We start from the raw sequence: 144,179 nt of genomic DNA on the forward strand, positions 1-144,179 counted from the left end.
TTTTTTGTGAATTGCTGAAGAACTACTGCTTTCTGACATTTCTGCATTATCAATATGTGGAATTTATTAATTTTAAATATTCTATACTCGAAATAATATAAACTTTCACCCTTCGTTACCTTACTTTGAAAAGGTTCTAATTGCACTTGACCATGTTTTGAGCTATGAGCGTTTGAAATTTGGAATGATCATATTTTTAATATAAAAGACATGTATATAGAACTCCGGCATACTGCTAACTCCCATATTTGACAATAGATGACTCTGAAATGAACGTATATGATAGAATATGGCTAATGGAACCTTTTCACATCAAAAAGTCATTTTAGGCCAAAATGTCAGTTAGAACCTTTTCAAAGTAAGGTAGCGCCTTGTGACTGTCTATTTGAGAAAACAAAAAGCTGTTTTTCTCCTTTTCATCAATTATGGACTTGGCTGAGTTTGAAATCTAGCGACACATATATACTTATTAAAGTCAAAATGGGTAAATTTTAATATAGACAAAAATATTCACGTCCAAAAACATGTATCTGTGTTATCCATGAAACTACTCTTGTAAAAAAGTGATATTATTCAGACTCTTTCTCTCCCCCTCCTTTGAATGTATTGTCCCTAAACAACGCACGTCCCGCCTACCGACATGGAACGACACTGTCAGTAGGGTTAGTAAATAATAATCAACGACATCCTAATTTCAATGCAGTATTTTTATTGCCAACACTTCAAATACACGAGTTGTCTTAACATATTAATTGCAATTGTCCAAAACTTTTGGGTTGGCCAATAAAACACATCTAACAATAAACACCGAATACAGCAATAAATCAATGTGCTGTAATTCTAACATTAGCATACAAATTTTAAACGCTTTGACAGATAAAAAATGACAGTGTGTAATAAATAGCCAGCGACATCCATTACTGATAACTGAATTCCGTAATTTTTAATAAACTATTATTTACTACTATACACCCACGATGGCTGCGCGGTTTAAGAGGGAGAGGCATGCCAGCAGAGAACCTAGCGGAAAAATACGAAGCCTGCAATTTGAAATTTTTTTTTGATAATTTACAATTTCAACTGTATTGATTTTTATAAAAATATAAATGTGTATAACTTGAAATCCTTTTTATTTATATCAAATTGAGCTTCAATATTGGGACCATACCTAAAATAAAATTTGATATAAATAAAAAGGATTTCAAGTTAATACACATTTATATTTTTATAAAAATCGATGTTTTTTAAAATAAATATCAAAAATATTAAAACGATGAATTAGTCAAAAATCTAAACGACGAAAAACTGAAAACTTAATAAACTAAATTTTAATAATAAATATGACCATTAAAATATAATGTAATAATAAGATGTGACCCTGCAACGATTAATGTTTTCAAATACATATTTATTAATTAATACAGTTGAAATTGTAAATTATCAAAAAAAAATCTCAAATTGCAAGCTTCGTATTTTTTCGCTAGGTACTCTGCTGGCATGCCTCTCCCCCTTAAGCGTCGGCCTATATCGTCGTGGGTCCCAGGTTCGAATCCTGGGCCTGGCAAGTACACATGTTTTTCAATTTGTGTATGAGTGTATATAGTGTATATGTGTAATATGTGTAATATGTGTGAGAGTATGGACCTAATAGGTTGAACAAGTGGCTAACATCCATTTCTCTTAAAAACAAAATCCGTTAATACAAACCTCCACTCTGTGGATGCCCATATGATCCTATTAGGATTGGACATGGTCGAAATTATTTTTATTCAATCTTGCTGGACATTGTATTTTTTTCAAAAAAGATTTTCTCATGTTGGTCATATATTATGTGTTTTCAAATGTGTGTTCTATAATTTTTATTTTTTGCTGATCCAAAAATTCTCCTCCCAACTAAAACCCCTGCCAATTCTCAACCATGTTTCAACCAGTTTTTTGGGTATAGATCTCATAGATTTTATTTTGCGAATTATTGTGGAAACTCTGACGTTGCTCCCTGGTTGGGAATCACGTTTCTAATAATATGTTGTCATTGTTTTTAAAGGTAATTTTTGAATAGGTATCGAAACGTGAATATTCTCAAGCTGATATATTTTTATTTTTATTGGATTTAACTTATTTGTTGTAACTTAAATATATTATTTTCGAGGGTTTCAGCCAATGCCGACTAATATTCAGGCCTTCGCACTGAATTATAAGTTACTATGGTAATGCTAGTTTTATCGAGGTCTTTTTTATTTATATTTGTGAAAATAATGACGGTTGATCATACAAATACATTTCATTTAGGCATGTAATGCTAATTAATGTGAGTCTTGCTGTTTTTAGAAAATAAATTTATTTTTTGTTAAATTGACTTGGGAATATTACGTCAGCGTGTTTCTTCAATGTGAGACATTATTTGATTGGGCATAGACAAAAAACGACAAACTTAAACTATCGCATTGAGTGTGTATCCTTCGTATTAGGCACTGAAGTCATGACGTCTATAAATAGAATGCTCACATGCGTCTGGAATTCATTTCAATGACGTTATCGTTGAATTGAATGTGTTGAAGTAAATTGAATTTTTAAATTAAATTTAAATTGTGGAGAAATAAAAACGTAAAACACAGAATTACAGTCAAACTCGGTTATTACGATCACCGAAATAGCGAGATCTCAGATGTAATGAGGAAACAATCGTTGACATTTTAGTTTATGATTTTCTCCATACATGTCTTCACTTTTATAACGAGATACTTATCGGGTATACCAAGCAAAAATATCGTCAAAAATTTTCTTAAAACTGTTAATGTGTCGATTGTTTAAAAAATTTTTGACCCTAAGCAATAAAATCCGACCGGGCAGGATGCCGCCAAGATCGGATTACGTTTATGACACTAGTTAAGTGTCTAAGTACCTAATTGGTGTATTCGCCGACAACATTGAAAAAGTATCCACGCATATGGTTGAAATTGCATGTAAAAAATCCATGCTTTGTGAAGTCAGTAGGTACCTACCAGCACCGGCGGCTCATACAATAAACAAACTTCTTTTGTAGTTTATGAATGCTATGCTTGTTTCTGCTATTTTTACAATGGTTTTCAGATTTTTTATGTTCTATGCTTAAATAAAACGTGGGGCGAAAAATGTTATATAACGAGTAATGTTTATAACGACCAAATTCAGTCAGTCCCATCTTCCTTGTAATAATCAAGTTCGACTGTATATTAAAATGTACTGAAATGAATGGGGATTGCAGAAACTACACATAAATAGCAGGGAAAATCTGAATTCTGTGCTCATGAGACCGGGATTCCGCTGTATATAATGCTTATGTAAAGATAATTTCGATGTATACATTATTGCAGATTACCTGACAAGCCTTTGGATGAGGAATTGGATATGTTAGATTTAGCTCACGGCTTGTGCGACACTTCCCGCCTCGGCTGTCAAATCAATCTCACCGAAGAACTTGACGGACTCGAAGTGACTTTACCTGCCTCCATCAACGATGCCAGAAAGTGACACCGACAATACATTTCATCTAGCTTTATACGAATTAATTTTAATGTTCTGCAGATATGAAATTCTATTTAAATTTTATACGGTATGATTGTTGTATCTCTCTCGGTGTTTTGGCAATATCACGTTCAATGTTAGATGATAATAATAATGTGACTTTTATATTCTGGCCAATACATCATCACGGCTATTTTGGAAACTAAAAATCCCACTGGCTCTTTTACAGTTAATCTCTTCTACATTTCACGTATGTAATATTATGTAAGTCACCTCATTCTGTTTTATCATTTCACTTTACGTACACATGACTTTCATAAATAAATATTTACGCATACGCAAAAAAAAATCATCCAATATCAGAAAAACCTACAAATTTTGATTTAAAATATTCATAGACAAAACCAATAATAGTTGCAAGAATCGCAAATCCAGAGGGTGTATGTTAGGAGGAAATCGTAGGTGTGTGGTAAGGCCGATTATATTCAGGCTGGGGCATGAAGCTGCTAATTTCAATTGTAGTGCTAGTTATTACTTATTTTTTGAATGTAATATGGTAAACTGTTTGTAGTAAATGTTGATTGTTGTAAAATGGTAATACGTCATTAACTAATCGAAAATCTTCATTTACTGTGAACAGGCTATGTACCACATTGCATTCGATTATAATCAATAACTAGCAGTACCATTGTAACTCGATATTCAGTGTCCCGACCTGACTATAGTCGGCCTTTGGTGTTCACGGTACATTAAAATTTCTGATTGCTTTAAAGATTAATAAAAAGAATTGTAATATGTACATGCAAACATTAAAAACTGCATAAAAATGTTACGGTTATAAAATGCTCGATATAAAAATGCGTACATCTTAAAACTGTTCTGTACATCAGTACAGCGCTTTTATGTGTCTGCTAGAATGTAGAAGTCATTATGATTTAGATTAAAATTCGACAAAGCCTGCGTGCTAAATAAAAAGTCTTCCGTATTTTTTCCAGTTCAGTCTTACAGTAAAACCTCGATTATTCCAACAAATTGAAGATGAAGGTCACCTGGATAATAATAAAAATCTCACGAATAAACACTTTTTTAAAGCATTCTTTAACATTAATATTATTTATACCTATCACTGATGTTTATAATGAAATCAGGATAATTGAGGCTTTACGAGAGATCCAAAAAATTCTATCACAAAGTATAATGGTTTAAATTACAGTTTTTAAAAAACTATGTGAATTTCCAACCTATTAAATTGTTGAAAGGTTGTTATTTATTCATTGTTATGGAGTTATTTTATACCATGAAAATGCCAGTTCAATTGATCAAATCAAATGGTAATTTTAAAAATGAATATTCTAAATTATGAATTCTAGTAATTTTAGGAAATAAAATATACCTGCATTATGTTATGATCAATAGAAGTAATCGCTGGAATTTCAAAAAAATCTTAATGCAATGTAGGTTTATATCTTATTAAAAGTTCTCTTTGGGAGTATTTTGTGAGATATATTTTTTTAGATATTTTTAAACAAGGTGTGAATTTGTCATAATTATGAATGTATGACATATTACAGGACGTGTCGACATATCTGCTCTGGCACCGTAAAGAAGCAAAACCTACTTCTTGACAATTACATAAACAGAACATTTTTATTGAACCATAGACAATGTGCAAAAGTATTATATTCAGAATTAAATTTGACTTTCTATCTAAAAATGATCAAACTAATTATCAAAGTACACATGGTGTTTTATTGTTATTTATTTTGAATAGTTAAAATATATGAAATAATTAAACATTTCTTGAATTTAATTTATTCAAATGTTTGACTTGCGCATTTTCTATTCGGTTGTCTATGCTCTTATCAAATAGTAGAGGTTGCTTCTTATGATACTGGACCAGCAGGGCTATTCTAACATATCTTATAACTCCAAAATCAATAAAAAAAAAAGTGATAACTATCATACATATTATGTATATTCAGGTAGTTAATTGTTCCGGGAAGTTAACCGTTAGGCGTGATATTTTTTAACACAGCTGCCCAGACTGCCTTGTTTATTGAATTGCTCCGAGTGATATCTGTGTTAATTTTGAGCAATAAAAATAACAGAAACGTGTTACCGTTTTAACTACTCAGAATAGCCCTGCAGGAATGCTGCTACAGCTGTCATAATAAGGTATCTATGATCAAAGAGTTATTAGCGTAAGATATTTATGTTTAAAATATTTTTTTTAATTATGATTATAAGCTATATAACATGGGTGGTAATGGAAAATTAAATGGATAATAACATTCAGTCAGTAATGTAACTGTATTTCTGGGTCGATCTATATAGATACCCACACATTAATTAGATACATATTTATGTACTGTGCACAAATAAATTTTCAAACATCTTATGTTATACATTAAAATATTTTTAAAACATCTTATGGTATTCTATTGTAAACACCAATAGAATAACAATGCATACCAGGACTTATGTGTCCTATGCATAATCATACATAATATGTATGTAAGTAGCCGATTTTTGGACAAAATGGAAGTTTGTTTACTTGTTTCTGACTATGAAAAATTGTATTGAGTTTTGATTATCAACGCAAACACAAAAGACTAGCGATTTAAAAAATGTTTCATTATATTATTCAAACATCGAAACCATATTTGACATTTATTTTGTACTCACGTCAGTTGATTTGTAGTGTACTTACATGTAATTCAAGTAATATTTTCCAAATGCTAGGGACACAATGTCTGCGCTGCGTGCTTTTATTTAAATAAAATAGCTATCATTAAATTATGCGAAGTTTATATTATCTTAAAGGTTCACAGAAAATCTGATTATTAAAAATGGCAACTATTTCGATCACCAAAAAACAATGTTGCCAGGCTATTTATTGTTTTATTAAACTCTCACATGCATAGGGTTTGTAATTAAGTAAATTTTACAACAATGCCCTTAGGTTGTTGTTTTTAACTGTTCAATTTAATAAAAATATTAATAGCAATTCAACGGTAAACAAAATACATTATGAAAGATGCTTTTGGATAATTTTTATTTGATATTATTTATCGTTAACTTATTGTGCAATAAAGTGATTAATTATTAAATTATATAAACTGATGATCTTATGAAAATTAGTTTATCTTCTGTTATTTATTATCTTATTTATATTTAGTTAAATATATACCCGTTTAATATCTATCTGCTTGATATGTATGCCGGTACTGTAGCAGTATTCTGGTATACAATTAATTAAGGTGCTACGGGTTAAAAGAGTACATAAGGAGGGGTTTTCAGATCTGGACCCCCTTCCCCAGGAACAAAAAATATACAAATTATTTAGGTGAATGGAATATTGCTTCTTCTTCTTCGTCAGGACCTCATGACTGAGGATTGTGACCCGGATGATTTGGCTGTCGAATAGCCTTCTCAACAGGATTACCTCTCTTTTGGCATTCTATGACATGCAAGGGCTGTCAGTGGAACTCATGAAAATTGCAACTATCTGAGACATCTTTGTTTGCTTTAATATTCTGATATGACATGTCTAAAAGATAAGACAGCGCAGATGAAACAAACAGACACTAATGATTCTAATAACCACTTGTAGATGCGATAGGTCGTATTAACTCATAGGTGAGAACTGAGTGTTCATTGCTAGATACAAAAAATGGACTGTTTGGGTATAGGAAATGTACCCGGCAACATGCTCTGGGGAGGGTCCATGGTTGAAATGACGAGAAACTATAAGTAGTAGATGGGGAAATGTGGAATTATGATGGGATTTGTCCAGTGGTTATCCACTCGTTGATTGACATGTCCAACCCATTGCCTTTTCATCTGCTTAGCGACCGCTATCACATCGCGTACTTGTCTGTTTCTTTTGTGATCTTTCTGCGTTATGCCCAACGTGCACCTTTCCATGCCGTGTTGCGCTACTCGTAATTTATGGATTTCTCTTACATTAAGAGTCTATGTTACACACTATACGCTTAAGACACAATGGAAGATCACTTTTGAAGATACTATTCAGGCGCCTAAAAGCATGTAATGGTCTATAATTTTTAAAATGCCCTAAAATCACACGAAAAAAATATTTAGAAACCTACAGAAACTGATTATTTAAAGTGATGTGAATAAATGTTGACGCGTTCAATTACATTTTAAATAGAAATATGCACATTGCTCTAGTTTGAAACTAGAATACTATAGAAGAAAAAAAACAAACCCTGAAACCATCCAATTACGCTTTACGCACAAAAATGTAATTTCCCACTAGGATCCTACTTTCCCACTTAATGTTGAATTGTGAGACATCTCATTTGTTCAATCGTTATGTATAATGTACACACATTTATTCTTTTCCGGACAGGTGAAAAAAATGACCCATAAACCATAATTGAAAATGGCCTTTATAGTGAAAAATCTTTATGCTTCAAATACATTATGATGCATGGTAACAAATTTACCATGCATAATTTAGTCTATGGTTTTGTTATTCCGCAAAATATTTTGAACGATCACCATCTCTATAAATTCAATAATGGAGAGTGCCACCTCTAATGTATTGGTATTTTGAATTATTATTCATGCTAATTTCAATTGATTTTAACAGTTTCTACGTGTGCGTACGTTAAAATTACTTGCGATACTGCATCCATAGATAATATTTTGAACAGAACCCAACCTGCAGACCATAGATAATAGACAACATTCTTATAGAAAATACATAGTGCCAACCGCTAAAAACAAAAAAACACGCAATTTTGACATAAGTCAAAAATGTGTAGGCATGTAGAAAATGATAAAAAATGTTCATTGAGTCATGCGGGTGTCGATGCAGTGCGGTACACGTGAGGACGTGCGGACCTCATTTTTGTTTTGGCGATTTCGGCAGATTTTGCCAAGTGACAATGTTCATCGAAATGTGCTACGGGATGGAAGCGTCAGTCTGATAACATTTTAAACACTAAGAAAAATGACATGACACACTTTTTTCCCGTAGCGGCAGCTTACTGTGACATCACGTGACAGTACGCGACGTGCATCATAATATATTTATCACTCTATAGGTACAAATATTATATATTATTTGGTTTCATAATATATTCTAAATTGGAATTTAAAAAATAATATTAAAAATTATTATCAAATACAATTTTTATTGTTATTAAAAATGTGAATAAATACAATAAATTAAAGATAATGGATTTTTGTAGTTTAATATTGTTGAAATACTAGGAAACAAATTTGATTATGCATTACGAAGTTATTAAAAAAATAATTGCTGTACTGTTCTAAATTTTACTGAATTAAAAAAAAAATATATTTTTATTGTCAATGGTTATTGCATCCAGCAAAATTGAATTTTAAAATTTTTGCCATAAAACAATCATTTTAGTATTTTATGTCACTTTTTTGTTATGTATTGTTTTTTATATTGTTGTTTTAGCATAATTAATTATTTGAGATGCATTGTGATTGGTTTACTGTACTTTACCTAGACTGAGAAACATCACACACCTTTTTCTTCCAAATGTTTATAAAGAAATTATTATGAAATAAAGAAAAATAGTTTATTTTTAATATTTATTTATTTAATTCATATTCCATGTTGTAATTAATGTAAAATAATATTAAATTTAGTATTGTCTTCCTACAGGCCTATTCTAACATTAACATCGAAAAAGAGCTAATTGTGATAAATATATAACATTTATCACTTTACCATATTCAGGCGGTTAATTATGTAAATAAGTTAACCGTCTGAACTATCAAAAAGTGCTATCTTTTAACACCCCTTCGCTTGACTATGTTAACTTGTTGAGCGAGACAGTACGTCAATTTTATATATTAAGATACAAGATCTGACTGTTTTGAAATATGATTACGTCACAGCCGCTTTAATTTTGATTTACTGCAATCACATTTTGTCCTGCAATCGCAATGGCATAACTAATAAAATTGTAGGTTATGTGGATATGTCCTGACGTGTCAATACAAAATTCTTTGGGTTCAGATGTATCCGCTTGGGTGCTGCCGTATCCACCAGCACGAACATACCCGAATTTGACCGACTCGTCTACCAACCTAAATTTTAACCATATTACGAATTGGAGATAGCCACCGATAACTGCTTTTTGTATGGAATCCCTTCCGTGTTAATTTTGACTAATGAAAATAATGGAAACGTGATAATTGTTAAGAATAGACCCGCTGGTCATTATTCCTCTCCTAGTTGGATATTGGATATCACTATATTCCCTTTATCTAAGTATGAAATCAAGGGGTATCGCTAGTTTATAATAAAATAAATAAGTAAAACATCAATTTACGAAGACTTTATTTATTAACGCATAATTTTTGTAAGATTTTTCGATGTTTATAATTTATTTGAATTGGCCGACTGAATGACTCTTAGGCCCGGATGCATAGACGTCAACTAAAGTTGAGATGCTAAACCATCTATCTGGTCAGAGGTGTGTTGGGAGGACCAGGATGCGATGGTTGGATGATGTAAACCAGGATACGTAAGCATTTGGCATTTCGGATTCGCGGAGGATAACGAAGGTTACGGATGGAGACGACAACTACAAAAGGCCACTACCCACCCTGGGCTGTTGTGCCACAATAATAATAATTATTATATACACCAGAAACTGAATAATATCAGAAATAAAATATTTGGTAATATTGTGAAATAACATTTATTTCAAAAATGCTCTCATGGGCAAATTCATAATATTGCACCGTGAGTGTAAAACCAAGGAAGGCATCTTCAAATTTTTCAATTTCGAGATTAAAACTGCAAAAGTCGTGAACTTGATAATGTAAAAGCGAAGTAACTAAAAGAACATGCAATATAATGTAGATAAAGAACCAAATATTATGGTTTTTTTTTTAGAAACTCTATTTCTCCTAACAAAACGAAGACTTCAAACCCTAATATATCCAAAATATGTCTTTTGCAGATGCCTTGGTTTTACACTCACAGTGCGATATGTAATTTTTGATTAATATATTATTCTTTAATACTCTTTTGCATAAACTTTAAGCAATAAAAAATAACAGCAATTTCAACAGATATTACAAAATATATAATACAAATAAAATTGTAATGACTTATTGATGACTTGTAAGTTCAATTGCATATGTTTTGAGAAAATTTAAATCGATTGCATATTCATGGCAAAAAGGATATACCTGTGTGCGTAAAGAAAAGGGCAAGGGGTACCCCCACATCTTGAAGCGGGCCCCCAGGCTAGGATCTTTGGCGCCCCCCGTACCCATCGCTAGGGTTAAAGGCAGTGGGGCGTCCTACAGAATAGTTTTCTAAATGTTGAAAGATTGTTAAAAGAAAGTAGAAGTGGTTCATTCCACAGCTTGGAAGAGCTGATACTCAGATTACTTATATAGTTTTTTGGTTTCCAAAGAGCAAAAACAATACTAGCAAGGATATAGAGGTTTCATTCACATCATATAAAAGATTTATATTATAATTTGTAATCAGTCTCATAGAATTTATGTTTAGTATATTTGGTGGTCCCAGATATTTACGGTGAGTTAAATTAAAGAAGAAGCTACTCCTTTCTTTCCAGCTGCGCTATCCAATATTCTTGCTGGAGTTCTTCTGTTTCCATCTGAAATGGTAAATTATTTAATAATAACAAATTATTTCGTAAATAACTCATCAAAATAAAATTTAAATAATGCTGTCATGGTTGAATAGTGGCGGGCCCACACAAATCAGTCAGCGGCGCCATGGCGCCCGCGGACATATGGTTGGGAATCCCTAAAAGTAATCGTAAATTTATGATAATCATAAAATTGATAATAAAAAGCAGTTTGAAACTTTAACTTCTCATGATAAGCGTAAATTATATCAAACTTACAATCTGTAATCTGTAAAACTGTAATTTTGACATTACAACTTATGATTTGATCAAGCATCACATTTACATTTGAAAACATTGACAGTATGGTTGTCAAAGTCACGTCCACTTTGAATTTTTTGGATAGGTATTAAAACTATTGTGAGATATGAAAACGGGTCATACCGTTAGGGCATGTTGCTCTTTCAAATGTTGTTGTTCGAGTTGTTCCGTTTCCATCTGAAACAATAGAATATTTGAACGGTGTTATGCAATTATCATTTAAATCCAAAGAATTTGTATTTGCAATATGAATTTTGAAGACAGTCCGATTTTCGAACTATCGTATGTATTGGTAACAAGTTCATTATATTCTTATGAAACGTCTCTAACTTGCTCTATCGCCCAACGTGGGGCGCCAGAATGACACCGGCCTTTCTCTGTCTAAGAGAATGGTGAAGGCTGTATCACTAACAGGCCAAGAAGCGGGGTGGAATAGAAACGCACGTTGTAGCTGAGCAGGTGTTTATTATATGTTGAAATGCTGTAGGTATTGTCGATTAGGCGAGTTGTAGACATAAGCGGCGTGGCTGGCTGGAGGTCATTGCGTTTTGGCGGGCTGCCGATGCGGTTTTTCTGGCTGGAGGCAATGGCGCATGGCTTTCTCGTACTAGGTATTTTCGGCTTGGTTTGCTGTGAGATGCGGCATGACTGGACGTAGGTAATTATGGCATAGTTGGCTATTGATGAGACGTCCGAGGCTAGAAGCAAAATGGCACACGAACAAAAAGTGTGGCATACGTGGTGTCACTCAGCGAATGTCTGCGTTACTTGCTACGGAGACATCCTCTCGGGGCGGCGGTCAGGACGAGAAGCGAAAACGTAATGGCGGCTTGATTTTTTGCCGTCGGTCTGTGGGTAGCGAACCTCTGTTTTACCGTCGGATCTCTTTGTCTTGTGGCGGCGCTATCTCGAGCGGCCGTTTTCGGCAGCTTCGCGTATGTCTCAATTTTGGCGGAGAACGCGAACGTATTTGAAAGTAACAAAATTTGAGTGGGTAGGCTGTTCTTGACTGAGGGTTGCGAGCGCTGCGAAGGATGGACGCAGGCTGCGGTGCTTTCAACTTTCCGGGTGGAACTAGGCTGTGATGCTTTATGCTGATTAAGTGGTAGTAGGCTGTGGTTTTTGGGACAGTCGATTGTTTGGTCAGTACCTTTAAGGTGGTCTCCCGTGGGAGACTTTCATCTGGTATCAATCTGGATAATAATCGTCACACCACCAATTCCATAATATTATTTGAGAAGTTTGAGTAAGTCGATCACTCTACCAAACAAATGCATTGTTAATTAATAATGGATAGAGATAAAATATAGAGTCGGCATTACCTTCAGCGCGTGTTGCTCTTTTAAATGTTGTTGTTGAAGTTTTAATGTGTCCATCTGAAACAGTAGAATATTTATGATTATTATTTGTCGACAACTTTCGATGTTCAAATTTCCGACGCACACTCGTTTAAATTATAATGATTCCACTTCTCTAGCTCATTAGAATCGGTTTGAAGAAATTCATACCACTATTACAATGCGTACAAAAGTATTAAAGAGAAGTAAGTATGATTATCCATAATATCACAGAAATAAGAGCAAAGTCTCGGAATATATTTACAGTAAACCCTTTTCATCACATTTAGAGTAGCGTTTCCATTCATACACCAAACAGTACACTTCAAAACATTATCTCTTGAGAATGGCCTCGGTAGAGATAAAAGAAGAGAAAGAATGCAGGGTGACACACCCAAAAACCAAATACGAACAATTACATACTGTAAAAGTCTCAGGCAACGTAGTACATTATACTATCCAAAGAATTTGAACTATAAATAGAAGAAGCCTTATAGCGCCTGTACACATGCATGGATTTACTGGCAGCAATAGTGCGTATTTTAAACTATTGTGACAATAACTGTTTACACGTAAAAGTCCTGACTGTCTCTCCAATCTCATTCTTCAAGAGTGAGCGAGTCGCGATGTCATTTATGGTACTATTTGACAGGTAGTGAAAATCGGTCAACATCAAAATTCGTTCATAGTTCATTTTATTGCCGGCAGGTTCGCCACTATTATGCGTTATTGCTATTAAGACATTTGAAATTATTTAGCATGAAGCATCATAAAATTGGTAAACGACACAAATTTAATGTTAGAACCCCTCAGTTATTATTTACTAGTTTATTATTAGTTATTATTATTTTCTTGCTCACACAATGGCTGCCATTTTTAATGTTCAATGTGATTACTTACTTTAATGCAGTTATCAACTGTTTTACAGGATTTTTCGACTACATAATAATACTAAAGTATAGTCATTGGCTGCTTAAGGCGATGTCATTATCCTAATTACGAAGGAAATTTGTGTTGATTGACACATTGTGATAGATTGTGTTTAGATTATACGGCCCGAAAATTGGCAAATGAATATCATTGCAGTAGTGTGAAGTTCTCTGCAAATGAACTTGTGATACGGAGTCAGTTGTAGCTAACTTAATCAGTGGACTAGAGATGTTTTTTTACTTCAACATTTACGCTCCATCTCTATAGAAGAAGGTTTTCTTCAAGGCCTGAATAAAAACGAACCACAAGTGCGAGTAAGTAAGTATTCGGCACGTTTATATCTCCGCACTATGCATTAAGAGTTTTTCAAAACGTCGCCGGTAAAAATGGATTAGACTGATTACATTCATTTAAAAGATGCGAGCGTGTGTTGCTGAAATTTATTGTTTTTGTGTTAAATATAAAGTTAGTGGTAATTATTTTTAGTTATTTTAGTAGAACATATTGTTAACTACGTTGTGTTTAAATTTGGTAGCTGTGCTGAGAAGCAACACGATGGTAGAACGTTTCATAGTTAAATTGATAATAATAAAATCGAGGTTCTACTGTGCGTTATATGCAAGAAACACGGCTTCATTTAGCCGAAAAATAAGCGCTCTCTATATCTCATTACTCTGAGGTTTTCTTTAATATCTTTGTAATATCGTTGGCTTAATTCTAACATATCGTAAGTCAGTTTAACCTAAGTGTTCAGGAAGCAGTTAAAACTAAATATTTCAACTTACTCAAAAATCAAATGCATATACTTTTTTTGTTGTAGGATAATCTTTTACTATTCTGAATTATACTTTAAACAAAATATTTAATATTTTTTAAATTATAATGTATCTACAGGAAGCGTATGAGTTACGTGTAATAAAAATAACGATAATTCGAGTCAAACGCAGCTAACTCACTGACATTATAGCTTGCAAACTTATGACATACGTGATGTTCGACTGGCTGTCGAGACACTACCATAGATAATATACGACACTACTGACACTACCGTTATGTTAGTTTACAATGTTTACATGATTCTATCTCCCTTTCACTTGCATATTTGGATATTAAACGAATGAAATAGATGCGTTATCATACATGTAAATCGAAATCACCAAAACATGAAATCTGAAGAAAAATGACTTATGATATGTTAGAATTAAGCCGACGATATTCATTTTAGGCTCATTATGCACATTTACATATTATGACTACCATACAACTGACACAAAGTACTAGAGTTCTTTACTGGTTATATACTAAATTAACATATTAAAAGATCGTAAAAAGACAGTAGTCGTGAGTAAAGAATGGCCAAGCAGTAACAGGTCAATTTGTTATGTAATGGGTTCCATCTTGTGTGTTCAGGCCAAGAGTATGGAACGAATAGGTTAAGCAAGTGGCGAACATTCATTTCTTGTAGATACGAAAATTTGTTAATACAACCTCCTCTTTGTAGAGGCCCATATGATCCTCTTAGGATGGAACATGGTGATGTAATAAAGGATTGCCTAGGTAGAAGGAAATTACCGCCTTAGATATCCATTGTATGGTTGATAAATAGGAAAAATTATTGATATGAGCAAATGTATTATGATAAAAATAAAAACGGGACATACCTCCAGAGCATGTTTTTCGTGCATGTTCTTGATGCGTATTTCCGACTCCTGTTTAAGTAGGGTATTTGGACAGTCACGCAGTATTTTTAATCTGGGTCGCATAGGTAGTTTCGGCAATATAGGCATATGTAGAGATGGTAATAGTGATACAGGAGGAATTGTCGATTGTGAAGGTAACTGGTTATACACCCTTTGGGAGCTATATGGAAGCTTTATTATACGCGGTGGATGTACTGATAGTCGGGGCATCTGTGATAGGTGTGATGGTTGTCGGGGCTTGTGTAATAAATGTGAGGCTGTTTGAGAGGTAGAGGTTGACGTGTGCGGTGATGGTGTCCGCGGGAATGTTTGTGTGATATCCATTGATGTGTCTGGAGATGGTGTCTGTCTGTCGCTTGCGGGTGGTGAGGGTTCCGGTGAATGTTCTCTTCCCAGATACACTCCATCCGAATCCATATCGTTATCCCAATTAATATCAAAGTTATCCACACCAGATGTAAACTCTGCCGGGTTGTTCCACAACTCGGGTGTCGTAGGTACACCACCTTCAGTTCCCACCAAACTGGCCCTTTGTACCTTCCTTAAATCTGCCTTCATGCCATCCCATGCTTTCTTCAGCATCACAGCAGTCCGCTGGAAATGATATGCATTCATTGATTTAATATAATATGACGCAATAACTTGAGACGAACCGTAAAAGCACACAATGTATTTAAATATGTAATACCCAGGTGACCAAGAGTTTGAGTGGCCTTAAGTGATGTTTGGCCATAGGCAGTCGAAATCGGCAATTTAGTGACAGCACCGCGATATGTAATGCCAGAATAGAGAAAAACTAAAAAAGTATATTGTGTATACATAGAATAAGAGTAAGTATCTAGCGGGTTGGGCCAATTATGGTCGCTTTTTGCCTACCTACCTCAAATTCCCAGATATTGTCGCAAGATCAGGCGACCAGCAGTCACGTGTCATGAGTCAACCGTGATTAAGTTTACATTCCGTTACTTAAAGACAGCGGACGCGCCTAGGCTTATTAAAGCTAAGACTCTGTCGCGCTGTGACCAAAGCCACGTTAACTACAGAGTGACTCATCCAAAACGCATTTGTTCGACCTTCGTTGCGCTAAATTTGATTCATCTATGCTGAACTTGTCATCATCATTTATCCCAAAACACGAGTGAAACTGTGAGAATGACATTCCGAACCATCCGTTTATCAGTGCGTGAGTGCGTGGACACCGAACCAGCTCCAGCGTGCCAGCCCTCTCAACATCAAATGTTAGTGCCTGGATTGAATCACTGTTTAATCCCCTCCCCCTAGATCCGTAATCCACAAGCATCTTCAAAATTACAGTCCACTACAAAAAGTGCAACGATTAGTTTATTCCTTTGCGATAAAGAAAAGTGTATCGAGTACCAAATTATCGACACAAACATTGAACATCTATCCATGTTTAACTGCAATTTTTATTGTCACAAAAGTTCAATGGATATGGTTAATTTTGAGGATGGTTGTTAGCCGTTCACTATTGTTGCCAACCGTACTATAATTATAGTACAATACTATAATTTTTATCTATGGAAAATGTAAAATAGTTAGGAAGATGTACTATAGTTTTAAGCGAAATATACAAATTTTTGAAAGATTTAATACAAAAATTAATCCGTGCAAGTACCATGTTTTTTTCAGGAATAATATAATTTTTACTCCGTTGTACTATAATCAGCATAGAAGAAGACGCCAACACTGCCATGTTGCCATGTCTGCTGAAATAATTGCAGTTGCTATTTTTTATATTTATATTTCAGACTGCTATTTTTCTCAGAAAGAGAAAAAATACATCATTTTTTATCAAATCTACTGATTTGGATTGAATAAATATATATACGAGGGTGGGTCAATAAGTCCTTAGAAAAGCCGACAGGTGGCGCGACTAGTACTGCAAGCGGTTTGTTTTCATGCAGCGGCACTACCGATTCAGTATGCTGCGAAGTTTCAATCAGATTGGTCGGGTTGTTGTGTGTTTCTCGTACATTTAAAAAAAAAATTTGCTTGTGGAAAATGGAAAAATGGAAAATGGAGAAAATTGAGTTTAGAGTTGTTATTAAACATTTTAATATAAAAGGGTTAACAGCAAAGGAAATAAAAAATGAGTTGGATTTAGTTCACGGCATATCTGCTCCTTCACTTGCAACTATTTATAACTGGTTAAATGAATTTCAACGTGGTCGTACATCAACAAAGGATGAACCACGCCCAGGACGTCCTGTAGAGGTGACTACACCAGAAATGATCAATAAAATCCACGATATGGTGTTAAGTGACCGAAGATTAAAGTTGAGTGAGATAATTGAGGTTACAGGGATCTCAAAAGGTAGCGTCATTTCTATTTTACATGACAAATTGGGCATGAAAAATATTTCTGCAAGATGGGTGCCGCGTTTGCTCACAGTCGACAATAAACGCAATAGGGTGGTGGCCTCTAAAGCCCTGTTGTCGCTCATGCAACGCAATCCGGATGAATTTTTTCGTCGCTTTGTGACTGTAGATGAAACATGGATACACCACGTCGCTATAGGATTTGTTTCCCGAATATCCATTTTTGTCGAAATCGACATTTTAATGCAGTTCAATTTCTTTTATCGAACTATATCGAAATCATTTATAAAAAAAATATTTTTTTATCTAGGAACAGAGATATATTTTTGAAAAACCCGAATACGCCATGTTAAGTTACAATTACTCCGTGTTGTTCTCCCGAATGTCCAACTATTCGTACCTGAATATCCAAGTTAATTTCGGTCGAAATAAATCTCTGGCTGAGTTTTTATTTCCCGAATATGACTTTTAGCCAATCAAACCGCGCTGACGCCATGCATCTCGCTCCCACATTCACGCTGTCTAGCTCTAAAACAATCACGCCCACTTTCATATTTTTCAGCCGTCTGGAATCCTCTTTCAAATTTCGTCTTATTGATATTGTTTTTAAAGTTACTATTGTTTTAATAGTGAATTCATCTAATTTGAAGAGATCGTTTATAGCTGATACATCACCAGTTTGCCCTGAACTTATAGTAAAGTTATGGAAGTGAGTATTTTAACCTAAATAACTGCATTTTGTTTTGATAAATGACACAAAATCCCAACGGTTATATGAATTCTACAGTATGACCCGGCAACTACTATGACGTAAAAAATAATTATTATTTCAAATATTATTAATCAAACATTGTTTGTCTTTATTTTACTTTTAATCTAGGTATTTCTATGAAAATAAAGGCGATGCTATGATTTATTTTTGAATGCGCTGATAGTTAATTTAATTTAATATGTATGTTAGTAACTATTTATTTGGTGAATATTATATACTTAGGATATTGGTACCTACCTAATATTAGCAGCCAATGGTAATTAATTTATAGATGCTATTATTTTGTGTTGTCATTCCAATAGTAAATATATAATATTTATTTGGTGGTTTGTAATAAGTTTAATTGTTAATTATAGAAATATATAGGTATAATAATATACAGATATATATGCATAGTTTTTTTTTTTTTTGAAAAAGTATTAATATAAAATTGTTAGCAAGTACGAGTAAGTAGGTACCATCATAAAATATTGGAGAAATCCGTGACGTCGGTTAGTAATTGAAGTAGTAGATACCTACTTTTATTTAATAAACAAAAACCGATCGCCAATAGTCGCTTGATTTTGAAGAATACTGATGAGCAGGTATTAACAGGCCAATAGTTAAAGTTTGTCGTCATAAGTATGTCACCTCGTAGCATAGTGGTTAATTCGTGGACTTGGTCGTAAACCCAGGAGATGCAGGGACGATTCCTGCCGGGTGTCTTACTTTTTTCAAAAAGATTTTTTCTATTGGTTTTAATATATTTTCTCAGAAGTGATTTTCAAAATTATGTAAGTATGTTCAATAATTAGAATGGTACATTCTTAAATCTTGTGAATTATTCGTTGAATAAAAAAAAAAGATTATTAAAAACTATTTTATTACTTATTACGAAAAAAACCGAAAAAAGCGAATGCTGCATGTTATTATTACCTACGAACTTGGGTTATTACGATCATTAGGTATTTAAATAGTAAAAGTAATCATTACCAATTATCGTGTAAATAAATATAGCATTTGAGGTGCATACTTTTTAACCACTCAGTAATCCGTGGGCCGTGCAGCAATACGCTACGGTCTTAAGTCCCGAACGTCCATGTTTTGTCCCGAATATCCATTATTCTGAGAGAGCGCTAAAAATTTCCCGAATATCCACAACGAGTACTTGTAAATAAAACGCATTTTCTGTGCATTTACTGATTTATACCAGTATATTATTCTTGGAATCTATTGTTAGATAATGTTGCAATCATACAGTGTAGAAAGAATGATTGATACATCTACTGATATTTCAATATACGACAATGAAATTTGTTTTTCGTCTCCTGAAAAATTGACATTTGGTCTATTCGGGAAACAAATCCTATAGCGACGACCACTATACTCCCGAGACGAAAGAACAGTCAAAGCAGTGGATTGCGAAGGCAAACCATGTCCAAAGAAGGCGAAAACCGTAAAATCAGCTGGTAAGGTTATGGCTACTGTATTTTGGGATGCACGTGAAATTATTTTCGTTGACTATTTGGAAAAAGGAAAAACAATAACAGGGGATTATTATGCATCTTTATTGGACCAGCTAAAAACCAAAATTGAAGAAAAACGGCCTCATTTAAACAGGAAAAAAATCCTCTTTCATCAGGACAATGACCGTGTTCACACATGTTTACGATCAATGGCTAAAATTGAAGAATTGAAGTTCGAATTGGTCGACCACCCACCTTATTCGCCAGATTTAGCCCCCAGTGACTTTTTCCTTTTCCCAAACTTAAAAAAATGGCTAAGTGGACAACGTTTTTTTTCAAATGAAGAAGTCATCGATCGGACAAATGCTTATTTTGAGGACCTTCCGAAAACTTATTTTTCTGACGGTTTAAAAAAAATTGAGAAACGTCTAACCAAGTGTATTGAGCTCCAAGGAAATTATGTTGAGAAATAAAAAAAAAAATACAAAAATAAAACCTGTTTTAATGCTTTTTTCTAAGGAATTATTGACCCACCCTCGTATTATGCACTTATTCAATCTACTGAATTTTTTGAAAAATAAAAATCTACATTCTAGATTTCGAAAATTTCATCTGGCAACATTGCTTCAGACACTTTCCATTACAGTGATGCCAACCGTACTATAATTATAGTACAATACTATAATTTTAATTCTGCGAAAAATGTAAAATACTATAATTTTACGCCAAATGTACCAAAATAATATAATTTTAAAGGATTCAAGACGAAAAATGTTCCTGTACTATATATTTTTCAGAAATACTATAATTTTTACGCCTTTCTACTATAATCAGCATAGAAAAATATGGCAACACTGATCCATTATCCAAACCATATGGTTGATTCTGATTTCAATTAGTATTTCTTAATTAGTCACCTTCGTCACACCTTGTTGGGTATTAAAATCCATTGCCACCCTTTCCCAAGCTGCACGTTTCTCGGCATTCGTCAGTCCTGTTGTTGAGCGGTTATTGATAATTTTAAGTTCACGTTTAGCGCATTGGACTAGAATGTTTCGCTCCTCTGGCGTGTAATTAGCGGAACGTTTCCGTTGGAATTCCATTTCTAACATTTTATGCAAATATAATATAATATGAGTATTGTAAAGACTACGCCGTAAGGAACACCTAATAAAAACGTCTTAGTTATGTTATGGTTACGTTATGTCAAATCCATAGACAGCTAATCCAACCCGATGCATAGTCAGTGCTGCCATATTTTATTCACACAATTATTGTACATTTTACAAAAAGTGGTCAAAAACTACAATAGGTTTTTCCTAAAAAGTTATAATGCACGTTTTTATATTTTTTTTAAAGTAACGAACTCTTTTTTTATCTACTTACTCAGTCAAATACAATTTTTTCTCTTCGAACCCGATTCAGAAAAACTATTGCCGGGAAATATTGATTTTGTAGTCTGACAACCCGACAAATGTTGATCTGTCAAAATTACACAAAAAGTTTAGATGAGGTTAGGATTTTGTCAATAGTATTTTTTAGATTGCGATTGATAAAATGCCGATAGTGATATTAGTGGATGTTTCTCTGTCCATGTCCAGGCCCCTGGTAGTTCAAGACTCTGGAAGAACTCTTACTAGATATAATTTAGCGGTTACCGGTGTAAATACAATTCTTGACCACTTATCTGCGAATTCTAAACTTGAATTCGTAGCTTTAATTGTGTTCTCTTCACTGTACGAAGGTAATTTAATTTAAACTAATTGTTTTCTTCATTAGCTCTACAATTCGATAAAGATCTTGACACCTCCCATTCGAATTTCTTTTACCAGAATATCAACTTATTAGGTCAATCAATGCTCTATCTAAACCTAAACACACGTTGAAAAATAACATGTGAATTTTCCAAACGCGAGATTCGAACTCACGACTTCATAAGTGGACATTTCGTTCACTGCTGGCATTTAATATTATATAGAAATGTATTTTTTTCAATCGAAATTATTTGGTTAAAGATACAGTACTCTGAATTGTCTTGACCCTAGTCTTTTGAAACCAAAAAACAAATCTAAGCCCAACATAACCTACTCTTGCCAAAAAATGGTAAAAGTGCCGCAGATGCCCGCATGAGCTTTTATAACTTTCCTTTTCCCCAACATAACCTAACCTAACCTAATATAACTTAACATAATCTTAGTGTGTGTTAATGATGCATCGAAATGTATGAAAATAACAAATTTTAAATTAACTATTATTGGATCGAAAAGTAATAAGTATTTAATATAATTGTCTGCATGGAATAAGAATAAACTGTTTTCGTATAAAAAAATTATAAAAGCTCATGTGGGCATTTGCGGCGGCACTATAACTCAAAAAATAATTAGGTTATGTTAGGTCTATTTTTGAGTTCCTAAATTAATACACATACTACCATTAACTAATCTAATAACACTTCTAAATTTAATATATGCCATACATTGTTGTAACCTTTTTTTTTGTTGTAGTTTAATTTGATGTTTTTTGTTTTAGTTTTGTGTGGCTTCACTCGAGATTATGAGGCAATCAAATCAAAACTTCGGCAATTGGAAGACTTTGACAAAACATGCCTGGACACAGCTCTTCACTGCGCTTATTCTACCGTTCTGGCCGATTGGGGGCACCAAACTCATGCGCACATTATCTTGGTATTAAAATCATCATATTATGTCAGCTTCAGACGATAGGTGAAAGCTCAGCAGTTTTAACAAGAAACATCAATAAGCTTCAACACATCACTTAGAGTAGCCCTCAACCCAGTGATCAGCAACCTACGCCGACAAAAACACCAAAGTGCCACATTTTTAGTATTTATGTATAGGACACTCCACGTATGTCAGATAAATCTATTAATTAATTGCTAATGTGGTAATAATTAAAGCTTGTGTTTTTATGTTAAATGTTTCATTTTGTAATAAGTACTTAATATCACATTGACATAAATAGCCATTTTTAATGAAATGAGAAAATACATTATAAATAATCAGAAAATAAAACTTTCGATGTGGATCATCATTATTATCAATCAACACAACACTGTCTATTATTATCTCATTTGAATTAGTAAACGGCACAATCTTTTATGTTTCAATTCTTCCATGTGGCTTATTAATGGTTGAAACAAAGTATTTGTGAATTCTATAATATTGAGAGAGTTCTTTTAGGCTATGATTACATCATCAGAATATGACAAGGAAAGTCAAACAAAGAAGATTAGAAAAATAAACATACTCGTAAGATTTTACATTATCAATCTAAAAAAATGAAATCATTCTACAGTGGCACCATAGGCGATTCGCGAGTGTATTGAATTGCTTGCGACATTGCCTGTTTCAATGCTAGCAAACAATACCACTACAACTGCAAGGCGCGTTTGTCCTACCCATGGTGTCGCTGTATAATAATTTACCTATAAGATAAGGTAAATTTTTTGCTAGAATATTAATACATAATCAGCACCGTAAGTGGATACACTGCCTTATGAAGGCCTCCACTAATTCTTTTCATCCCTCTCAGTGGGTTTTAGTGAAGTGTCTGTAAAATAAACCACCAATAAACCAAGAAAGCATTGGTCCATGAAAGATTTCGCAATAATACGTGGTGTTAGTGGCGAAGGGTGGAGGTAGGCTGTTAAGATCCGCCATAAATAGTGCACAATAAACTCAACCCAATGACCCACAAAGTTTTTTAACTGTCGCATGAAAATTCAGAAGCTTCCGAACTTTTTTGATTCATGCATGCAATCTTGCAACTGCAGGATAATTAATACATGTTTACACGTACATTTTCTTGTTATGGCCGCAATAATACGTACTGTCAGCAGTAAATCCATACACGTGTAAACGGGGTATAAAATAGCGCTACAAACATTCAAAAAAGGGTATGTCATATTTTCTACAAAACTCATGTGTAGGAATGTAACTTGGTCATAAGTCAAGGAATACTTGTACCTCTGACAGACACAAAAAGAGATATTACGAACTTTATATATTGCAGGTAACTGATGGATGCGCTGGAGCAATGGTGGGATCACCGCTCTTACCTCCACCCCCGAGCTTCCCATGTAGTCTTCATATCCTCTGTATCGCATCACCAAGCGAGGCTTCACTCGTAACATGTAAGTTGATACTGACTATTTTTCATAGAAATATAATTTATTTAATAATTTACAGCTTTCCTTGTCATTGGATAATTCATTTTTAATTTTTATTCTAGCAACACCTATCTACAAGAAAATGATTGATTCAGCAGGAAGTGGCGGAGGGGCGCCACCTGGAACATTACATCTGCCAGAACATCCTCTCAGTCCTGTATCTGTGAGTAGATTTGTAATAAAATATAGGCACAACAATCTAATGTGGAAACGTCTCCACTCCTCTCTGTCTGCCGCAAGCCTTAGTCTCAGGGATGCCGTGTCTCTTTCTATACAGTCCAGCCTAGGTCTCCCGACCCTCCTTTTTCCTTCTGGTCTGTTGAAGAGAAGCCTCTTTGGTGGTTGGGTGTCTTCCATCTTTGAGACATGGCCTGCCCAACGAAGTCGCCCCACTTTCACGTGTGTGAGACTACAGGGGGATCTACATACAACGCATATAGGTCATGGTTGTACCTTCCTCGCCACGTGCCATCCTCTTCACATACAGCTCCGAACACTCTTCTTAATATCTGTCTTTCAAAGATATCCAGCTTCCTCTCATCTTTTTTTGATAAAGCCCAGCATTCTGACCTATAGGTTAATATGGGTCTGATTTAATAAAATATATATTGCAAAAAAGATACGAATCGTCGAATGTCGAAGATAATTCTTCTTCTATGACATGATGAAAGGGAAGCTGAAGAAAGTATTGCTATAGTAGAATAATTTAACATGGAACATACATAGATGCGATTTATTCTATTGTGCACGGATTTGATTTTTAGTTATATTCCCGACTTCACTTACATCAAGTTTATTACATCACTTTCCTCACTTGGCGCTGTTCCAACTATGACTTATTACTTTCTGTGAAAACTATCAAACTTCACGCTTATGTGGTATGTTTATAATTCTAAGGATTAAATTAACTATAAACCATTTCATATTGGAGGTTAATTTGTAACTAGCTTTGTAGTATTGATTAAGATTTATTTGTAAAAGACAAAGTGTGTCCATTGGGAGGATGTAGCATTAGGTAACTATTTATAACACGCATAGGAAAAGCTAGTAATTTTGATGAAAATTTATATTAAGGTGACTGCGATGTTCAAAAAACTCTGTAACGAGCAGCTGGCGGCGTGGCGAGGCACTTTGTCGTGCGGGGCGCTCGAAGCCAAGGTCACACTCGCCCCCGCTCCCATACCTCACACCCACATCACCGATTTTGACTCCATCAAGCTCACGATGAACAGCAACCTGGAGATTTGCGGATTTATTTCCATCCAGGACATAGGTCAGTAACAATGAATGTATATATTTATATGCGAAAGGAGATAAGAAACAGTGTCTAAAATCACTATTTTTCGGTAGAGCCAAAAGAAGATTGAGTTTTAGATGTCTTTATTTTATATAATTAGTAGACCAAACTTTGTCAGTCGTACTTATTTGTTTTTGTTCGAACTAAGAATACAAATCGACTGTTTTATCTACAAACCAACCAACTGCATTTTTTAACAAAAATTAGATTTTGATGGCGTTTTGTTATAAAGCATGTTTTCTATGCTCACACAAAATTTCAAATTCCTAAACCTATAAATAAATGCGTTTTCGTTCTTCACACACAACAGCTAACTGCAGGTGCCAAATGTCCAATATAATAATGGAACAAGTCCGCTCTTTATATAAATTTTCTTTGTATATATAAGGGAAGCTAAAATAGTGTATTAATAATTCATAGTGCAGTTTATAAGTGTATTTTTGGAATTGTTAAGGGGGGACGTGTGCCGCATGGTCAAAATGGAGGTTTTATGCTATTTTCAAAGTATGATCCTGGACATTCCTTAAAGGTTGTAGATAATCTATTTACATAATTTTGAAGCCTTATTATCCTTTATATTTATTTTAAACATTTGATGACTGCATAAAGTATTTTTAATACATAAAATAGTATTCTTTTAAACCTCGCGCTCTAATATTTCAGTACGTCCATGTGAAGTGGTGTTTAGATTTTTTATTTTTATTAATTTTTAAAAGCATTTATAAAACCATTAGTAAAATATATGTCGACATTATTATAGTGAAATATTTACAATAAAAAATTATATTGATAATCTCTGTGATCCCAAATTTGACAAGAATTAGCCATTTTATTATTCAAAAAATGGGCAAGATTTACACATTAAAGATAATTCTAAAAATACTGATTATAAGCTATGTCTTTGACCATTCAAATGTGATAAACATTCTATGGATAATGTTTGCTTTATAATAATTATTGACCTAAGAATAAGGTAGTATTTTTTTTAAATACGCCATTTCTATTGGCATTTCCCAGTGGCTAAGCTACAACATACGGCCGTAGCCATAAATTGACAAACGATAAATGAAGTAGGGAGTAAGATCATGGTAACGCGCGTGTTTGAACATGTACCGTTTTTAAAAAATATTTTTTTTTTCGGTTATCTATAAGTATAATATAAAAATATTTATTACCGAAAATCTCCACAGTCTACCTCTACTAATATGGTTTGGCTTAGGCAGGGTTTAATTGAATTTTAAAAATTAACCAATTCCATCTGCAATTATTTATATTCTTAGTTCAATGAAAACAAATAAGTATGACTGACAAAATTTAGCGTACACTATTTATGTCGGATCTCCACAGCATACCTTCACCCTATATAACTTGGTATAGGTGAATTTAATATTTAAGGTGATCAATAACACCAACATAATATTTATTATCCGATAGAATTTGCTTTATATGGCTACCCATTGGCCATCATAAATAGTCAGTATTATCAGTTGTTTTAATTAAATTTTATTGTATATAATCTTTTAGTTTAAACTATTATTTTTGAGCACAAAAACTACACAAAACCGTCTTATAAATTTGTACTCAGTCTACAAAGGTACAAATATAAAACGCTTGGTTCTACCTGTAGGTTTAAGTGATATATATGTGTAAATGGGTACTTATATGTTACTTCGCTGTTAGGTTCACCAATGGCTTTGAGTCGTCACTTGATATTGCCCACTTCCCCGCCGTCTATTACCGCTGCACCACCGAAACCTCCAACACCCGGAGTCAAAGTATGTACATGTATATCTAATTTAGTTATTTAAGACAGAATTTTGAATGTATGCATGTAGATTTTTTTATATTTGCGCTATTTATGAAAAAAAAATGCATTAGCACGTTGGGGATATTTAGAGTAAGCGTCGCTAAATCTCAGAACATTGCAGAGATTACTAGCGCTATGATCGAAATTTACCATATCGCACCGCAGCCCGACTATAGATAGATGTAAACATTACGCCGACTGTACTGTTCTTGTCTCAATAGAATATTCTCTGCAAGATAACAAGCATGTATCCCCACGACTATATCCTGCCAGCTAAAATCCTGGAGGTATCAAGATCTAAGCCAGTGTGACCAATATTTGTCGACCGCATATCATAAAACTTTGTTTAATGTTTTGTTTTAGGGGGATACATTGGATGTTCCTATCATCCCTGAAGAAGATATTACAGATGCCGGTAGAGCTCCTAACTTCTGTGTTTTACTGCATGGATCACTAAAGGTAGATATTACAACACATAAGTAAACAATTCACCATTTGCCCAGATTATGGGATGATTTTAGTATAATATTCTCTGTAATTTTTTGTTTGTAGTTTCAATTACTTTGTTATTCGGAACACGTACAGCTACTAAATTTAATTATCAAACATGGAATTGTTTTTTATCGTTGTTTATTCATTTGAAAGGATTAAGGTTCAAACACATTATGACCACGTCATGTCACAGTAAGCTGCCGCTACGGGAAAAAAGTGTGTAATGTCGTTTTTTTTGCTATTTAAAATATTATCAGAATGATGCTCCCATCCCGTAGCACATTTTGAACCTTTAAACGAAAATTGTCAGTTAGCAAAATCTGCTGAAATCACCAGAACTACAATGAGGTCACCTCACGCGTACTGCGCTACATCGACACCCGCATGACTAAATGAACTTTTTTTATCATTTTCTACATGCCTACACATTTTCGACTCATGTCAAAATTGCGTGTTCTTTGTTTTCTCTGTGGATTTTCTATTAAATTACTATTTATTATCTATGGTCTTCAGGTTGGGTTCTGTTCAAAATATTATGTATGGATGCAATATCGCAAGTAATTTTAACGGACGCACACGTAGAAACTGTTAAAATGAATTGAAATTAGCATGAATAATAATTCAAAATACTAATACATTAGAGATGGCACTCTCCATCATTGAATTTATAGAGATAGTGATTGTTCAAAATATTCTGTAGAATGATGAAACCAAAGACTAAATTTGTCGCCGTACCAGCTTGTGACAATACGTGACGTGATCATAATGTATTTGAACCATTACATTTGTAGTTTATTCATTTAACCACCAAGGCACCATTTGTTATTATTCCATGACGTATAATTATTTAATGTTATTTAGTTTTACATCACTTACGGATGGACACGTCAATTTATGTCAACTGTTCGGTGAGGAGTGACATCACTATCGACCGAGACAGTTAGTTTTCCTTTCTTGTCAATAGATGTTACTATATCCCTATAGGATGAACATGCTTCTTGTAAATTTGTAACACTAATGCAAAAAAACAACACACTGTTTTGCAGCGTGGCCCTGATAAATAAATCTCAGAACGCAAATGTGATCTTGCTACAAATGACTTCTGAGTGAATTATTAGCCTTAGGTGACCTTTTTTGTTGGCTGTAAGTGCTGCACTTTCATAAACGAATGCTCCATTTTCATTAATTGGTGTCTTCTCGACATCTACGCTTCTATGATTTTCTTAATCTTATTTAGGTGGAAAATATGGCGGGACTAGTGGAATTGGGAGAGCATTGGTATGGACTCGTTCACTCTTGGGCCGACTCGAAGAAGAAATCCAATCTGATGCTTAGCGTGTTGCCGCCGGGGGACGATGCAGTGCCGTGGCTTGGACCTTTAGGACAACTGGGACCTGTTGATCCAGCCGACCAAGGTATGTAACAGTTTTCTAAATGATTAAAAGATTTCAATATTCATTCCTCGTTCAATACTCTGATTCGTCTATGACTGACGAATTAATTCTAATAACTATGGTATCTGAAGTTTTAAAATTACACCATAATGAAATTACTAATACAGTACACTCTCAGTAATCCGCCGCTCGATTATTCGACAACTACTATAATCCGCCGTTATTTTTACTAGTTGAAAGCACAAAATCAAGCTCTATAATTCGCCGGTATTCGATTGTCAAATTCAGTAGTCCGCCGCGTACAAGTATACAACGCAGATGAGACGGGTTTATTTTGGAAACATCGCCTTCGTAAAACGGGAGGAAAGTGCCCAAGGACCGCATCATAATTATGCCATGCTCCAATGCAACCAACCGGGACACACAAAATGAAGCTTTTGGTCATAGGGAAAGCCAGGAATCCTAAGCCATTCAAGAATATCTGCCTCACTGAAGAACTGGTTGTGTCAAGTGAACTGCTTCCTTTAGTTAATAAACTTAGTTCATAAATAGTATGTATAATTTAGTAAATAAGTACTTGATTTTGATAAACCGTAATTTGCTAATACAAATTTCTCAAAAAACTGTTTTTACGAAATACCTGTTTTAATTTTTACCATAATTTGTATGTATATACTATAATCCGCCGCTTTCACTAATTGGCCACTTGTCTGGTTTTTGGGGTGGCGGATTACTGAGAGAGTACTGTATAACTAACGTCATCTATAAATCATGTAGTTCAGTGGTACACGATCAATGGAAGTTGAATATCATTTAACTATTTTGTAGGTGAGATATTTCCTGTACGAGCAGCTGAGAGACGTAGCTATGCTGGCGCCGGTACAGTCTGGGTAAGGTCTGCTGGTCTTCAAGCTGACCTTCATAAACTCCTGAGGCATGCCAGAAAACTGCCTGATAAGACACATCACTTCTACAAGGTCAGTCGTCGTACCAATTTAAGTTGTTCGATTTGATTGGCATTCATTTAGGTTAGGTTATTTATTTTTATTTTTTATTCCAGATTATGATTTAAGAATGAAGCATTCTTCATTGACAATATATAACAGGAAAATGTCTCAGATACTGAGTGGAATTTGTACAAACACCTTTCGTTATCGACTAAGTATCAACCAATATTATCTAATAATTACGCTATTTTAACTGTTTTGACAGCTGACCGGTGCGCAGTTTGGGTTTGTAAAATCGGTAAAATTATCGCTCCATCTCATGGAAAAAAATAATTTGACCGTCTGAGACAGATAAGCCATGTAACATGATTTCGATCGCTGGACAACCTAAGACCTCATACAAGCTAGTCTTAAGCATCATATTAAAATATGCTGGTGATTCTCAATCTTTATAATTTGAAAGATTTTTAATCTATTCTGTAAAATCACAGGGAACCCCTACTTGGTCGACACCATATTTGCATGTTGTTCCAAGGACTTAAATTCGGAATCATCCTAATGGCATCTACTTTGGTAGAAATTACAAAGGTGGTAGTCATTTTTATATTCGATACATACATACATTCATTTTGTTTTAAATATTATTGTCGTATAGAAGCGTAAATTCAAATTTTACCTTGATTTGCGTCTAGTTTCTGCAGCACCTTCGTATTTTAGTACATTTAATTCCCAGTTTAACGCTTTTATTTCCCATATTATTGAAATATCAAATACTTTTGTCCTCTCATAATGTGGCTGATTTACTGTAGTTTTCAGATCTTTAATCTACGCAGAACTCAACTCAACCTCAACTCTCAGTGACGTCTCCTGGTTTAGCGTCCATTCTTCCATACCATTGAAAAGAATTGAGAACATAATGTACCATACGCAGTCTCGGCCTAGGTTAAGGACTCGATTGCTAAGGAGGTGTCTCATTTTAAGAACGGCACTCTTTGCGATCTCAATTCTAGTTTGTATTTCCTGAGACTGGTACCATTTCTCATTGACCCATGTTAACATGTTTATTGAAAGTAAACTAAATTACTCGGATAAATTTGACAGAATTCAGCCAGCTTATTTACCACAGTGACTATTTGTATTTTATTAGTGGAAAATCAAAATAAATTTGTTTTCCTGCGCAGGAAGTTAACAGAATTCGGAAAGCAGCCTTAGCCCTGGGATGGGCAGAAGCTCTCGGTGCCGCTGCAAACATCTTGGAGCGAGAGGCGTCTCTCTTACCGCCTGCCGCCACTGCCCCCTTGGCAATAGCAGCCCATCACCTTAGGGACACGTCAGATCCTAAATTCCAATTACCCCTCTCACTCCCATAGCCCATGTGATAAATTGGAAACTTCAATCATTAGTAATAAGATTGATGGATGGATGAATTTTGGTAAAAATGAAATGAGAAAGCTTGCAAAGCGGCCATTTAAAATTCTTCATAACATTAAAGGGTGTCAATGATGAAAATTGAGCATAATATTGTGTGTGTGTGAAAGGAAAAGTGAGATAAGTCTTTAAAATATCAAAATGACTTGAATATGCCAATTTCGCATACAATTGTTTTGCTATATCGTGAATGTGACTACATGTGAGAATGAGTTTAAGGTTTTAAAATTTATTGTTTTAAATAAAATCATAAACCTTTACCAAATATCGTCGTCATACAAGAGAAAGTGACCAAGTGTAAAATAGTAAATTGTTCAGGAGAGCCATTTTAACATTTGTAATCTATCTAAAAAATCCTTATATTGCATTCACATTTCTGGTTATTTTTGTGAGTGTAGATATGATATTTACTTTCAAAATGAAATTATAATATTATAAAAAATCACTTTTGTTCTAGTTTTTAAAAATACAAAACGAAGTTGGTCAGTTTTACCACCCATGAATTAATGGAAAAATTGCAGATGGTCACTTTTCATTCTTGGAATAAAGGTGAAACAAAAATGAAGTATAGGTATTTTTCTTTCAAATTGACTTTATTTCTAGTGCATTCTGAATAGAATGGCGAAAATAGAACACATTTTTTTTAATTTTCGATGGAAACTTATACCCAGTTGCTTTACATGAAAAAGTACAACAGTCACAAAAATATACATAAAAATGATATAATGTAAAAAATTACTCTGCTTCAGATTCAGAATCCAAGTTTGATTCTGGTGCCCTGTCTGGCATGTTATTTCCAGCAAGTGATCTGTACCATCCATGATAATCACGAGGAATTGCTCTCCTTTTTAACCTGGTTATAGTGAGTTCTTCTTTGACTAAGTATTTTAATGGGGGAAAACGTGGTGGCTGACTTCGCCCAAACACTGACAGGGTTTGAAAGTCGTCGTTATATGAATACTTATAGAGAATGTGTCCTGGTCTGTCATGATCATACCGATTTTTCATAATTTTGGCAGCAAGTAATTTAAGATCTTCTTCGGCCATATCAGCCCTTTAATTAGAGCATATGGACACCAGGCGCCTCCAAGAATCTCTGTCGTTCGCCAGTCTTCCTGCATTGTTCCAGGTCAAACTAGCATCCCGTAGCTTTGCCGTATAAACTTTATAGATAGTATTTAGCGGCCTTCCAGGACGCTGGAATCCGGTTCGCTTGAAGAACAGGCAAGCCAGGTTGAAATTCTGGTCCAACGTCGCCTCTTCACTCTCTGAAGAGAGGCTACTTGGTGCGTTCTTTAATCTGCTCGTTGCTCATAAAGTCATACCCACCGCACACCCAGTATCCGTCACAAATATCTTTTTTCGAAGTTCAGTATAAGGTTGCTCTGAGCCTTCATAAGGTGTCATGATTCGCTACCGTAAAGCAGCACCATCAGAATGCAAGCGTCGAATAGGCGGCATTTGGTTCTTAACTCATTCACTGCATATGGCTCACTAATTTTATTTTTATTTTGTTGGCATTGAGCAGCTCTGAAGATGTTTATGTTTATACAATGGATTAAAAAAATAGATTCCAACTCACCTCTGTCTTGGTTTTGACACATTTCCACCATTAATTTACTTCTACAACTCATTTTATGAACGAATTTTATCACTTTACAAAGAGAAAAAATTGAAAAGTTAAACGTTTCGTAAGAAATATATTACTAACTTCGCGGCGTTGAGAATAACTACTACAAGGAAAACTGCCCAACTTTCACTTGGTCATTTTTTATTGTAAAAGACTACAAAGAGAAATGACCATGTGTCCAATAGTCAATTTTGCTTGGCAACAAAATGTGTTTCAATGCAGATAGTCATTTTGATAAATTCGAGATAGTATGTTTCCAGGGTGAAATTCAGTTGGTAATTTTTCCCAGACAACCATTATGTTAGTAACATGTCAAATAGTCAAAAAAACCAATTTCGTAAAAAATGCACTTGGTCACTTTTCTCTTGTATGACGACGATATGTTTTTTGACAAGAATCAATTTCTTTATGAACTGTATTTTGATAAAATATTAAATAAATACAATATCAAACGTAATGGTGGGGTGGTATTATTTTATACATTCAACCTTTGTTCTGTTGAGTTTCCTTTAACTTTATTTTATAAAATATTTTTTGACCATCAAATAAAACATAAAAAAATATGTTAATCGCGCAGGCCAAATTTTTTTAAAATGTAATTATCTACTAATGGTGTGCTTTTGCTTATGCGATGATTGCAACCGAACTGAAGTGTACATTCAAATGGCAGTGATTTTATTTGTGCGATGATCACATCAAACGCCTTCGACAAATGTATGTACCTACCCGAGGCTTGATTTTTGAAATAAACAGTACTATGAAAGATATCACGTTGCTTAAAACATAACTTAAAAAGTAAGTATTATGAACGGGTGTCCGATAATGCCTTGAAAATTTGGGGTATGCATTTCTGATCACGTAAGATTTTGCATTATGTTATGTTAGTATATGGACTCCTTGACAACAGCTAAAGTTAACATATGTAAAGAAGAAAATAACCTAAAATGTGGTAATGGCGTTTTCGCTTTCAACATAAACGTAATCCCACCTATTTTACGAGCATAACCGAGAAAACAATGAAACACCGGTTGTCAAATGTAGACGAGTATAGTAAAAATAAAGAATCTTTGCACTTATATTGACTACTTATAACCAACATTCCCTCTAAGGTGTGTGCGCGCACACTTACCAAAATGTGTCGCCCGCACACATATTTTCATCCCCCGCACAGTCCTTACACCAAAATATTAAAAACGAAAGTTTCCTTTGCCAGATTTTAGTTTTGCTCAAATGCACAAAACCATTACATGCACTATTCTTTGACTCATTTCTCGGAAGGAGAAGGTCAAGTGCGACTAAAGCGAGCACACAAGTAAAATTTTACATCAAGCGGGATCACTATATCCGTCCCGTTCTATCGTGTACCAAAGTATACGAAAAGAAGATATGTACGTATTTTAGTGTTTATCAATGACCACCTACATAGGGCCACATGCCGGGTCATCTACACCTCTTAGTCTTTGAGATGTTTCAACTTGCAAGAAACATTGTCAGTACAGTCTCATAGTAGTCCTTATTGAGAAAACATCACAGTGTTTGTGGGGGGAGGGGGGGGCGTAAATTTACCGCACCGGGTGACACCAACCCTGGTTACGCCACTACTCAGATGCGTTGATGATCCGCACACACAATAGAAAAATTAGAGGGGACGTTGCTTATAACGTAAAAAAAATTGTTTATCAAATATAAAAAAAGTTCAAGTTGGCAGGATGGAGCAAACACTATTCATAAACACTTTGGGCAGATTAGCCTGGGCATTTTTGACACGCTTCGCCTTCAAGAGATGGTTTTTAATTTACATGCTTCATTTTTAATATGCTTATGTATTAACAAGATCAAAAGTAGATCATGTGTCATATAGTCGCTCGGTAACAGGGTTACGTTCCCTCTGTCTTTTTCAGAGTGCGTTTAGATTTAGACTGGCTTTGCTTTTAGCCAGTTGTTTAAGTAGTACCATTTCACATAGGTCCATGACTGCATAATTATTGAACATCAATCTCATCATCAGGAATTAATACTGATGGTATTCACTACTTCCCGCTATTCACGATATGGCATTACCGGCCGATTCGTGCACCCCGCACACTTTATAGTCGGCACTAGGAACTAATAAAATGAAGTTGTGACATTTTAGAAGATGGCATAATGAAATATCAAGAAAGTTCATTTTTCCCAAGATCACAGCAGACACTACAACAGATATTGCAATATGTATCGTTCAGAATTTCTCAGATCCCCGAACATATTTTGTTTGAAACAAGGGTTGCACATTATGTGTTGTGGAATTTAACAATAAAATAGTGTAAGAAATATCTGTATTACCTAAAACAATAGAATAGCTCATTCGAGTTAATGTCAATACATATTTCTACCAACTGTGATAATGTAGCTACCCTGAATTTAAGTAATTTTATTTTAAAAAGGGCCCTAATAGACACCGTGTCCCTCCACTAAAGGGTCTTGCGCATCCATCACTGGTTTTAATCTTTGGCATTGAGCACAATAAAACAATATTTAATTTCACGTTTCATTTTATTGTACCTTTGTACATAAAAATTAGCAATATAATATCTACACATGTCAGAATATAAAATGATACATATTTTTAACTTATTCTATAATATATTATACTGATAGTTATATATTTTTACCATCTATTTGCACTAGTGGTTAGCCATAGTGAGACTTACCATACATCCCGGCTTGATGGCATGTCCCAAACTCCCAGCCGATTTGTAATTGTCTACACGTCTCATTCAGCACAAGACACAAAATATCTTTGCGAATATAAGGCACATTAAGGAGCATATTTATTGTCATTGAAAAAAATAAAATATGGTGAATCCTAGCCATAACTATTCATTGTTCAAATATTTACAAAAGTGCTGTAATCATCATAACCAGGTTCATTGGTCCGGAGTCCCCTTAAAGGCAGAAATGGATTATCATCACATCACGTGAACAAACGTGAGTACACGGTAAGCTCGTGCCATGGGCAAAGAGTGAACATGTATCAAAACCACACTGAAGTTACCTCACTCATATCACATCGCACCTCCAACCTCACACATGATGGAATTTTTTTTTAGTCTTATGTAGATATGGGAAAAGACTGAGAAGTTCTGCGTTGTATCAAAATCAAAAAACTACAGTACCTCGGCCATATTATGAGAGGACAAAAGTACAGCATTCCCCAACTTGTCATCCAAGGAAAAATCAACGGTAGCAGATGATAAGGCTAAGATCGCCCTGATGGTGGCTGACCTTTGCTAGGGGATGGCACAATAAGAAGAGGTAAATTTACACATTTTCGAGTCACATAATCTCAATGACAGGTAATTTACACAATGTTCTTGTAAGTTGTCAGTTTTATTATTGTATGTTCTGAGGTTCTGGCAATGATTTCACGTGACATGATAACAATCTGTTACTGGCAGTGATAAAGGGCGGAGATAGCCTGTAGACCCATTGTCAATCATACGTTTTATATGTTTTCATTGAACTAAGAATACAAAATGCAGATGGAGTACCACTGGTTTCAAGCGTTAGACCCGTTTCACACGGGACACTTGTGTGGCGCCACCGGCGTGGCGAGATTTCGCATTTACAAATAACTGAATGGGCGCGTTCAGACGGGGACACAAGTGTCGCGTTCATTTATATGTAAATGCGGTTCTCGCCATACAAGTGTCCCGTGTGAAACGGTTTTTATTGTTCACATGCTGTGTCCATTAGTGAGTCAATATTAATGCAACATGTACATCTATCTATATTAAATAATTTTTTTAAATGGATGTTAGTCACATGCTCAACCTGTTTGATCCATACTCTGAATCCAAACACAAATCGAAAAACAATATATGTATTTGCCAGACCCAGGATTCGTGCATGGGACCCACACACTATAAGCCGATGCGTAAACCGTTCGGCCATCGCGGGCGATAAATAATCACGTTAAAGCAAAAAAGGTTACCTTGTACAAAGTTTTGATTAGTTTTGAAATGTGACCCCATACAAAAATTATCCACATACTACATCCCGACACTGTCAGCACCATACTAATATAAAACAATATATTATTTATGCTAAGTACTTATATCATAATATCATCAGTCTATCTTGTAAACCTCATAAATCCAATATAACTTTTTTTCAGGAGACAGTCAAGTGTCGAATTTTCATTTTAAAAAGAAGTTCAATATTTCTATCAATGAAAATAGAGAACAAACTATGTACATAAAAAGAAAACGATTTTAAGTTTTTAGGTTTTGCACATTTTTCCATTGTATAGACACGATGTATATAAGTTTTTGTAATGTTATGGGTGCAAGAAGCGCATAGAGACGTAGATATTCAATAAAAAATGTATTTTTTTTTAAAATCTAAATGGGATGAGTTTTACAAGATAAACTGATGCAATGTCAATGTTTTAAAAATGTCTATGCTAGCAAGAAGGCTAAAATTGTAAAGTTAATATTAATACTATCGACTGAAGGTACTTACTTGATGGAATTTGAATTTAAATTATAATGGATTTAAGTTTTGTAGTATTCCATTTGAGTCATTTTTTGCGACCCGGGTTTCGCCTTTCGGCGTCTTCATACACTATACGCACTCACTAATGGTAAAGGTCAGTGAAAACGAACATTTGTTGTCAGTGTGTATTTGCCTTTTGGTGAGTGTACATAGTGCCTGAAGATGTCAAATGGCGACACCCGCGTCGCTAAAAACGACTCAAATGGAATAGTACAAAACTTAAATCCATTAGAATTTAAAGTTATTTTTATTAAAGGTTTGCGGATGCTTTGCTATCATTGAGCATTAGCGGCTTGAATTCTGTCAAATGCAAACCAAACCATACTAAAACGGTTGAAATAATTAAAAATAGGCTCATGCTCAAAGACTTGAACTGCTGTCAAATAACTTACAAATGTTACCATTTATCTGAATGACATATAATACAGTAAAGAGTTAGTGCTACAGTGACATATTAACATATTTCATGTAATGGTTTTGAAATAAAAATAACTCGGTTTCAAAATCATTATAATATTCTACCACATAAACACCAGTTCAATCAATCGATTTTATGTAGGTTTTTTAGAATAAAAACTAGTCATCCATGAATTGCAAGTTAGATTGGTTTGAATTTGAACATGTGCATGAAAAAGTATTAAACTGATCCGTGCATGTGCGCACAAGCCTTAAAAACAGTAGAACATTGAATAACCGGATTACACAATGACTATCAGAAAAAGGTGAGATATTTAAATAATAATATGAAAAGTTATCAAGATTTCTTTTGTTTTTTTCGATTATCCGGATGTGTTATTATCCAAACTACCTTAATGCTCAATCATTACTACTAATAATCGAGATTCTACTGTATCCACTATACACCGCAGTTAAGAGGTGAGAAATATTGATATAATCAATTTGCACACATTTTCTTTTTTTTCGCTCTGTTAATCAAAGTGTTTGCGTCCACGGGTTCTCTCGTAATACGGTGGACGTTGTCGTTCCGAATCTGTTTAGTGATCTTTTGTAAATTGCTGAGTTGATTGTCGAGTTCTATTCTCCGTCTAGAATCTTCTTTTCGCATTTGCCGCCACTTTTCGATGACCGTGTCGTCAAGTAGAGTCTCAGGAATGGTTTTAGGGGTCGGATCGGCTGGTAATTTTTGATCCAAGTCTCTCTTGTGAAGCCTCTGTTCTTCGTGCACTATCCGTTTGCTGATTTTCTTGATGTGTTTCGAGTATTGCGTGCGCATGGAAACTACTGTCTCCATTAATTGTCTGCATCTTTCTTTCCTCTCTTCTATTGTCAGAGTCTCTGTATCGCTGGATGCTAGAACTATCAAATAACACAATTTGAAACTATCTAAAAGTTGGTAAGTATGTTTGGTGTAGAGAAAGATCAGGGTGTTGGGTTGGCGATGACTGAAGGGATTTCTAAGATCTCACCAACCAAAGATTGTAGTCTCACAGAAAGAAATGTTTATCCGTATTTCAGGATTTCTTAAATTTTAGGCCCAAGACGACCAACATTCCGTTTAATGATAAAGGTAAATCTTTGTTCTTCAACTTTCTGTTGATTGTTGAAAAGGAAATTGATATATTCCTACATATCCGTTTATAGCGCCTGTACACATGCATGGATTTACTTGTACCAATAGTGTATATTATAAACTATCGCGATAATAGCTGATTACAGATAAAAGTGCTGACTGTCTCGCCAATCTCATTCTTCAAGAGTAAGTGAGACGCGATGTTGTCATTTTATGGTACTATTTGATAGGTTGTGAAAATTAGTTAACCTCAAAATGAGTGTCTGCACGGTGTAGTTAGTTTTTTTACCGGCAGGTTCGCTACTATCCCTGTACTATGCAGGCGCAGGTATTGCACGGTCCTATTGTTGCGTGAAAATTCAGAAGTTTTTGAACTTTTTTTATACATGCATGCAATTTGCACGATAATACGTGTTTACACATGCATTTTTTTGTTATGGCCGCGATAATACGTACTGTAAGCAGTAAATCCATGCATGTGTAAACGGGGTATTAAGTTGAATCGACAGTTGTTAGTTCGTTATCATTTTGTCCGACCACTTCAAAACTTTTTTGGATGAAGATGTCATACTTAATTCAGAAACTACAACAAGAGTGCAGACTCCATCAGATATGATGAAGACTCAGATTAAGGAAATAGTTTTAGTGTTACGAAGAATTAAAAAATTTCTTTTATACAATGTAATATTATCTCCTCGATCATAAACTGGGAAACTGAGGAAAACACATGCGATGGTTTGTTTGTTTGCTACATCATGTTGAAAGTCAATATTGTGGCCGTAGCAATGACTAAACGTGGACAGGAAAAGTACAGCTGCATCTCTTGTATGGACATGGCAAAAAAAACTAGTTAATTTAATAGTATATGTTTGATTCATAGCAGATTCATAATTCAGATTAGGTGATTGACTAATAAGCATTCATCGTATAAAGTTTGATAATATAATCTCCTTCCTGTACAAACACTTTCAGCGAAATATACCAATTTACCTTTTTTAAACTTTTAATCATTAAGTAAGTAATATGAACGAATTTTGCATGTACATTGTGGTTCATTAATATAATAACATAAGGTTTGAACAAACTTCAATGATACCTACACTTCATGAAAAGTTATATTGACAATAATTGATGTGCTCTAATTTAGAGCAAATATACCCCCACTGTGTGGGAGAGAAATCCTGATTGTTCCAAGCGGGGGTGTTGGGGCGCCCCTGGCGTACATAAACATACATATTTATTGAATAGTCTAAAGATAAACGTCATTAAAACTGATAATATGGCAAAAATAATTCATGTCAGCCAAAATTGAGCAATAAGCATTTTAAGGTCGTCACACGGTTGAGTGTAAGTAAAATGGAAATGTAAACCTTTAAAATTAAGGAAAATAAATGTGTGTATCTTGTATGTCCCTAATAATGCATAAAAAATGATATTTTAATGTATTTTATGATGTAACTTCTGTCGTATTCTAATGTTGTCGAACCAATAATTCTTTTTTAAGGACAAGCTTGTTGTATTTACCTGTTCGTTTTTTTTCAGCAGACATGTTAAATCTGTCACTTTATTCGCAAATATTTAAGTTCATACGTAAACCATTGTTTACTTTACTAAATAGAATATTATAATTTATGGGTTGATTATTGTTGACTATGTTGACGTTTCAAAATCGGGCAGTTGCCAGTTTGGTTTGAAATTTGAATCTATGGATAGATTGCTAGTACGGAAAATATAACTATTTTAAATTGTTATTGCCATACGGGACTGGGTCTAATGCCATAAAAATCCTTTTTAGTACGTAGATGAAAGGCATGGGTAAATTCAGTTTATTTTTATTATATTATTATGTATGTGTATAATATAAATTATTTGGTAAATTATACAGTGTTGTATATTATGTTTTATCATTTTTCTGGTTATTTTAAACCGAAAACTAAACCAATAGTAAGTTTCAGTGATGATTTCACTTTATGTGATGATCGCTTTGCAATAAATTTGTATTATTAGTTCAATTAAAACAATTATTAATAAGTATGATTGACAAAGTTGAGTGTGCACTTTTTAGGTCAGATCTCTACAGACTACTTCCATCCACCCTTCACCCAGTGACGTCCCATGAGGGTAGGCAGATTGAGCGTCGCTTGGGGGCGGCAGTTACTTGAAGGGCAGCAAATCGAGGAGAATCATTTGGAATATATAGAAATAGCTACCTAAATTTAGTAATAACGAAAATATCTTTCCAATAAAAAATAAGCTTACCGGTTTTATCGGGATCGCAATATCTAGTTTACTTCCGTTGCCATTAGACGTCCTTCATGACCAGAAAGGACACGTGCAGATTTGCGAATAATTAGTCTGATATTTTGTTAGTAATGTATCCATATAACAAATTTCTTAGATATTGGACTCGTGAAAGGATGATTAAAATACTGTATAAAAATGAAGCGGCATTTTGGCGCTGGCTAGGGGCGGCATTTTATCTAGGGACATCACTGCCTTCGCCACTGTGCATTGGTAGGTGACTGAATACAGTACGTCGCCGTAGGATTGGTTTCCCGAATAGACCAAATGTTCAGAAGACGAAAAACAAATTTCATAATCCTATATTTAAATACATGGAGATATTTAAATTGTTATTTTTACAGCATATAAATGATGTATTGATTACCATGACAAAGTAATTTAAAGAAAGGGATGGTTCTCGTCCAATTAGATACAAAAAAACATTCTGCATTAAGAGGTCGATTTCGACAAAAACGGATATTCGGAAAACCAATCCTATAGCGACGAGTACTGTAGTGGTGGACACCTAATTATAACACCCCTACCTATAGGCCGAATGACCAGTGCGGCGCTACACTGATGCCACAGTAAACATTTTGTGATATAATCTTAGAATATAGATACATACAGGATATTATAATAATATTATGTAACATACCTAATAAGTTTATTGTGATTTTAAATTTACTGTCCCAATTAAGTGGAATATTTTATTAATTGAGTTAGCATTTACTTGGTAGAATTCCATTTTACAAGAAATGAAAATATAATTAATATTAAATTCTACAGGTTTTAAAAAAAAAGGTTTGTCGATAGCTATTTCAGTTGTAACACCATTATCAAGACTATTCAGATAGGCCGCTTGCTCTTGCTTAAATACTACACGTGTATAGAGAGAGACAGAATACATTCTCTTACTCGTTCCAGCAATATTATGAATTTGTACACTTATCATTAATTGTAATATTATTAATACTTTGAAAACCCTAAGTGGGTTTTTTAATGGATATCAAAATTTATCAAAATTACAGTGTTCGAGATCGACATTATTAATCAATTAAAATATTATTAGTATAATTGTATTATTCGTGTGTTTAAATTATATTTAATAGTGGCGACGAATGCATTACCAAATTTTCATTAATTATGTGATTACTTTTGAATACTTCGCGATTAATTTCCAACTGTTCGAGTAAATTCAATTTTAGACCTTTATTACATAAAATATGCAAACAATCTGGCGCCATATTATTACTGATGCTATGCGAATTTGATATCAAATATTTAGCAAACTGAGAATCTGTTTTACCGTTCCTGAAAGACCGGAGGTGTTAATCGAAACGAGTTTTTATTGACCTGCCAGATTGACCAATGTAGCATAGACTACATGTGCCACATGTTATTTTATAAACTCCGCTTTTCTCCAGTTTGTTGATTTTATCTTTACTATTTTTTAAGTTTAATCCTAGATTATTATTAGCTTTGAATGCTACGTTAACGCTATGTTTAATTTCTTGGTAAATTTTGTCTGAGCATTACATCTTCTCCTCCAATTGGTGCCATCCCTGATCGGTCCATATATACGGCGGAGAATTTTTCTTTCAAAGATGTTCAGGGCTCGTTCATTTCGCAGAGTTAATGTCCAGGTTTCCGATGCGTAGGTGAGCACTGGCTTTACAAGTGTCTTGTAAAGAGTGCTTTTAGTTCGACGAGATAGTAAGCGGGACTTAAAATGTCTTAACAGACCAAAGTAGCATTTATTCGCAGACATGATTCTCTTGTTGATTTCTTCTGTAATATCATTATGTCGAGTTACAAGAGATCCAAGGTATATGAAACTGTCGACCGTATCAAACTTGTATGCACCAATATCTAGCTTTGGTGCGACTTCTCGTGGTGTGACATAGACAGGCATGTATTTAGTTTTTGCCTCGTTTATTTGTAAACCCATTCTTTTGGCAGAGGCTTCTAGTGCTGTGAATGCCTTTTTCAGCGCCAATTCTGATATGGCAATGATGTCGATATCATCGGCATACGCCAGCAGCTGCACAGGCTTAGTAAATATCGTGCCGCTGCCACGGGCATCAATCTTTGCATCCTGTATCGCCTTTTCTAGCGCAATATTGAAAAGAAGGCATGCCAGAGCGTCACCTTGCCTTAGGCCGGGAATGGGACGATTAGGCACCGCGAACTGGCCTCCGCCGATTAGCCTCCGGTAATTGGCCACCGGTGCAATCGGACACCGACCCAATTGGCCTCCGGGACGACCGGACGCCGGTACAATCGGGCGCCGGCCCAATTTGACACCGGCCCAACTGGACGCCGGGAGATTGGACGCCGCACGGCTGAATAAAATGCGCAAAGGAAAAGACCTACGTAACTACTTGGTAGAGAAAGTAGACGCGACACTTTAATATGCTTCTATCTACTTAGTGGTTGTACCTAATATATTTTGCGCTTAACGTATTTTTATTATGATTGATAATAATTATTACTTATGCTTTATGCTGTTTATAAATAGAAAAGAATTCTTTCCTCGCCAGAACTTGAAGATGTGCATAATTAAGTGGTTTATTGTGTATACCTACCTATTCATATTAAAAAAAAAAACAAATATTAATAATGAATTGGTTAGTTAAAATAATATCTTTCGGCGTTTTTTCGATTTCATGTTATTATAATTGAACTTTATTAGTGTACATAATCCGTAAATAAGTATTTTGAAGATTATGAAATTACAAACAATATAATTAGGTAAACCACTTGAAAGATACCCACATACCTAATTTTTATATTATATTATTGTTTGAAATATGTTGGTCAATCAATCTTTAATAATTAGGTGCAATTTATATTAATCAAGCCGTATACGTAATAAATAAAATAAGTCTATAATAATTAGCAAACTATACCGTATTCAGCACCTACTTTATTATATAATATGTTGACAAAGCGGATTTGTATGTAGGTGTATATTATTATTAATACACCATCGTTTGAAATAGGTAGTAGGTATCTTCGACTTAAAATTGCTTATTCCATTTTTATTACTAAACGTATTTTATAAAAAACGCGCTAACTCACATTAGATGAATTTCAAGAAAAGTTGACTTAAAAAATTCAGCATGGTGCATAGGTAAATGAATATTTTTTCATAGTGTGGTATATTTTTTTACATTATTTTAAAAATAACTGGAGTAGAGTGAAGTAGATATTAATTTAAGTCGAAATGTTCATATGTTAAAAATTTCACCTTTAATTTAAATGTGTATTTCATCAATACATATTTTTGTTGAAAGATAGATAGTATAGCTAACATTAATACATTATTATAAACATTATTATAGACGCTATACTAAGAGATGTCACGGAGACTTGAAGCTTTCGAGATGTGGCTGTATAGACGCATCCTCAAAATTTCTTGGACTGACCGGGTGACAAATGTTGAAGTTCTTACTCAAATAGGGAAGGACCACGAAGTTCTACGTAGTATCAAAACCAGGAAACTACAGTACCTCGGCTACATTATGAGAGGACAAAAATACAGTATTCCCCAACTTGTCATTCAAGGAAAGATTAATGGTAAGCGTAGCAGTGGACGGCGCCGCATTTCGTGGCTTAAAAACCTCCGTGATTAGTACGAGTGCAGCTCCACTGAACTATTCCAGGTAGCAGACGACAAAGCTAATATTACCTTGATGGTGACCGACCTCCGCTAAGGGATGGCACAGTAAGAAGAAGAAGATAAATATTTTTTTCTGAAGAAAATGTCACAAAAAATGAAAATGTCAAAACGGTCAAAATTCACTGTCGGAATATGAATACGTATACCTAATATAACAAAAATAGTATAACAAAATAGTAATAAGTAACAGTGTAAACTTAATAATTATATATCCTCTTTGACAACAAAAGTCAATACCACCACCTGTCACGTCCTGACCAAGGCTGTTTTTCAAGCCAACTCGATTTTATTTTATTTATTTTTTATATATTGTATTTTTTTGTGTAACTACGTCGAAATTTATAATACCTATTATATAAATCACTAGGAAGCCGATGTTTGTGATAGGGAATTATTTTTAATTTACCTGTGGAAATACCTGGGTACGCGCTAAGGCCCCAGGTATTTAAAAATAATCTAATCTAACTACATCATTAGTCAGGGGTTAAAAATGATTGGTATTTTTCATGAGAATCATACAAAATATTATAATAGCGTTAAAATATTTTTAATAGGACAAGAATTTCGAAAAATGCCTCACTCATCGGCTAATAGTCTAAGGGCAGGGCCATCCAGTGGATTCGTCCAGATTCATTATACCTAGCCAAACAAAAATATCAGCAAAATATAATACAAAACACTGGAGTGATCCCGAAATCGATAATTCAATACCTACTTTGATTTAAAATACAAAAGCCGATTGCCAATAACGCATCTGGGCGCGAGTCCTGTTGGATGTCGTATTTTTTTAGTTAGGTTATACTGGGTAATTATTGAGTTTGGAAGAAAATAAATCATTAAATCGACATACACTGATTATATTGCAGCACGTATTTATAAATTAAATAATTATTAGCATAACACAAATTATGACTTAATATGTAGAAATGAAGAGAATTTAATAAGTGTATTAAATATATAAATGACCCAATCAGATGAACCTTTATAACTGCGACCGGTTTCGTCCACCCAGTGGCTAGTCTAGTCAGTACGATAAAAAATTGCGTTTTATTAAATTAAATCAATAATACAATTCATTTCTACCATGAATTGACAGTTAACACAATAAAAGAAATATTATATTACACAGAATTATAGGAGTGAACACAGTTTGAAAACCCCTTTTTTGGAGCAAAATAGGTTTAATAGTATTATCTCGATCAGGGTTGGCGAACCTTTTTACGTACGCCGGCCAAAATTTCCCTATTATAATTTTTCGATTGTCTGACACACCGAGCAGTTTTTTATGAGAAAAAGATGAAAAGCAGTTTTTAAGAATGCTATTGAAAAAGTTTAAAGATTATAATTAAGTTCTCGAATTATATTTTCACCGTGTTTCTAGCCGAAAGCTAATTTTTTATTCGTTGAATAATTTTTTCATTGTTTTCAAAATTTCAAGGAGATCGTGGAAGCATTTTAGCAACGCTTCTTTCATATTATTATGATATTCCCTATCACTAAGCGGTTTTCCGTTTTTAGCGATTATGTTTGAGGTAAAATAATAAGCAGCTATTTATATTTGAATGACTGCCGATAAATTTCATCAAGTTGTCATCATTGTTGGTTGAATATTTTTATTTTTAATCTGTCATTTTTGCCTGACTTTCGTCGATTGGTAAAAATAATATTAAACACCGAAGAAAACACGCATTGCTCTGTCATTATCATTTTTTAATATTATATACTTACTTATAGGAACATTAATTTATTTGCAAAACTTTCTTGTATATTATTAAATTATTGTACGTTTTTTTCTCTTTTTAAAATAAAACATTCGCGTGCCATGAAAAATTATCTCGCGTGACACTAGTGTCACAGGCTCGCCATCACTGATCTAGGTGCATTCTGTAGGGTTAATGCTTTTAACTTTTGCATTATCTACTTAGTAATAGTATTTTGAGATGTTTAAAAAATACCTAATGATTATTTACCTTTGTATACATAGACCATAATTTCGGAGTATATTTTCGGGGCAGATTTTCATAACAACTAAAAATGGTAAAATAAAAAAATGTATAATCCTCGTCATAGACATTTTCTTTGATCATTGTGGCAGTGTCAGTGTAATATTACTTACATAAACTTGTGAAATTTATGATAAATTCACGATTGAATATAAATTCCACAACGTTATTCCTGTTCTTCGGAAGCAGATTAATGCAACTCCATTTTTTTCAGAAATGAGTTTTTGACAGAATAATTAAGATGAAACCATTTTTAATAATTGATAAAAATGTCCTACAGTCAATCTTCGTGACTATCTAACTAAATGATTGCCAAGTTCTTGTCGGTTGACTTTGGGATCAAGACAATGTGTCGGAATGATGGGCTATTTTCGCGTAAGAGGCAATATGATGCTAATCATTACTGCTCATTTTAATAATAATTTAGTTTATATTCTAAATTTAATTAAACGTTTAATTGTTTTTAAATATTATAACAGTGCTTAAATGAATTAAATTTACCGAAAAGATGATCGCCTTTTGTTTATGTTTTTAGTTCTTATTATTATTATCAAAAATATTAATTGTTTTTTTGCTCTTTGAAAAAAATTGAGAATATGGCAGTTGCCGCCGTCTGCCTCTGAGGTATAGATATTATTTATTTAGTAGATTCTAATGTAATGAACAAGGAAAAGCCTCAGAAATACAATCATTTAAAGGTGCTGATAACCGTATTTAAAAAATATACAGGATTATGGTTGTAGAAATCCAATTGCATATTATAATGGACTCTTTCACAACTACAAAATGTCTCAATATGTCCGATAGTTTTTGTATAACTCCAAGTAGGCCTATTACTTAATAACCTATATATTTATAAGAATATAAATACATTACTTATGAGGTATTAGATACAATAAATAATATGAATTATATTATATAATTAATTGCCATACAAAACCAATGATTTAAGAATTCTGTGCGAGAGTTAATTTGAAAACCTTTAACAATAAAAAGGTACCTAATTGTCAATTTTTTTTATAAATAAAACAATTAAAAAAAACTGTAGGTAGGTATCCATTAACTAATTATTGGGTAGGTATGGATTTTTAACTTTACATCAAATAAAAACATGTTATTTGTAAAATTATGGATACCCCCAAACTGGGTAACCTATAATATGATAATGTATAAAACGATTACTTGGGAGGATTGACTTATCCAGTATTCAAAATCGTGTTTAAATGACTAAAACTTCCAATAAAGTTACAAATTCGCTTTGTCAACATAATATACGAGGGTGGGTCAATAATTCCTTAGAAAAAAGCATTAAAACAGTTTTTATTTTTGTATTTTTTTTTATTTCTCAACATAATCTCCTTGGAGCTCAATACACTTGGTTAGACGTTTCTCAATTTTTTTTAAACCGTCAGAAATATAAGTTTTCGGAAGGTCCTCAAAATAAGCATTTGTCCGATCGATGACTTCTTCATTTGAAAAAAAAACGTTGTCCACTTAGCCATTTTTTTAAGTTTGGGAAAAGGAAAAAGTCACTGGGGGCTAAATCTGGCAAATACGGTGGGTGGTCGACCAATTCGAACTTCAATTCTTCAATTTTAGCCATTGATCGTAAACATGTGTGAACACGGGCATTGTCCTGATGAAAGAGGATTTTTTTCCTGTTTAAATGAGGCCGTTTTTCTTCAATTTCGTTTTTTAGCTGGTCCAACAAAAATGCATAATAATCCCCTGTTATTGTTTTTCCTTTTTCCAAATAGTCAACGAAAATAATTCCACGTGCATCCCAAAATACAGTAGCCATAACCTTACCAGCTGATTTTACGGTTTTCGCCTTCTTTGGACATGGTTCGCCTTTCGCAATCCACTGCTTTGACTGTTCTTTCGTCTCGGGAGTATAGTGGTGTATCCATGTTTCATCTACAGTCACAAAGCGACGAAAAAATTCATCCGGATTGCATTGCATGAGCGACAACAGGGCTTTAGAGGCCACCACCCTATTGCGTTTATTGTCGACTGTGAGCAAACGCGGCACCCATCTTGCAGAAACTTTTTTCATGCCCAATTTGTCATGTAAAATAGAAATGACGCTACCTTTTGAGATCCCTGTAACCTCAATTATCTCACTCAACTTTAATCTTCGGTCACTTAACACCATATCGTGGATTTTATTGATCATTTCTGGTGTAGTCACCTCTACAGGACGTCCTGAGCGTGGTTCATCCTTTGTTGATGTACGACCACGTTTAAATTCATTTAACCAGTTATAAATAGTTGCAAGTGAAGGAGCAGATATGCCGTGAACTAAATCCAACTCATTTTTTATTTCCTTTGCTGTTAACCCTTTTATATTAAAATGTTTAATAACAGCTCTAAACTCAATTTTCTCCATTTTTGTAAACAAGCAAATTTTTTTAAAATGTACGAAAATAAAAAACAACAACCCGACCAATCTGATTGAAACTTCGTAGCATACTGAATCGGTAGTGCCGCTGCATGAAAACAAACCGCTTACAGTACTAGTCGCGCCACCTGTCGGCTTTTCTAAGGACTTATTGACCCACCCTCGTATAATGTAATATGTAGGTACCTTTCAAGTAGTTTACCTGCTTATATTGTTTGTAATTTCATAATCTTCAAAATACTTATTTACGGATTATGTACACATATAAAGTTCAATTATAATAACATGAAATCGAAAAAACGCCGAAAGATATTATTTTAACCAACCAATTCATTATTAATATATATATTTTTGTAATATGAATAGGTAGGTAAACACAATAAACCACTTAATTATGCACATCTTCAAGTTCTGACGAGGAAAGAATTCTTTTCTTTTTATAAACAGCATAAAGCATAAGTAATAATTATTATTAATCATAATAAAAATACGTTAAGCGCAAAATATATTAGGTACAACCACTAAGTAGATAGAAGCATATTAAAGTGTCGCGTCTACTTTCTCTACCAAGTAGTTACGTAGGTCTTTTCCTTTGCGCATTTTATTCAGCCGTGCGGCGTCCAATCTCCCGGCGGCCAGTTGGGCCGGTGTCAAATTGGGCCGGCGCCCGATTGTACCGGCGTCCGATCGTCCCGGAGGTCAATTGGGTCGGCGTCCGATTGTACCGGCGGCCAATTACCGGAGGCCAATCGGCGGAGGCCAGTTCGCGGTGCCAAATCGTCCTAGACCCCCTTAGGCCATTCAGTGATACAAATGGCTCGGATATTTCCGCTTGAAGCTTTACCCGGCATTGTACTGGTGTCATTGTCATCTCTACAAGTTTAATTATTATTTTCGTCGGAATTTCAAATTCTCGCATTGCTTCGTATAGCCGGTGTCGATTAATGCTATCATAAGCTGCCTTAAAATTGATGAACAGGTGATACGTGTTAATATTGAATTCAGTGGTCTTTTCTAGAATCTGCCTTAGAGTGAATATTTGAGTAACACATGATCTCCCTCGTCGAAAGCCTCCTTGGTAGTGCCCGAGTATTCCTTCTACAATGGGTTCCAGCCGCTGGAATATCAGAATCGACAACAGTTTATATGCAGAGTTAAGGAGTGTCACCCCTCTGTAGTTACTACATTCTAGTTGGTCTCCTTTCTTGTGCAGGGGACAAATCAGCCCATCCTTCCACTCTTCTGGCATCTTTTCTGAAGTCCATACTTGGTGGATTAGGCTATGTAAATGTTTGAGCAGGCTTTCTCCCCCACATTTTATTAATTCACTCTGGAGGTTATCTATTCCAGGTGATTTGTTTGTTTTTAACCTTGACATGGCACCTTTTACCTCATTTAATGTCGGTGGTTCTTCGTTATCATCCATGCCAATCTGTACTGATTCCTGGTCATGAGTATTAAAGTTAGTGTTGCCGGCATCATTATGGGGGGTATTTAAATGTTGATCAAAGAAACCCACCCACCGGGCAAGAATACGGTGCTTTTCTGTGAGTATCATGCCATTGTCATCCTTGCACATTGTGATACGAGGCTTGAAACCCTTCCTAACATTATTTATCTTTCTATAGAACAGCCGACTTTCTTGGGCTTTATAGTGTTCTTGGAGTAGGATCATTTCCTTTTTTAAATAATCACGTTTCTTTTTCTTGTGTAGTTTCTTTTCTTCACACCGGCGCTTTTTATACTCATCGTCTGATGCCCGTGTTTTCTTCTGTAGCATCATTAAGTAAGCCTCATTCTTTCTCGTAGTGACTTCGCGGCAATCTTCGTCAAACCATTCTGATCCTTCACCTGTTTTTCTGCGTCCTAAGGTATCATTAGCTGAGGATACTATGGCAGTCTTGCACTCTTCCCAGTGTTGATTCACCTCTTCATGGTCTCCAACCTCAACATTGTCGCTCAGATGAGTGTTCAAGCTCTCCTGGTACCGAGCCAGTTCCTGCGGAATCTTCAGTTTCTCTGTGTCAAAGGGTTTTGCTCTTGCTCCCATTTCCTTTTTGGTGTTCGATATCTTTGCTCTAACTTTTCCATACACTAGGAAATGGTCTGAGTCTACATTAGCCCTTCTGTATGTCCGGACGCTCATTAGATCCGATCTGTGCCTGAGTTGTCTATCAACATATGGTCTATTTGGTTTATTGTGCACCCATCCGGGGATTTCCAAGTTCCCTTATATATATCCTTACGGGGAAACATTGTGCTACCAATAACCATATTTAGTGACGCTGCACAGTTAATTAGTCGGGTACCATTGTCATTACTTTCATTGTGAAGACTATGTTTTCCGACAATGGTCTCTATCTATACACGTGTAGTATTTAAGCAAGGGCAAGCGGCCTATCTGAATAGTCTTGATAATGGTGTTACAACCGAAATAGCTATCGACAAACCTTTTTTTTTAAAACCTGTAGAATTTAATATTAATTATATTTTCATTTCTTGTAAGTGGAATGTTGTCCCAATTATTAAGCGATGTAAATTACTATTACCAAATAAGCGGCTGCCCAAATAATTAATCGGGAGCCCAATTATTAAGCGCAATCGTCTGCAAAATATTATAATCATAGTTGATTGCCCAGTTTTGAGAAATTAATACTTTTCCATACTAAACGTTTAAAAAATATATTACTAAAGTTTTAACTTTAAAACTTTAAATTTTGTATAGTAATTTAAATTATTTGGGTATCTGTGGAAAAATGATTTAATATAAATTTGGTATACAAATATTTGGCATATCAGTCAGTTCGGTAAGATGCAGACAAATTCGCATTCTTGTATCTATCTACATCTCTACCAACGGAACATAAAAGGAAGATGTCCTGATACTTTCCTTATAAAATTATCAGTAGATACCTAATTACTAGGGCCCGGATTTATATGATAGTCGATAGTGCATGTTTTGTTAGGGTGTATGCACAGCTATGAGAGTTGCACAATTTTAATGTGCATATAAATGCATATTTCATAAATAAATGCATATTTTAGAGCTTTTGAATTTATAACTTTAGTTTTTTTACTTATTTAGATAGTTTAGATGCACTTGCATTTTTAATGCCATCTCCGAGCTGTGGATTTATCATAAAAAGTGAAGTCAACTCAGGCACTTTTATTTAAAGTTTGCCCAATCACCTCTGTGGACGTTGAGAGGTCGTATTCCGCATATAAACAAAATACGGACAGATACTTATGTGGAGTGTAATTGATAAACTTTATATTCATCGTTTGTGTTTTTTTGCTCTGCTATCTATTATGTTGAAAAATTATTAACTACTTGTTCGATTTTTTGTCGGTAATATTGGATAATGTGGGTATTTACAATTTTTCCCACAAAAAATGTCAATTTTTAACGGCATATTTCTTCGGTTTAAGTGCATATTTTATTGATTTTAAGTGCATACGTGCATGCATATAATCATGTTTATTGTTGCATATAAATCCGCCCCCTACTGATAACAACACAGAAAATTAAGATAATGAAATATAGTTACAAATTTATTTGGAAAATGTAATCACTACAAATTCATCTGTCAAAATTTTCTTCTGCTTCTACCACTCCCTTGGATAGTCCACTTTGGGAAACACTAGTGTGGAGTGGGAATAATTACATCTGTAGGTAAGGCTTGAATAAATACTAACCATAAGTGCGAATTTGAAAGCACTCAGTACACGTATAATCTCCACAATATGCGTTAAGAGTAAGATAGAAGACTTATGTGCTCAGGGCAAAACCGACAGAATGTGTGGCTTAAATACATAGTTTTTCATGCGAAATATAAAATTACTGGTCAATATTTTTAGTTTATTTAGTAGAAATTTATATATTATAACTAGGGCCCGGATTTGTATGCAACACAAAACATGGTTATATGCATGCACGTATGCACTTAAAATCAATTAAATATGCACTAAAACCGAAGAAATATGCAGTTAAAAATTGACATTTTTGTGGGAAAAAGTTGTAAATACCCACTTTACCCAATATTACTGACAAAAAATTGAATTAAAGTTAATCAATTACAATTTTCAAAATAGTTTTTTCACCAGTACCTACAAATAATTGAATAATAAATGCAATGTAAACCATACATAACTTAAAAAACAAAAACGACACACTTAACTATTCCTAAATACTATTTTCTGTTTTTTTGCCCGAAAAAAAATACATTATTTTTTTCAATATTATGCTCTGGCATTAAATTTTTCCACATAGGTACCTGTCAGTATTTTGTTTATATGCGGAAACTACCTCTCAACCTCCACTTGGGCAAACTTTAAATAATAGTGCCCGAGTTGACTTTACTTTTCCACTGATAAATCCACAGCTCGGAGATGGTATTAAAAATGCAAGTGCATCTAAACTATCTTCCTTCCTAACTTAGTTATATTTCGATAAAATATTTTTAAAAAACTAAAATTATACATTCAAAAGCTCTAAAATATGCATTTATTTATGAAATATGCACTAATGTCTCAAATATGCTCTTACGTCTCAAATATGCATTTATATGCACAATAAAAATTTATTTTTGGATTCTGCGTCTTTCATAACGGATTTCTGTGCAACTCTCATAGCTCTACATACACCCTAACAAACCATGCACTAGCATATAAATCCGGGCCCTAATTATAATGTTTCATAGGTAAGTAAATAATAATTCAATTGAGGTTCTGTGTCATATGCTAAGAATAGGGCTTCATATAGCCAGACAACACCTTCTTTCTTTACTATTATTGCTCCGAGATCTGTAATCGTTTGTTTTTTTATGGAAACAGGTCGACTACCTCATGGAATAACACACTAACTCTAAATTATCAACTTTTCAGGAGAGCAAAAAAACCATTCAAAAAAATGTGTAGCAAAAGCCGTTTATTATGTGCAAATATTATTTAAATTATAATTTATATCTTTAAATAGAGTATCATTTAAGCATACAATCAACTTTTGCAAGACAATAATTAGGGAAATAATACCCTAAATGTGTTTTTCCACGTTAAGTTTTACAACTAAAATATTACATCTAGATTTGGTGTGATTTTTCCCGTTTATATATTTTTAGAGGGTGTATATATCTAAACTTGGTGTGTTTTTCCACGTAATTATTTTTTTTTTCATAAAAAAAGTACCACGTAACTTGAGATGGTGTTTTTTTTCATGCTAATTCTGAAAGATAATCTTAAATATCTCGACTTAGAGAGATTTTTGTTTTGACTTTTACGGGGAATGACATACTATGTGCTCTTAGTGTTTTCTCTCTCGATGATATTTGATTAAACCAAAAATATGTTTAGATATTCTGATGGAATATGAAGAGATTTTTTAATTAAACAATATTTTATCGCAATAAACTGTATTTTAACCATTCAGTCAGTTTAAAGAAATTGTTTTACAGAACATAATATTATAGTAAAATAATTGCAAAGTTACTTAATGAATATTCCACTCAACATAATAATGATTGGTAGTATAAATTAAGAAATGATAGGATAGTTTGTTACCTATATATTTTACGTAAATTACGTTGCAGCATTATAAACGTTATGTAAATTAAACTTTTTTAAAATTAAGTATAGGAAAACTATCATATAATATACAACTGTATTCTTAAAATTAGATTTAAAATATGTAAAAATAGTACTTATAAGACTTCTATACTTCTATGCAGCTACTTATTTCTATCGCACCTCACTTAGCTGTTTGTAGATGCCAAAGGTAACAATTAATAGCCATCCTATCATGAACAGTGAGATTATAGATGGCATATTATTTTCTCTTATAATGAAAGACTCATACTTCACTTTGTGACACAGTTAAAACTTTTGTAAATCAAAACATGCTGTAACAGTTGTAATGTGATTTTCTTTTGCACGATTTATATCACCCTGTTTCATCTCTCTCGAACGTTCTGTAAATAATAAATGTTGCTGATAATCACTTTATTTTTTATTAAATATTTAATTTACTCAATTATTGTTTCCGTTCCTGTTCAAACGAAGAAATACGAGAAAAATATGCCTTTATATTGGCGTTCAGTAGCAATTGGAAATTGATATTATTTTGATCCAAATCATATGCTATATTGGGGAAACATTTTCACCATATTCAAATTCTCATCTTAATATTCTTTTTGGCTATTTTTTCTAACATAGTGGGATTCTTTTCTTATGAAATATATTATTAACATGTTCAATTATACTATTTTTTTTGCTTCCTTGAGTGCATGAGAACGGTTGTTGTACCTGCCTTGACTATACAATAGCAATTCTGACTCTTCATTTTTTTAAAAGCACTCACCACCCACATATTTGAAATTGAAAGTGTTTGTAAAAACATAGTTTTACATACTTTTATTATTTCGTTATTGCATGACAAACCATAAATAAGTGCTTTTAAACGTCTTAAAGAAGCTGGTAGTTTTTGGGTTTTCTTTTGCACTGACTTGTCATATCGTAATATGTAATCCCATTGTTTCTCATGATTGTTAATAATACAAAATGAATCAAAACTAACTTGACGTTCGGATTCACTCATTTTTTGGGCAAATATTTGAATTGGCAAGAATTTTTACATAGTGCTTCCATGGTATTCAAATATTCTTATATACACATATTCTTCACCTGAATTGAATGCTTTTTTGGCTTTCTTCCTTTTACACAAGTCTTAAATTACAGCTCTCTTCTTTTTCTCGATTCTAGTGTGTCAATTTATAGTGAAAATACTTTGTACAGATGCACTAAGTAGGTACAACGTCATGTCTGATGACGTGATGTCTACAAGTGCATTTATGTTTCAAGGTGGCAAAGTACTGACAGAAGTATACTGTTATTTATTATGCTCTAAAATAGAGCGATATATTTCATTATGTGTAAGATCTGCTGGAGATTTCGTAATTTCTTCGATCAAATCATCAATCATTCCCAAATCTCCTCCAAATTTTTGCGTCATAATGGCACACTGGAAGAACAACTAAAACCCGACAATCCAGGATCACTAGGACTATTCGGAGTCTTCAGATGTTCCAATTTTCACCCAAACATGTAATAAACCTTTTGGAATTTTTTTACTACCATATTTATCATAAAAGTATAGTAAAAAGGTCAACACATGTGCAAAAATAGGCAAGTATTACCTTATTTACTTATCACAAGTCGTCATGGAATCAATACAAGAAGAATAATTATTGTAGGTTGTAAATTGGAAACTAATGGTGCAAATATGCATTTATACGATGCTTACTAATGATAGGAAGACGTTATAGTTTATATTACGAAACACAGAATATTATAAACATTGAAAATCCTGTAGGAGCCAATAGTACAGACAGAATATTTAAGGTTGAATCATTTATAATTATAACGTAAAAATGTTTAAGATTTATTTTTTTATTGTTTCCATCCTTTATTTTATTAGTCTCTTGAGCTTATTGTAATATTCGCCGAGATCTAGTTGGCGACATATTAATTAAATGGAATAGTTCATAACTTAAATCCATTAGAATTTAAATTCAAATTCCAATAGTACCTACCATAGGCCAATAGTATTAATAATAATATTAAGCTTAGTCATTTATACACAATAACAAAAATAATTCAATTTTACTGTCACAAAAGCAATTTGTGATAATGAAAGATAAAGCGATTCATTACAAAGGATAATGATTTTTCAATACAGTATTGTTATATGTTGATAAAGGCGAGATTTGAAGGTGAAAGTTGAATTAGTGTCATATTCCATGGTGAAATCATAGTTAAATGATACACTAAAATGATTTGTGTAGGGAGCATGTATATTTTTTCCGAGTAATAACACACCAACTACAAGTGGATTATTATTCCATGTAATTTAAGATTTTACAAAAAATGTTATATAATCATAACTCTACTTACGAGTATTATTTTAAACAGTATTTTGGGTGTTTTTCGAGAAAAAAATTGGCTGGTGTGGTATTTTTTTCTATGCAACAATAGCTCAAAAAACATAAAACACACTATTTCGAATTGGTGTGTTATTACATGAGGCAGTCGAGGTGTTCCTCTCATTTTTTTCAAAAATAGCTGATGATTTTGCACAATGAAGCAAGCTTTCTAAATTATTGTTACAATTTTATTGTCTGAAGCCGTTATGACTACACATTTTATGGAATCCGTTAAGCCTAGTACCCACATACGTTCTTGCTCGATCAAGCATGTTGACTTGGAAGCATGCTCGTCGTTGCGTCCACACAGTCGACCAACTCGACACAAGACACTGTGAGGCCACCATCGCACCGCCACGACTGAGAGCAAGGCCACACGAGCCTTGCCGGTGTCCTCACTCGAACTGCATCGAGCAAGAATTACGAACCTTCAATCTTTTCAATTTGCTCGATGTCGAACAAAAAAAACATTGGGCCAGATGGTACACACGTTGGAATGAATGTAAAACCATCGAGCAAGAACGTGCGTGTGTAATTACTATTAAGCAATCATTGCTGGAAGTTTATGGGGTGTACAGGATTATTAAAAAAACAAATCTTGAATGATTAAGAATTTTTATTATAAAGAACTTATAACATACATGAAGTTATGTACATATTATAAATAGGTACCCAGATGAGCTTACAAGATATTCCATCTCAAACTCAGATTCAGATGCAGCCTAGGCACCGTTTTGAAATACATACTTAAAAATTACTATATAAAGAAATTATTACTCGTTTTATTTATATTAAACTGTAATAAAAATAACTCTCATTAGGCATGACCGTTTTCTAACTGTTTCGAACAGCTTTAATAATAAAAAAAAAAAACAGAAACTCAAAGGACATTTTGATACCAAACAGATTGAAACTGAATTCATGACCATAATCCGTACTGAATTAATATTACTTTAATGGACTATCAATTAATTGGCAGTACTTAATGATTTATTCGAATAGATTAGAAAACAACAAAAATCCTTTAAAACAGGTTTAGTATAATATTAAAGCTTACACAGTTCAGACCAAGATACATAAGAGTCCGATTTCTATAAGCTGGCGTTCACGTCACGCCGTTTGCGGACGGAGAGCACTGCACCATCGCATTCGACTGTTGCAAGTTTTCAATGGGAGGGAAGCAGGGGGAAACCGCACGTCAGCTTATAGAAATCGGAGTCTAAGTACATTCGTGAAAAAATAAACATTGTAAAAAAAAACTGATTACAAACATTTAAATGTTCTGAAATACTTGTCTATGTTATGTATATCGCTCACGATGGCGCTGGTGAGTCCCGGTTCTGACAAATTCACATATTGTTAATACAACCTCCTCTCTGTAGAGACCTATGTGATCCTCTTATGATGGAACATGGTGATGTGTTTATTTATATTCAGCTTAGGTTGGAAAACATTGCTCACATACAGATGCTCTTGGTCTGGACCAGGCATAAGAAAGACCTCGAGTTGAAATATTAGATAGTGTCGTTAGAAACTATTGATGTATTGTATGACAACATCTTTTTGGCTACGTGTTAATACTGTGAACTAACATGCCCCGCCCATTTTTACCCAGAATCCCATTATAAACTAAGAAGCTCCTCCCATTTAGTAGACAGCAGCGCCTAGACGCTTAGCCAAGAAGATGTTGTCGTACAATAATAATTAACAGTATGCAGTTGAAAGTCGAGTTATTAAGCGAATTAGCATTCCAATTTATATACTAGTAAAATCAAGAGTAATTTTGATAATGGTGTGTCAAACGAAAACAGCTATCGAACAATAAACCATTATGTAATATAATTTAGATGATCGTTTGAGAAAGTAGTCATTTTGGTTGAGGTTATGAAAATTATGACCACTCTAGGAATGCTAATCTCACTTAGCGGTGATTGAAAATGACATGATCATCACTGCAGGAAGATAACAGATGCTTTATTTCCAAAAATGACAAAACATTATATTGATCAAAGAACACTTATGGAAACATCATAATATATAAATAAGGTTGCTTTTATGAAATAATAGCGCCTGTACAAGTGCATGGATTTACTGGTACCAATGTGTAAATTAAAAAATTAAACTATAGCGATTATAGCTGTTTACACGCAAAAGTTCTAACTGTCTCACCAATCTCATTCTTCAAGCGTAAGTGAGACACGTTGTCTGGTGCTATTTGATAGGGTGTAAAAATTGGTAAACGTCAAAATGCTCTGCACGTTGTGGTTCTTATTTTTTCCAGCAGGTTTGTCACTAACGTTTTACTGCACAGGCATCACACAAATTCCAACTATCGCGTGAAAATTCAGAAGCCACTGAACTTTTTTGATCCACACATGCAATTTGCATGATAATAAGTGTTTACACATGCATTTTTTTTTATGGCCGTGTTAATATGAACCTGTCAGCAGTAAATCCATGCACGTGTGAACGGTGTTAGGAATAATTCCTGAATTCCTGATTGTATGTAGGGACCAATTAGAAATTTATTCTAAGAATTTTGCGATTGCGAATTCCTGTGTTGTTATACATACCTACACAATCCTGCACATTACTTATGTAGTTTTAAGTAAACATTTGTTTAAAACTCAATGAATGACACACCTGTACACATTCCCATTAAATTAAATGTAGTTTGGACAGTACACATCATACAAATTTGCATGCTATTATTAAAAAAAGATTCCATGAGACATACTTAGCTCCTCGCTTCTTTTGATAAATAATATGAAAAACTGTGTAAATTTGTATACAGTTTATTGGATTTCGGATAGATGTATGATCGTCTGTACTCGACTTTGAAGTTAAACCCGAAAAACTATGGTTTTCACTAAAATCAGTGGTGCAAGAGTTACGATACTGATCAACATTGATAATAAGTAGAAGTAATTAAGCCGACCATTGTCAAATTATCTCAATGCAAGTCAAAATGGGAGCCCATTTAGGTTTCATTGTAGGCATCTAAATTGATTGAATTTTTGGACGAAACACTCGAAAATGGGGGTTCAGAATAAAGGTGAATTACAATCGCCAGTAGCAAACCATTGATAGATTCCATAAGTCACAAGACAGCAATTAAAGTGTCATAAAAACCTCTTTACTCATTCACTGCGGACCGGTTAATTAATATTTAATTACCACATTTAAATAAAATGCTAATTATATCTAATGGCCATCTATGCCGACACGGCAGCCGTGTCGTCAGCGCTGTATGAGTTAATTAAGTGGGTACCTCAAGATCTAACTAAAGGTAGCCCACAAAAGTAGTGGAAAATTACTGTGTAGTAGACTGGAAACTGGGAAAGATTAGAGGGCTAAGAGCCAGGTGGAGGAGGAGGCGTCAAATCCCGGCATAGGATTAAGAGCCGTGAAAGAAAGCATGAATGAAAGTAAAATTATATATTATTACCAGAAATCGATCCAGTTGTTGGCAGTCAACAAAAAAAAAATCAGTACCTATAATGTACTCTAGTTATTATGTTAAGGATTTTAGCTTCATACAAATGTGAAATTATAATGAATATGGTTTTTGACATAGTGTGAAGTATAAAATAATAAAATTACGAGTGTTTTTCTTAGGTACGAGCCCGGCATAACTTTTCTTTAATACCAATAATTACAATGATAAAACCACTGATCTCAAATTAACGGGCACCACCTCACATAGTTCATACACACTTATTGTTTTTCTCTTAAATTTTAATGGACTATCGTCGGCCTCTGCCTCTGCCGCCTCCACGGCTCCCACCGCGGGGTCCTCCACGGCCGCCACGACCTCTTCCACGGGTGCCCCTGGGTCCTCCGCGAGCGGCATCCTTCTTTCTCGACTTCCCTTTTGGATTTACGTCGAGCAGTAAGACCTCGAGTAGAAGACTATCCGGAAGAATGTAGTATCGTATATTATTTCCCCTTATGCTTAGCGTATCTAATTGTACGGGGTCTTTGTTTTTCAGTGTCATCTTTACCGCTTTTAAATGTGTGTTCATAGCAACATCAACGCCGGTGATTGTCCCATGAACTTGGGTGCCGTTTTTCAGCTCGATTGTCACAGTTTCGTGACTTAATTTCATCAAAAAGCGCACCAATTTCATCTTGAAGCTTTTTTAGAAGAGCCCTTTCCTTATTTATTGTATGCTGGAAGAATACTTTGTTAAATTAAAGTTATTGTAGGTTATACGGTTGAAAGACGCACAAGCAACGATATAACCATAGATAGAATATAGATTAAATTTGTCTATGGTCTATGCACAGCATTGCCATAAACTAAAACGACATAATAATGCGAGTTCAAAATATAGCTACTACAAAATTGTTCTTACACATTGACCCAAAGAGTCTTTGTTTTGACCCTATTCTTGTACTAATAAAACATTTCTTTTTGGACACTTCTGTAACACTTTTTACTAGCATTTTTGGTTCAGGTTTTTTTAAAACAAAAACCATAATTAAATATTAATTGTGATTGAAATCTTCCTTCTGTTATTCTGTGATTGAAGATTTCAATTAATTGTTATTTTTTTTTATTTGTCAGAAAATAATAAATCTGACAAACAATGTCATAATAATTAATAGTAATGTAATATATTACGCGACTGGCAGCACCGGATCCAGAGAACTTGAAAAGTCGAGTAAGTTATGGTGGAGTTTACCGAGTTTAAAACACGTCTCCTACGTTCTGGTTTACTTCAACGCAAGATTTAGGTTAATTTAATGGTTACATGTTGTGCAAAACAATATCCTAGTTAGCTGAGCTACGCTTCTATGCTTCAATGAAGGTATGTCAATGCACATTCCACTTAATCATTTTTTTTAGTTATTTCAACCTAGATTTATAGATGGATGTATAATATTATCATGCCCCCTCGTCCTTTGTCAGTTTATTTTTATTCAATTATTAGTAATGCATAATATGTTGTCCTTTTTCTATTCAGACTTATACATAATTCCGTTAATTCATTCAATTAGGGGTGGGGGGTGACAGGGCTCTAGCCTGGGGGCCTGTCTCATGGAGGGCCTGGCGTTGCGAGTCGTCCAGATAAGTGAGATAAACACACATCACAAATTTGTTTTAATAGTAAAAAAAGTCGCCTGCGGTACTATTTCACAGTAATGTTAATATTTTAAAGTATGAGGTGATGCGATGCAATTTTTAATTATGTGTCAACTTTATGATTATTCAAGTGGATTTAAGTAGGTACTAAAAATAATACCTATACGAAATACCCATTATTTTACCGTGAACCATTTGGAAAACGCTACTGTAGGGCAGCATACTGCCTTTAACCTTAGTGATAGGTAAGGGGGCCTGCTTCATTATGTGGGGCCATGATCTGGGGCTTAATGCTAGTGCTAATGCTAATAAGTGCCTATGTCAAATCTATCGACTGTTCAGTACAGGCGTTAGTTTATTTTTCATCAACAATAATTAATATTATTAACTTTTACAATACACATCATGAAACCCTGGTTATTAAAAATATGAATTAATAAGCTCAAGGCGTATAATCAGGCAGTTTTTTTTGGAAATATTGGAATATGAGGAAATCTCAAAATTTGATGGCGTTTCTGGCATTGACAGAAGGAACATTTTAAAGTACTTTCTCATACTTAACCCCAAATGGCCAAAATCTGACATAGGCACTTCTAGCACTAGGCACTGTATTATATAGGTACAATGTATCTAAATTATAGATATAAATCTAAATGCTAAAAATGCGGTTGTATTATAAAAACATTTTAGGGTCTACCATGGTAATTAACTAACCACTCGCACTGAGTTTAACCCCGATTGTCGTTGAACCACTGGTCAGGTTCAGACGATACAGGCGATCTGATCCGATCAGTCAGTCGGATGGTGCGGACACACCTACGCACGACCTGATATCACTTCTGATCTGACTAAATTGACCTGACCTCCTGACCAAGGCAGGCATGCATAGCATGCCGATCGCGGGATAGATTTTGGTCAATTGCACTATGCTCATACGAGTGGAGTCGTGAACATGTAAAAAGCATGTGCATTCAGTTCTAATATAATAATATGTTTAAATTGAGATTTTGAAGAGGAAGCATTAATCATTCCTATTTTTATTTCCTTTATCAGCCTACGTGAAAGTAATTTTAAAATTAACCATGAAGCAGCCTGCGTGACCTCACCAATTCACTTGATTCATATAGCATCACTCACGGCCTGACATAGGATTGAGAGAAAGACAATATCGTCGGTGTTTTGTAAAAAGGGCGAATCAACCATTTTGGCGAAATCGAGATTTTAATGAAAATACAATATGTACACCACTAGCTTTGTTGTGTAAAAATGGCGAATTTGTATCTCCACAGGAAAGTACTTAAAAACGATAATCGACTAAAATTAAATTAATTAAAATTACAAAATAAAAAGCGAATGTGACATATTAGGCCTTTTAAAATATTATATAATAATACCTATTTTAATGACAGTATTCTTTCTAAGCGTTATTATAAACTTGTTAGATATTTATAATCATCTACAGGTAAAAAACAAACAAATGTCAAAAGTTAAAAATCCTCCTCCTGTAAAATAGCATTTTGGTTAATTCGCCCTTTTTACAAAACACCGACGATATGTGAATCCCCACACTTTAAACTGAGGCGTAGTTTCCTCTTACTATTATACAGTAGACTCTTTGCACAGTAGAAAATAGTTTGATGGGGATCTCTGTGACAAAAATGTCTTGCGTGTGTGCCATAGATTTCAATACAATTATTTCAGAAAACATAAATACCAATATAAGTTGTCCGCTGAGTGAGGGCGCCACATGCTAACATTTGACATATCATTCAATACTTTTTATACTGTGATGAGCTTAGTTCTAAATTCGAACACCTGACAATTTATGATGATATATCTATAGTAGGTAATGTCGTTCCCCTCCATTTTCGAAAGTGAAAACACGCTGTCACTTTGTTTCTTCGTATGGATTTTTGTCTGGATTCAGGACTTGGAGATGGACAAATAACACACCGGAATTGTGATCAGAAACGGCGAGGTTTATTTACGTTAATATATTCTGAATGGTTACATTTTTATACAAATTCTTTTCAATTTCATTTTGGCGGATAGCGAGGTTAACACTGCTTACTGCGTTGCTGTCAAAAATGCTTCTCCAGCTAAAACAAACGGCCGCTTACAAGCGGTACAAATGCGGCGTTGCCGTTCGTATTCTTTTTTAACGGCATTCAGACAATGTTGCCGGTCAGATATTTAACATTATTTAATTATTTTCGCAATCAACCCTTACTATTTGTTGATTTGATATCGATTTGCGCCTCTCCAGATTCACAGAGACATGGGCCATTTGGGAATTTAACAGTAGTTATAATGAAATTTTCAGGTTTAGTGGAAGTAATTATAATAAATTATTATTTTTAGTATAAGTTCATTCAAATATAATACAAGTGTTTAGGTTGATGAATTACATTATTACTTACAGCGTATATCTCTATCAGTTTTGATACTGGATAATAGAACACAGCCAACTTAAAGTTGAACATGCCCGGTCACAACTTGCCAAACCCTACTAATATCAGAACGTAAGGCAGAAACAATTTTCACACCTACATCGATGTATCTTTTGGTGACCGAAGTCCAATGTCGCCTATACAGACTACTCACTAAAGTACATTGCAGTAGCCTGTCGCATGAACGCTGTCATGTGCCTATACTGCTCCTATAGAATTTAATACCAAACCCTACTCACACGCATCGGAGAAAAATGAAATGGTAAATATGCCACGGATGTCCGCATGAGATTTTATAACTTTCTTTTTAGACCAAACCAAACCTAACCTACACCAACCTAATATAATATTAGTTTGTGATAATATATAATATAATGCATCAAAATGTAAAAATTTTAAATTAACAATTATTGGATCGAAAAACATCTGCGCAGACAGCAAAAGGTATTTAATATAATTGTCTAAACTGTTTTCGTTAAAAAAAAATTATAAATGCTGCACAATTACCAATGAAATTATATTTTACATTTTTTAAAACTGATATTACGGTTCTGTGCCAAAACGAACATGTTCGCGGTTATGGCCGGACGTAGAGCGCCGGCCATACAAAAATCGGGAACTTATTTGCCTGTCTTTGAAGACAGAATGCCAGTCTTAGGCCTTTGCATTGAATAATTTAAAATTCGGAAGAATACCGGTAATGAGACATTTAGCATATGGCTTATAATAAACTTTCAATATATTCCCAAAAAAAAAAATAAGGTTTATTTTTGCTAAAAAATTCGTGGCCTCTCACTTGCCGCCATACAAAACCTCTCGGCTATAACTATATAACTAAATAGAGTCGAAGATTAGCTATTTTTTGGTTACAAGTCTGTTTACTAGAAGCCATGCGGGAACAGTGGCAATTTTCATTGTCGATTCCGTCAAAATTCATGAATTCAAGAATGATAACCTAACCTAACAAATAATAATCCTGTATTTCGGTTATTTTCAAAATTTGTTTGCCGCTGGCTTCCACTAAATAGAAAAGAACCATTATTTGTATTTTGTATGATCAGTTGTATAACCTCAATAACGTGGAAGAATAATCAGAAGTTAGAACAATACCCACCTAATTATTAACATACAATGAGAATATGTCAAGAGCTTTGGTTAGGTTTTGGAGCTGTACTCTATGAGTTACGTTGAAAAGCAGTCGCCAAAAGCTACATCGATGTAGGCACGAAAATTGCTCTGCCTTGCTTTTAGATAAGTAGGGTTTGGCAAGACGCTGCCTCGTCTTACAGTCCATACATTGCATTTACATATTCCCACGGGCAAAAAGTAGACGGGAGTATTTTATATTTTATTGCGTATGGTCGCTTTCATCGGTAGTGTTTTATTCTTGTAATCAGCCGAACCGTCAAACCTAATGCCTTGATTACACGTAACGAGTACAGTGGCGAGACAGCTAATTGTCACTAGGCCAAGAGAGTGGTGTGGGCGAGAGAGTGTTTATACGTATTTTTCTCCTTTCGACTTTTGTGGCGAGTCAGTTCACTTTCGATCAAAAAGCAGGCTAGTTTTGCATACCGAAACATGGATAGTGAAACGTACATTAAAAATATACTAAGCTGTACATTCCACTGCTGATAGAATAATTGAATGAATTATTGCTTGAAGAAGATAAACGTCTTTGGACAAGACAATGGATTTTAAGGAGACCAGATCGTGGTGCAACATACACTCTTTTTAGTGAATTGGAGTTAGAAGACCCTGATGAATTTAGAGCGCTTCTTAGAATGGATGTAGAACATTTTAATAAATTGTTAAAAAATATTACTCCCATGATACAAAGAGATATGATACTGTCATGAGAGAAGCTATAAGCTATTTGGCATGTTGAAAAGAGTGGCGAGTACGTACCGAGTGTGTGTTTAAACATGCCGAGCAGGCTAGCGAGTCAGTGCTGGTAAGGTGAGGGGTTCGGGTATTATGTTTATACCAACCGAGCACTCGGCCGAGAATACTGTCTCGCCACTGTACTCGTTACGTGTAATCAAGGCATAATTCTCAAACTGGTACATTTTATATCATCGCTAAATAAAACCAAAGATTTTTTGTTTATTAATTTCAGGCAGAATGAAACACCAATATGTTGCTACAAATTATTGGACATAACTCTGTTGACATACAGAAGAGCGGTGACAAATAGTTAATAGATGAATGTGTATGTTCATCACTATAATTTCATATTGAAAATTCAATATAGTTTGTGATTTAAAAGTGAATATTGACAGTCATGTCTGATATATATGACACATCATTATATGGTATGGTCAAAGAACCTAAAGTACCTGTTCTTCATGTAAGGAAATATGATGAACTGATTGACAAAATTGTTCAAACGTTGGTGGGCCAGCCCAACTCAAAAATCATGTTTGAAAATATTCCATTTGTAATTAATATCAACACACCTGCGGTACAATTTGAAATAAATTTCTTAAAAATCACTTTTTGCAAAGGCTCCGATGATGAGTGCAAAAAGAAAATTGTCATCTTCATTCCTGCGGACAAAGCTGACAGGTTATTTCAGAATATTTTGACGACTGACACGCACTTTAAAAAATCTGATGTCAATACGGTGACCCAACCGAGTACGGATGAAAAATATCGTCAACAATTTTTACATAATACAAGACAGAAAAAAAGACCAAAAACAGCACAAAACGTTATCAAAAACGTAAAGGGAACCTGCTTTTTAACTCAAAAGGCACAACAGAATTTGGAATTTGATCTTTCTTTCAATAATAACGGTACTTTCAAACTGATAAATAAAAACCACGGGTCTGAGTCTCAAAGAAAAACCTCGGCCACTCCTATATCCGATGAAAAGACCATTATTCTAGCGCCATTTGAGATAGTAAAAATTACTCCGGATTCCATTCAGAAATGTAAAAATTATAAACTAAATACAAAAAAACCTCAAAATGAGAAAGAACGTTTTCCCTCATTTTCGCAGCCATCAAAAATATGCGACATAGCTCTTGGATCTAAGGGTATTTTAATTTCCTTGAAAGAAAAAGATTGCCGAAAATTGAATTTTGACCCTCAACGAGATAAAAATACTGGCGGTGCAATACCTAAACACAATGTGCAAAATTTTCAGACTGATGATAATTTGCAGTTATACTCACTAAGAAAAGGTTACAAGTGTGTGATTTGCAAAATGTTGCATTTAAAGAAAAATCGATGCATCAATGTGTCTAAACCTAATGCAAGACTTTATCATTGTACTATTTGTAACATCAAGAGTTATAAAAATATTGCCTCCTATAATAAACATATGAAGAAATGTCTACCGCTTGAATGTTATACATGCAAAATAACCGCCAGTAATGTCTCTCAGCTGATGCAGCATTTCAAAGAACCTCCACATGGAAATGATTGTCTACAAATTGTATCTCCGTCTACTATAGAAGGAACAGAAACAAAGGAAGTTCACCCACAAATACAGGAATCTGAAGGTTTTTATAAGGAATACGTCTCAAAACAACCGGATTGTAAGATTTTGGAAAACAATCCTGCAGTACTGTCTGTCAATTATTATGTGGCTTTATTTGAGAAAGTTTTTCCGGACTTACTGATGATTGAATGATTGTGGTAATAGGTAATGTAGTTGGGATGGATGAAATTATGTCGGCACTCTTTTTTGGCCAGAAATTTCTAAATTTGGGGCAGAGGATGTAGATTCCGTACGAACGCTTGGAATCTTTTACCCTACCTGCCGTGACTTTTGTTTAATTAAAAAACATAATTAGAAAAAATATGGATCATCGTCTAGTCTGAGACTATTCGCTATCGTCATTCGTTCATATTTATTTATATTTAAAACATAAAAATTAGGCTGTTAAGATCTGACATAAACAGTCTACACTAAACTTTGTCAGTCATAATATGTATTTGTTTTCATTGAACTGAGACTATAATTTTATTTACAGATGGTGTTGGTTAGTTTTTAAAATTCAATTAAACCCTGCAAAAACCAAACCACAATAGATAAAATAAGATAAAAAAATATTCGTCTATTATATGAGGCGTCTAATTCCAAAAAGGGATAAGTCCACATTTGGTCAAAATCGAGAAAAAAATACGCACGCAGTTTGCCTATATTTATTACATTGAAGAGTTTATCGGCTGAAACAAATTGCCATTTGATTCTAATTTCGATATAGAATACAACGGGGAAAAAAATCACACTTTGAAACAAATAATTGAAGCCAGAAACATAAAAACGTTGTTTCCCGAAAATATTGAATTGTGGACTTGTCGCTTTTTGTAATTAGATACCTCATATATTATGTGTCGCTGAGTTTCAAAACCCGCTATAACACTTTTTCACTATGTTGAGAAAATCAATAAAAACTTTTTGAACTAAAAAGGTTTTTAAATGTTTCGGTAGAGTTATAGCGGGATTTGATAGACACATTGATTTTGTTTCATAAATTACAGTTAATCGTAGCGGCTTTTGAAAGAGGCGATAAAATTTTCATGTAGTGATTTTAATAACGAATCCAACGATATATATATCTTAATTATTTCAAAAAAGTGTTATAGCGGGTTTTGAAACTCAGCGACACATATATTCATCATTCATGGCTTGGATTAGGCAGAGCTTAATGAATTTAAAAAACTAACCAACACCAGCTGTAATTAAATAATATGTATTCTTAAATCAATGTAAATAAATAAGTATGATAAAAAAAAATCTAAAATTATGCCATTAAATCATACATAATTTTGGATATTTTATAGATAGAATAATAATTTTTATTTATTATTAACCAACAATATGTGTAATATGTATTCTTAATCCAATGAAAACAAAATAAGTATGAATGAAAAAATTTGCATAATTTTATCGTACACTAACCAACATCATTTGTGAATAAATTGTAGTCTTGGCTCAATTCAGCACTTTCCATCATAAAAAACGGGCATTTTGAAACCAATTTAAGGCAGGCAATGCGCAAGCTATGCATTCATTGCGATGTGTTCATCTAGCAAGTGAAATAATGCCCAAATGTTTCAATGCCCAAATTATTCATTCATGAAAATATGTAGAAACTCTGCTTTTTTCACTGTTCACTTATTACACTTTTAATCACAATGCACATTCAAAGTGTAAAGTTTGAATTTGCATTTAGGTTATAAAATATTATATAAGTATAAAATTATGTATGTACTACTTACATATTATTATTATTTTCTACGTTAGCTACAAGCTATGTGATATTGTGAAATAAATATTTTTGTGTTGTGTCAAATTCCTTATGTTATTTAATTTATTATTAAGGTTGTATTTACATGCTACATCATTCTGCATGTATTATTCCCACTTGTATTACTTCTTGAAGTATGACGGAAGGGATGGAGTTAGGTGAGCTGCAGATGTATTTATTTTAACGTACTCCTTAGAAAAAAACAGTTGGCACGTCATGAGACCGATACAGCTACTGTGTAGCTACCAGATGTATATAAGACACTTACAAATTGTGCTCTGATGTCTCTTTTTAAACAGGCGTACAAATTAACCTAGTATTTGGAGACCGTATTTAGATATTAATTGACTGATACATTTTGTCATTGATTCTGCAAAAGCAGCTATCTCAATAAATAATTAATTATATTTAATGTCCAAAAAAAAAAATTATCGATTATTAGTTTAATCCAGACCAACCTGTAAAAAAACAACAAATACACATTTCTATAAAAAAAACTGAGGACAAATTATGTATATAATAATCAATGACATTAATATGGACGAAGCATCTGGAAAAAAAAATGACACTCACTTTTTTGTCGGGTCTGCCGAATGGCATAATCTGTTCTAACGCCATTACAATAAAGGTGATATTGCTATAAATTCCCAATGCTTTTTGTCGGGTCTGCCGCATGGTTCGGTTCGAACGGGTTCGCTCAAATGTACATTGATACTAGAAACACTGTTCTAACGCCATTACAATAAAGGTGATATTGCTATAAATTCCAAATGCGTGATATCGCATAATGGATATTGCGTGACGTCTACCTATGCACGTGCGAATGTTGCTATGGGCGAATTTACTTGCTAGCTACTTTACTGAGTGCGTCGTCCATTAATAATGTCATTGATAATAATAAATATTTATTAGTAAATATTTTTTGCCAAATTATAATTTATTATATCTACTAATCTGTGGCGTGTGGTCCATAGATGCTGTAGATGCGGGGCATCCCCATAAATAATTGATAAAATATCAATATTATTAAGCATTTATTGAGTACAGTAGAACCTCGATATAACGGACAAAATATCTGGTTGAATGTGAAAAATTGTTAAAAATATCCAGTTAATGTTATATGTACATGTTTAAATCCAAGTGTCACCACTTGTAAACAATGTTCTGCGCATGATAATCACGTCATACCTCTCGCATTCGAATTCTAGCCATAATGCTGCCCTGCTCGTAGATTGAACGTAGCACTGACGTTTGCAAAGCTGTCTGCTAATTCACACAGCTGCACATAAGTTTAAATTCTCTACTCTAAGTGAATGGATGCATTTATTACTCCATTCAATAAGTTTAAAATGGTTAGAAGTAGATGAAGGTGACCCTGGGTAACACATGACTGAAAGTGAAATAGCAGATGAAGTTATGGGGCCTTAATTGTGACGTAACCTCAATACACGCATCGAGGCTAGCCACTCAAGCACACGGCTCACCATAGATATTATTATGCTGAAACACCTATTCGTGTATGGGGACAATGAATAACACCAGTATTTGAGTAGCGTTAATTTCTCGAATGCTATATGACGTCATGTCGACCGGGCGACTTCAACTCGCAAGTTACAACATAAGGCCCATGATCTTGGAAAAGGAGGCTGAAGGTGAAGATGGCAAGGAAGAAGGAACAACACGCTCAAAAACAAAGTTATCAGTGATAAGATCGCATCTCGACGGTTTAATAACATTAATTGTCGACTATTTGTCAGATAATGAAATTCAACTATATTATGTACATCATTTTCGTATTTTAGAGAGTTGTTTTTAAAAAAACAGTAGACTTCAAAAGCGCAAACAAAACTTGATTCTTATTTCAAAGCAGGTTTACCTAAAGCAAGTGGGTTGACTTCAAACATTAACGTCACTCCACAACGGGTATGTCTGGATATATCATCCGAAGATGAATAAACAGGATTTTGTTTGTGTTTTTATATACCAGATTTTCGGCTCTAACGGACACCCCCTCACCTGCATTAGTCCGTTATATCGAGGTACTACTGTAATTACATAAGTAGTAAATTTTATTAAGTTCGTTAGGTCCTATATTATATTATATTGATAGTTATTATAGACATTCTACTTTATGAATATAAAATGTTAATAATCAGTAATAATTTTCATCAGTTGCTCGCCATAAAGTATTCAATTTGTGACAATAGTTGGTGAATATGTTTTTTTCAAACAACATCCCTACAAGAAAAAATCACCGCACGCAATTTCTACTTATAATATTTAATTATGATGTCGATGTTTTGATTAATATAAGAAAAATGTACCAATTTTAACCTTTCTATGCCTCAGTATCTGACAGGCCGCAGATTTTAAACGATACATGTTGAATATAGAGCGAAGCTCTTTCTACAATCGTAGTAATACTGATAATTTTTGGTTTAGTATTTCATAATTATTCAAACAGATGTCAGTATGTGTTTAATTTTCCAGATTATGCTAATCAATCGACAGTGGCTAGTAATTTGAGTATAAAGTCAGACGAGATAACTCGCGAAATTTGTATGTGCGGCCTGTCGATCAAATGCTATGCGTCTTCCATAAGAACAATAATAAATGTAGATACTGAGGATTGAATGAGTATCGGTGATGTATAATTTAAAAAATAGTCAAGTTCCCTTTTTACATAACCATATACCTATATAATATTATGTAACTGTTTTGGATGAAAAGTTTTAAGCATTTTATTCCCCAGATTGGATTACTCTCCATGATCTCCCGTGTATACAGGGTGTTCTCATTATCCGAGTATTAATTTTCTTAGTCTCCGCAGTTACAAATTTGCAGGAAAATGGAAAAAAAAAATCTATAAAAAACAGAAAAAATTCAAGCGTCAACTGTCACTTTCAATCCCACACTCCTATGCTATTTCTGTCTTGTGCACGTCTTATTAAACCCATTTACTAAATAATTTTGGTCCCCGTTTTAAGAGGATATATTATATTACATGGATGCCCCATAATGAATTACATATTTGAGAATAAGAACTCGTTTACAGCATGTTGAAATCAGTTATGCAGAAATTAACAATTTTATATTATATTTAACTTTCAAGTAAATTTACTCAACTTGATGCACTTGTACTCGTTCAATCCTTCAGTAGCCACATAATTTCTATCTTATGATTCTAGTTTTCTTTAATAACAAATACCACAAAATGGAAAAAAGATTTTTCTTTTTTGTGTGCTGTATTGTATTTGAATGTGCCTTTCTATTGTTTCTCAATTGTGTGTTGAAAATTGTATCTTTCCAAATATGTAGAAGTAATAAAAATCATCTACAATTTAAAATGTTCGTCTTATTTTTTAATAGTTAATGCATTGGAATTTCTGCACCGAAATTTAATTTACTTTTATCAGTCTGAAAAAAAAAAACTACATGATTCGCTATTACAGGTAAGAGGAGAATTTATCACCAGTATTGTCAAAAGGGTTGTTTTTGAACCTTTGACGTGAGGGTGAGTCTGACGACTGGTGGATGGTTACTTGGGCAGGAACAGGTAGGGTATAGACTTACTGGTTAACGTTGGTAGTTAGCAAGACATCAGCTAATGGCTATGACACACGGGGGTTAAGAGAAGATTTCGCTTCGACTCTTCTCTTGAGCTGTCTGTTGACTACCGCGGCGCCAAAGAATTTGGACTCTGGATAGGAGTTCCGTATAAGGAATTTTCAAAGCTGTTTGATTTCTAAATCAATTTGATGTGTGGTTGTGTTGGTAATAAGTTAATTATTTTCATTTCTGTCGCTGCCATAAAAATAAAATGGCGACTTGGTATGTATTGGTCTAATGGTCAATGTATTGCTTTTGGCTGCCTACATAAAATTGATGTGGGAGGATCAGAGGACGGTTCTGAAAATTGGTAAATAAATGTCATATAAGTGTGAAGTTATCTTTAATGAAGCCTCTTGTGGCAAACTTAATTAGTAGCTGTTTTGCTTCAATTTTGGCTTCATTTCTATAGATTTTTTGACATAATAAGGCAACGTATCAGCTGCTCGGCCATCGTAGGCGTATGTCAATTATATATATATATATTTACTGCTGGTAGGTGTATGTATGGTGGTACCTTGCAGGCATTTATATGTTTAAAATAATTGATTTACCCCCCGTTTCCTGTTTAAAGCGGGACGACCAAAGACGTCATTTTTGTATGATCGGCGTTCCATTCACGTCTTAAGACGTCATTGGCAGCTATCCAGTTAATAAAAACATATTTTTATAATCAAATTAGTGTTTATGAAGTAGAGCTACATTATAACGGTTTGAAGACAAAGTATTTTGATAACTTTGTTTTGCAACCATATTATATTTAGTTGACCAAATTGTGGGATTGTTGGGAGGGTGAGTAGTGAAACACGTGTAAACACTTTTAATATCAGTTTATTTGAGTTAATTATAATATACAGATGTTAATTTATGAATGATCACAATGCAACGTAGGATAACTTGTGACTGTGTTGTTGACAGTGCCGAGGCCTGCCACGGACTTAACGAGTCGGTGACACTACATTTACAAGAACAGTGTAGGTAATCAAAATTGTTATTTACAAAATAAACAGACGATGGTTTGGTGTTTGAATTGCATAAGATAATAAAAAACTAAGAATAAAATTTAAAGCCACAATTTCTTATGAATAGTGGATGTTGCAAAGATGCAAAAAATCCCCAATTAAAAAAATTAAAACTATAATACATTTAAATAAAAGAAAAAAAAAATATTTTACACCTTATTTTTTAAGGAAAGAAGAGCGTTTTCTTTGATATTATATTGTATTTGAAATTGAATTCGTTGATGAAAATTTCTATTTATATATTGGAAATATACTATAAGGTGAAGCATACTGCTATTAAAATCATTCGAATGGGTAGACAATTGACGCATTCATATTCTTTGGAAAAAAGCAAACATCATAATATTATTATGAACACGGCATTTTTTCTTAATATGTATTGCAGTGGTGAGGTCATACTATAATTTTGATCAATGTACGAGATAAAAAAGGTATAGGATCTTGTATTTATGACCAATAATAATTGTGTGTTACTTTCTGGATGAAGGGTGAAATTATGACATTGATGCAAATATACAATGAAGGGAAGACATTAATTGACCTCAATTATTAATCCAGTTTATCTAATTAAGCCGTCTGAACGTGCACCTAAAAATGGCTACATAGTTCAACTAATGATGAATTGTAGCCTAACTGGACATATCAAGTTAAGGGCATGCCAAAGACTGAGGTACTAAAAATGGTCCACGTTGAGTGATGTCAGTCGGAGTGCACCAGGAGATGTGAAGAGCGCCGCAAGAGCCCTTCTCAACACTGAAGACTGGAAAGGTACCGCAGAGTATCGCGGCGGCTGGAGGAGGAAGTCTCAATGCTGAAAGCAAAAATTTAAAAAAATACTTAAGATTTCAAAGATTTTTGCTAATGTTGTGACTTACAAATTTTCATGATTTATATTAGCTATCTTACTCAATTAGAGCAATTGAATAATCATATTCTAGACAAACTAGGCCAGTAATTATTGCCAGTGCAAGTATTGTTAATGATTTATTGAGCCATTTATTACAAATTCAAGTAGAAAAACGTATCTCCCAACAAATAGTTAAAAACTACCTAAAAGATAACAAAAATATCGTTATATTTGGCGGAAAATCCAGAATATAAGGGTTATTGGTTGACCAAATCCAAATGCAAATTCTGTAGTGTAAGTTTTTCTCCAGAAACACAATACATTCTAAAGATAAAAAAAAAATCTAAAAATAGCAATGCATAGGAGAACGAAGGCGTTAAAGCTGTCACTGTGATGTGGCCATATCACAGCGCATGCGTGTTAAGACAATTTGGTATATAATTACAGCGGTTCGATGCAAGTCGCTTTACCCGTGCGCCAATCTTTTTAACATGTAAATTTTGAAAAAACTATAGTACACAACAGAACATTCATGTTTTGGCTTATTTGGCGTAATATTGTATAATTTAATATTACATATTTTTCGCAGAATCATTCAATTGGCAACACTCAGAGAGGGGTGCAAGATTAGTAAATGTGCTCCCTAAAGACATAGAGATTTTCAGTGATGAACTTTGCAATTTGTTTTTGAAACTTTATTTTTCTGTTATTATTATTATTATATTCTATATTCTCTTCTTCTCTCTTGTGAGGGTAATATTTGTTATAATGTAAATTTCATGTTGTGTACGTCTTTAATTTAGATTTGTTATGTCCACAATATTTTGTATTCTTAAATAAATAATTACAAGATAGAAAGAACTTTTTATATACAACGTTTTAAAATTCCGTTGAACCATATAAACTTGACTTGACTAGCTTAAACGATCAAAAAAATTTGTACTTGACATGTCATATTGATTTCCATAGTAACGCACGTATATATTAATAATTTAGTTGCTAGGACCCCAGACCCCTAGCAACCGATAATGGTGTCGAAATAACTTTTCATACAAAACAGAATTAACTGAAAACAAATTCAATTCTACTTAAAGATGGCTAAAAGTATTAAAAAAATGCATTGGCATCGTGTTCTGATATATTCTAAAAGTTTCAAATGTCTAGCTAGTCGGGAAGTTAGTTAAAAATCAATTGCAAAATTTGTACCGGACAAATAAGAATACGAGCTAAAAAAAACGTTGTAATAAATAAAAAAAACACTGACTTGATCTTGAACAGAAATCTGAACTAGGCACTGGCACTTATATCACGAAAACTGCCATCATGAAATTGGTTTGAGACAGGCCAATACGCAGACTGCGCATGCCCTGCGAAGCGTTCTTCTAGCAAACGAAAACTGCATGATTGTAGACATAGTTTATTGGATACCGTGCGAATAATAGCATGCCAACATTTTTGGTGATCTAATTAATGTGGATTTTTAGAAATCAGTGGTGGCAAAGATCATGATATCAGTAAATTACATTTTATTCAATATTTTCTTTTACTAGCGTAGAAATGGCTTTACTATAAACTGAAGCATTTTGAAATATTCAGAAAAATAATTACTATCTCTGGCGTTTTGTACTAATGCACTACTTAAGGCTGACTCCACGCATTGGAACAGATTGAGATTTTATTTTTATTTTCGATGGATATATTATGTGTTTCATTTACTTTTGGTATAAGTATTCCGTTCCCAATGTTTTGCATGTCCATTTTTTAATATGTTCCCATGACACACATCTTGTAGCTGCGTCAACTCGGCTGGTATTCCAAATCTTTTATCATTAAATTATTTCTAATCCATTCAATATGAGATATCAAAATTAGAAACAATTTCTATCCCTGGAGTGATTTCTAGGACAATACCTGAAATGTACAATGTTATATTATTTAATTTAATTTAACACCAGACACTTTTAACCTTTACTATATACCTTACGATATTACTATGGAAGTATCTGACAGGCCGCAGATTTTTAACGGCATACCTTGAATGTAGAGTGAAGCTCTTACAGAAATCGCTGTAATACCGATAATATGTCGCTTAGTATTTCACAGTGGCGAAGGGTGGAGGTAGGCTGTTAAGATCCGCCATAAACAGTGCACATTAAACTTTTTCAGACATTCCTATTTGTTTTCATTGAAATAAGACTACAATTTACAGATAGTGTTGGTTAGTTTTTAAAATTCAATTAAACCCTGAGAAACCAAGCCATAATAGATAATAGTCAAAAATACATGTCTATCTATAAAATATCTAAAATTATGCAATTAAATCATACATAACTTTGAATATTTTATAAATAGAATAATATTTTTTATTTATTATAGTTTGGTTTAGGCAGGGCTTAATGAATTAACCTGCAATATGTGTAATATGGATTTTTAATCCAACGAAAACAAAAAACTATGAATGAAAAAGTGTGCACAATTTTGTCGTATTGCCCAAATTAGACCAAAACTATTATGGTTTCATTTAGGCAGGGTTTAATTGATTTTTAAAAACTAACTAACACCATCTGTAAATTGTAGTCTTAGTTCAATAAAAACAAATACATATGACTAAAAAAGTTTAGTGTGCACTATTTATAGCGAATCTTAACAGCCTACCTCCACCCTTCGCCACTGGTATTTCATAATTATTCAAACAGATGTCACTGTATGTTTAATTTTTTAAATTATGCAAATCAATCGACAGTGGCTAGTAATTTGAGTTGAAAGTCAAACGAGATAACTCGCGAAATTTGTATGAGCGGCCTCTCGATCACGGCCTCATAAAGTGAGAAAACTCGCTGAGGGCATAGAACCGGTTAAAAAAAAATACTATCAACAGAGAGTACTTGATAGGTTTTGAAATGAAATTCTAATTGATTAAGTTTTGTGCTTTTCCATTTCAGTAATTTTTTTCGACTTGGGTTTTGCCTTTCGCACACTCAGCAATGGTAGAGTTGCCACTTCATGACTTTGCACTGCGGCTCTAAGATGACAATGATGTAATATAATTTAAAAATATTAATTATTTATTTATTACTACACATATTCATACAGCGTAATATCATTTCGTCTCTGTTCTGGCAGACACACTAACTGGAGAATACTAGTTTTGAGTAATTTGACTTTGAAGTTGTTAAAATGTTTGAAATAATGGTCTATCATATGAGTTTATTAAGTAATCGTAAAAAGGGTGACTTTAAAATAAAGACTGTTTATTCATTAAGAAGGTTTCCAGACGGTAAAGTTTGAAATAAGGAACATTTTGGTACTAACTCAATATGTCATTTTTTCGAATTAGTGTCTTCTGCCAGAACAGTGACAATTTGATCTAATTTTATGCGTGGTCCACGTGGCCGCGTGGCTTAAGCGTTGGACTATCACGCCGTGGGTCTCAGGTTCGAATCCTGGGTCTGACAAGAACACATATTGTTTTTCAATTTGTGTGTGTCAGGGTATGGTATGGACCTAATATGTTGAGCAAGTGGCTGACATCCATTTCTCGTAAAAAAACAAAAGTCTGTTAATACAACCCTCTACTTTGTGGAGGCCCATATGATCCTATTAGGATCGGACATGGTCGAAAAAAAAATCAAGCAAAGAGCCGTATCGTAATATTTAAAATAAATATCGCCGTTTTCGATCATTATTCCGGTGGTATTTGTTCACTCCTGAGTCCCTAAATATGACAGACGATAATCAGCATACCGCCAGGAAGAAAATAAAAATGCATATTACTTGCTCGCATTTGGAGGGAGATAACACCCTTTATATACAGAATTCATCCAGAAGTTATCAGAGTTATCTCGGATAAATAATGAAAAGATGTTAAGGAGTTAACTAGTTGGAATAGAATTTGCGTTTACAATATTACAATATACTAACCTATATTTATATTGAGCGTTCAGCATATTATCTTCTAACAGTTGTATTGATAATTGGTCGAATATATCATTCATAGAAATTGAATAATGTACTTGTCAACTATATTTCCGCCGCTGCATGTCATTTAATGACAAATAAATAAGGTAACAATCTAACTCAACGAGGTTTAACTGTCATCACGACTAAAGTAATTATTTATAAGTAATCTTTGAACGTTTTGGCCAGCGATCAAATCCGGATTTGATTCTCCATTACAAAGCGGTTCTTCTGCGTACACAATACTATCATTTACATCACCAAAATCATAAGTGTCATCAATTTTTGGATCTGGCATATTGTTTTCTACACAAATATTGTGCAATACAATGCAAGCATTTATAATACGTGATGCCTTTTTTGGTGTGTAATACAGAGAATTTTTTTTTGATAGACACCGGAAACGCGCTTTTAAAACAGATATACAACGTTTAACGGTAGACCTAATTTTAGTCAATTCAGCATTAAAATGTTCTTCCGGTGAATTTGCCTCTACGCTATGCAATGGCGTCATAAGCCACGGCCTCAAGGGATATCCCGAATCTCCCAGCAGGTAAGAAGTGTCTTCTCCGCAGCCATGTAAACCTCTGAGAGTCGGTTCAAGGTGAGTATTGGAAAAAATGAAGGAATCATGAGCACTTCCTGGAAAACGTGCATTTACATTAAGGATTTTTAAATTTACATTACAGACCAACTGAACATTTATGGAATGGTATCCCCTACGATTAAGATAAAGTCGCTCAGGGTTTAATGGGTCATTATTACAAGGCTGACTGATTGCAACATGTGTACAATCGATGCACCCTATTATCCCACGAAGCCGATATTTAGAATAAAAACCGTTTCGAATTTCACGAAGTCCATCTGAACTTGTTGGGAATTTAACCCACTGATTAAACATCTCTGGTGAGTTCAAGGCAGCCAAAACTTCAGTCAAAGTTCTCGATAAGCAAGACTGGGAAACTTTCATTATACTATCTTCAACTGACGTTTGATGAATACCGGTGGCGAAAAGATTTAACGCTATTAAAATCTTGCTTTCAATATCAAGACCGGAGCGTCTTTTTCGGGAGACCATAAACGGAGTGAGAATTTTAGAAAGATACCTTACAAGGTCTTTACTTAACCCGAAATTCCGGACAAATAATTCATCATTAACTTCGAAGGCATTTTTGCGTAAAACATTATATTTCCCAGACGACCGTGAAATTGCTGCAAATGCACTAATCTCTTGAATGGACATTGTGTACCAATTATTAATAGTCAATAGGTAAGAAATTATAAATAAAACAAACTCCGACAACAAATTTCAGTTCTGACAGTTCTATAGACCATATACTATGGACTAGTGCTGCCATCTATTTGTCACCGAATTATAGTCGCGGTCCTAGAAATTGTAGTAATTTCCGCAAAATTATAGAATGCCTTATCATCTGTTGAAAAATAATATATAGGATTTTTATTTTTCACAAAAATCATTTACAAAAAAAAGAGAAATTCTGAAGCCCTTTTTATTTCGGTACCACTTTCAAAGCGTACTGACGAATTCAAGAAATTCCATTTTAAATGAAATAAAAAACTTTTTTACGTATTTCGAGCAATTTTTTTTCTCGGCACGCTATTTTTTTATAATGTTACGAAATTATAATACTTTGAATTTTTTAAATGATTTAGGCGCATATTTCACTGTTCATTGCTGGTAACATTATTTTATGAATTGTCATGGCGGTTAATCTAAATAATAATGTACATTTTTAGCCATACATTACAATAGGTATTTTCAAATATGGAAAGAGAAAACAAAACATTCTTATAGCAATGGTGGTATCTAAAACTAACATTCAATTTGGCTGAATGACAGCTTAATAAAATTAATTTGTGGAGAAATTTAGATTAAGGCAAGGCTAGTTAATTATCTATTTATTAATAGAATATATATAAGTATTATTATGTTAAATTTAATATGAATTTTGTTTTATTTATCTTTTTAGATCAAACATTGGTTTAAAAAGGATCTCAACATTTAATCTAATTACAATACGAGTGACAGATACAAAAACGAATATAATATTTGACTATCGCGACCACATTAGTATCTACAATGACTCCAAGAATACATAAACGCTGTGACGAACATTTTGAAATGATCTGCACCTGTCCAGACGAGGACGAAGGAGATGCGCAAGATACGATTTCACCACTGACGAATGACAGACGTAGTCAAATAATCTTTCTAAGTTTGTTTGCTATTGGCTTCATGGGATTATTTATTCAGCTAATACTTGTCAACATGTCTTGTCATAAAGTTTCTAATGAGTTAGTGGAACTCTCTTCTACAGTTCAGAACATTTCAGTGAGTACATTACAGCATTATGATAATACTACCTAATTATATACCTACCTATAATAGATACTTACCAATTGTAGCATGATAGCGCCTGCACACGTGCATGGATTTATTTGCAGCAATAGTGAGTAGGTACATATTTTAAACTATCGCAACAACTGTTTACACGTAAAAGTGTTGACTGTCTCTCCAATTTCATTCTTCAATAGTAAGCGAGACGCGATGTTGTTATTTTATGGTACCTACTATTAGACATGTCGTAAAAATCAGTTAATCTGAAAAAGCGTCTCTACGCGGTGTAGTTCTTTTTTTTGCCGGCATGTTCACTTTAGGCGGAAGTGGGCGGAAGCTTCTGAATCTTCACGCGAAAGTTGGTTTCTTCGATATCTGCGCCTGAGCAGTAGAACGATAGTGTCGAACCTGCAGCCCTATGTTCTAACTAGTGATATGAAGTCACCCGACGACATGACGTAATTGTGACGTCAGCCAATACACGCTTGGGGCAAGCCGTCCAACGCACACGGCTCACCATAGATATTATTATGCTGAAACACCTATTTGTGTATGGGTACAATGGATAACGCCACTATTTTAGTAGCGGTATTTTCTCGAATGCTATTATCACTCCGGTAGTACGTCACAATGATGTCATATGACGTCATGTCGACCGGGCGACTACAACTCGCAAGTTCTAACATAAGGCCCCTGGCGGTAAAAAACCAAACTACACCACCACTTTTTTCCGGGTACATTCCTCATACCCACCTGGCTTGCAGCTATAACTACCAGGACTCACCTGCGAGTTATCGCGACCAGTCGCATCCAGAAAAGGTTTTCAAATGCGCGTGGCCTAGGAGTCACAATTATTGAATTATAAGGATCGCTGGTATCCGTTTGTGTTGTTCGTGCGGTTCTGTCTTTTAGACATGCCGCACCAGAATATTAAAGTGAACATAAGATGTCTCGGATGGTTGCGTCAATGGAGTGTGCCGAGAGGAGAGGGCCCAACCCGTAGAGGCTGGTCAACAGTCAAATCATTTGGGTCACTATCCTCAATCATAAAGTCCCGACGAAGAAGTAATACCTATTCCATTCCCTTAAATATTTTGTATTTTCTTCGTTTCTTGTATCAGTGAGCGCCTGTATAATGATAATTCACTTTCTATTCTGACATTTTGAATTTCTCATATTATGTACCTACATATTGAAGAGAGATACATATTTGAGTTTAAAATGTTGTTGCAGAAAGACTTGAACGACGCGGCTCTGTCTCAGGATACGTTGATGTTGGAGATCCGAGATATATCTCAGGCACTGCCCAACGTCAAGTCGCATAGCTACCAAACGAGCCCCATACGGTCACAGTCGTCACTCAGCGAAGACGATTTCAAGGAATTGATGAGGGGCGAGTTCGCTAAATACGACGCAGACAAGACTTCCAAAGTTGACTTTGCGCTGGAATCCTCAGGTTCTCAATAATATAATACGATGTATTTAAAAAAATATCTTTTATTGAAGAAAGCAGTGTTATAAATACATATAAAACATAAAGATAAATAATATCGATCTAGTGTATATATACCTACTACTTGTCAATTATTATGGGTCGATGACATTGAGTTACTTTACAAGCTGCTTGTTGGCGAATTTACAATCTGCTTGTAAACACGCCCAGTGTCATTATCGAACAAGCTAACAAGCAGATTGTAAACAATCTACCGAGAAAAGTTGAAAGCCGGTCTACTTAAAGCGTCAATGACATTGAGCTACTTTACAAGCTGTTTGTTGGCGAATTTAAAAGCGGGCGATTCGGCTACTGCGATTGTGATAATGACAAACAAAACTTACCATTCGCTGAGAAACCACAAGCCAGCGACTATTTTGACAGAACGTAGTTGCAGATCATAGACAATAGATAGGAAATTAATATACTTAAGTAAAAAAATCATAGATAATATACACAAGCTAGCGAGTTAAAGTCATAATATTGTGTTGTTGTTTACTTTTATCGGGCTCTAGCGCTATGAAGTGGAACGTAAATGAACGTAAAATGCTTGCCGAATAATGTTTCCATTTTAAAACGTCAAAACGGTAAATGTCAAAATGAGTAGTTCGTTTTTTTCACCGGGAGGTCGCCACCATCGCTCTACTGCGCAGACGCAATAGGCCCACACGGTAGATTGTTTATAATCTGCTTGTTAGCTTGTTCGATGATGACACTGGGCGAGTTTACGAGCAGATTTTAAATATGCCAACAAGCGGCATGTAAATTAGCTCAATGTCATCGAGCCTTTACACGCTACACGCTGGCGTGTGGGCCGATATGCGTCTGCGCAGTAGAGCGATAGTGGCGACCTCCCGGTAAAAAAGCGAACTATGTACGCCCTGTCAAAATAGTCACCAGCTTGTGGGTTATGAGCGAGTGGAAAGTTTTGTATGTTTTCACAATCGCACTAGCTGACTCGCCCGCTTTTAAATTCGCCATCAAGCAGCTTGTAAAGTAGCTTAATGTCATCGAGGCTTTAGACTGTCTGTCCGTCTTTCCGTGTTCGTTTGTTTCATTATAATTAAAAAAAACTATTGATTTAATGAAATTAATGAATAAACTTATGAGATTATATGTTATATTGTTAGAACGTTAGAACCGACTTAGTGGAATTTTATTTTCTTTGCTAAAAACAACAAACTATCAACCGATATGATCGTTTATTCGGTTATAACTCAAAAATGACTTGACCAATAATAACGAAACTTGCATAGCTTATATTATTGGTACCAACGTGATGGAATTTTATCATTTTATGGTACTCCAAATAATAATATGGTGTCCACATGGCACATACAACCTTCTTCAAAAAAAAAACTCGTTTGTTTTGATGATTTCAATCTGAAACTTTTCTCGATAGATTCCTTATGGCTGGGTTCCAGTTGGAATAAATTCGATAAATGGACAACGTTTATTTAGTTTTAGAGATAATTGATTTTGAACATTTGATTATACAATATCTAAAATATAATGTAAATTGTTATTGGTTCGAATGGGAAAAGTAATCTTAAAAAAAAAAAGTTTTCAAAAACCTACTTTGGAAGTTAAATGTTTCTATACAAAAGGATGTTTTTACTCATTGGATCGATTATGATCTCCAGAATAAATCAAGTTTAAGATACATTTTAAATCTAAATTAACGAGAAGCACATCGTAAGTTATTCATCGTAGTCATAGATGTGGGTATTTTATTTGGTCATTGTATCACTGTCAACTAAAACAATCTATACCTACTTACCTAATAATACAATTAAAGCGTCTCTAATTTCAAAATATTTGCTCTTTGATTAGCAATACACTACTACATAGTGATACGATAGCTACACAATAGTTCGAAATGATGAAACTTGTACAACTTTACTAATATAATATATTCTTGGTATCATTTTCATCTCGATATCTCAAAAGATTTTGAAGTTCTAAGATAAAACGTATCGAAAATAACACAATAAATCACATTTTGCGATTGCAAACACTACAAAGCCTACAAAGATATTGAATGGTGGAATGTGGAAATAAGGAAGTAAGACTACTTTCTCCTTTCAGAGTTTGTATGAAAATTAGTGGTTATAGAGGTCTTTTTTAGTCCCATTTTCATAATATATTATTTAGACTGCTGATTGTAATTTTATGTGACTGTTCAAAAAGTAATCATGGTTTATTGCATAATTTTACTTACTTACTTCACCATGCTCGATTCTGAGAGGATCATACTATGGGCCTCCACGGAGTGTACAACAGTGGTTAACAGATTTCTTTTACGAGAAATGGATGTTAGCCACTTGCTCAACCCATTAGGTCCATACTCTGACTCCAAACACGAATTGAAAAACAATATCTGTATTTTGCCAGACCCAGGATTTAAGCCTGGGACCTACGACATTATAAGCCGACGCTTAAGTCCATTTTAGGCTTGTGATAATAATGGCAAGCGGTTTGACTAAAGTAGTAATTTACCTTTGTTTTTCTAAAGGTGGAAAGATTCTCAGCATTCGAAATACAAAACCGTTCCATATCAAAACACAAAAAGTGTGGCCCGATATGTGGAACTCCTTCACGAATGCCATGTGCCCACCAACCCATACTGCTAAGGCAATGATACAGGTAATTAATAGTCTTGTAGTTAATTTTATCATGTTTACTACTAAGTCAGATCTGACCGGCTATATGGTGCGGATTCCTCAATAGAGTTTCAATTTGACCTACGCTTTTTCAAGCCAACCGGAGTCTAGCGTCCTGGAAGACTACTAACTTCCATACACAAGGTGTTTCAATTTCCACGGAAATTGTGCTTGTGCAAACATTAGTGTTCTCCATATTTTTGTACGGTGCCGAGTCATAAAGATCCTGAGGGAAGGGGTGTGGAAGGCAATTAATGCCTTCGAAATCTGGTGTTTGCGCCGAATGCTTCATCATCGAATGTCATTCGAATCATCCAGAGACTAGATTATATGAAGCAGACTAGACAACCAGATGAAAATATGACAGAAAAACCTAGAGATACTGGTGGTTTTGGATAGCCTCCAGAAAGGTGAAGCAGAGGAAGAGCATCGGCATGCTGGAGAGACATAGTGAAGGAGCCTTGACTGATAGAAGCAGAGGATCGAGAGGGGTGGGTAGTCTTGGCTACTCAGAAGATGACTGCGTGTAGGAACGACCAAGACGAGAGATGTCATTATGATGAAGCACGCACTAGTTGAACACTTTGTATTTTAAGCATAATGAGTGGTCACTTTCAAGTCCCCAAAAGCATTCCAGCCCAGCTTTAGGGTTTCATTGAATATACATCTATCTATTTTTAGCGGATTTAATGTAGTTTTTCATCTGGTGGAGCTGAGTGACATTGATGAGGATCTATTTTCGGTTGGCATAGCAGGTGAACATGACGTTCATTTTTCATCCATTTGTTTTTAAGCCTACTTTTCTACTTAATTCGGTAAGATTCGGTGCATTTTGATTTGAAGATCATCTGAATCGGGCGATGAAGCTACCACGAGTATGTCATAGGCGAAGCGCATTTTGAGGCGAAGAGTTACTTTTCTAACAATTTCTTTTCATTCCAGTCTAGTTGCCTGAATATGTCTTCAAGGGTAGCCAATTGTACGTATTACATTTAGCCATATCACAGTTCACCGTGAGCTAACATATTGAAAATAGATGACCGTGTTGCATTGAGATAAAAAAATATCACGTTGTTCGTGGAGCATTGCAAGACAGAGCAATGTTCCAATTTTATTTGATTCAATAAGACCATTAATTTGATATTTATTGATATCAAATATCTGATAATAATGCTGCCATGATACTTACGAGAATCTACTTGAATTTTTTGAATCATTCAGAATTTTATATTGTATTTCTAATTTACTTACCAACTTATTTTCTTCTGTCTTTCTCTTGTATTTCAGTGGTTTGATTTACCTATTTTTTAAGTGTTGTATTTAGACATGAATTACATTTTGATCTTAATGCTAAACGCCAATCGGTTTTCGATACAGCATCTTACTGTGAGCTGGTTGACGAGTGAGTTTTCCACCATCTTGTTGGATACCTTTGTTGATAGGGCGATAATGGGTCATGGAGATTGACAATCAATCATCATAATGTAGCAGCGTATTTTAAGTAGATTGTTTATATGATAATAATACTTGAGCGACTTTTGCAGCCTAACGTTCAACCAGGGCAGTGCTTCGCTTTCATCGGCTCGCAGGGTGAGGTCATCATCAGGCTGGTGGGGCGGGTGCACATCTCAGGGGTGACGTTGGAGCACATTCCCGCCACTATCGCGCCCACTCTGGAAATAACGTCTGCTCCAAGAGATTTCAGCATCTATGTACGTATAGTCCCTTACAGTTTTTTTTTTTTTAATTTTCGATTAAAACGGAGTTACACATTTTTATAGTATCAACGAAGATTTGCAATGTTTTAGCAAATCACTTCGCATATTAAAATTTTCCACATTTTTAGAGTGAGTTTAGATTCGAGATTTTTTTTTTAAATTTATTAAAATAGTATTCGTTTTACTTGTCTAGTGCAGTGCTTCTCAAACTTTTTTATACCACGGCCCCTGAAATCAGAAAAAAAATCCAAGGCTCCCCTTCCCAATGATTTAAGTCATTAATGACCAACACTACTTTATTTACCATTAATTATTATTATATGTACATTTTTATCATGATTTTATAGATTGTGGTGATATTCATTTTGGTGTCGCCAAAAATTTCCCTACAGAAAAGCAAATCGTCATGAATTTGGGAATCATACTGATATCTTACAAAAACCATTAACTGTGCGTAATTTGTAATATCAGTAGATCATCGAGTTGTATTTCAAAGAAGTTGCTCTGTTTAATGCGAGATATTAAACACGTTTTTATGATTTTTTTCTTCAAATAATACTAAAATATTTCGCGGCTCCCTGGCAGGAGGTCCAGGAGCCCCCGGTTTGAGAAGTACTGGTATAGTAGACTCATATTTTAATAATTTTTTTCACTGTATTATTATATCCTGACTGTGTTATTGATGAGTCTGAAGGTATTTTCACATTATTTTTAGCTTCTAAGTTTTTAGTTTTCTAAAGCCGCATTTAGACCACAGGAGCGAATGTTTGTTCTTCCCCCACTCCAGCGAAATTCTTATGCTCGCTCAACAAAAAGGGTTTACGTCAAGAGAATTTCGCTGGAGTGGGGGAAGAACAAACATTCGCTCGCTTGGTCTAAATACGGCTTTATACGGCGATGAATCGTTTTCTTTGTACATACTTAGCTAGAAATATGCGAAACACTTTTCAATAATATATCGTAGCAAAACATGTACAGTGTATATAATCACGTGTTTTTTAATGGTACCACTAAAATTATTTTGAAGACATTATCAGGAGTACTTTGGAGCGGTGATTCCCGACCTTTTTTTGAACGCCCTCAACTCTCTGGGAAAGGTACCAGGTATTGTTTTGTACTGCATCTCCTATGATGCCAGTGAGCTGAATTTGAATGTGTTTTTAATATACTCGTATCTATAAATAACGTCCCTGAATTAGAAATGTTTCGTTTTCGATTATGCTTCAGAATTCTTAATTAAAAATTAAGTTTAATCTATCGTTTCATTCTTATTATTATTATTGTGGCTCACTTTGGGCACGAGGCCCGATTGGGTCCAATTGCCCAAAGAATGGGCCTGCCCGTCCGAGGACTTACGGGCGAGGTAGGGATAAGCACTGGTTAGGTGCTTCCAAATTGGACTGAGGAGGTTATCAGCTGCATCACGACAACGCGATAAGTCATTCAAAGCATCCGATTCAGACTTCCCCAAACATAGTACTCATGTGGTTGTCAGTTTCTCAACCTCCCGATATGGTTCGTTCGGCTATTCTCCAAGATGAAAATGCCACGTTATTATGTCAGACGCTACGGCCCAGTCTCTATTGCCAAACAGGTGTTCAAGAAACGCTTCCTACAGTAAAATTCAGACTCGAAGGGAGAAGTGAGACTATTTTAAAGGGGGTTATAATTTCAGATCTCGACCTGAGTAATTGTATTTTTCCCGGTGAAAATTTTGAGACTTTTTGAACAGACCTCGTTAAGAGAATACCTTTATTATTGGCAAACATTAACTGAGTACATATGCACCCTACACGCAGGGCTATCATATCGAAAGAAAAAGTATATACCTGATTTAGGTATAATATCGGAAGAAATGTATCGATCAGCAGCGAAGGGTGGAGGTAGGCTGTTAAGATCCGACATAAGTAGTGCAGTTAATCTTTGTTAGTAATACGTATTTGGTTTAATTCAACTAAGCTACAATATTTACAGATAGTGTCGGTTAGTTTTAAAAAATCAATTAAACCCTGCCTTACCGAACCACGATAGTTTAGGTATACTTTGTGTGATACGACAAAATTGTGCACACTTTTTCATTTATATTTATTTGTTTTCGTTGGATTAAGAATACATATTACTCCATATTGATGTTTTCATTTTTTTTAATTCATTAACCCTGCCTAAACCAAACTATAAATAGATAAAAAAATTATTTTATCTATTATATGTCTAATAGCCAAAGTTATGTATGATTTAATTACATAATTTTAGATATTTTATAGATAGACGACTATTATCTATTATACTCGTAGCTTGGTTTTCGTAGAGTTTAATTGAATTTTAAAAACAAACCAACACCATCTGTAAATTGTAGTCTTAATTCAATGAAAACAAATAATATGTATGACTGACAAAGTTTATTGTGAAATATTTATGGCGGATCTCAACAGCCTACCTCCACCCTTCGCCACTGGTATCAATACTTGCAAGTGTCAGTATTGAAAGAAAAGTATAGTTACCTTTTTGACACCCCTACCTTACACGTCATCAGCTTTGGAACGGTTATTAATTTTCTATTTCTGGTTTATCAGGGGCTCGTTGATAAAAAAGAAGAGAAGGGATTCTTCTTGGGGCAGTTCACTTACGACAAGGACGGCACCCCGAGACAAATGTTCAACGTGCAGAAGACGACGACGGCCTCGTACAGAATCGTCCGCCTGAAGATCGACTCCAACTGGGGGCACCCGACCTACACGTGTATCTACCGGCTGCGGGTGCATGGAAAATTAGACAAGACTAAACCGCAGAAGAAGAAATAATAGATAAAATAATTATTTATTGTTTGATTTGTGTGCCATAAGTATCGTGTTATGTTTTGTGTTAGCTACCCAAATTGCAGTAAATTTATTGTTTTAATGTCTCTTCAATATAGTCATCGAGTCGCAAACCCCGTTCTGGCAATTTTGCAAAAAATCGCTTTGTATATTTTTAAATTGCATGACGTTTCCTTGAAAATTGGAGTACTGCTTATTGTCGTTATATGCCAGTTAACAATTATTATTTATAAACGTAGCTGGATGAAATAAAAACAGTTTTTGTGATTTTTCGTATAATAAGTCTCCAGAGCAGGTTTTCATTTTCAGGGGCTCAATTGTTGTATTATTATTGAGCCGAACAGCTGGTATTGGATTAATAAAGAAGGAATTCATAATTATTCGGCTGTCCAAATTCAAAACCCAGTAAGTAACATGAGAAAAAATGTTCAGGAAAGTCAAGAAACATGTTTTTATGAATCCCATTGCTATAATTGTCATAAAATATGATATTTATTATGAATTATATATACTATTAATTTTCTTATCGATATAACAAATAAACAAATATTTTTTAAACTGTTTTATGACCTTTACTAATTATCAATATGGTATCCAATTCCAAAACACAATATGTACACATATTCGATTCGAAATCTTCGTATAATTAATTAAAATTTTAATACATTTAGTATGTAGATGTCATAAGTAATATTATTTAATAAAACAAAAAAAATATAAAGAACTGGGTAAGTGTTCACAGTAGAGAAATAAAAAAGTCGATGAAGTATACCACCTTAAGATCATTTTTCTTCCACGGCGTTACATCCCGGGGTGGGATTTGGCCTCCTCCACAACCGCTCTCCACTCACTCCGGTCTCTCGCCACACTTCTCCAGTTACCGGGTCTTCCTATATGAAGCCAGTCTACTTCTACGGCGTCAGCCCATCTCCTTCTTGGACGGCCTCTGGGTCTCTTCCGTTAGGGTAGCCACTTCGTCATGATCCTTGGCGCTCTAACTTCAGGCATATTCTCTACACGTCCCGTCCATCGTAGTCTTTGGGACTTACAGTATCTTATGATTATTTGCTGTTCAATCAGCTCTTTCAACTCGTGGTTCATTTTTATTCTGTAGTTCCCATTTTCCAACGTGGGTCCAAAGATTTTTCGGAGTATTTTGCGCTCGAAGACAGCTAATTTGTTTTCCTCGTTTTGAGTTAAGCACCAAGTCTCACAGCCGTAAGTGACCACTGGGCCTTACACTTGTTTTATAAATTAGAAGTTTACTTCTTCGGCCTAGAATTTTCGACCCCACCAGTCGCTTGCAGGCATGCCAGCATTTATTCCCGGAGATAAGGCGGATTTTTATCTCCTCTGCTGTCTTATTTTGGGTATTTTGGCTGGATCCGAGATACATGAACTTGTCCACCCCTTCATATGCATGCTGTCCTATGTCTATATTCTGCAGCGGTACCTGATCGCGTGTGCTGACCATATACTTAATTTTTGACTGGTTTATTTGCAGCCCAGCGTTTTCTGCTTTTATTTTCATAGTGTCACCATGGTCGATCATCCTCTGTTTGTAATTACTATGTCGTCAGCATAAGCGCACATCTGCGTTGTACTGTTATCTACCCATCCTCTTATGTTGGTTTCACGAGCTATGGATTCCACCACAAGGTTAAATACCATAGTGGATAGCGCATCCCCTTGTCTCACACCTGATTCGATTTTGAAGCTTTCAGTTTGTTCATTTTGCACAGTGACAACTGCTTGAGTATCCATCAGTGTGGTTTTTATTAGCCTTACTAGTTTTAAGGGAATTCCCAGTATTTTTTAGGATTTGCAGCATCTTATCCCTATTCACGCTGTCGAAAGCTTGTTTAAAATCAATAAACAGGTGGTGGAGTGTAAGGTTGTATTTGTGCGCTTTCTCCATAGTTTGCCTCGTGAGATGGATGTGATCTATGGTGGATCTATTTGGTCGGAAGCCGCATTGGTATTCTCCCAGGATTTCCTCACCATAGCTCATCAACCTGCTATACAGTACAGATGAGAAAACTTTATAAGCTGTGTTTAGAATTGTGATCCCTCTGTAGTTATCGCACATTGTTTTGTCTCCCTTTTTCAGAATAGGCACGATTATACCCATCTTCCATTCCTCAGGTAGAATTTCTTTTTCCCAAATATTGAGAATACCTTAAGATCATTATTGAAATATATTTGAGTTATGTAAATTAATCCAATATGAATATAATTAAAATACTACTGATCATTTATTGCACTTACGAAAACAACGTGCAAATACTTATTACAAATATTTGTTTATTGGTATTACGTATGCCAAATGAAACATAAGTTTACTTCAAATCATATTGTGACCATAATTCGACAAGAATATAATAATCTAGTATTAAATAATGGTAGGTAGGTACAAGCCGAAATTCAAACCTAGTAACTGTGCGCTCTTTACCTGGTTTTGAAATTGTTTTTGTTAAATTCTGTGGAACGAATTTGTAACCAGCAGCAAGGCGTAGTTGCTAAATTTTTGAATGTAGGATAATATTTCGAAAATTAAGTAAGTACTTACCTACTTTAAAGAAAATACGAGCATGTGTCTTAATTGATTGTGCATTTAAATTACAATACAATGCGTATTTTTTTAAATGTCCCTTGCTATGTTTTAAATTTGGACTCTTTGTATTTATTTATTTATTTAAGAATACAAAACATTGTGGACATAACAAATCTAAATTCAAGATGTACACAACATGAGATTTACATTATAAGTCAAACATTACCCTCACAAGAGAGAAGAGAATATAGAAAAAAATATATATAATAACAATAATAATAACAAAAAAATAAATAATCAAAACATACTTAAGGGGGTACATGCTCAGCGTAGGTCAAAATTAAGCTTTTGTTCTATTTTCAAAGCATGATCCTGGACATATCTTAAACGTTGTAGATAATCTATTTATATAATTTTGAAGCCTTATTATCCTTTATATTTATTTTAAACATTTGATGACTGCATAAAGTATTTTTATTACATAAAATAGTATCCTTTTAAACCTCTCGCTCTAATGTTTTAGAATATAGTCATATTTTAGTACATAAATGTGCAGTGGTGTTCAGATTTTTTACATTTATTAATTTTTAAACGCATTTATAAAACCATCAGTATAATTTATATTGACATTATTATAGTGAAATATTTACGATAAAAAATTATATTGATAATCTCTGTGATCCCAAATTTGACAAGAATTAGGCATTTTATTATTCAAAAAATGGGCAAGATTAACACATTTGAAGATAATTCTAAAAATGCTAATTATAAGCTATGTCTTTGACCATTCAAGTGTGATAAGCATCCTACGAATAATGATTGCTTTATAATAATTATTGACCTAAGAATAAGGTAGTGTTTTTTTGAAATACGCCATTTCTATTGGCATTCCCCAGTGGTTAAGCTACAACATACGGCCGTAGCCATAAATTGACAAACTATAATTGAAGTACGGAGTAAAATGATGTTAACGCGCGTATTTGGACATGTAGGTACCGTTTAAAAAAAAATCGGCTAGGTAACGGTAACCAATAACGGCGATCCGGTGTTGCACATGAAGACCGTGCAGATATACCTAGCGACAGTCGCACGTAGCCTTCGAAACGTATAGATATTTGGATGCGGCGATTGGCGAGCCGGTATAGGAATGACCAAATCGTGGGTATTTGTATGCATCCTGGCGTCATCGACTCGGAGCCCGAGAAGCATGTAACATGTCGATTGCAACAGCAGATATTGTTTTCAAACTAAACCAGTCGCATTCGACCAATCTGCGGAGCTCCATTTGGCAATGCGTTTTGTGAATAGCGATGACGTCACATCAACGTATTCGACACGTTGCAGGAGAGACGAATTTTGATTTGAGAGCCGGCTTACAGAGTTTGGAAAGTTCTCAATAATATGTATGTTGATTTTTGAAAAGGCAGTGAGTAGCCAAACAAAATGACGATTTTTTAACCGCTGTCGTATACTGCACATTTTGCAAGAATGAACGAGCTTGAAAATCCATAGGTGTATGCAAGCATGGTTTGCCTCACAGAATAGTAAATTTAATATTGGTCGCAGATTTTCCATGGCTCAGCGCCAAGTGGTTTGACTATGGGGTTGGGTGATCGTTTAAAAACCATTAGTAAAAGATCTACAACCTTTATCTTAAATTAAATATGAAAAAAACAAGCGAAAATTCGATAACTTTACTTCACAAGCATTTTTTTAATAAAACCAAACATTTTGCGCAGAGGCAAGTAGATTTAAAAAAAAAATACGATTGCAGATACAAAAGCTTCGAGCAGGATAACCACACACGCATTGATATATATATGAAGGCTGCCCGAATGTCTTATTTTATTTTAAATAATAAATGCTGATTGACCATTGATTGTGCCATAGCGAAATAATTCAAACATCACTGAGATTGACAGCATTACTGCTGCATTCACTTTTATTATTTGGTTGCCTTAAAAATGCATCTAGAAATACGGTACATGTCGGTATGCATTACTGACAGTTCCGGGTTAAGGCATGGGCTTTATGGGCTACAGCAAAACTGGATATAGGTACACGATCAATTTTTAATATATTCTTGTTTTAAATTGTATTATTGTTATGTTTGAGAACATAAATACCTAATCAGCAAATAGATATAGTATAATATGGTCAAATAAGGAATAAAAAAAAACCAAAAACAGTCGCGGATACGATTGTGTTCTATCATATGTGTCCATATGGCTTCATTCCATTTGATTAGGTATTGTAAAAACGATGTGAAAAATCAGAGTCTATCTAACTATCTTCTAAAATATATTAGACTTCAAATACTCAAACGCAAGTATATTTTTAATGCAAAATATAGTATTTGTAACTAATTAAGCGTAATTCAGAGTTTTCCCCACATTATAAAGGTTGTTAGCCTTGTAAAAAAATAAGTTTTTTTCTTTTGGAAATAATGATAGAGAGAGAGGAGCTTTCAATATTTATAAACCAGGGGTCCACAAAGTCTTAATTCTCCAGTAAAACAAAAACATTAAAAATTTAAAATTTCCGGTGCTGCAGATCGTTGGGTATCAACGCTGTCATATGTCCATTATTATGGGCATTGTATATAATATGGTTTACGTATACTGTACGTAATACACAAGTACCTTTCGGTTTTATTATTTCTGTAATATCCAATGTCATGGCCCCCACATCCCGAAGCGGGCCCCCCTACCTATCGCTAACGATAAAGGCAGTGTGATGCTCTACAGCAGTGGCGAACCCAGGGGGGGGGGGGGGGGGGCAAGGGCCTTGTCAGCCCCCTCCTTGTGGGGCCCATGTCCAATGTTATTTATTTAAAATCATCAATATCAACTAACAGTGTCACCATAGAGAACAAAATCAAATTCGAATTGAGAATTAAAGTTTTATCAGATCATAACTGATTAAGTTAAAGGTAGGTATCAGTACTTACCTACCTATCTACTTAGGTTGATGAAGGTAATATGCTACTTTGATGTAACGACTACCTACTGTTATTAATTCGAATCTTTGGCGGAAATGAAAATTTAAATTGAACGCGAGGTTTAATTCGAAGCGAGGAAATTCTGCGATCGGCGCCATTTTCCGGAAATTCGACAGGGCCGGGACTGATGGGACGAATGGCGTGAGATGAGTTTTCTAAATAGTCTCGTAATACATTTCTTCTTCTTCTATACACAGTAAGCTCTACTTTTATTTATAGTTTTGGCGAGACCAAATGAATAAAGTTATTGAAAGCAGGGACATCAATGAAATTGTATATATATTGTAAATTTGAAAAATTGAATAGACACTAATAGAATATTAAAATAAGAGTTACTTACATAGAAAAAGTACTGAAATATAACTATTATTGTTTATATGTACTCCACAACATCTTTTTTTTTTTTTTTAAATTGATGACTTGACGTGACTGCGATTGAGCCGTTGATAACCTAAATAGATTCCACAAAAATTAATGTTTCATTTTGGCTGTTCTGTTTTGTCACTGTTCTGTTTTGTCATGTTCTGTTTTGGAGTATCGTATACCGAATTCCATTGGAAGTCGGGTTGTATGATAGGAATAGTGAATGAAAGTATAAGCTTTTACATTAGCATTTTGTAGCTGTAATGTGATTTTCGCTATTAGCACGGGTGGCTTCCTTTTTATTTCTCTGTCCATAAAGTCTAGAACGTACTGCAGCAGTGAGTGGCACATTTTTAAATTCTTTACAGTCTGTTATTACTTGTAGAACATTCTTTGATTCTGATTGTATTTATCTCTTAATATAATATTAATTTAAGTATTTTTTTGAATAACCCTTACTTCATTATCGATTTTTATATATTTATGATCTGTCTAAACGGAAAAAGGTTTTTTTAACGTCCTTGGGTGAAACTGATATTTTCAATTATGACAGAACACGCTCTTAAAATGGAGTATCCATTTTAAAATGAGACGTATGATCTGCTTATTACAGAGGCGCGTCCTGATGTCACGTGATGTTCTATCATCCGTTTTTATTGCTTTTAGGATTACGTTTTAATATAGGGATTACTATTGTCTAATTCTCCAGCTAGTAAAGTAATAAGGATTATTTTGCCACAACTTTCAAAATTTACAGACCCGGCACTGTGAACCAGTGGCGTAGTTAGGTAATTGTATGAGTATGCATAGCTTTAGCCGAACAAAGGCCCATACATATTAAGCCAATTTTCTTACTTAATATTACTATTACATCGTTCTCTTAGGTTTAATAAGATGTAAATGTAAAAGCCAGTAGACATATACCAATCAGTTTTGGTTTATGATTTAATGACAATCAAACTATAAAATGTCTTCTGAATGTCCTGTAATATTACTAATATTGAATGCGTGTTTCGTTTACGTAACAAAATTTAATATATATTATGACTCATAGGTACATAGATAATATTGGAAGTACTATGTTCTTTAACCTTTAAGCGTTTAAGTCTATACCGCATTTTCCATACTCGAGAATAGTACCTTCCTATACCCATATCCAGAATATAACGCATCTCCCATTATTATTGTTACCCTTTGATTGTGCTTTACGCAATAATTCTCGGTATAATAATATTACAACGTTGATTGTATATTATATCATAATTAGGTTATTTCGTCTTCCGGCTTCCGATTTCGTTATATCAACTTTTACTAACAAAGATATGTCCGACAGTGATTGAAAGTAGTAGATACAAACTAAATTAAAATGCATGCTAACTAGTTTTTAATAAAAATAAGTCTTGTTTATAATTGTTTTCACTAGAAAAAATATGACAATAACTTTTTGCAACTGATAAATAATAAGTAAATTATATAACAGCATAATCATTAAATTCATTACTATGAATTGCAGATTGAGCCAATGAAATCTGACATAATATTATAGCTTTTGTATGAGATCTTTAAACTGTTTGCGGTGGCGAACAATACATAAATTATTCTACGTCTCTGGTTATAATGTCATAGAAACACCTCAGTAAGTGGGTATATGTTAGAAAAATATGAGTCTTTCGGTAGCTTGAGTAGGCCAGCGAGGCTATTCTAACATATCACTTAACATCCAAAAAGAGCTACATGTGATAAATATATCACATTTATCACTTTATGTATTCAGGCAGTTAATTATTACAATAATTTAACCGTCTGAACTATTAAAAAGTGTTATCTTTTAATAGATCCTCTCTTGGCTGTGTTAACTTCTAGAGCGAGATAGAGTACGTCAATTTTACATATTGAGAATTGAGATGCAAGATACGAGTGTTTAATAATAATTACGTCACGGCAGCCGCCTTAATTTATGGTTCCCCGCTGTCAAATATGGAGTGAATTATTTTATGTAATCGCAATGACATGTCACATGACAAAAAAATTAAAACATGAATTTAGTGGGAGGTGGCGATTGTCCCACTTTGATACCAAGGTACTCAATTATGCCATATTATTTAGAAACATGAATTTTGTATATTTTTGAAAAGGGATCAATATTTCTATCCACGCCACTGCTAGCTGTGGACCGGACAATTTAATACTAAAACGATGCGATATCATTTCCTGGACGCCGTAGTTCAGAGTTTTGCAATAGGTACGAATTGGCAGGAACGTACCAATTTTTCATCATTTACATCTATCCATCTCTGACAGCTCTCTCTCTCTCTCTCTCTCTCTCTCTCTCTCTATCTCGCAGATTTTATCGATAATTAGTATTACCCAATTACGTGTACTTCGCCTTATGGATGACCCAGTTGCTGTAATTTTTAGATGTGATTGCGAATTGCAGGAAAACGAGATTGACATACTATCAACACTATGTACCAAAAGTATAAGTCAATAATTCAGTAGGGAAATTTCAAATTTATAAACTACTAGCGATAACTCACTTGAAATACAGAAATAAAAATGAATAAATAGACTGATTAGATTTTGATTTACAACAATTAAAGAGATAAACAATGATTGAATCTAAGCGAGGACCCCTAACCCATGGCCCTCACATTCTGAAGAGGGCCCCCAAGTTAGGTTGTTTGGCGGTCTCTCTACATATCGCCAAGGGTAAAGGCAGTGTGACGCGTTGCAGTAGCGTTTTCCAAATGGTGTACGCGGTAAAATGTACGTGTATTTTTAGCGATTTTTTGAATTTTTAATATTATGTACCTACATCCATTTGCATTATGGAGTTGTTGAGAAAAAACCAAAAAAAAAAAATTTATTAATATCATTGAAGTAAAATAGCGCTGCAGGCGACTTTTTTTACTATTAGAAAGTTTATCTTGTGGGGGCCATGCTCTTACCACTCCTCAATTCCGCCGCTGCTACCTAAGCACTTTATTTACTCGTGGTGAATTGTTGTAAGTGCGCTATTTTCGAGAAGTGTTATCTTAATTTTGGAATCTTTTTTTGTATCAATGATGTACCTAGTTTATATGTAGTATGTGCACGTGTTTTAGTTGTAACGGAACAATAAAACAGAGCGAAAATAAAACTACATCTTGTGTTTCATGGAAATAGTCAAAACACAGATCAAAGGCAAATATTTCAAAATCACAAACACTCCAGCTTAGTGTTTTTGCAGTAGTTTTACAACTTTTTCGTTTCATGGCGCCCTTCGTGCATAAAGATTTTTCGTCAACACTCTAAACAGTTTAGTACTTAATTGTTGTTTATGGATTTTGTTGGAAAGCGACGAGGTTTTTTTATTTTGAATATTTTGGCCTTTTGAATCGTATGTGGGCATTGGCTTTGCTGAGCTATTTTCCATTCACAATAATTATTATGGTCGAGAGTTTTTGCAGCTTTTCTAAAAGGTATCGTTTGTAAGTCGGATTTTGACTCTGTGTATAATGTCTGCGATAAGGGAAGATCGGTTTAAATTTTGTTATCGAATATATTATCGCACTAATTTAACATAATAATAGATTAATATATATAATATATATAGGGGTCATGGTGTTGTGGATGAAGAGGTCGAGATTTGGTGGTTGCTCCTATGGCTGGAGGAGCGAGTTTTATTTGCAGCGTAAATAGTCGGTAAACGAGTATGTTAAAATACTTATGATACTGTTCCGAGGTCCGAATCTCGGTAGAGTGAGATGTTGTGCGGAGCGATATCGAGATTGAGATACTAACAGACCCGGAACTTATACTCGAGTGACTTGTCCAATGAATTATGGTCCGCTATTTATTGACGTACTCACAATAAAAATAATATCTTGAAAAGAATATTTAGAAAATAATTATTATAATTGAGTTAACTACTCTATATGGCGTTTACGTCATTGGATATGACTGACTATGTGGAAAAGTGGATATTGCGGAAATTATAATTGTAGTAAGCTATTTTCTGACTTTGGCATAATTAGACACTATGGAAAATAGATATAAAGGAATTTATAATCGCGGTTAGTTATTTAATATCGCCGATCAATATGCTGACATGGATTGAGATATATTTCGTGGATTAGATGTGGTTGTCTTCACTTGTGAAAACTTAACTCAATGTTAGATTTGACGTAGAATTTTCACCTTACCTTGTGACCCAGATTTCAGAAACATCTCGCTAGATATTATTTTCAATTACCTATATATAAACTGGTAGGTCAGTTTACTGAGCGTTGAATAAGACCGACAGACATAATTGAGTAATTTGTCACCCATTTATAACTTATTGCAAGCAGTACTTATTAATTTTGAGTTAATTGAGTTTGAAGATCTAATCTAAATAATATATGAGATATTGGTATATACGTCAGATTAAAATTCCATGCAGCAAATACTTTGGTAGATTGATAAAAATATGGAAATGCATACCAAAGAGAGACCAAGATTACACATGTCATTAATTTATGATAATATTAAAACAAAACCATGTCCCCTCTTACAAAAAGACATAATAGGAATCAAGGTTATGATTTGAATGAAGAAAAGTGTTAATACTAGAATTGTTAGAGTGTTAATTATAGAAAACAAGCACCTCGAAAACTCACTAAAAATATTGTATTACCTAATTACATACAATTTATTACATTAAGTATTTCAGAGCGAGGACAACGTCAGCTGGCTGACCAATGGTTCAATCTGGCAGTGGAAGGGGGAATGGGACGACTGGCCTCCGGACAATTGGACGCCGCACTGTCGTAGACACGTGTAGACGAGGTATTTTAATCAGTTTCTATCTACTACTTAGTAGTTTGAATTGATTTTACTCTTAACATAATGTATTTTTTATCGCGGATTGAGAATTACCATGCCTAAGGCTTTATATAAAATAAAAAACTCTTTTTTCGTTGGAACTTAAACATATTCACGATTAAATCATTGTTTACGTCTGCATATTTACATTCTTACTAACTATTAAATCATAATATAATCATTGAAGCTTAAATAATAATATTGGATATTTTTTTTAAAGTACCTATAAGGACCTAACGTCTATTTATTTTCGAATTCCGTGGCGTCCAGTTGTCCGGTGCCAAATCGTCCTAGACCCGTGGAAGGACAGATTCTTCTGACACTTTGGAGTGCCATTTTAAAGTAACGATACCAACACCTAAATGAGTCACCTATGCTGCCAGAAGAATCTGATACCATTTTACCTGCCACTAGTCACGTACCGACGAGCCACCCTTCAGCTGAGCAGACACCCTTCTCTGTATTTCTGCGTGGTCTGTGAAAATGGCAGTATATTTTTTGAATTTTATAAAATTGAACCCAGCACGTTTGGGTCAAACAATTATTCCAATCATAATAAGGCATCGGTTTAAATTCCCACTGACACACGTCAGTGTGAAGGTGGCACTATATAATTATTAGTTTTTCTTTGTGTGTCAGTGCTCGAAATAGATAATTTTACGAACAGGAACGCTCAATAATTTTCCGAAAATATGTAATATTAGATAACAAAATATTTGCAATATAGTTTTACATAATGTACTTTATAAAACATGTTCATCGTCATAAATTAGCCGAATACACTATCGGCTATTAATAACAATCAGTGGTAAAATAACAATATAATATTATAATCATTAAGGTTTACAAAATCGTTTACTTATAATATATTAATATTTATTCAAATATAAATACATACATGTATATGAATCTAATTGGAGTAGGAAACATTAAAAAAACACATGAAATAATAGACAAATCAATACAATTTCCCATTGATTTCGTTAGTAATTTGAATAAAAATATATAACCAATTCATATTCTTCAATTTTAATACAATCTGAACGGGAGGGAATGCCATATTAAATATTCTGATAAGGCTCGAGAATTTTACGTGACGGCTAGATGTTATTGAGGATTCCACGAGAAGGAACGGTATCCTCGAGGATTTCATGTACCGAAGCTGCCCTCCGGTGCGTTATGGTCCATTCTGAGCGCTGGCGTAGACATAAAATCTATCCCATTCTAGAAAGCATTCCCATCATCCTTATTTTACCTGTAAAATCTTATATTGTTATACGCTTTTGATTTAAATCCCGACACCTTTGGACGTAAAAGGCTCACGTTTCAAATTAACATTTTATTTGCGTCTTCATTAATTCTACCCACCCACCCTCAAAGGTTTTATTTTGATCACTCCTATCAATGATTTTAAACATTTTTGAAACTAAGTTACTAATTATTATTTTAATAATAATACCATTTAAGTAGGTACTTATATTATATTTTACATCAATCCATTTTATATATTCCTAAAACCCTTACCAAAAATTCTATAATAAACAGAGTTAGGGAGATTTAATATTTTTGTACTTAATAATATTTAACTTTGAAACGGGATACTTTGATAACGTGGATAATGGATAACTTTGAAACAACACAATAAAGAATTCTAGGAATTTTACACATTTCGCGTCAAAGTGCCCGTACCCACCAACCAGCCTAGTTTTAATAATAATTTGTAATCCAAACGTAAAGCCCTTAACTGATGTTAATCATAATCAAACAAATAAAACGTGGTTTATTCCCAATAATGTCAAAGTGTTCGTGACATATTGTAAATTATTACATAAACTTTCCCCTGTGTTTTTATTACTTCCATCAACACAATTCCTATATCCATGGGAAAAAAATATGCCTATTATGATGCATTCAATTGCCCCGAATTCATGGTTTTATTGATTAAAATAGAAAAGAATGAAAAAGCAGCATGTAGACATGCGCCGATGCAGTATTTTGTTAATCTATTAACGACCCACGTCGAGCAAAATTAATGCGACAGGCAGATGTTTTTTTATACCATTAAGTTAAATGTATTTACAACAACAAAATCACATAGAAACATTCGACATGTTACAGCCGAGAGGAATTTGAATGTGCATCCAGGCTAATGACTAGGGACCGGATTTATATGCTAGTGCATGTTTTGTTAGAGTGTATGCACAGATAGTGGCGCAGAAATCCGTTTCAAAAGATGCGGAATCAAAAAATAACATTTATTGTGCATATAAATGTATATTTGGGACTTTAGAGCATATTTGAGACATTAGTGCATATTTTAGGACTTTTGAATTTATAATATTAGTTTTTAAAATTATTTTATCGAAATATAACTAAATTAGATAGGTAGATAGTTTACACGTAGATGGACTAATAGATAGATAGATAGTTTACCTCGAAGATGGACTAATAGCATCCCTGAGCTGTAGATTTAGAAAAAGTGAAGTCAACTTTTTTTCCCGATCCTAATAGGATCATATGGGCCTCCACAGAGTAGAGGTTTGTATTAACAGATTTTGTTTTTTTTACGAGAAATGGATGTCAGCCACTTGCTCAACCTATTAGGTCTATACCTTGACAGACACAAATTGAAAAACAATACGAGTAAGTGCCAGACCCAGGATTCGAACCTGGGACCCACGGCGTTATAGCCCAACGCTTAAGCCGCGCGGCCACCGTGGGTGATGGACGTGGGTGATGGTTGGGGGGGGGAGTCAACTAGGGTACCTTTATTTAAATTTTTCCCAATCACCTCTGTGGAAATTGAGAAGTCATTTTCCGCATATTAACAAAATACTGACATATATGCGGAAAATTTTAATGCCAGAGCACAATATTGAAAAAAATATTTTATCTTAAATTATTTTTTTAAATTAAATTATAAAATTAGGTTTATAAGTCGATTGCTAGTTATTTTTACGTTACATGCATACGTTATGTTATTATGATAACGTAAGCAAAACTTTTCGCCCGAGCCCGCGTTTGGGGTGCGCGTTGAAAGATTTAAATGACCAAACGTAATTCCATTGAGTCTTGTAAGAGATTAAGTCATTTTTTCTGGCATTGTCCTGGAATAATGGTCCTTAAGCCTAGTATACTTAACGGGGATTACGTAAAGTAATGTTGAGATTCATTGTGTCCATTTAAGCTAAATTGCACAGCGGAGCTGGAGTGCATTTTAAGGTGCGATATGTGAAGCCAAAATTTGTTTATTTCAAATTTATAATAGCTAGGATTACATTATAATAAATGGACCAGTGACACACGCCAATCTGTAGACATTATCACAAAAAAATAAGACATCAATGTTTGGTGGTTGTTATGTAGTATATTATAATTCGACTGTGGAAAGGAAAAAAGGCGTAATCCACACAACATACAGGAAGCACAAAAACATTATTGTTATTGTTTTCGATCAAAGTTAAAATATGAAATAGACATAACCTTGAAGCGCATGGTAATCAATAATTTGGTTTTTATATTCTAAGCTGAGGTAATTAAAAAAAACAAACTAAAATGATGATCAGGTCGTTTTTCCCATGTCACTTCGTTCTTTTTTTTGTTTTTATTTGCTAGCTAAATTTAAATAATAAATTAGTATTTGCAGGTTACATCCTTTGGACACAACGTGTATTTAGTCGTGTACAACATTATTATGCAATAAAACCTATTTTGAAAAAAACTGAGGGTTACGCCCTTTTTCCTTTCTATATTCGAATTTATTTTACTAAAGAGTTGATTGGTTTAATTTATACTGAACAGGTTACCGGTTTTGTAATTATTATAAGCCCGAGAATAAATAGGAACGTCAGTGACGTTCCGTAGAGGTAGTCAAGCCATGCGTTGCTTAGAGGGGGGGGGGGAAATAAAGTAACTAAAATATTTCAACTTTTGAAAGCAGTCTATTGATGCGGTAGCTTCGTTAAAGAGTACCAACATTTTAGTTTGAAAAAATCATAAACCTATAACTACCACTGTTTGATAGTAGATTTCGTAGAAATGCTTTAATCATCAGTAGTGTGTAATTATTCCAATATTTATGTGTCTATTTAGAATTAAAATAGGTAAGTATTTAGCAAACAACTTTGCATACAATTTCAGATTAAAAGTAAAAGGGGATGGATTTCTAAGTCTGCCTAAGGGCCGCACTCTTTGGCTAGGGTCGTCACTGCGGATGATTCATGTGAACGTTTAAGTAGGTACAAATTAAAAGACTCTAATAGTAATTGTCAAAAAAAGTAACAAAACAATGTAAAACGTTAAGAAATGTCGCCATTTTCTTTTTATTTAAAAATAATTGGCAATTCAACAACCATAATATCAAAAATGTTGTAATACAAAACTTTCATTACAATTCCCTCTAAAGCTAACCTTTTGAAGTCGACATAGTTTCTCTTAGGTATGCTTACATACTGTAGTTTAAGTGCTAGAAGATATCAATATTTGGCCACGTATTTTTTTCGACTTATACGTGGTGTGAATGAGACCTCTGCCATTCGTGGTGGTATTGACTTGTGTGTCCCTGATAACTATCTTAGAAATCGGGAGCATCATTTGTTTGTTCAGGAGCAGAACTAACCTGCCATTGGTGATGCCAATTGGGAGGGCAATAACTCTGTTCAACCAAATCGCTTCGGATGTTGATATATTTTATCTACGCGAGGATGAGTATAGGTGGACGTTATTTTATAAATTCTTAAAATAGGGTCTGCTTGACTCATTCGGTGTACTTCCTTGTACCTATATATTTTTTTGTATTTACACATTTATACTGTAGAATAACGTAATACTGATCTATCTCTTTTGTTATGTACCTAATATGGTTTTAATAATATTTCGTTGTTTCTAAATGTCACGTTGTGAACGTCTTAAACTTATAATTTGTAATGTCCACAATATGTAAAATAAACGAATTGAATTGAATACTGTAATAGTGATAATATTGTGTCATATGCCTGACCGGCACTCTCTGAGCAGTAGTGTCGCCATCAAAACTGTTTATATAATGTGAACCAAATCTGGGTCAATTAGGATTCGCACCGAGGATCTACCACACGCTAAGTTGAGATTCAATTTTCTTGTCAGATATGCAAATTCTCGATTTAATTGGTTAATGTACAAATCAATTCAAAATGAAGCATTACTCACCGCATTTTCCATTCCAATGATTCTTTGTAATTGTATTTTAGCATACCAAGTCCGTATTATACGCGGCTTTAAAATGAGTGGAAATTTTGTATTCGTAATAAATATTCAGTAATTTTTGGAGCGGCTATTTCGGACGAGTATTAATAAATTTTAATTATTTATTGCTAATAGGGTCCATATAATTTTTGGTGTGTAATGGCACAGGAAGTTAACCTTGCATTTTTTCAAATATATTTATTAATAAATTCAAAAAGGTATGAAATTTACTTAATTTATTTAATATACACGATGAATATAAGCTTAAAAGCACAGATTACATTTTTATAATAAAACAAAAATACTATTTTCTGGATTTCGGTTAATAAAGAATATCCTCGTATTTTTGACAAGGCTAACCAAACTAAGTAAGTAAGGCTAAAAACTTTTACGTTCATTGAAACAAGCTCAGGTATCATATTAAATAGTTATTCTATTGCTAATACAAATACATGGGAATATGTACATTTGGTTCTTCGTCGTGTGTTATGTATATTTAATTATTTATCAAATAAGTATGTAATGTAATTTTGGTGCATGTCCCCCACAAGGTGGGGGGCTCTAGCTTAGGGCCCAAGCTCAGGGGGGGGGGGGGCGTGGCAGGTCAAGCAGATAAGTGAGATAAACAGAAATTACAAATTTGCTCTAATAACAAAAAAAGTCTGGCGTTAATATTTTAACACATTCGATTGTGGGATACAATTTATTATTGTTGTGTCAATACTCGACAAATAATTATTGTTAACTCGATAACTAACCATAATAATTCAAGTGGATATATTAATAAATACAAAAAATCGCTAAACATAGAAGCAATACGAATAATTTTACCTCGAACATCATTTGAAAAACGCTATTTTAAAGTATCACACTGTCTTTAACCTTAGCGATAGGTAGGGGAGGCGCTGAAGATTCTGACCTGGGGTCCATGTTTTGGTGTATACATTGTTTTACGTGTGGTGTGCTGCAGAATTCTGGGAAGACCTTTAGTGTGCCGCGGGTGAGAAAAGGTTTCGGAGCACTGATATAAGTGGATGCGCTTTTTGCAATGGACTGTAATATGAAGATGCTTGTAAATTACGGATCTGGAAAAGAGGGGGGAGGCTGGGCTTAAACAGGATGCCAGGCACTGACATATGATGTTGAGAGGGTTGGCGCGCTGGAGCTGGTTCGGTGTTCAAGCACTCGCGCACTAACGACCATCAAGACGCTGAACACGTCCTCTGGGACTGCTCGTTGTTGGGATCAGACCGAGAGGAGCTGTTTGCCAGGGTCCGTCCACACACGGGACGGATTGGTCCGACTTGATATCAACCAAGGCCAACTTTGACGCATATGAAAAATTTGCTGCGTCATATGGAGGACGGAATAATTCCGATCCCTCATTAGATTCATCACTTTCAACTCCTGACTCCTCTGTTTCGGCAGAGTTTCAGTACACGGCTACAGAGGACACTTCATGTCATTAAAGATAAATGACGGCAGAGCAAGTCAAGATTTTTTTATTTTCTAAAACTCTTTCTTTAAGCACAGCGCATGGTGCATGGTTGCAAGGAAGTGTAGCAATAAATTTTTTTCATTCTGACACGTTTATAGCGTCATGGAAGGCGGACGACGTGCAAAAATCGCGGCTGCATATACATGGCGGGTGGAGATGGGGAAACTCAAATCAGTCTCAATTTGTGTTTATGTCGTATGATTTAATAATAATACAAACTATTTGGTTTAATTATTTAAATTCTAAACAATGCGTTTTAATTTAAATAACTTAGTTTTGGCACCGAACTTTGCACTTGTCTCATACTAACGATGCATGGTTATAGTTGGATCCGATACCATCCTACGAATCTACAAAAATGCTAGAAAATGAGCCTAATACGGAGTCTGTTTATTATCAGAATGCAATATAGGGTATCGTACAGGAATCACACAACAATATTTATTTGAAGACTAAGGCAGTTATATCATATCGTCGGTATAGTGGCAGAAGACGATAAGTCAAAAATTGGCTGATTTGAGTTGTGAATGCAGAATGATAAAGTTTAACACGCTCTATCGTCTGAAAAAACAAGCTCCGCCAAAGTCCATGTAGTTGTGACATAATTTAAAGAATTCAATACGTATTAAGTCACTTTCTTTCATACTTCATAGTGGCAAATAACAATAAGATGACTTAACGTTATTTGGCTTCAAGCTTCTAGTCACTTGTCCGTTATTTATATTGACTTATTGTCTATGCCACACACAGCTTGCAACCATTTGACAGTTGGTTCTGAATGTTGACGTTTCGCGCGTATTTATATATCTCATATTTTCTACAATAATGCTTGTAATCTATTGTATAATCGTTTTTATCAACGTGTATAATTTAAGATTGGAAAATATTATGTTTCTGTATGGGCAACAGAATAAAATAAGGGAGCATGTAAAAGGTAAGCAACTTAATTCAACATAACCTCAAAATGAAGTTTGCTCTACAATTATTGATTATTTGTGTACTGATATCGCGTTTCTATGGCGTATTTTTATGTAATCGGAAAGACATCCTTACTAACGCATATGTTTTATTTATATTTTAGATGATGCACACCAAAGTGATGTTTGGCACATTTGGCGGGATTTCGTTGTTGAGGAACGAGACCGCTGTGATTGGGGATGGCCAGGAGGTGTAGATGGAGAGTCGTCAGAAGGAGAGATGAGAAGTCAAAATTTGGTGGTTTAGTTTTATTTGCACCGTAAACAGTTGGTACAAGATAGTTAGTTATGTTACAATAGTTATGATACTGTACCGAGGTCCGAGCTCGGTGGAACAGAATGCGGCGTGGAGCGACTGACACGAAGCTTACTGATCGGGCTGAGATTATGATTGATACTATGTACTTAGACTGACCAACTCATCAACTATGGACCCGCTTATTATATACTTGAATATTCGGTAAATTGCGAGTCATAGGTGATGAAGTTTGCAATAGAAAAATATGCTGGCCTCTGCATTATTGCACTTCGAACGTTTCGATCCCAATCGAAGAATGTCATGCGTGTAGAATATGCTGATTGTAGATTCGACGATTGTCCGATAGTTTAAATGACTTGCTAATAATTCTTACACTGTCGAAACAATACTGACAAGGCCCGAAATCATTGACCGCTACCAGGGAACTCAGAAATAATGGAACTGAAATACACAACGGGTAAGGCGATAGCAAGTAACCGACTCGAGTAAGGAAGAATCCGGGTTAAACTTTCACACATGTTAAGAATACGTTTGTCGAATACTAAAAGCTGCTCTCGGTTTATGCATGTACGCATATTTAATGTTGGTATATTACACACACTATTGCACGTGCATAATGCGTGCTTCATTTTCGTAGGACACTCACACATTCAAAAGCCTGCTTCACCATGCGGCGTATTGAATATTGCCTATCGATATTCTATTTATTATCTGTTCTGTGACCGCTACACACATAATAATATAATCCATGTGCGAAGTAAAAGCCCGAGAGATAATATCCTACCTTCTCGGAATTGAAGAAATTCGTATTTGGCAAGTAATTTTTGTTAGTATTTAAAAAAATATTTTGATATTACAAAATTAAAACTTAATAATATTAGAGATGTTGCAGATTGCTGTCCGCCAAATGCCGGTAACGGGTTGTTTTCGAAGCCCACAAAGTGTAGGTATCAGTAGGTACTTATTACTATGTTTTTTGCATGCTCGTAAAATGCTGAAAAGCCTTTTTGTCAAATATCAAATAAAAGCACTTTCATTTACAGAAGGACGTGAATTTTTAACGATAAACAAAAATGTCTGTGATGTATGAGACGTTTTCTTTTAAACGGAAAACATATTTTAAATTACTCTAAGTGCTCTTTGTGTCTAAAACCCTAATGTCGGGCATACATAACAGAATTGAAATGTGTATACGAGTCAACTATTTCTAAGATAATATGTCCTCGTACAAAAAATGGGTAATTTGAATATTTAGGAATTTCGGTAAATTTATAATTTAATGAAACACGAAAGGACCAATCACATTTAATAAAGCTACCATAAAATAGGTTTTACAGGAAAATGATAATGGAATAATTGTTCGTTATTTAGAAAAAAAATATTTATATTACGCATTTATTCAATCGCAATTATTGCAAGTAATCAATTATTTCAAAAATATATGATGATGTATAGTTACGTCTATTGATTGTATTATTAGTTATAGAGGTTTTTTACTTCAACATTTTTTATTCATAATTGGTTGACTCAATAGGTGGGTGATATTTTTTTTTACCTACATATTGTATTAATTTATTTTATAAGATAAAATTAATTGTATTTTTTGTCAGTGTGTGTACTTACCTTTTGGTGTGTGCACATAGTGGCTGAAGATGCCGAAAGGCGAAACCCGGGTCGCAAAAAACGACTCAAATGGAATAGTACAAAACTTAAATCCATTAGAATTATTTCAAAGTTAAACGTGTGTATGAGTCGAATTTTTTTGAAATATTTTTTTTATTTATTACAATGTTCGTCATAATTATTCTTGATAGCTCGTGATGGTGTAGGGATCCGAGAAGATCATGACCGGTTTCTCTCGGTCATTGGCAACGTATATTTTGCAATAATAATACATTTCCTGTTATTCACATAATAAAGAAAGCCTACTTTGTTTTAATGTTGTGGAATATCTTATCGAAGATCTATCACCAGGGAAATCTTAACTTTATTGAGTTTTGCCCGGAAAGTTAGTAGAGGCACACTCGTACAATTTTTTTAAACCACAATAATTGGCGTAGCGATCTTCCGCATACAAAATAGACATATCCTTAGATAATGAAATTTACGGCGAATATTAAAGGGAATTTACGAGCATGTGATTTGCATTTGGGTATTTAAAATAACTCGCTATAGAAAATATGTGCAAAGAAAAGAAAGTGTTTTTAAAAATATTATTATGAACTTAATTTCATTATATTCATTGGTTCTAAGCATTCAATGTGAATCTTCGCTGTCTCTCGAATTTAACATATTATTTATTTGATTAGAAATGAATATTAGCCACTGGACAACTTAATTAATAGGTTCATGCTAAACACACATTCGAAAATACCAATTGAAATTGACACTTACGACAGTTTTTCACTCACTTGTATTCCGTTAAAATGCAGTAACTTTACTATAATCACGGTTTTTTTTTTTTAAATAATTTTAATTATCGATTATTGGTAGCCCTCAAAATGGACAAATTCACGATAATTATTCCATATTTATCTAGTTTTATTTGTATTTTATGAAATTTTATAAGTGTGTCAGATTTTTTGATATATTGCCGACTTATCTCAGATGGTCAAATTAATTTTTCCAAAAGACAAAGAATAATCTTGGGGATTTCATGAGCCGCAACTGTGCTCCGATGTGCTTCGGTTATTTCAAGCCCTGAGTATTCTAAAAAAATGTGAATAGCATCTTGAATGACTTTAGTAAGTTAATTTTAAATTATTTTAGATAGAGCAAAACACATCGTTTAAAATGTATACTATTAATAATTAAACTGGCAGTTTTGTTGAAAGTTGAGACGACAAAAAAATGTGAGTTTTGGAGCGGAGCTCAGAGCAGGAGCACGGAGCAGTGGAGAAATGGGGTTTTACTCGGAGCAGAAGCGGAGCCAGACCACCGACAACTTGTAGTCCTCCACTAGTCCGGATGTTTTTTTTTGTTATTAAAATTTCGTCCTAAAATCCAATGAAAATATTATATTTGACACTTTGCAACACTGGAATTATTTGAAATACGGTAATACTGCTGAGTGATAAATAACCTCAATTTTTTTACTGATGAGGCAGACAATGAAAGACGATTTGCTGTCGCTTATTTTATTAAATATAATTAATAATGAAAAGGACGAATAATAAACCTTATTTATAAACTACTGATTTTTTTATATTTTTTAACATTTGTATACATATTATAATACCTATTAAAACTTTTTACCCAGAACGGAGCAGACCCTAAAGTGGAGCTGGAGCAAATGGTAGGTCCCGGAGCAGAGACCTCTGAAAAAAACCTTGTTTCAAAACTATTACAATTGGTAGGTACTTTCATATGAGTAATACTAATACGCTAGTTCCAACTACGTGCACTAATCTTTAAAATGATGTGAAATTACTAGTGTTGTTAATTTTCATGTTATAAGGGCAAATTCTAAAAAGGCGGGAAAGCGGAAAACGGAAGCGCTTCGCTCAAGATGGCTGCCGGAAGTGAATGAGCGGTCGCATCCGTTTCCTGTTCAATTGCGCGCAACTTTCTGGCGAAATATCTATCCATAAATAAGTTTATTATTTATGTGTCTGGTGTATTTAAGTTATGTTTTGGTGTTGCCCTTTTTTGATTGATATCTATTTTTGGAAGTGGTTCAATCGCCATGCTTGGGGTCGATTGAAAATATTTGTGGATGTGTTATCTAGTAATCTGACCACAATAAGTAAGTATATATTCACATTGTCTTCTACTAGCGAAGGTCCTTGATAATTCCCGTCGCAAATATACGATGCGTGACCTTGGGTCGCTGAAATTATATTCATATGGTGTGTTCCAGAGGTAGCTCCGATATCATTTTGTGTTGATGTTTCTTGGTTTTGTATTACAGATGATAACTTATTAGATACACACGACAATACACAAGACTGGCACATGATGCTGATGATGCTCCGATGTTATTGATATCTGTTCTGGAAGGTTGCGTTGTGTGTGCGTGATATGGTGCTTCGGGTAGGGAGGAATGATACACAGTGTTTGCATTTCTGTATGTATTGTAGATAATAAATTTTGCCAATATACAAGCTGTCACAATCAAGGCCTGAACAAAAACGATGCATGAGTGCGAGTGAGAAAGTATTCGGCACCCTTACAATCTCTGCGACACGCGCTAGAATAAGATAAACATAGCGTCGATAACTTGCGAGCTCGTGTTGCTAAAATTGATATTTTTTGTGTTAAACATAAAGTCAGTGGTAAATATTTTTTGTTAATTAAGTAGAAAAGATGGTTCTGTGTGTTGTCTTAAAATGTGGTAGCCATACTGATAAGCAAGAAGATGGTATTACGTTTCATAGGTAAGTTGATACATGTTCGTGATAATTTATTTGTATTTTATTATATATTTTAATATCAGTGACCTAGTGTTTCTTAAAATAACTTAAATTATAGATATCTTTATGTAACGGTTGCATTTTGACCGCTTAAAAATACTATATAACGTAAAAAAATAGAAAATTATATTTTAATTCTGAGCGTCTAGTGCGAGCACTTTGGGCGAGCACTAGCGAAATGGTCTATGGCCTCGAACATTTGTAGACGAATGCGTTTGATCGCCCACAAACCAAACGCAAGGCACGCGGCTTCATTTAGCAATGCAACGGGTGGCGTCTAGATGTATCTAAAGTCTAACGTCACAATAGTTTTTACCTTGAGTTGATATGTTTACATTGTAATTTGGAATGTGATTTTAAGTTGAAACGTTATGCGGAGTAGCGCGCAAAATTTGACTGTACCGTCGAAGAGTCGGAATATGGTCGGAATGCAACTAATTTATTGCCTGTCATTTCCTGTTCATATTATTATCCATGCTATATAAATGAGCATAGATAATAAAGCGTCAGTTGTAGGGTTGAGTAAACCTCTAAAGGTGTATCACATATAAATTATTCGAGTACTAAATCCAAAAATAACGCGATTTAAAATGCGCTTCAGTGAGCATTGTAAGAATCGCTAGTTAATTTGGTCACAATTAGATAGGACACACGTAGCTTAGCAGTCAGATCACATCAGCGCGAATACCAGGAAGCGCAGGGTTTGAAGCCAGTATTGCCAATGTTGTATATAAAAAAAGATTTTTTATAATGGTTAAATTTATTGTTAATACTAACGACCGAAGGCGCTTGATGGAATTTGAATTTAAATTCTAATGGATTTAAGTTTTTACTATTTCATTTGAGTCGTTTTTTGCGACCCGGGTTTCGCCTTTCGGTATCTTCAGGCATTGTGTACACTGTACACTCACCAAAAACCAAATAAACACTGAAAACGACTCAAATGGAATAGTACAAAACTTAAATCCATTAGGTTAAATATAATTATGTCTGAGGCGTTTCCAAATTATATATATTCAACAAAGAATGTTACATTCCTTAATCTACTGAATTATTCGTTGAATAAAAAAAATATTGTTTACTAGTGTATTATTGAAAATTTGGGTCTTTGTCTTTTGTCTGACTTATTTATTCTGCAAATGTGTCTACTATAATATTGTGATTATCCCTGAAAACGTGTGTCCTCGTGTTATTGCAAATGTGTGTTATGATATCTTTACAATGGATTTATATTTTGATTCAACGGATTAAATCTTTCCCACCCGGAATAATTATCTGAGTAATCTGCTGTGAGGATGAATGTTATCAGTGTTATCACATAATATAATATCTGGATTCTATATTTTCAGCCATTAAAATGGTGTATGTAGTAAGTAATTCACAATTTATTTGCACCTTCACTGTTTTTAAAGAATTATTTTATATTAAATCTAGTAAGTATGTACTAAATTAAATATCTACAGAAATTAGGCTGAAACCGGCTTTTGACGATCTTATAATAAGGAGTTGGATACAACAGTCAATTTACTATTATGTTTTATTTAATTAGTATTGTAAATATCCAAAATTATGCATAAGGTGTGTAACAAACATTTTACCTAGTCCCACAATACGAGTACGCGGTTCCTAGTTATAAGAAATTGTGGTATAATAGTGCGCGCTGGGAGCAGAAATAATGGGTCTAGGACGATTTGGCACCGGGACAACTGGACGCCATGGAATTCGAAAATAAATAGACGTTAGGTACTTATAGGTACTTAAAAATATTTAATACTATTATTTATAATTAAATGATTATATTTTGATTTATTAGTTGGTGAGAATGTAAATATGCAGACGTAAATAATGATTTAATCGTGCATATGTTTTAGTTCCAACGAAAAAAGAGTTTTTTATTTTATATAAAGCCTTAGGCATGGTAATTTTCTATCCGCAATAAAGAATATTATATACATTGTGTTAAGAGTAAAATGAATTAAAACTACTAAGTAGTAAATAGAAACTGATTAAAATACCTCGTCTACGTTCTGTATACGTGTCTACGATAGTGCGGTGTCCAATTGTCCGGAGTCCAGTCGTCCCATCCCCGAAATAATAAGCAGCCGGATCTCGTTCCCTACTAGGGTAAGTCGCTTCCCGAAAATTAACGTTGTTACTTTAAGGAAAAAAATATTGTAAACTGCACACTATATAATATCTTGATCTGTAAAAATATAAACCGTTATTTTATTGGACTCGTCCACTTCTTAGCCTGAACACTAAGTAATGACAAGGCTTGAAACATATCCTTAGTTATTGAGATACCTTGATTTGGAGGTTTGTATAGGGTGGGTTCCAAGTATCAACACATTGTTGGGAAATGTTGTTAGTAAACTATATTTTATATAGCTGATTAAACTTTCAATCGAATATTTTTATTTACTGCAAGCAGCGTAACGCATTGCATTCGAAGTTTTAATTATAACTACGATCGAAACTAGGCTAACGAGGATCTCGGTGTCTTTGGGTTGAATAGAATTGGAAAATTTTGAATATTATTGTCCAGCAGCCAGGCCTCGAAATGGGCCGGAGTGCACTGGTTCATAAAATTTTAAAGATTTTTACTCCGTCTCGTTGAGTTGACCATCTGAGCTAGATAAGCCATGTAACAAAAAGCCTAACATACCTCTAATCTAACCTAACGAGAAGAAATAATGAATACTGTCATTAATTTCATTTGTATAATATACTATGATATTCTGTACCTGGGAGAAACTGTACTGAAAAGAGAAGTTGAAAGAGCCATTGACAACGCCAAAACCAGAAAGGCTACAGGCTCTGATGAAATTCCAGCAGAAATCCTAAAGCTTTTGAGAGAAAGGTCAAACTCTTTAATTCTATCTACGACCAAGGATTCATACCATCCGATTGGCTGAAGTCCACATTTATTGCAATACTTAAAAGAACCAATGCCAAAGAATGTAGTGAACACCGAATGATCAGCTTAATGAGTCATGTATTGAAAATATTCCTGCGCGTACTTCATAACCGAATGTATAAAAAACTGGAACAATATATAAGCTCAACACAATTTGGCGTTCGCAATGGCCTAGGGACCAGAGAAGCTCTTTTTAGTATCCAAATTCTCATACAACGATGCCGCGACATTAACACGAACGTTTTCTTATGTTTCATTGACTTCGAAAAAGCATTCGATAGAGTTCAACACTCAAAAATGATTGACGTGTTGAAATCCACAGGAATTGACGATAAAGACCTACGGCTTGTTGCAAACCTTTACTGGCAACAGAAAGCCACCATTGAAGTCAGCAACAAAATGACAGAAAGCATCGAAATTCAAATAGGAGTGAGACAAGGCTGCATACTATCCCCAATGATCTTCAACATATATTCCGAAAAGATTTTTGACGAAGCACTGCTGGGATCAAAAGAAGGGATCAAAGTAAATGGAGTCCTTGTCAATAACTTGCGGTATGCAGATGACACAGTGCTCATCGCAGACAGTCGAGAAGGCTTACAAACTCTCATTAACAAGGTAACGGAGGCCTGTGATAAATACGGTCTCAATCTGAACATTAAAAAGACACAAAATACATGAGTGTAAGTAAGTCCCATATAGATGACAGAACATGCACAGTGAATGGAGTCCCATTAGAGAGAACACATTCCATTATATACTTGGGTTGCACTCTGGATGATGACTGGAACCATACCACGGAATTGAGATACCGAATCGAAAAAGCCAGGGTGGCGTTTACTCGTCTAAAAAAAGTATTATGTAGCCATGATATAGGTACAACCTGGGAATCAGAACTAGAATGGTGAGATGCTACGTCTTCTCGGTCCTCTTATATGGAGTAGAGGCTTGGACGCTCACAGAAACGATTCTCAAAAAAACTTGAAGTTTTGAAATGTGGGTGTACAGGCGCATGCTTCGTATCAGCTGGAAGGACAAAGTTACAAATGTCGAGGTGATGTCAAGGATGAAAAAGACCAAAAAAATAGTCAAACTAATAAAAACCAGGAAACTGGCATACTTTGGCCACATCATGCGGCATCCCGAGAAGTATCGCCTTCTACATCTCATCATTCAAGGGAAGATCTCCGGTAAGCGAGGCCCTGGTAGAAGAAGAACGTCCTGGCTCAAAAACCTCAGGGACTGGTTTGAGCTCAGCACTCCATCCCTATTCAGAGCAGCGACGGACAGGGGCCAAATGGCCAAATTCATCGCCGACGTCTGATAACGGATATGGCACACAAAGAAGAAGTACCTGGGAGCTAGTGTATCTTAAGTTAAAAAATAACGTGTGATTTAAAACTTTCCAGGTATTTAATGCCAACTGATTTGAGGTGTACCTAATAATTACAGATTTTTGTTATCTATATACATAATATGTCATTATAATTTAGATACCTGCTATATCGGACTGTGTCAATCAAATTTATTAAAAATGCTCAACCTTATGTTATTAATATGCTCCATAATATACATTCATGCAATGCGCAAAGAAAGAGCCCCTATCTATGCCGATGACGTATTAATGATAAGTTTACATTTAAAATTGACCTTCAAAATATTCATATTTTCTGACACTGTGGTTCATTATTTATAAAGTAATTATTTTAAAAACTCGTTTAATGGCTATATACCTATAAATAATGACATAAGAGCCGAATTAGATATTGATTAAATATTACTAGAATTTAATTAATTGTAATTACAATGTCAACTATTACCATGCATAATGAGATTTAGGTTAATTGAAACATTTTTGTACAGAGAAAATAAATTTTATTCTCTCTGGTCGTAAACAGAAGAAAATGAGAATAAGTCTCAAATAATGAACTGTTTTTTTTTCTACAATACAGTTACACACAACCATAAATAATTATGATATATCACGGAATTAGTAAGACAGAAACTGTCGATCCAATATGAAAAAATATATCTGAGATCAGTGTATTGTATTTTAAGAAATAACACTTGGAAAAATGCAACTTAAGATTTTGATGTCAGTAGACTTTAAGCTATTTCAATAAATGTATTTCAGGTTTCTGTTATGTATATACTCAAAATGTGATTTGGCTCTAAAAGATATTATGATTAACTTATTTAATACAAAATCCTAAACACGGTGCACTGCAGTAGGTATATTGTGTAACTGAAGTCAAGTACAGCTATTATAATATATTTTGTAAATTATACTGAATAAAACGTTGATAATGATAAAATTAATCGCAAGACATTTCAAATAGAAATTTATTTAAAACTAATTTTGACGGTGTTATCAGTTAAAAGAATGCAAACACTTAGGTACACAGCAAAATTATAAATTTATTTAAACAATCAATTCTATAAAACAATAAATCTCATGATATGATCAATGTTTTTTTAGTCAATTGGCCCGTAGAGAAGTTATAATCTGGAAATTCTCACGGCAGTTATGTGATCATATTAAAGGGAGAGGAGGTGGACAAAGATCCTCCCAGCAGAGGAATGGACCAAATGAAGAAGGCCACGAATACTGAGATTAGTCTGATTTTATAAATCAATTCACAATTTAAATCTTTCCGGAATATAAATAAATAAAATAAAGTATGTGTATCTGTCGATTTGATTAAGAATAGTTTGTCAACAATGTTTTTATATTAATGTAGTAAAAATGCATTTTGATTTTAAAATCTAAATATGGATCGCCATGTTCGAAATTATGGTACACGTCGGTTATGGGTAAGGTAGGCGAGAACCTTGTTAATTGTCATAGCCGATTTTGGTAAAATTCATGAATTAAAAGAATGAAAACCTAACCTAACCTAAACTAACCCAACCTAAAAAAATAATGCAATATATCGGCTATTTTCAAAATGTGTTTGCCGCTGGCTTCCCCATAGCCGACTTGTACCGAAATTATTTGTTATTCAGTGTGGAAGACATGTATTTTTTCCATAATCTATCTAGTCAATAACATACACCGTAATATAACAATATCGGAATGGAGATTTCTCAAATTTCATACAGAGTAAAGCCAAGAAGAATGCTGTCAGATACCAAAATCATCTGAATCACGATCCCCAGCCATAAAGTCCCGATGAAAAAGAAGAAGTAATTCACCACCACGTCATCATTGACAAATTTGGCAAACAAAAGTTTTGAATGACTGTAACTGCAGCACAGATACGATGAATGTGAGAAGTTCCCTCGCTAAATCTCGATATTTTTTTTTGTTCCTGCAACCGGTGGGTCGCGTGCTGCATCTGGCAACGTTCACAAGTGAGAATGCTTCTGGAATCTTTAATATTTACGTTGCAATTTACAAAATAGCGATATGTTTTAGATTTAAAACTCCTACTCTAGTGTAGATGCTTTCAAAAAAGGAACATAATTCCAGAAGCGCCGGTGAAAATTGTTTAACTGACATTAATAAGATTAGTTTTCTACACGTGATATGCATGCCATAAAAGAAGCTAATTTTTGTTTACAACAGGATTCCGGCAATCTTGAAGGCCGTTAAATTAAATTTAAATTTTGTAGTCGACGGGATAGAATCTATCACGTTCTGAAACAAATAAAGTGGTAAACAACTGGAAACATAGGGGTCGCCGTATAATAAATTTAATAGTTCCAACAAGCGGCCATGTCAGAAGAACAAAAAAAATATAATCCTTAATAAATTACCATTAGGGTATGCTTATATATCTGGGAGGATGGAGATACTCGTAGTATCTTATTTCCATAAATTTGAAGTTGTAGCAGTGTGGCTTAGAAAAGAAACCCACAGATGGCGCTGACCATTAACTGGACGCCGCAAGCGCTATGTATACAGATTAGGATTTGATATATTATTATTTTTATCTTTCACAATCTTACAGCCAGCTTAGTCTGATTAGCTCTGAGCCTTTTAGTCATACAGGTCCTCAATTCTGAAATTAAGCAACTTACACTATTGAGATTCGTTTCTAGTGATAAGTATGGTTTATAGTAGTCAAATGTGATACCTACCTGAACTGAACTAATTCTTTGGCAAGTTCATCTGGTTATTTGGTCGAGCGAGTCATCTTATCTTGTTAATTTGTTTTCGTGTACCGTTTGAAGTATTCTCTGTTATTGTTAATTAATCTCTGTGAATTCTGAATAAATATTAAAACCGGAAGTATTTCTATTGTTATAAATAAAAAAAACATACTATAAAGTAAAATATTAAAACACACATATATAAGTATTTAAAAAAAATGGTTGTTAAGCATTGGCCCAAATTATTGGATGAAACTCAAATTAAGGGTTGTCCATAAATTATGTCACTGATTTTGTATGACGATTGTGATTTTCGATATTTATACACAGCCTGTTTTAACCATATATCTAAATTATGTGATTTTTTTAACGTCCCCCATTATTTTTTTAAATTTGAATTTAAGTTTTGACTTCGTTCGTGAATTTTGAGAGTTAATATTTAATTGGTATTGTGAATTTGCATTTTATACAACCCCATATCCTCTTTACGATAAATTATCACAGTGCATCAGACACATTCATCCCTTAGACTCTTAGAGCGTGATATTATATATAGACGAATACTATGAATTTTAGCCAGCTCTCAGATCTAAACTCGCCCGTTTGCTGCACAGCCATAAATCAAACCTTCCAAGAACGGCGATTTGGTGTTGCATATGAAGACCGTGCAGATTTACCTAGCGACAGTCACACGTAGCCTTCGAAACGTATATATTTATATTTGAATGCGGCAATCGGCGAGCCGGTATAGGAATGACCAATTCGTAGGTGTTTGTATGCGATCTGGCGTCTTCGACTCGGAGCCCGAGAAGCATGCAACTTGTCGATTGCAACAGCAGATGTTTTTTCAAACTAAACAGTCACATTCGACTAATCTGCAGAGCTCCATTTGGCAACGTGTGTTTTGTGAATAACGATCGACACATCGACGTATTCAACACGTTGTAGGCGAGACGAGTTTTGATGTGAGAGCTGGCTAAGATTTAAACAAACGAATGGGTTTCGTCTTGCAAAAACCCTTGACCTCACTATACCACTGCTAGTAATAAAAAGTGGGACAATTTTACATAATATTCAAAAACACCCCTTCCGGTCAAAAATTTTGGGTTCAAAAAGCGGACATATCCGGGTGAAAAAGGACGTATGTTAATTACGCAATTTACTACTTGCACAAATAAAATGAAGACTGCTAAGACAAAGGGACCAAAGTGACAATTTTAAATCTTAAAGTAGAGCAATAATTTAAAATAAAAATATTAGTTTCGTAATATATTTTTTACTACATACCTTATCAAAAATAGCTGTAACTTTGATACGGAGTAACTCGTACTAACATAATTATTATCTTTGGGATGCAGGAGATGGCATTCTAAAAAATCTAACCCCACAAATAACTCATTTTCGCTAAAATATCTCTTACGCCTTTTTGGTTTCACAACCTCGAAATACATAACTCTAGTAGCATAGGTACTGTTTTAAAATAATTTGAATGGGTTCGTTATTTGAGTTTTGAAACAATATGTAAAATAAAAAGTTAGTACACGCACTCAAAGGGGAGTCAGTCCAAATTTGTACGCGTACATGTCAAAGTTGAAATTTCATAATTTGAACGCAGTGTGATCCCACGGGAAGCATTGTCCCACTAATTCAGTCAGGGCTCGTGTCCCGCATAGCAGGGGTTTTCAAACTAAACTAAATAAGGACCATCCCTTCCCAGCAAAAACTTACCTAAGTCATCAAATTTCATTTACCTGTCATGTGGTGTATGTTGCTAGTAAGGGTTACATGTAAATTGTACGTAAAACGTTTAACCGTAGCACAGTTCGCCGTGAGATTTCTTATCGGAAAGAGATGACCTTATACAATACGGCCTCTAATTTTATTAGATTCAACATAAACATTAATTCGATTTTCATTGCTGATTTTGGCAAAATTCATGAATTCAAGAATGAAAACCGAATACTAACCTATCAAATAATCCAGTATATCGGCTATTTTAAAAATTTGTTTGTTGCTGGCTTTCTATAAAGTGGAAACTGACAAGAACCGTGTTTTATTTATACATGAATTTTATGTCAGTACTATACGACCCAAAGAAGTTGGACGGTTTTTAATATTCGGCCATATTTTTCCGATGCAACATTTCACGGTGAAGTGTGATACGGCGAACTGCATACACACAAGTTTCTGGAAACGACTAGTAACTGCATTATTCATTGTATTTAATTTACGAAACTTTTATGAACATGGTTATATATAAATTATTGTGTTTTATTCTGTTTCATTTACGTATACAGGTAATTACGGTGATTATATAAACACACTTGAATTATCGATTAAAATGTACACGTTCTGTACAATTAATTATTATTCTAAATTTGAATGTTATCTCCCAGTATCAAACCGGAAATGTTAAGAATGTGAAGAGACCCTTTATTTGTAAATGGAGTCTAAATGTTTATATGAAAATGAAACCAAAATAAGTTAATGATTAAATTAAATGTAAGTTATTTTGCAGTGCAGATTCATTTGTAGTAAGAATCAGAGACACTTATCTTAGATATGGTCGAACGCGAAACGTCACCACTATGGCAATGATGTTTGTCGCTTTCGTCTGTCTCGGTCGTTGCGCTCGAATGGCTAGCTTTAGTTATGTCCGGAAACTTGTACATATGCAGTTCGTCGTATCACACTTCACCGTGAAATGTTGTATCAGAAATATATGACCGTATATTAAAGACCGTCCAGCGTCTTTGGGTCGTATAGTACTCACATAAAATTCAACACGGTTCTTGTCGGTTTACACTTTACAGGAAGCCTGCGGCAAACAAATTTTGAAAATAGCCAATATACTGGATTATTTGTTAGGTTAAGTTAGGTTAGGTTAAGTTTTCATTCTTGAATTCATGAATTTTGCCAAAATCAGCTATAGCAATTAAATTAATGTTCATATTGAATCTAATAAAATTGGAAACTGTATATTATACGGTCATCTCTTTCCTTTAAGAAAGCTCACGGCGAAATGTTTTACGTACAATTTACATGTAACCAGCTTTAGTGAAATATGTGAGTTATTTTTCCTATGATTTCACTGAGATAAAAACCCCATGCATCAATGTTTCAATACCAATCCTAGCTGTCTTTATAGAAGGAACTAGATACACACCTAACATAATTGAAAACGAAAGTTGATATATTATTATAATCTCAAATACGTATATAACTAAGGCGAAACATCAAAAAAGACTTTCTATTTTTATTTACGAGTATGTAGAGAATATTATTTTTCTATTTTTATCAATTCAACCATACTAAAAACTGATATGAATCAAATGTTTAAGACAAAAGGATCATAAAATTTCCTATAGGTGTAAACAAAACTTTGATCTACATTGAATACTTCCATAAAATTCAATTATTTCGTTAGAATTTAGCGTAAACTAACATTCATAATATAGATCAGTGGTATTCAAAAAGTCCGGCGCGATGTCATGGAGTGTCGCAGAAAATTTTAATACTTACCTACGGATAATCTAGATTCTAGAAATCATAGTAAACTTATAGATCCCATTGTTACACCAAATTGAGACCTCCAATGTTTCCTCTCACGATATAATATTATTTTGCAATGATGCTTATATTATTACCTTAGCAACCGGTTTTAAAAATACTTCCAGGTAGCTATGGACAAGTTCACGTGGATTTAAGATTTAAGGGAATTAGTATAGCTGCAGTAACAACGCATGTGACTATTAATACCTTTAAGAAGACGACAAACTCACGTGCGTGTTGTGGAGTTCTTATTTCGGTAATTTTTGATGTTTGGGGAGTGAGGGACATTATAACGGGCACAATTAGTATAACACGGAAGTTTATTTTTTAATTCTGCGCAGAACTATGTTTTATTACAATTAGGTATGGACAAGCATTGGTCTTATTACATTGGTTTCATTTAAAGGGATCGTAGATTAGGCACGACACTGACGCTATTTTAAGGGTTGATCTCACGGTAGGTATTCACTTTTATTAAGGTAGGCTAACTTTCGTTCGATTAATTTTTAACACCAGAACACTACGGAGGTACACTTTTATAATATCGAGACGGATGGAGCTTACTTTTTACAAGGCGACTCCCCGTAAGGGCAGGGGAGTGCGGGAGACGTATCTCCTATCTTCGCGGGCGACTCTGTACTGTAGAATTATTTTCAACATGTCTACCCCCTTCATAATGTGCGGGGAGAGGGGTAGACATTTCAACTTTTTAGAAATCTATCGGTAATATTTTGCTTGGACCGAAGGGCAATAAATATCATCGGTTTCGGGTAATTTCATTTGTCACCGTCAGTCTTCGAATTTCGCCTCTCGCAAGATCGTTTGTGAAATGTTATTTTAGTTATAATATTATTTAGTATTTACAGATGATGCGAACATTTGCAGGGCTGGTCATTTTACGGGACGGTAGGCGTTGTTTTATTTAATGTTCTTGATTTGGAATCGGCGACGTCTCTTTGCGAGGTTTTGTATTTGGTATCACTATATAAAAGGTCAGGAGTTGCTTGGGGCCGTAAATTAAAAAAGGAAAGCGAATAATATAACTTTTGAAAGTGGATTCGGTGGAGTTGATCAAATTTTAGCCTGCATCCCTAACGTTCTACTGTCCAACAACAAGATATTGGTGATAACAGGAAGTCGCTGTAGTCGCATATAGAAAACTTCTCAGTGACATACATGTCACCGCGTGCTGGAGGTGTATTTAAATAATGTATCGAATCTTCTTTTAGATGCGACAATTTTTCTTCTTTACAATAAACCAAAACTTTATTAATAATAATTATAACATCACTCCTGATCGTTCTAGATATATTTTTTTATTAAGAAAACTTAAATTTCGTAAATCGATAGCTTTGTGCAGCACGGCGGCGGTCCTCATTTGAAAACGGAAGTGCGATTAGCTGCATTGGGGGGATTATTAGTTCACAATTTTAACACGTGGATAAGAAGTTCTTCTTCGGCAATATTATGTCGGTGTACGTTTGAGTCTATAATAACATGGCACGGCATTTTTAGTGTATTAAGGGTGACACATATATTGAGTTTTGAGAAACTGAGTACATCAGGCATACCCATTCCATTAAATGGTATTTTTGGGTCGCCATTATGGAATATTTTGACACGAGGGGCACCGCGAGATGAAAAAGTTTTAAATCCACTGATAAAGATTATTAACCATAATATAGAAATATGTAATCCTTGGTAGGTATGTTCTTTTTGTGATTAAGAACGGTATATATCTTTTGGTCCGTCATATTATATTATATTATATTATATTTATAAAATTAATTGCTAGCAATATCTTGTATTCTCTTGCACTGTACGAATGTAACCCCATTTCTGTCCCTTTATTATCTTCTCTATAGATTCGCGACCGAGGGCTATGAGATATTCGTCAATGAATAGGTATACAATCGAAAAAGATTCGGATAAAAGGGAGTTTGGCCTTTGTACCTCAATCTCTTTATATCCACGTATAAAATCGAAATCATAGTATTGTATTCAGAAGCCTCTCAATAAAATATATTGCGATAAACAACTCAATCCATGTCAGCATATTGATCGGCGATATGAAATACATTACCGCAATTACAAATTTTAACATCCAATAAATAGCTTACTGCAATTATTATTTCCGCGATATCCATTTTTCCACATAGTCAGCTATATCCAATGACGCAAACTCCATATAGTAGCTGACTCAATTATAATAATTATTTCCTAAATATTCTTTTCAAGATATTATTTTAATTGTGAGTACGTCAATAAATAGCCGATCATAATTCATTCGATATGTCACTCGAATATAAGTACCCGGTCTGTTAGTATCTCAGGCACCTTTTTTCATGGTATTTTTAACGTTTCAAAAGCAATTGGACGAAACAATATTTGTGCTTACATAGTACAAGTTAATTTTCCTTAATCATCTCATATGAAAAGACAAAGGTATCTGAAAAATTATCGCGTTTGATATATGCATTGAATTCTATTATCATTTCTTCAAGTGAATGTGAACGCGAATTTTCGCAAATGAAGACCAATACAGTTTCGGGACTTTTGTTCATCAAACTGGTCGGACCATCTTTGACACTTTTTGGTCCTTCAAAATACTTTGATCGGTGGTTACTCAGTGGAAGAAATTTGGCCATAAACTCTAACACTAAGAAAAGGAATCAAAACGATTTGCCAGACGAAAATTGGACTTAACTTTGGAAATCATCGTGGCCCCTACAAAGGGGGGACTGACAGGGTTCCAGCCTGAGGAATTGACCAGATAAGTGAAATAAATGCACATCACAATTTTTTCTAATTGTAAAAAAAAAATCGCCTGCGGCACTACTTTCCTTCGGACGTATTAATTTTTTTATAAATATATATTTGTGTAATTGCATGTTTTGATAATGTTTGTTGATACACTGTATATCCTTAATTTTACCTCGAACACCATTTGAAAAACGCTACTATAGAGCGTCACAGCGCCTTTAACCTTAGTGATAGGTAGGAGGCCCGCCAAATATCCTGGACTGGGAGCCATGGAAATCACTATATACTTTTATTCAAATATATGATGTTTTAACAATTTTATTTTTTACAACTCAATTGTTTATTTGTATAAGTATATTATTGTTTGTTTGTTTATTTTTGATGCCCTTTGTAGGATAGGAAAAGTTGCTTTAAATGATATTTGAATATAATTTTCTTTAGTGGGTAAGTAGTTTGGAAAAAAGTGAGTTCCGGCACCTTTTTTTTAAAGCCCTGTAGATAACAATGTATACTGTTTATTTGAGTCTTCTTGGGCTCAAGATATTAATTATGTCGGGCTCAAATTGTTGAAAGAGCTTTGCGTTAGTACGGATGTGTATAACTTTGTTTTATTTAGAATCATAGTATTCTTCGGATAGATTTATTTTATAATTCTTTTTTAGTTTAGAATGCCTGGAATACAGGGTGGTTGGCAGACTGATTCGATTAAGCTCGGGTCCGCGTCGTGCATAATTAATGCCCGCCACACAAAATGTTTTCGTTTTTTGACACCCTGTTGTGTGTCGTAGTCGCCCATTATGTGACGTCATCGCGCTACGACAAAAAATATTCGCTACAATGAATTCGCTTTAGTTGACGAGGCGTTCCTGTTTTTATTTGAGATTTTTAAAACCTTTTAGTGCGTCGCAAGTTTTTGTCAATTTGTATAAAAGGGAGATTTTCCCCCGAAAAAGTCTTCTCTGTTATTCGGATTTTCACATAAAAACATTAAGTCATTGGATAATGATCAGTGGCGTCTTGTGCGGTAGGTAGGGCGTGCACTGTTTTGAAGTTGAACATTATTAGGTCGGCAAATAAAGAAACGAAAGAGAATAATATCTTTTGAGAATAGTTAAATGGTGACATTGAAGAATGGCCCCACCAAACCACATCCGCCCCGCACGACAGCCGGTCGTAATCGGGCGTATCATAAGACCCTACGTTTGGTGTGAAGCATATTTTTTTTATGACTGGGAATGTCTCAGGAGCAGTTACTTAAGATTAAGGTCGCCATGCAATCAAATGTGTTTTGACTAAATTTATATGACTTTAAGTTAAAAGTACCTATTGGAGAGATGAGCACGTAGAGGCAATATTAAAATTTTAGTAAGTAACAAAAGCTAATAAAAAACTGCCGGGCATTCTAAGTGAAGAGGTCTTCACGTTGGCAGTATGACGCCAAAAATTTTCTAAATGTAATAAAATTGGTCTTTGTGGCGACCATGTCGGAAGGTCTGATGGGTTCAACAGCTGGTTGAACCGACTTGAGCAGCTCTTCCCTTTCCATACACATTTAAGGACATTCCCAGAGGATGTGGTTTGCATCCTGTATTTCTCCGCCACATGGACATGTTGAACGGGTAACAAGTCCAAGCTCAAAGAGCCTGCCAGCGAAGGCAACCATGTCCAGTCAAGAATTGACTGGCGTAATGGTTTGGAGTAGGGAATCCAATCCCGAGCCAAAATTCTGATCCCGGGATTTCGGGATTACAATTTGACAATGGGAACCCGGGACTGGTCCCGGGATTGGCATTTTTTTCCACTGTTAATATAAAATTGTTATATTTACAAATAACATTCATAAAATCGGTCAAAAATAAATCTAGTATAATATATACAATTTAAGATATTTATTGTTAATATTTTATAGGTTCAATCTTGGAAATACATAAGTTTAATGGAGTAAATAATATTATAATAAAAATAATAATGTGAATTTAATATGAGATTGCTGTTTCTGATGGTAAAGACTTAATGAATCGGTTAGCGAGATTTAAAATAGTAAAGCAAACCATAAAGGTTGATTTATTTTTTATTAACTATATCATGTTTGTGGCGTGTTAAATAGGTTAAATTTATAATTGTCTTTATCATTTTACTTTAATATCTACATAAGCACATACTTTCTTTTTATATTGGTTGTTATTTGTAATTAAATCATTTTTATAATTTGTATTTATTGTGTATTATGGCGCATTGGCCAATCGCTGTAATGTCATAATACTCTTTTCTAAATAAATAAATAATTCATTTATATATGATGTAAGGAATATTATGTATATCAATAAAAATAATATTAAAGTAAATTATCATGTATAAGACATGAAAAAATTATTAACAGAATGACATCTGATTAAATTGGAATTATTATTGATGCCATAGATAAATTAAGTCAGTAATTAAATTACAAAAATGGTAGCAAGTTCACGACGGAATTTAAAATATCTCATGCAGCCTAGTTATCGGGTTGGTAGCTCACATGAATACTGAGATATGTATACGAACAGACAATGCATCAGGCCCAAGATTCTTTAAAATAATATATTATGTATTATTGTATATATATAATAATGTTTTTGTTTTGTATATATATATTTTTTATTTTATTTATTAAGGAAACAAACAGTTACATATTGATTACAATTTTTTTTAAATATAATAATGAAAAGTTATTGCAACCAGCAAAGTTTCCATGTATACATTATAATATAGTTAAGCCTAACAAGATAGAGAGTAAGAATAACATAAATATAAAGAAATTACATGAGAAAAAATGAGGAAGAATAATGAATAATTGAATTATATACAAAAAAAGTAACATAAAAAAAATATATACTTATATATATTATATATATCTATTTGTACAAAATTTTGGAGATAGCGCGTTTTAAAAGGACCAACGGTGGAGAAATACATATTACAATTGAAACAAGAACGCCGAATATAAGAGTTTTGTACATAATTAGAATCGCTACGACTGACATGGTACAAAGTTTGGTTTCACGTAAATCTTGATGGACAATGGAAACCCACCCTTTCGAGTAGGTTTGGCGAGTCAACAAAACCATTGATAATTTTAAAAAGAAAGTATTGATCAGTTATAGAACGTCGTCTTTCCAAAGATGGTACGATACCATACAGGTTGCAGTGGTCGAAATAGAATTAGATAAATCATATTTGCATATTGTCAAGGCTATGTTCACTATTGTAAATAAATTGATTTGGATTTTAATTGTTCCGACCATGGCCGATCCTAATAAGATTATATGTGCCTCAGAGTGGAGGTTTGTATTAACAGATTTTGTTTTTACAAGAAATGGATGTCAGCCACTTGCTCAACCGTGATTTTAATTGTATTCACGTGAAATATGAATTTTGAAAATTTTCAAACAAATTTAATATGTCGTCTATATTTCATACTATTTTATTCAAACGCGTTGTATAAATATTATATGCTTAGAAATAAAAACATGATACGACTTCCAAAGAATCAAAACTTACTCGAATTCTGAAATTATTGTATCTTTGTTTATATACGACTAAGTTTATTATTCTGACCGGTATTAGTATATATTATTATAATAAATACCAAAATACCCCTTTCCAAAAATACTATAAGAAAACCGGACGCAAAATGAAAGTGTAAATACAGGGCGTTCACAAAGTTTTACGCAAATATTAAAGCGTTTTATAAGTTAATAATTCGATTAAATTTATTGTTTTAGTATGGGGATATAATTAAAATTACGTAACGTGGTCTCGTTGATGAGACGGTTTTTTCTACAAAGTGATTTTTGTTTCACTGTGATTTTGTTGGAATGATAATATTATACATAGATTACACGGATCTAAGTGAACCCCGCTGACTCACGACAAAATGAAATATTTTCAAATCTTTACCAACACCATCAGCCGATTGCATTCATACTTCAGTAGCCTGCATTCAAAATAGCAATGTAGAATAATTATTATTGTCTTGAGATAACAAAATACACATTGTTTATTTTTGATTACATACAAGCGTTTATGAATGAAATTATTTTAGATATTTTTATGTTTACATAAATTTTGTCCACGCGAATGTAGTCAATTTCTTGTTTTTTTTTTTTTTAATTAATAACAACCATGTCCTTGCTTTTTCGTACAAAGTGGTTGTTAGTACGAGGGCAGTCCCAGAAGTATCCGACCTAACAAAGAAAACACAAAAAAATTGGGAAAAAATATTTTTATTTCTCTACGTAGTCTTCATTTAGGTCGATACACTTTTCCCATTGTGAGTAATCGCGGCACCCACCTTGCGTACAGCTTTCTCATGTCCAAATTTTCAGTCAATATGTGATGTACAGCACTTTTTGAAATGCCTACCATGTTTGCTATCTTGCGCAATTTCAGTCGACGTTCATCCAATACCATTTTATGGATTTTCGTCACCATTTCTGGCGTGGTCACCTCATTTGGTCGTCCAATGCGATGTTCGTCTTGGCAGCTCAGCCACTCAATATGTTACTATTATAAACAAATGAGCAGACACCTCCAGAGCAGAATCTAGTGCAGCTTTGATATTGGTTGGACTGAAGCTTTTCAAATGAAAGTATTGTATCACATAACTATGACCAATTTTTTCCATGTTTACAAATTCACTGAGAGCATTCACTGTTGATGGCTGACAAATAATTACTGAACAACGTAGCGTCGTCAAACTTCAAACTTAGGCTTTATAAGGTTGGAACTTTCTATCATGGTCATTATTTTCAAACAACTGCTATCTATAAGTCAGGTCGGGTACTTCTGGGACTACCGGTAATTTTGAACAATCACAAACACCCAGGCTTTGAGAAAAACACATAAATTTTTGTGTCCTCACTGGGAATCGAACCCAGAACTCTCGGGTGGAAGGCCAGCGCCTTGCGCACTGCACCACGAGAGCCGCATCAATCTCGTGATTTTATCAATCAAGGCTTACCAGGTGTTTTGTTTGAAATCGTGAGTGTGACCAAGAATCCAAGATGGCGGCAGCTCCCGACATTTGCTTTTACAGTTCTTCTATAACAATATTTTTGCACCTTTTTTGTTTAGAATTAAAAGAAAACACAGAAAGTTATCATACCTTATTTTTTTATATCTTTTGTCATTAAGAAGTTATTAAGTAATAACTCCTTATAACAAGGTTAAATTTTTGTTAAACACGTACTTACAACGGATTTTAAAACCTTTGCCTTACACTTATAATCAAAAATACAGTCTTGTGTATCGTTGGAAGCAAATTTTTTATACATAATCTGTAAATCAACATTAAATGATCACAAAAAATACGTAAATACAATAGAAGATGATTATTGTAAATATTGTTTTTATAAAATTTAGAAAAAAGCCATTTTTAGTAGATCGGGTGATTAACACAAAAACCTATCTACAAAAAGTCGATTTTTCAGGACAGGCTAAACAAACTTTTTTTGTTTCAAGAGGTTTTTTTTTTTAACAAAACTAAGAATGATAGAATTTTCAACTTTTTAAAGTATGATCATTTCTCTTTTACATAAATTAAAAAACAAAATGTAATTTTAATGATCTATATTAAAAAATACTGTTTTAAAAAACGTCGACCCACTTTTCAAAATTATCTTTGCAGTTTGTTATTACCTAATGCAAAAACATATCAACAAATAGTAAAGTTTTAATGAGTGGTAAAAATAAGTTTCTTTCAAGACTTATTGGCAAAACTAGTATGGATAATAATGACTTTTTCCCTTTCAATACAGTGAAAAGTTTTTAGAGATTCGTCATACCCAATGTTCATTATTTATAAAAATGGGATATCATCCTATGTTTTTGAGTTACAAATATTGTCTTTTTATTTTTATGTATTATTTCTTGAGAAAAAACTTTATAAAATTACTTTGAAAAAAACAAAGCGATACGTTTGTCTGCTTCCAGACTGTCAGAAAAAATCCATAAACACAAAAATGTATTTCGTTTAAATTATGAGATACGTTTTAGATTATTTCCTTACTCATATTATATACAGAGTTATGTCTTTGTGTTACATATATAATCGATTGTACTGAACAATTCTGCATATTCAACTAATTTTTTTTATATACCTATACGTTTTTGTGATCACCCATCGAGTTGTCCAGTACAGTAAAGTATATTCGGTGAACTTAATGATTTTTGCAATGCATTTTTGCTTTAAACAAGCGCGACACTGGTGTCCCGTCTGAAACCGGCCTTAATGTCCACAATGTGCTAAAAATAAATATGTAGATTGCAATTGAAATTATCCGTCCATGACAAACAATAGTATTGTTACTATACTACCATGCCGTCTTCTGATGTGATATATATTTTTAGACACAGTGCTCCAAAGATAATTTTTGTTCAAAATGCCCGACCCAGCCTGCCAGTGCGAAATCAAAAGATTATTAAGTGGCCGACTTACCTACGAAGCCTTTTCTAGTGGGGGGAATTAGGTTTGACCACCGCCACGCCACCCCCACTTGACGTAAATACTAACCACATACACTTACTTTGGCGTTCATTGATCAGTAAATACGTGAGACTCTTTCCCACGAGTGTAGCGTTATGTTACAATACCTCGTCGTAAAGTGTTACAACCACAGAACAGAGAAGGTTTTTCTATTTCGTGGGTACAACTAGTAAAAGTGACGAAATTATGAGACATGCCATTACATAATAGTTACCTACATATATAATATATATATATATATATATTATTGAATACTGAAGTCCCTACAACACAAATATGGACCTATACAACAAACCTGCAAATAAATCCGCCATATTCTATCTTGATCGAGCGTATGACTAAGTCCTACGTTAGAATGAGAGAGAATATAAATATAGTGAGAATGTTAGAATGTGTCACCTAGGAATGTCTCAGGATCAGTTACCCAAGACTGAGGTTATCACTCACACACTCACTTAAGTACGCTTTGACTTAGTTTAAATTGACTACATTATTTATAAAATAAATATACATGTATAAATAATACAAAATAAAGCATATTCAATATTCTATATACAGAGATCTTCATGTCCGCAATAAAATGCCAAGAAGATTTTTTAAATGCAGTAAAATTGGTCTTTGTGACGACCAGGTTAGACGGCTTGATGGGCCCAACACTTAATTGGGTCAACTTAAGCATCTTTTCCGAGGTACAATATACTGAAACTACGTAATAGTTTCGTGCAAACAGATCATCCCGCACCACACTCGGTCTTAATCATAAGGCCCCACGTTTGGATTTGAAGCAGTTGTTTATGCCTAGGAATATCTCAGGAGCAGGCTCCCAAAACTGAGGTCGCCATAGTTTAATATTTTCGTTTTTAGCTTTGGTTTTACATACTATATGTAAATTAAAAAAATAATCATTAATTTTTGTTAATTCTCCATGCTCATCTCTCCCATGAGTAATTTGATTAAATTCTGTCTCAAAAAACTCAGTCAAAGTATACTTGAATATACTGAAACTGAAAGTATTTTACCCAGAAGCCAAGATATCTTTTAATTTACTAAGGATCTCATGGACTCTTTCATTGGCTAACAATTTTAAATCAGCCACTATTTTCCGAGATGGCGGCAGTTACACTTACTGGAATATGAAACTACGTATAATAATGCAAAGTCTCTCCTTTAGGGAATTAGTTATTTACGTGTAAAAGATACTTTACTGTAAAAAAAATTCAACTTTACGTTTTTATTTATGAATGTTTTGCTGCTGTGATGTTTTATTTCAAATTCCTAGTTAGAAATGCGACCATTTATAACTATTATTGTCGATAGAAGAATATAGCATTATTAATTATACCCTACGTTTTTATTGGTTGTGTGATATCTGCATATTATTATATGTTAATAATTGCATACGGGAGTCTAAATATAACTACACTGGTAATAAAAATACAACCCATTTTATAGTATTTCAGTCGAGAGTTTGATAACACTAATAATAGCTCCAGCAACACTATTAATTGTATCGTTCGAACAATAATTATAAGTTTTAAAACGAGGTGGGTCTCTACTCAGATTTTCCCATTCATAAATAACTTAAATTTGTAATAAATAAATCATATAAAGAAGTATTCAAAAAAAAAATATTAAATGTGTATAACAAACATTATAAAAACAATTTGATAATAGCGCAGTAGAAAATTCCTAAAATAATTTTCCATTTCAAACATTATCACGTCAAGAACGTTCGTTGTTAGCATTTCTAGCTGTTATTATGAACGATTATATTATATATTGTTGTTTGAAAAAACAAAAGAATATAAAGATACATGATTATATCTACTAGCTGAGCCAGCTGGCTCTCGCCAGTCTGTCTCGCTAGGTCTTGCAGACAGCTTTTCGTCATGATGCCATGGTGTTGGATTTTAATATAATTTTAAAGTATGTATAGTTGTCCCTTCGGGATGGATTTTCATTCAAGTCAGACAGTTTGACATTTAGCTGATTTGTCAGTTTTACGATTTGCAAGTCGTCACTGCCAATACGAATTTGGAGTCATATGCGTAGTCTATTCTGGAGTCTGGCTTTCACAATATCGTCTGACACCACTTCAGGCTGCTAGGCCTAGCAGAACAGCTGTCAATCGCCGATTGCCTCCAATGACATTTTAATTTTAATACAATATATTATTATGTGTAGGTATGTGCATTTAAATATGATAAATAATTATACATCTCATTCATTCGAATATACAGCAATATTATGTGATAATCGTAAAAAACGATCCAATATATCCAAATATTAATCTCTTTCGGGACCCATTTACATAATAGAAAAAGGTTAGCAGCGTAAAAAACAAATTTAAACATTTTTTTGTTTCATTGTCTATAAAAAATAAATGCTTGCAGCCATAGAATAATATTATTTAAAAAATCAAATTTTGAATTCAAAATTAACCTTAAATAATATAGTTTCCCGGTGCGGGACATTCATATCGAGACAAATGTTGATAAATAATAAAGCAATACATATTATATCTGAGAGGAATCGACCAATTCTGATAAGAATAGGGATTTATAAAACCTAAAAATGTGGAATCAGCTTGAAGAGGCCTTCATCCATCAGTGGATTCATACAGGTTGATGACGATATTGACGATATAAATGGGTAGGTATATAAAATTACAAATTTAAAAAAATATAGCAGTTTATATGACTAAGAAGAGTAGAATTAGGTTGGGATAACCTTCATCCAGCAGTGGATTGATCTTGGTGGATGATGATAATGACGATATTACGAATGGGTAAATATAATATCAGCAATTTTGATAAATTTAGCAATTCATATGACCGACAGTAATACAAACAACTTAGAGAGGCCTTCATCCACACGTGGATTGATTCAGGCTATTGATGATAATGGCAATATAAATAGATATAATATCACCGATTTTGATAAATACAGCAATTCAAATGACATAAAGGAGTAGAATCAGGCATGGGAGGCCTTTATCCAGCAGTGGATTAGTTCAGGTCGATGATGATAAGGACGATAGAAATGGGTATAATATCACAAATTTGTTAAACCTATAGTAGTAGAATCAGGTTGCGGAACCCTTCATCCAGCAGTGGATTGATTGTGGTTGATGATGATGACGATATGAATATGTAAATAAATATAATATCACCGATTTTGATAAATACAGCAATTTATATGGCAGAAAGGAGTATAATCAGGCTATGGGAGGCCTTTATCCAGCAGCGGATTGGTTCAGGTCGATGATGATAAAAATGATAGAAATAGGTATAATATCACAAATTCGTTAAATCGATAGTCGTAGAATCACGTTGCGGAACCCTTCATCCAGCAGTGGATTGATGATGATGATGAAATTCAAGACTGTCAAGAATACAATCAACGTAGAGAGTCCTTCATCCAGCAGTGGATTTAATGAGGCTCGTGATAATAATGGCATTATAAATATAGATAGGTGAATATATAATAATTTATGTGTAAGTACGGAGTACAATAAGGCTGAGGAGGCCTTCTTCCAGCAGTGGATAGGTCCAGATTGATGATGGTAAGGATGGTAAAAACAGGTAGATATTATACAATATCACAAATTTCGTTAACTGTTACAATTCGTTTTAATTTATTTCATTGTTTGCAATGGCAATTTAATATGACTATATTGTAATCTATGGAAATTAGTAGCCTAGGTAATTATTCAATAAAAAAGTGTTCGTGAACAGCCACAAAGAAGTATTTAAAAAAAATTGCTAATAGAAATTTCACATTTTTTCGATTAATTCTGCAAATTCTAAATTTGAATTCTGACACGTCAAATGAACTTGTTTTGCGAAAGAAAACAAATGACAATCTAAGTCTATTAGTTTGACAGATAAAAAGCAGTGACATGGTTTTAGATTATATTTTCGTAGTAATTAGTGAGGAAAGATGTATTTATTTCTTGTATCACGCTAATGTGCTACTTACAGATTTGAATAGTTTGGTGGAATATTAATTCTGATTTGTGAAATATAAAAAGTATTAAGTGACAATATAATCAATTTGCCGTAGATGGCTAGCAAGATGCGAAGATGTATGGTGACGGATGTAAAACGCGATTTAAAAATGATTTTATCTGTGATTGTGTCGAGTTTTATCAGATTGTGTCCGATTCAAATGGAAGTAGATTCGGGACTCCAAAAATTGAAGTGAATTCCTAAGGGGGGACATGCTCGTCGAAGGTCAAAATTGAGTTTTTATTGTATTTTCAAACCATGATCCTGGACACTCCTTAAACGTTATAGATGATCTGTTTATATAATTTTGAAGCCTTATTATCCTTTATAGTTATTTTAAACATTTAATGACTGCATGAAGTATTTTTGTTACATAAAATAGTATTCTTTTAAACCTCTCGCTCTAATGTTTTAGAATATAGTCATATTTCGGTACATAACTGTGCAGTGGTGTTAAGATTTTTTACGTTTATTATTTTTTAAACGCATTTATGAAACCATTAGTATAATTTATAATGAGATAATTTTTGTAAAATATTCACGATAAAAAATTATATCGATAATCTCTGTGATCCCAAATTTGACAAGAATTAGGCATTTTATTATTCAAAAAATCGGCAAAATTAACACATTTGAAGATGATTCTAAAGATACTTATTATAAGTTATGTTTTTGACCATTCAAGTGTGATAAAAATTTTATGAATAATGATTGCTTTATAGTAATTATTGACATATGAATAAGGTAGTGTTTTTTTGAAATACGCCATTTCTTTTGTCATTCCCTAGTGGTTAAGCTACAACATACGGCCATAGCCATAAATTGACAAACTATAATTAAAGTAGGGAGTAAAATGATATTGACGCGCGTGTTTGAACATGTACCGTTTAAAATTTTTTTTAAAAAAAATCGGTTAGGTACATGTTCAAACACGCGCGTTAACATAATTTTACTCCCTACTTTAATTATAGTTTGTTAATTCATGGCTACGGCCGTATGTTGTAGCTTAACCACTAGGGAATGACAAAAGAAATAGCGTATTTCAAAAAAACACTACCTTATTCATAGGTCAATAATTATTATAAAGCAATCATTATTCATAAAATGTTTATCACATTTGAATGGTCAAAAACATAGCTTATAATAAGTATCTTTAGAATCATCTTCAAATGTGTTAAACTTGCCGATTTTTTGAATAATAAAATGCCTAATTCTTGTCAAATTTGGGATCACAGAGATTATCGATATAATTTTTTATCGTGAATATTTTACAAAAATTATCTCATAATAAATTATACTAATGGTTTCATAAATGCGTTTAAAAAATAATAAACGTAAAAAATCTTAACACCACTGCACAGCTATGTACCGAAATATGACTATATTCTAAAACATTAGAGCGAGAGGTTTAAAAGAATACTATTTTATGTAACAAAAATACTTTATGCAGTCATAAAATGTTTAAAATAAATATAAAGGATAATAAGGCTTCAAAACTATATAAATAGATTATCTACAACGTTTAAGGAGTGTCCAGGATCATGGTTTGAAAATACAATAAAAACTCAATTTTGACCTTCGACGAGCATGTCCCCCCTTAATAATCAACAAAGTGGTATTTAAAATTGTGAAGTATGAATAGGCGGCGCCATAATTTTCCCTTCGTCATAGATTTTCATTCACCTCAGACAGTTTGATATTTCGCTGATTTGTCAGTTTTACGATTTGCAAGTCGTCACTGCCAATATAAATTCGGGGTCATATGAGTAGTCTATTCTGGAGTCTGGCCTTTACAATATCGTCTGACACCACTTCAGACTGATAGGCCTAGCAGAACAGCTGGCAATCGCCGATTGCTACTACTGACATTTTAATAGAATATACCTAATATTTTTATATATTGCACTTTCTCATTCATTCTTATTTATTTTCGTTAAACTAAGAACATACATTACACGTCATGTTGTTGGTTAGTTTTTTATAATTCATTAAACCCTGCCTAAACCAAACAATAGTAGTTAAAATATTATTCTATCTATTAAATATCCAAAATGATGTATGATTTGATGGCATAATTTTAAATATTTTATAGACAGATGCGTATTATGGCTTGGTTTCCCAGGGTTTAATTGAATTTAAAAAACTAACCAACAACATGACGTGTAATGTATGTTCAAAGTTTAACGAAAATAAATATGAATGAATGAGAACACTATCTGTAAATTGTAGTCTTAGTTCAATGTAAATAAATACGTATAACTAACAACGTTTAGTCTGTACTATCTATGGTGGATCCACCCTACCTCCACCCATCGCCACTGCAGGATAGTCTTATTTTTCATACATTTAGATTATTGCGATTTAATACGTTTTATTTATTCAATGGGATCACCTTAGATTGCACCCACTATTTCTTATAATAAGTCTTTTAAGATACTCGTAATTACCACTCTGACTTGACTTGACTATAAGTATATATATCACTTAGAAGAAAAAAAAAAGATGAAATAGCAAACAACATGCATAATATCATTATCAAAAGAAACATTATTGCAATTTAATTTTTATTAATATTAATAGTAACTAATGATATAAAAGAAGAAGAAAGGTTACTGTAATTTTATATGTAATTATTATTATAAAATATATACCTAAACATTATTAATGTTTAATTACTTGTATTAAACGTCACATGAATTTCATTTACCAACGAAATGTAAAAATAATACAATTATTACTGAATCACGATAACTACCTATCTATTTTATATGGAAGTGTGTGATACTTCGACGTTGATCCGACAATAGTATCTATCTGACATTTATAGTCAATTTTTCAGGGGGTTCAAAAAACTGTTTTTGTCGGTATCAGTATTATTTTTATTTTTCAAGTGAAATGATTTAATATTAGTACTAAAACAGTCATTTAAAGATGTATGAAAATTGTAATGTCATAATAAAATAAATCACGCAGATAGATAATATTTCTTTTTAGTTTCTAGACACTTCGATGCAGATAGACACTATTTTCCACGTCAAATTTGAGCATTTTAGGATTTTTATCGTAGAACAATAATATTTCTATTCGATCCGTCACCATTTTGTACAAAATACACCAATAACCTAGAATTTGCCAAAACTGCAGATAGATACTATTGTCAGATCACAATCGACTTACTATATTATTGAGAAGAGCGTAATATGTACCTATATAATGTAGTTTTTTATTTATTAAGTCTGAAATTATTCAATTTATTGATGGAATTATTAAAATTATCTTCATCTTACAATAAATGTCTTGATTGAAATTGATTATTTATGGGTGCTAATAGAAATGTCACATTTTTTCGATTACTTATTCCTGCAAATTCTAAATTTGAAATCTGATACGTCAAATGAATTTGTTTTGCGAAAGAAAACAAATGACAATCTAAGTCTTTTAGTTTGACAGATAAAAAGCAGTGACATGGTTTTAGATTATATTTTCGTAGTAATTAGTGAGGAAATATGTATTTATTTTGTGTTAAAACTTAAGAATACGGCAATGTGCTACTTACAGATTTGAATAATTTTGTGGAATATTAATTTAGATATTTTGCAATATTGATTATATAAAAAGTATTAAACGACATTATAATCAATTTGAGGTACACGGACTGCAAGGTGCGAAAATGTATGGTGACGGATATAAAACGCGATTTAAAAACGATAGTATCTGTGATTGTGTCGAGTTTTATCAGATTGTGCTCGATTCAAATGGAAGTAGATTCGGGACTCCAAAAATTGAAGTGAATTCCTGTAATAATCAACAAAACGGTGTTTAAATAAAAAAGTTGACGTATTTTCCAAAATTTCTTAGGATAATACTCGTAATATATAGGAGATCATATTATCATGTATCGTTTCAAAAAAAATGTTTCAGTTAAGCTGAAGTAGCTATGTAAGGCTACATTAGTTTAAGGGTATTAATTTAATAAAACATATTATTTTAGACCTTTAGAGTTTGCATTCACTGACATATATAATATGATTTCATGTTTGTAAATAATTATGTATCTGAAATCAAAAAATAATCACTTATGGTAACCGCTGAATCGAGACTCGAAGAAATAAATTTCAGCAGACGGTCCTTAAGCGCGAATCGAATTTAGATGCATGTCGCCTACTTAACTGTCACGGCGACAAATTTAGTTTATGGTTTCGCCATTTTGCAGAATATTTTGAGCGATTACCATCTCTGTCAATTCTCTGAAGAATGACACTGATGAAGAGTGCCAACTATAATGTATTATTGATTTGAATTATTATTAATTATTCACGCTAATTTCAACAAATTTTGACAGTTTACGTGTGCGTACGTTAAAATTACTTGCAACATGACATCCATAGATAATATTTTGAGCAGAACCCAACATGAAGACCATAGGTAATAGACAACAAGACAACATTCTGATAGAAAATACATAGTGCCAACCGCTAAAAACAAAAAAACGTGATTTTGAAATAACAGTCGAAAAGTGTTGGCATGTAGAATATGATAAAAAAACGTTAATTGAGTCATGCAGGTGTCAATGCAGTGCAGTTCAACGTGAGGTGACCTCATTATTGTTCTGGTGATTTCGGCAGATTTTGCCAACTGAAAATGTTAATTTAAAAGTTCAAAATGTGCTACACCAAGAAAAACGACATAACACACATTTTCCCGTAGCGGCAGCTTACTGTGACGTCACGTGATAGTCAGCGACATGCACCATAATATAATTCGCGCTTTACTGTGTACGGCCACTTGTTACTGTATACCGCACATATCGTGGACAGAGACGCTACGCCCCTGGTTACAACTTTTACTAAATACTATTAAAAACTAATTCCATTTTCAAATAATATAAAATACACACAGTAAGGAAAATGTTTAAGTTGCTAGAAAGTTTACCTTTAACAAAAATATAAATAGGTAGATACTTGCCGTGGTCACATTTACTAGATCTGTGGTATTTATTGGCAGTAGGTACCTATTGAAACTATTGCAATTCGTCCATTTGCGAGTTGCAAGCACTCTACGAAACGACCTTTCAGTAGAAGATAAATAAATACTTACGTCAACAGGGCATGCTCCTCCATAAATTTATTATCTTACGACTTCATTCAATTGGAAATATCAAGACATTCCACAGCTGTAATGTCTACGTCAGTGCTTCTTAAACTTTTTCATAACACGGTCCCCGAAATCAGAAAAAAAATCCAAGGCTCCCCTCTCAAAAAAAATTAGTGACCAACAGTACTATTTACCATTAATTATCATTATAGATACATTTTTATTAAAAAAATAATAGCATTTCATTTAATTATAGCAAAATAAAAGCAAAGATTAAAAACAAAACAAAAATGAACTTCAAATTTACTACAACTGCAGCCTTCAAAATCGATTTAATGAAAGGGGCGTGATTGCATATTTTTTATATAATAAATCAATATCCGGTACAATGTTTGAAATGCTAATTTGCAGGGTTTGCTCCAAAGTCTCCACTGAAAGACACGGCCTGTATTTATTTTTTTATTAACAGTAAAAATTAGCTAAAAAATCTAAATAATTTATAAATATTAGTAGATTATTTATCCATATCAGATAAAGTATTGTCATCGTGTGAAAATTCGACTGATTTGTATCAGGCATCGTCCAGTTTTTATGATTTTTTTTTCAAAAACTGAAATATTTTGCGGGTCCCTGGCAGGAGTTCCAAGGCCCCCAGTTTGAGAAGTACTGGTCTACGTGACCTCTCTATTTCGATGTTCATGTGTCTTCTTACAATGCCATAAATTGTCATTTTCGTGACAGACGGAGCATAGTATGATCCCATACAAATGTATGAAATAGACATCATTATAATCATCCCAATCACCCAAGACTCCTCCAAGAACTTCTTACTATCCTAGTCCAGTGTCCTCCTGGTGTCTGCACCAGTCGCTCTGGCATCTTCGTTGACACAGTCTGGGCCTACCAATCGAACTCTGGCACTGTTCATTCTTACTACATGGTTCGTCCATCATAGTCTATCAAAATTAACGAATATGGAGATACAGTAGGTATTCTTGGACGTATCCGGAAATTTGTACGTAAACAGTTCACCACAGGACACTTATTCGTGCGCCGCAGTACGTGAAACATGAGTTCGTGTAACATTTAATCAAATGACGAGTTCTTCGTTAAACATTTCACCGTGGAGTATATTTGTGCGTATGCTACAACATGTGGCGCTAGTTTGCTGTTCCAATTAGATTCAGTACGAATTTTATGAGATGTCTTTACTAGGTTAGGTTAGGTTAGGATTAATCTAATT

The 144,179-nt window shown here is 34.0% G+C and overlaps 6 protein-coding genes across 6 annotated transcripts in view; 3 read left to right on the forward strand and 3 right to left on the reverse strand.

The window, feature by feature from the left end:
* The window catches only part of Fdx2 (Adrenodoxin-like protein 2, mitochondrial Ferredoxin 2), an 8,525-nt gene extending 3,091 nt beyond the window's left edge, over positions 1-5,434 (forward strand). The window contains exon 3 of the mRNA XM_085960749.1: positions 3,354-5,434. Within this exon, the coding sequence (XP_085816875.1) occupies positions 3,354-3,510 (157 nt within the window). The 3' untranslated portion in view covers positions 3,511-5,434. The remainder of the gene's footprint in view (positions 1-3,353) is intronic.
* Positions 5,435-9,827: 4,393 nt separating this feature from the next.
* LOC147077768 (uncharacterized) lies at positions 9,828-21,173 on the reverse strand. Its single transcript, XM_085940134.1, has 5 exons — positions 20,883-21,173; positions 15,370-16,002; positions 12,764-12,817; positions 11,565-11,618; positions 9,828-11,147 (listed from the first exon to the last, which is right to left on the reverse strand). Exons 1-5 carry the CDS (start codon positions 21,075-21,077, stop codon positions 11,088-11,090), a joined length of 996 nt encoding a protein of 331 aa, XP_085796260.1. The 5' UTR covers positions 21,078-21,173; the 3' UTR covers positions 9,828-11,087.
* Positions 21,174-21,444: 271 nt separating this feature from the next.
* IntS14 (integrator complex subunit 14) lies at positions 21,445-33,604 on the forward strand. Its single transcript, XM_085960750.1, has 10 exons — positions 21,445-21,709; positions 22,495-22,649; positions 23,998-24,118; positions 24,217-24,317; positions 25,229-25,427; positions 27,132-27,226; positions 27,622-27,717; positions 28,988-29,165; positions 29,973-30,121; positions 31,273-33,604. Exons 1-10 carry the CDS (start codon positions 21,523-21,525, stop codon positions 31,459-31,461), a joined length of 1,470 nt encoding a protein of 489 aa, XP_085816876.1. The 5' UTR covers positions 21,445-21,522; the 3' UTR covers positions 31,462-33,604.
* Positions 33,605-37,527: 3,923 nt separating this feature from the next.
* Positions 37,528-40,923, reverse strand: LOC147077770 (uncharacterized). Its single transcript, XM_085940135.1, has 2 exons — positions 40,741-40,923; positions 37,528-39,002 (listed from the first exon to the last, which is right to left on the reverse strand). The coding sequence occupies exons 1-2, from the start codon at positions 40,763-40,765 to the stop codon at positions 38,581-38,583; spliced, it is 447 nt and encodes a 148-aa protein (XP_085796261.1). The 5' UTR covers positions 40,766-40,923; the 3' UTR covers positions 37,528-38,580.
* A 17,236-nt stretch (positions 40,924-58,159) lies between these two features.
* SmD1 (small ribonucleoprotein particle protein SmD1) lies at positions 58,160-61,810 on the reverse strand. The gene has a single exon (XM_085960751.1). The coding sequence runs from the start codon at positions 61,689-61,691 to the stop codon at positions 61,308-61,310; it is 384 nt and encodes a 127-aa protein (XP_085816877.1). The 5' UTR covers positions 61,692-61,810; the 3' UTR covers positions 58,160-61,307.
* Positions 61,811-83,379: 21,569 nt separating this feature from the next.
* On the forward strand, positions 83,380-90,832 carry LOC147077772 (SUN domain-containing protein 1-like). Its single transcript, XM_085940042.1, has 4 exons — positions 83,380-83,614; positions 86,166-86,296; positions 87,858-88,025; positions 90,605-90,832. Exons 1-4 carry the CDS (start codon positions 83,380-83,382, stop codon positions 90,830-90,832), a joined length of 762 nt encoding a protein of 253 aa, XP_085796168.1.
* The last annotated feature ends 53,347 nt before the right edge of the window (positions 90,833-144,179 follow it).

Source organism: Rhyacophila brunnea, unplaced genomic scaffold, assembly GCF_057557595.1.
Source record: "Rhyacophila brunnea isolate RB1 unplaced genomic scaffold, BYU_Rbru_1.0 scaffold_12, whole genome shotgun sequence".
NCBI classification, from domain to species: Eukaryota; Metazoa; Arthropoda; class Insecta; order Trichoptera; family Rhyacophilidae; genus Rhyacophila; species Rhyacophila brunnea.

Bases quoted from the DNA above. Each gene is read 5' to 3' on its own strand.
- LOC147077768 (XM_085940134.1), bottom strand. From the start codon at position 21,077: ATGTTAGAAATGGAATTCCAACGGAAACGTTCCGCTAATTACACGCCA. The intron at 12,818-15,369 runs GTATGTCCCGTT...CTACTGTTTCAG, and splicing joins ACGAAAAACATGCTCTGGAG to ATGGACACATTAAAACTTCA. The intron at 11,619-12,763 runs GTAATGCCGACT...CTATTGTTTCAG, and splicing joins AAGAGCAACACGCGCTGAAG to ATGGAAACGGAACAACTCGA.
- SmD1 (XM_085960751.1), bottom strand. From the start codon at position 61,691: ATGAAATTGGTGCGCTTTTTGATGAAATTAAGTCACGAAACTGTGACA.
- LOC147077772 (XM_085940042.1), top strand. From the start codon at position 83,380: ATGTTGTTGCAGAAAGACTTGAACGACGCGGCTCTGTCTCAGGATACG. The intron at 83,615-86,165 runs GTTCTCAATAAT...GTTTTTCTAAAG, and splicing joins CTTTGCGCTGGAATCCTCAG to GTGGAAAGATTCTCAGCATT. The intron at 86,297-87,857 runs GTAATTAATAGT...CGACTTTTGCAG, and splicing joins CTGCTAAGGCAATGATACAG to CCTAACGTTCAACCAGGGCA.
- IntS14 (XM_085960750.1), top strand. From the start codon at position 21,523: ATGCCGATAGTGATATTAGTGGATGTTTCTCTGTCCATGTCCAGGCCC. The intron at 24,119-24,216 runs GTAAGTTGATAC...TTTTTATTCTAG, and splicing joins CGAGGCTTCACTCGTAACAT to CAACACCTATCTACAAGAAA. The intron at 29,166-29,972 runs GTATGTAACAGT...ACTATTTTGTAG, and splicing joins TGTTGATCCAGCCGACCAAG to GTGAGATATTTCCTGTACGA.
- LOC147077770 (XM_085940135.1), bottom strand. From the start codon at position 40,765: ATGTCTGCTGAAAAAAAACGAACAG. The intron at 39,003-40,740 runs GTAAATACAACA...GTTATTTGATAG, and splicing joins TGCTGAAAAAAAACGAACAG to TTCTAGCATCCAGCGATACA.